At 37.2% G+C, this 119,725-nt stretch overlaps 12 protein-coding genes and 1 pseudogene across 17 annotated transcripts; 4 read left to right on the forward strand and 9 right to left on the reverse strand.

The window, feature by feature from the left end:
* Window positions 1-19,680: 19,680 nt before the first annotated feature.
* LOC130722467 (uncharacterized) lies at window positions 19,681-28,632 on the reverse strand. The gene is made up of 13 exons (XM_057573196.1): window positions 28,333-28,632; window positions 28,091-28,240; window positions 27,759-27,929; window positions 26,946-27,089; window positions 26,469-26,574; window positions 26,201-26,349; window positions 25,917-26,042; window positions 24,715-24,858; window positions 23,542-23,629; window positions 21,934-22,307; window positions 20,994-21,317; window positions 20,356-20,586; window positions 19,681-20,224 (listed from the first exon to the last, which is right to left on the reverse strand). The coding sequence occupies exons 1-13, from the start codon at window positions 28,528-28,530 to the stop codon at window positions 20,090-20,092; spliced, it is 2,340 nt and encodes a 779-aa protein (XP_057429179.1). The 5' UTR covers window positions 28,531-28,632; the 3' UTR covers window positions 19,681-20,089.
* Window positions 28,633-34,560: 5,928 nt separating this feature from the next.
* On the reverse strand, window positions 34,561-37,184 carry LOC130723550 (putative vesicle-associated membrane protein 726). Its single transcript, XM_057574652.1, has 5 exons — window positions 36,894-37,184; window positions 35,643-35,784; window positions 35,134-35,254; window positions 34,964-35,026; window positions 34,561-34,860 (listed from the first exon to the last, which is right to left on the reverse strand). Exons 1-5 carry the CDS (start codon window positions 37,081-37,083, stop codon window positions 34,711-34,713), a joined length of 666 nt encoding a protein of 221 aa, XP_057430635.1. The 5' UTR covers window positions 37,084-37,184; the 3' UTR covers window positions 34,561-34,710.
* Window positions 37,185-42,211: 5,027 nt separating this feature from the next.
* On the forward strand, window positions 42,212-44,563 carry LOC130726722 (uncharacterized). Its single transcript, XM_057578019.1, has one exon. It carries the CDS (start codon window positions 42,212-42,214, stop codon window positions 44,561-44,563), a length of 2,352 nt encoding a protein of 783 aa, XP_057434002.1.
* A 5,942-nt stretch (window positions 44,564-50,505) lies between these two features.
* LOC130726869 (retrovirus-related Pol polyprotein from transposon TNT 1-94) lies at window positions 50,506-71,082 on the forward strand. 3 transcript variants are annotated; one of them, XM_057578190.1, is made up of 23 exons: window positions 50,506-51,113; window positions 51,334-51,395; window positions 51,558-51,695; window positions 51,840-52,112; window positions 53,756-53,842; window positions 60,057-60,158; window positions 60,248-60,313; window positions 60,678-60,785; window positions 60,869-60,930; window positions 61,705-61,749; window positions 62,186-62,259; window positions 63,418-63,485; window positions 64,526-64,594; window positions 64,687-64,781; window positions 64,865-64,946; window positions 65,043-65,121; window positions 65,209-65,296; window positions 65,394-65,547; window positions 66,512-66,700; window positions 66,796-66,855; window positions 67,922-68,226; window positions 69,432-69,534; window positions 70,501-71,082. In XM_057578190.1, the coding sequence occupies exons 1-23, from the start codon at window positions 50,621-50,623 to the stop codon at window positions 70,552-70,554; spliced, it is 2,856 nt and encodes a 951-aa protein (XP_057434173.1). In that variant the 5' UTR covers window positions 50,506-50,620; the 3' UTR covers window positions 70,555-71,082. The 3 variants fall into 3 exon arrangements, with proteins under 3 accessions (XP_057434173.1, XP_057434171.1, XP_057434172.1); XM_057578188.1 differs by lacking the exons at window positions 50,506-51,113; window positions 51,334-51,395; window positions 51,558-51,695; window positions 51,840-52,112; window positions 53,756-53,842 and adding exons at window positions 53,906-55,995; window positions 56,325-57,534; window positions 57,653-59,109; XM_057578189.1 differs by lacking the exons at window positions 50,506-51,113; window positions 51,334-51,395; window positions 51,558-51,695; window positions 51,840-52,112; window positions 53,756-53,842 and adding exons at window positions 57,419-57,534; window positions 57,682-59,109.
* Window positions 71,083-74,256: 3,174 nt separating this feature from the next.
* On the reverse strand, window positions 74,257-76,258 carry LOC130722927 (uncharacterized; annotated as a pseudogene).
* A 944-nt stretch (window positions 76,259-77,202) lies between these two features.
* LOC130722566 (pentatricopeptide repeat-containing protein At5g04810, chloroplastic) lies at window positions 77,203-87,072 on the reverse strand. The gene is made up of 10 exons (XM_057573326.1): window positions 86,075-87,072; window positions 85,273-85,400; window positions 83,980-84,120; window positions 82,961-83,047; window positions 82,474-82,627; window positions 80,750-80,809; window positions 80,011-80,439; window positions 78,987-79,282; window positions 78,431-78,560; window positions 77,203-78,113 (listed from the first exon to the last, which is right to left on the reverse strand). Exons 1-10 carry the CDS (start codon window positions 86,909-86,911, stop codon window positions 77,583-77,585), a joined length of 2,793 nt encoding a protein of 930 aa, XP_057429309.1. The 5' UTR covers window positions 86,912-87,072; the 3' UTR covers window positions 77,203-77,582.
* A 1,582-nt stretch (window positions 87,073-88,654) lies between these two features.
* LOC130723567 (uricase-2 isozyme 1) lies at window positions 88,655-93,229 on the reverse strand. Its single transcript, XM_057574671.1, has 8 exons — window positions 92,984-93,229; window positions 92,236-92,328; window positions 91,970-92,045; window positions 91,437-91,546; window positions 90,704-90,795; window positions 89,995-90,168; window positions 89,749-89,839; window positions 88,655-89,056 (listed from the first exon to the last, which is right to left on the reverse strand). Exons 1-8 carry the CDS (start codon window positions 93,185-93,187, stop codon window positions 88,973-88,975), a joined length of 924 nt encoding a protein of 307 aa, XP_057430654.1. The 5' UTR covers window positions 93,188-93,229; the 3' UTR covers window positions 88,655-88,972.
* Window positions 93,230-96,679: 3,450 nt separating this feature from the next.
* LOC130722929 (uncharacterized) lies at window positions 96,680-97,690 on the forward strand. The gene has a single exon (XM_057573816.1). The coding sequence runs from the start codon at window positions 96,680-96,682 to the stop codon at window positions 97,688-97,690; it is 1,011 nt and encodes a 336-aa protein (XP_057429799.1).
* A 71-nt stretch (window positions 97,691-97,761) lies between these two features.
* On the forward strand, window positions 97,762-98,965 carry LOC130726939 (protein MAIN-LIKE 1-like). The gene is made up of 2 exons (XM_057578256.1): window positions 97,762-98,527; window positions 98,609-98,965. Exons 1-2 carry the CDS (start codon window positions 97,793-97,795, stop codon window positions 98,867-98,869), a joined length of 996 nt encoding a protein of 331 aa, XP_057434239.1. The 5' UTR covers window positions 97,762-97,792; the 3' UTR covers window positions 98,870-98,965.
* A 54-nt stretch (window positions 98,966-99,019) lies between these two features.
* LOC130726940 (uncharacterized) lies at window positions 99,020-104,289 on the reverse strand. Of its 2 annotated transcripts, XM_057578257.1 has the most exons (4): window positions 99,661-100,020; window positions 99,475-99,576; window positions 99,327-99,392; window positions 99,020-99,234 (listed from the first exon to the last, which is right to left on the reverse strand). In XM_057578257.1, exons 1-4 carry the CDS (start codon window positions 100,018-100,020, stop codon window positions 99,175-99,177), a joined length of 588 nt encoding a protein of 195 aa, XP_057434240.1. In that variant the 3' UTR covers window positions 99,020-99,174. The 2 variants fall into 2 exon arrangements, 1 of the variants encoding a protein (XP_057434240.1); XR_009015060.1 differs by lacking the exons at window positions 99,327-99,392; window positions 99,475-99,576; window positions 99,661-100,020 and adding exons at window positions 103,560-103,720; window positions 103,978-104,289 and having other exon boundaries at window positions 99,106-99,234.
* On the reverse strand, window positions 99,175-100,020 carry LOC130722930 (uncharacterized). The gene is made up of 3 exons (XM_057573817.1): window positions 99,475-100,020; window positions 99,327-99,392; window positions 99,175-99,234 (listed from the first exon to the last, which is right to left on the reverse strand). The coding sequence occupies exons 1-3, from the start codon at window positions 100,018-100,020 to the stop codon at window positions 99,175-99,177; spliced, it is 672 nt and encodes a 223-aa protein (XP_057429800.1).
* Window positions 100,521-103,715, reverse strand: LOC130722931 (protein FAR1-RELATED SEQUENCE 5-like). Its single transcript, XM_057573818.1, has 4 exons — window positions 103,560-103,715; window positions 102,254-103,431; window positions 101,011-102,163; window positions 100,521-100,901 (listed from the first exon to the last, which is right to left on the reverse strand). Exons 1-4 carry the CDS (start codon window positions 103,713-103,715, stop codon window positions 100,710-100,712), a joined length of 2,679 nt encoding a protein of 892 aa, XP_057429801.1. The 3' UTR covers window positions 100,521-100,709.
* Window positions 104,290-106,480: 2,191 nt separating the features above from the next.
* LOC130722850 (glycosyltransferase BC10-like) lies at window positions 106,481-113,985 on the reverse strand. Of its 3 annotated transcripts, none has more exons than XR_009014107.1 (3): window positions 112,700-113,985; window positions 108,641-109,195; window positions 106,481-106,891 (listed from the first exon to the last, which is right to left on the reverse strand). XR_009014107.1 is itself a non-coding variant. In XM_057573704.1 (2 exons), the coding sequence occupies exon 1, from the start codon at window positions 113,752-113,754 to the stop codon at window positions 112,711-112,713; it is 1,044 nt and encodes a 347-aa protein (XP_057429687.1). In that variant the 5' UTR covers window positions 113,755-113,983; the 3' UTR covers window positions 106,481-106,891; window positions 112,700-112,710. The 3 variants fall into 3 exon arrangements, 1 of the variants encoding a protein (XP_057429687.1); XR_009014108.1 differs by lacking the exon at window positions 108,641-109,195 and adding an exon at window positions 110,658-110,858; XM_057573704.1 differs by lacking the exon at window positions 108,641-109,195 and having other exon boundaries at window positions 112,700-113,983.
* Window positions 113,986-119,725: the final 5,740 nt, after the last annotated feature.

A 119,725-nucleotide genomic window follows, 5' to 3' on the forward strand; every position in this document is an offset into this window, starting at 1 on the left:
CATCACGCGAGTTGATAAAAGTTACAAAAGGCACATCCCACAAAGTGAAAGTACAATGTTGTCATAAATATACATCAAATAGTTGTCACTAACTCTAAAATTTCACTCAAAGAGAAAAGATCCATTGCACAAATCTTCTACCAATTTTTTGGATCACCATTCAGGAAATATCTCTGACCAAAGTACATCAAACATGCCAGAGCATTAAATGCAAAGGAGATAGTTGTTTCGTCCTTGGATGGTCAGCTAACGAAAAGGTATATACATTACAACATTTGTTAACCTAGAAGAAGGACTATAAACGGAAGAATTGAAGATCTGAAGAGCAGAACTACCGAATTCAAATTTGAAAAGATTTGAAAAAGAGAGAAATTTTCTTCAAGTAAAAAACATTCTCATTTTCATCTTCAAATATTTTACACGTTAAATAATTTTTCTCTGAAACACTCTTAGCATTCTTTTAGTGTCACTTGTTGTATCTCAATACTAAAGAATTGCTAGATCTTAATCTTTCGACATCACTCTTTCTGAAGAGAAACTAAATAGAAGAAAAATCCTTATTTGGATTTAGGAGAAGTCCTGTAGAATACTTGTTGAGGAGAAGTCATGTATGATACTCGATGAGGAGAAGTCCTTGATACTTAGCTGAAGTAGTGAAAAATATTGGTGGATACCAAGGCTTCAACGTAGCTCGTTGATTTAGTGTGAACCAAGATAAATCTATTGTATGATTTATTTGCTTTAGTTTTCTTACACTATATCTTATCCGCTGCACAAACATTCTTTCAAAAAAGTTTTCAGAGAACTAATATTTGTTTTAAAAATGTTATTTTAAAAGACACAATTCAACCTCTTTTCTTTTTGTCCCTGCATTATTTCTCACTTGGTTATATCATGCATAATTCACTAGGCTATATGTTGCATAGTATTAGACCAATTTCCCCTGGCATAACTAAATGGAATTGCATTGATTTGTTGTATAAATTATATTTTTCAGTGATGAACCTCTTCCACAAACTCTTCTTTTCTACACGAAATCTGAATGCCCATTTTAGCATTAAGGCTTTATTTTTCAAGCAAATAAAATCAATACATATGCCCCTGATTCTTTTGATTGACAGATCAATGAATCCATGCTTCCTTTAAACTCATTCCCTCTTTGCCCCATAGGAAGACTCTTTTTTTATTTCCCCAATGACCCTCATATGAGCTTTGTAGATAACCATCATATAAAGAGGAATCGAGCCTAATGCAGCCTTCATTAATACTATTATCTCACTCAAGGATATACAATTTGGAATTCCATAACTTGACGCTTATAGGCCCATTTTCGCTTATATTTTTTATCTTATGTAGTATTGTGATGAGCCTATGTTGGTTTTGGCTTGTTAGACCCCTTTCAATCTTGTTATTTTTCCAATTACTTGCCTTAATTCCACATTTTCGTGCCCTTTGATACTTTATTATTATTGTAAACGTTTGTATTCCCTTGAGGCTTCGTAAACAACTTTCCATCTTCCTTCAAATTGTTCCCATGAGTGGCATTATTCTCTATAAATGCACCCTTGAAATCCGTAAATTCCTTTACTACGTCGCATCATCGCTCATGTTCATGGAATGAATTAATGACCTTGGAGAATAGGGTGACCCTTCTGCTTTCGCTGCCACCAGGAGTGGTTTCGGAAACACTTGGTTATCACCCCCCCTTCTATCGATTCGTTCAGTGACCAACCAGAGGACCTATCCTCTTCGCCAATCATCAATTTCGAGCAGCAACAGTTGGCTGGTCTCGCCCCCTGTTTCTTCGAATATTTTTACACCGTATACAACTCCCTTCAAGCTGAACCACCTATGGTGGGAAATGAGCTCTGATTGGGTAGAGTAGATTTGCAGTCTAATGCAATCAGTTTGGAAAAGGATTGAGTTACTTATGCAATGGAATTCAATTCTCCCACTAGTTGAGCTAGCTCCTCAAAACACTCCTTAGTCCACATATGTAGGGGAAATCCTAAACACTTTACCCATGTAACTCTAGATTTTGGAGCAATTGTAGGTGTCTAGGAGTACACTTCGTTTAGGTTCAGGTCTTCAGGCCTCTTGGAGCGATGAAATCAATTCCATGTTCTTGATGATCCCTACCATACTTATGTGAAGCCAGTTCTCCTTTTCATTGTATGTGTGTCCTTTCCACTCCTCCGCCATGTTATCTTGTCGTTCCTTTTTTACTCCTTGTTTCTTTGATCCCCATCTTGGGTTACTCCTAGCTTCACTTTTTGGTCCATAAGTAGTAGCCTGAGCATATGTCATTTTCATGTGTCCATCGTTCTCCTCATTGGGTTTTCGCTTGCATAGGTCCCAATGTCATCCTGCTTCTTTCTCACTACTAAAACGACGCCCTCCCTTCATTTTGCTTCTAAACCTACCCTTCTCTATCGGTATGTAAGATAAGTATGTTGGTTGAGAAGATGATGACAATAAACCAAATATAAACTTCAAAACATTTACTAACTATATTTAATCTTGACCTTGAAGGTGATAATTTAGTTTTTTATTGGGGTTTAAACAACTTCCAAACTCATTCATCTTTAAATCGATCATCTTTTTTTGTTTGTTTCCTTTGAGGCTGACTTAATAATTGAATATACAACAACATAAAATCAAAAGTTAAAGTAAAACTAGCCATAATAGCATGAAAGTGACACATTATGAAAAAATTTAAACTTATCAAGAATCATTTGATAATCTATGATACATTGATGGAAATAACTCAAACAAAGATACAAAAATTACATAATTCAATTTCTATATATGGAATAAATTAAAACATTAAGTAGCATATAATAATGGAATAAAATAAGAAAATAAATTTACCTCTAAATTATCTTTATGTCTGGCATAAAAATTATTCTTCTATTTATATTTTTTAGTTGCTCTTAATTTGGGGATTTAAAGAATTTAGAGCTCTCAAACAAAGACAAAGGAGTGGCTTACTCTTTCCCCCACTCATGTCCTCATTCCCTTTCTCTCAAAGTCTTATCTTCCATCCGTTAATTAAACACACACAAATACACTATAAGAATGATTAAAACCTGCAAAATTGATAACATTCATATGGAAAAATAAAACACAAGCTAGCTACATCATAGTTTTCCAGAGAATTATGCTAACATAGTTTGTAATATACTAACTGAGTTGGAACATGTAGAAATCAAGGTGATTAATTCAATTCTAATTAAAGTCTAATCAATCATCACCTAATTCTTTAATCTGATTCTGATTACAAACTCTTGGACTCTGCCAATGATAACATCCTAGCTTCTTCGAAAAGCATGGATTCCTCTTTGTCAGTATCAACATCAGAGCCCCACAAGAGTCTGGTCATGGGGCCAATAACTTCACCCTTTTCCTGCATCTTCCAAGGCTCTGCAACATTGCATTTGGACTCTGCCAATGATAACATCCTAGCTTCTTTGAAAAGCATGGATTCCTCTTCATCAGTATCAACATCAAAGCCCCACAAGAGTCTGGTCATGGGGCCAATAACTTCACCTTTTTCCAGCATCTTCCAAGGCTCTGCAACATTGCATTTGGACTCTGCCAATGATAACATCCTAGCTTCTTCGAAAAGCATGGATTCCTCTTTGTCAATATCAACATCAGAGCCCCACAAGAGTCTGGTCATGGGGCCAATAACTTCACCCTTTTCATGCATCTTCCAAGGCTCTGCAACATTGCATGCCTTTTGTCTTGCATCAATGGGTGTTTCATTTCCATGTTTCCTCTCCTTGGAACCAGAAACATAAGCATTATATTCTATCATAGTTTTAGCGGTACAATCACATAAACCCAGGGTACAAATATTGGTGATAGTACAAGAGCACTCCCCCAATGAAATATGGGTACAAACATTCTTAACATTGTTGGTTGCGGTGGTAGGAGCATACAAACTCAATGACAACTTTGTACCAATGTTGTCACTGTTGTTGGAAGCCATAATAGAGGCTATCTTGCTCTGGTTAATTTAATTGCCTAAACCCTTTGCTTCTGATGTTCAAGAAAATGTACCTTTGGGTGATTGATATATAAATGAATGAATCAATATATATAAAAGATATTTGAACTTTTCCATTTAATATATTAAGCAATACAAAAATTCCTTGGTATTAAATACATTAATAATACATTTCTAAATTTAAAAAGCTACACCTACTTTAGTATTCATTATATTAACTACTAATTATTAACTTTTCCATTTATCATATTTTAAATTAAATATTAATATTATTTTAAATTTATTTATCAATCTCAAATTAAAATTAATTATCAATCCCAACTTGAGGAGAATTGTTAAATAATAATAATAATAATAATAATAATAATAATAATAATAATAATAATAATTGAAATTGACTACCTTTACATTAATAAAAATATTAGATAGAGTTAATAATAATTTTCTATACTTATAAGTAACGGTAAAACTTTTCAATATCTTATATATTAAAATAAAAAATATTATTATTCTAATTTTAATTGCTAATCATAAGTTGAGGAATGGTTGAAAAATAACAAATAAAACTTATTACTATTTTTATGTATAACAAATCTATCAAGTATTAAATTAAAATATCATGTTAATATATTGATCATTTAATTTGTAAAATTGACTTGTGTTTTACATTATTGATAAGATTAATTAGTTATTAATTTTCATTTTCATTATAATTTATATATAATTTTAAAAAAATTCTTATGCATATAATTAAAAGTTTTTTTCGAAATTATAGTTAAAAGTTTAAATATGCAGCATGTTGAGTCTTATTCTGTGGGAACAGCAGGTGGATTGATGTGTTTATGGAGGGAGAGCTCTTTGCAGGTCCTGACAGCGGCTGTAGAAACCTGGTTTATTCTTCTGACTGTGAAACTTCCTAATCTGAATCATCCAGTTCTAGTAGGCAATGTATATGGTCCTCATTCGGAGGCTGATCACAGACTATGATTTGAAGCTTTGAAGAATCGTGTTATGCGCCATGGTGGCTTGGTGTGTCTTGGGGGTGATTTTAACGCAGTCCTGCTTGGTTCAGAACGATCCTCAGGAGGAGTCTTACATGTGGGTGATTTATCGTTTCAGCAGTTTGTGCAGGACAACAATTTAGTGGATCTGCCTTTGAACAACGGTGATTTTACTTGGTTTTCAAGCCGTAATGAGGGTCTGTGGAGTCGTCTGGATCGCTGGTTGGTGGCTGATGAGAAGTTTGGGCCATGAAAGTGCTTGGAATTTTGTTCTGCTCATTTAAATATTCAGAATCGTAATTAATGTGGGGCATGATTGCTTGTTTTGTTGCAGAATAGCTTTCCCATGTTGGTGGTACTCTTTTTCCTTGCTAGGTTTTTATCCCATTGGGCTTTTCCTAGCAAGGTTTTAATGAGGCTCCTTCATGGGATTCGTTTAGCGGGCATTCTGTGGGTTGGTGGTGGGTTTAGTGCACTTCTCAGCTTTGCACTTTGTTCTCATTTTTATTTCTTGGTCAGTTTGTACTATACTGAAGTATTTTGGCTCAGACTTCCATATTAATAATATTCATTTCGTGTTAAAAAAAAAAGTTAAAATATACGAAGTAGTTAAAATATTAATTATCGATCTTGAGAACAAAATATTAAAATTTCTACAATAGTTTGAAGTTCCAATTTATCCCTTCTCCTTTTAAAAAAAAATTATCCCTTCTCACATCTTGACATCTATGCTCTATTTTTAAATTTAGAGAAAAATTAAAATTAGGTAAAACTAAAAATAAAAGCCACGTGTCATATTTAAAATGGAGGAGTATGTACTAATATAGTACTGAAATTTTTATTACTTTTCCAATTTGTTTATAAAGATTCTCATTCCCTCTCTCGTTACTTTCTTTCTCTCTGTCCTCTCCCTGTTTTGTTGTCTAAACCACGTTAATTAGTATTACAAAAATATCGTTTTTTTTTAAACAAACAATATTGTTTATCCCTTGCAAGGATTTTTCTTTGGTACGAACCCTATGAGAAATATAGAATTGGATTAAATAATCAATAAAAGTGTTTCGTTAAGGGTTGGAGTACCCCTTGTACTCCCTTTTAATGCATTGCTATGGCTTATAAAAAAAAGTGTTTCGCGCGGCTCAAAGACCAAAAGACCCAATATAGTCTAGTCAGCCTAATGGTCTTGCAATTAAGCGAGCACCGCAAATGCGGATAAGATGACTTAGCAAATGAACATCTCATCCGAGCATGGCCGAGCACGAGACTCTGACCTATTAAGCGAGGCTTCCAAAGATGCAACAAATATCTCGAAAGACCTCTTCAAAGACTTTCTAAAGACTTCGAGAGATCGTTGTGATGTACACCGACACCTTATGTATGGATTACTCATTATGCAAAACTTAGAACTCAAATAAGACTCTAAGATCCTCTTGTCGCTCTCTTACTTACTTGAGCATTAGAGTATCTTCTATAAATACACCTCTTATTGTGTCGACACAACTTCATTGTTCCAGGGAATCCAATATTCCAGGCCTTGCACCACCACCGGAGGCGAAGAGATTCAAGTTATATCTGATCATTTTTGAAAGAACATTTGGCACCCACGGTGGAAAATTGGAAAAATAATCCAACAAACTCAAAATCCAAGCGGAGAATACAAGTTACAACTGAGGAATTGAGAAATGATGAGTTCAATTTCCTTTGTACACAATGCAACCAAGTTGAACTAAGGAACTTTAGGACGAGAGTTCGCTCTCCACGTCCGATAGGTTTTGAAGGGGAAATTTTCGTGCTCTTTGACAAGATTCGAGCTTTGAACCCACCATTAGGTTGGCTTGATTAAGTTAACATCATAACATGTACTCATTCTTCCTCTTACTCTAAAAGTTCTGCTAAGTTAGACACTAGGTGTAGCTTTTCATATACTATCTCTCTTTGTGTATATTAGTCTATTTTCACTTCTAGAATACCACCAACAGAACGCGCGCAATACATTTATCTCAATGAAAAGACGTATATGCGGCCAGACCAAGGAATGCAGTCTTTTCATTCAGCAAGGCTAAAATGTAAATGGAGCTAGACAAAGCATTAAAGGTGTGAGTTGTATTCTTAGTTATAGCAAATATATCATTCAACCTATTTCAGGGACTAAACTAATGGTTAAGCATTCAAATGCCTTTAGTTCAAGAAGTGTGCACGGGATAAAGCAATTAAGAAAAAAACCCTGTTCAAGAAGTGTTCACTAAGAAAAAAAGTGAAAAGCAACGAATCCATTGAGACGGCAAAGAGCAAAAACCCTGTTCGTCATTGGAAAATCATCTTACCCTCCACAGTACAATTTTGTCACAAGAAACCCCTTCTATTTTTATGGTTAGGGTTCAAGACGCCATGTTGCTCAGCAACATTTTTGAAGATCACCTCAAAACCCTCAGATACAATGGTGTCAAGAGTAATGATCCTTTAATTCACGTTGTTAAATGATTTTTGGAGAGCAGCTAAAAGAATTCTAAGATACTTAAAAGGAACAAAAGAGTTTGACATATGGTCACGGTCAGCCCAACACTAAATGAGGTCTAAAGCCAACTTTAAAGTGATGTCTTTTTTTTTTGTCTTTTTGACTTAGTATTAATGCTTAGTTTTTTAGAGTATTTTTTGACTTAGTAAAAAAATATTTTTTGAAGCATTTTTTCCTTAGTAAATTTTTTTTTAAGGAGGTCTAAGTGCTTGAGTGGGTATACCCTTGGGCCTGCCTGCATATGGTACAGACCATGTCCTACTCAAGGTTGCTTGACTAGCTACTACATATACTTTCAGGGGTTGCGGTTATGTCCTTTAGAACATTAAAACGGAGCACCAATACAAAAGGGGCTCTTTAGGTCCACAAACTGTTTGGTTTGGGTGGCAGCGGATGTAAATACGTACTGCTATAAAATTCCAGCGAATTTAACTTCAAGCAATAGTTAATTTTCAGGCACTTATTTTGGATCTTATTTTTGAAAGTTATAATACACCTTATTTTACATGGTTGCAATGTTTATAAGTTACAACTCGTGCTGAAACACCAGCAGGTGGTGGACGCTTGAGAAAGCCAAACAAAAGCTCATTAATTATAAAATGAAACAGATACAATGATTTTTTTTTTGAAAGCAGAATATATATATATATATATATATAATATAAAGTTGATAGTACAGATAACACACAACGTGTGAATAGTCCACAATGCAACAACGAAAGTCCTAAGACTTCAACCGGTGAATAAACACCAAAAACCTATGAGAAGAGCATCTATCCGGGACCTAGGTGTGGCAAATGTCACACAACCCAACAAAAATAGGGCTCAACTCGACATTGGGACTCAATTAAATACAGTACATCAAACAAATAGAAAACAGCAAAGAAATCACTGCCAACTATACCCAAGAGACTCGGTTACAGCATCAGTAGCCCAAGAACACCAACGACGACGCCCAAAGTGACATCATCGACCATGAACCCTCCACACGCAAGAAGACAGGGAAGGCACTGAAAAGGTAAGAATCCACCAACGCTGTCAGGGAGCCCGAATCCAAGAATCCGAGCTGATCTTGCCTCAACAGGCACGCACAGATCTAGGCAGGCAAAGAACAAGACTCTCCAGGCAGATCTGGCCTCAACAGGCACGCACAGATCACAACCAGCCCCTAACCTGTACACCCCAACGCAATCCCAACCTCCTCACCAACAGCGGAGGCAACCGCAAACACAGATTTAAACACAAATCTGGCCAAAGAGGAAAAAGCAGGGAAGAAGATGGGGAGCACAGATTAGCGAACAAGGATGACTAGCCACACAGGGTTAGGGTTGCCAATGGAGAGCCTGATTCAAGAAGATGATGGCTCCGCCGCTAGGAAGAAGATGAAAAGCAAGGAGGCCCCGGCGACGGCGAAGGCGTCACTGAACCCCGCCGGACTTCGCACCACAGCAAGACAATTCGGCCGCCCTCGCCGACAAAACTCGCACACCCGCAACGGCCAAAACCCACCACCAACGACGGCGGGCGCCGCACCCTAACAACGGTGGAACGCAAGCAAGGATCCGCAAAGCAGATCCAGAAGAGTTTCAGCACAGATCCACCAGAGACGTGTATGACATCTCCTCCGAATCTCGAACCTAAGAAACGGCTCCAAGCGGAGGACGAAACACCGGAAGCGGCGAGGAGGGCAAGGGGGACGTAGCCGTCGGGTAAGGGAGAGGGGAAGAAACCCAAGGAAAGGGCACTGGTGCAGCAACCCCAGAAGCAGATCTGGTTTATTAGCAAAGGAAGAAAGATTAAAGGACAAAAAACAGAGGGAGAAGGAGGGGGTTGCCGCCGCGCCAGGAGGAGGCGGCGCGGCGGCCACCCAAAAACGAAGCGGGTCGAAGAGAGAGTTTTAGAGAGAGGGAGACTTTAGAGAGAGACTAGGTTTCTTCATACAACATTATACAAAAAAACAGATACAATGATTAAACCCATGAAACACTGATAAGTCATGATATCAGTTATGCAAAAATAAAACACTAGCTAGCTACTATACATATACTTTCCTAGATAATTTTGCTAGCATTGTCTGTAATACACTATATATATAATTGACCAGAATAACACAAAGATATATATCAAATTGGTTATAGTAGTGATGGATGCATTCCAAGTTCAATTCCAACAAATTATGGCCAATCTCATCACCTTTCTCTAATCTAATTTTTATTTCAAAATCCATCTCTTGGAATTAGTCTCCATAACCTGAATTCCTGTGTCTTGATATTTGAAGGGCCTTCATTCAGCATCAACGCGGTTGTGTTTCTCTCTCCAACACTCCATGCCGCATCAGGTTTAGAGGCATATATGGTCTTTGTGAAAGTAGGACAAGCACATACACCCAGTGCTAAATGGGTGCAAACACCATTGGTGATGGTGTTACAAGAACACTCGCCCAATGATAAGTGGGTACAAACATTCTTAAGGTTGTTGATTGTGTTGGCTGAAGCAGACAAACTCAACGACAACTGTGTACAAACGTTGCCACTGTTGCTGTAAGCCATAGTAGAAGTGGAATAGCCTAAACCCTTTTCTTTCTGAAATTCAAGAAATGAGGCATTATCCATGAGGTAGCACGTAGCTGTGACTCACTCAACTGATTTTATACAGAAAATTTGGATAACTATTGTAGATTTTCTATGATTCTATCTAATATAATTTCAAGTCCAGATTTTAATAGCTATTCTCAACTTTAGGGTTTTTTTGTTTGACAGAAACTTTAGGGTTTATATGTTAATGAATCTCAACTCTTGATTTTATGACCTGTTTTTATTGATTTATATTGGCTGGTTGTTTTTTAAATAAGCTCATCTTTTGAATTTATTTCCGAGTTAAGATTTTTTTTTATATGCTCAAAAACAAAAGTAGTTAACATATTAATTGTATTTAGACAATAATCCCTTTATATAATTTTTTTTGCGCGTATCTCTTTTTATAGATAATTTCAAAAAAAAATAATCTCTTTTTATAGATAATAACAAGAGATACGTCCTTTCAAAAAAATAAAACAAGAGATACGTATCTGGCCTTTTGTAGAAAGTCATAAATATAAAATGTTAAGATTTGTAAGGTTTATTTTCTTTACAAAAAATTTGCAAATAAGATAGAAATTAAGGATTTGGGATGAAATTCAAAAGAAATTATATATGCTGACTTTATGACTTTTCAAGATAAAAATAACAATTCTAAAAAAAGATTGTTGCTTTACCACTTGTAAGGAAAAATAATAGAAGAATTATTTTGAAAATCTAATCAACCATAAAAGAACTCGAGAATAAAAGACCCAACTAATGAAAATAAAATTACAAAAATTAAATAAATTGAAATATTTCTTTCGGCTATAAACCAAATTAAATAAGTTATTGATCATATTAATTCATAAAAATCATAAATAATAATTAAATGTTTATCGTTTGTAATACGTGTGTTGTATGGGCTCTCTTAAAATACAAATAAAATTCAAAATGTGTTAGAGAGAGAAGGGGGGAGAGAGAGAGTGGCGCCAGAACGACGGACGAAAAGGCGTGACCTCATGTTTCTTCACTCACTTCCCTGACTCGGTAGGTGAAAATGACATTTGGAAAGAATTTCAGAGGTGGGGGAGGGTATAGGAGGTATTCAATATTCCTCGGAAATAATTAAAAGGGACAAGGCTGGAAGAAGATTTGGTTTTGTGCGGGTCATGGGTGTAACTGACACTGGTAGGCTTGAGAAAGAGCTAGATCAATTTTTTCTTGGTGATCTGGAAGTACATGTGAATCGACTTAGGTTCGCAAAGGTTTCCAAGGCATTGGTACTAACAAGTAGCGTTCTGTCAAGGGAGCAGTAAGGACCTTCGGGCTCCCAATCTGCCCTTCCGGAGAAAGGATTACTTTGAGTGTGCCTTGGTTTCTGTTGGGGGACTCGTTCATGTTGATGATGCGAAGGAGTCCTTCTCTAGAATTGAGTATGCAAGATTACAAATCAGTACAACGTTGAGAGAGTTAGTGTCACGATCGGTATCAATCAGATTCAATCGGACGGACTATGAGATTAGCTTACTTGAGGAGATGTTGAACCAGATCATGGGGGGTGTTGTTGTCATTCACTGCACTGCAGGTCGGGAAAGAAGAAGAGGACTCGTCGGTTTGGTCAGCGGTGGGTTTAGCAAACGAGTCGGATGATGGAGGTGGGCAACAACAGATGAGAGGGGAGGTGATCTTGGTATGGCGGTGGGTAGCGGCGCACGCTATGTGGAAAGCTTGCATGAGAACCCTAGGGAGGGTGCAAACCTCGCTCGTGCCACACATGCAGGGAGCAAGCTAGAAGTCAGCAAATTTCCTAGGATAGGATTGACATGTGGCAAGGGAAAGCTATTAATTAATGATGAGTCATGCGATGTGGTGAGCAGTTGTGCTAGAGCACGTGACTTGCATGCGCCCTCACTTTAGTGGAGACGGATTGGACCCGTTGAACAAGGATAACCAAATTGGACCTCACATTGATGGGCATGTAGGTAATCTGGAATTTAAAGATGTGGGGCACTAGTCTACAGTAGGTGAATCTCTTGTTTTCCCAGTTAGAAACGTGACTACCAACAACGTTATGCTTGCAGATAAGATTCAAACTTGTGAGGGGGCAAGGACTGGTGACACAAACGATGAAGATTCAATCGAACAACTGGTGCACAATGTTGAAAGTGCTATGGCGATGGAGGTGGGACGTCGCCAACCGCAAGCTGGTACTGACATTCATGATAGGCCACACAGTTGTGGGTCCTCTAGTGGAACGTCGACGGGTGCTTCTCGGCGTAAGGTAAGACAATTTTGGCTCTCTTTATGCGATTCGATTTCTCATAGGAGGTGTTGGATTCAGAATTTAGAGGTGGAGGCTAAGAAATTGTGGGGTTTGGGGAAGGATTTGGGTGTTCTGTTCTATTCTAGTTTGTTGAAACGAGAAAAACAGTAGTGTTTCCACTTGTTAACAGATTGATATGTCTTGTTTTAATACTTCTTGTTTCAACGACATCTACATAACAAACTTTTTCTGCAATGAAAGTTGTTAATGTTAAGTTCAAACGCATCATAACGTTTTTTAAATCTTATTTTGATCATAACAATTTTATATAAGAAGTTTCACTGGAAATTAAACTATTGATAACGTTTCTGATTTCAGGAGAAACTCAAAAGGATACTACACGCTTCAACGTTCTATCACTCCTCTAAAGGAAAAATATCTCAGAAAGAAGAAGAGTCCTGTTGCTACTGAACAGTTTTGTAAAGTAGAATTAATCGCTCTTCAGCCTCGTCTCTGACCGTTCAATGCCACGTCATCAGTCAGATCTAACAAAGACAAATTTTGAGCGCCAAAGTCTTAGTTTGATTATAACCAGTTGTCCCACATTCAAATCAAATGACAACTATTTGTTTTGCATTCAAACTAGATCACATGAAGATAAGTTTGCTTCAGCAAAAGGCGCGCTGACCAACAAGGAAAAGTACAAGCTGTCAACATCAAATTGCCAAATTGTCTCATGTCTGAAAAGTAGCCCAAAGTCTATCACCACCTACTAGCTGACAAATATTATCTTTTTAGCTAAAGGATAGACTTGCTTCTGAAGCAACATTTAATGAAGCTACCAACCAAGCCTTTTGAATCAACGGCTCGATCTCATTTTACAACGGCTATCTCAACGGTTGGATATTGTCTCACAACGGCTACAACACTAGCAAACAAGTATTTAAGCCACTCTTGAAGATCTGAAGAAAAGAAGAATTAACTCCGAGAATACAAGCATTCAAGCATTCATTTCAAACTTCTCAACAGCATTCAAAGCTCAAGCAGAAATTCCTAAGTGTCAAACACAAGCCATTAAATTCTGCAAGTGAAAGAGAAAACCTCGTACCTTAAAAGAGTCATATCTCTTTATTCTCTTTACACTTTTGTTTGAACTCTTAAGTGATCCAAAGTCAGATCTAAAACCAAACACTTAGAGTTCCAGTGCCATAAATTATCTACCCCTACTCTTGAAAGAAGAGAATACCTGTAGAGTGATTTAAATCTTTGTAAGATTTTGGAGAAGTCCTGAACAATACTTGTAGGAGGAGTCATGTAGAATACTTGGAGAAGTCCGTGATAATACTTGGAGATGTCATGTCGAAATACTTGTATTGGAGAAGTCCTTGATACTTGCTAGTGAAAATCTTGGTGGTGGCCAAGTACTGGACGTAGCCCAATCGCTTAGGGTGAACCAGTATAAATCTCTGTGTGCTGATCGTTCTGTCATATTTACTGTTTTACTTCCGCTGCACTAAACAGTTTGTGAAAAGTCATACTTAAACATTTTTACAAAAGAACTTATATCTTCTTCTTAAAACAAAGTTTAAAAAGTAAATTTCAAGTACACAATTCAAACCCCCCCCCCCCTTTCTTGTGATACTTATTTGCATCTCAGTTAAGACTTGAATTACAAAAAAATCGAAGATGACCTTCTCATAAATTTATTAATTGTATATATTGAGAACTAAATTGTTTAAAGAATAAATTTATTAGTTGTACATATTGAGAGCTAAATTGCTTAAAAAATCGTTGTTGATACATTAGATAAATTTAGTACAGTAAAAGAACAAAGAGTTATATTTGAATAATTTTTTTATTATATCAAATATATATAATATTCACTAACAATTTATTATTATTATTTCATTTCCTAAAAAAATTCTATCTATATATATGTGTGTGTGTGTGAAAACTCTTTCAATTTGTGATCCTAGTTTGTTTTGTTCGAAATTTATGATCAATTGTGTTCTTTCCACCCCAGTATGAATCTCTCTTAATATATCCATCATGCAGGTGCAGAAAAGGAAAATAATTCATTCACATCCCAAATTCACTTTCAACTTGAGAGAGATAGAAATAGAAGAGAGAAGCGAGAGAGATATTGTAAGATTGGATACTCTCACCACCAATTGTGTGAGGTAGACAATGTTATTTATAATAAAGAAATTACATAATATTCTAAGGAATATTATGAGACATATTACAAAATATATAAATAATAGTAAAAGGAATATCCCGTAGGATATTACGCATATTTATCTCTAACACCCCCCGTCAAGCTTAGCGTTGGATTAAGACCAACGCGAAGCTTGGATCTAAAAAGTTCAAACAACGGACGAGGTAACGCCTTAGTGAAAATATCAGCAAGCTGGAGAGAAGTGGGCACATGGCGAACAGCTAATCGGCCAGAGGAAACCAGCTCACGGACGAAGTGACAATCCAAGTCAATGTGTTTGGCATGTTTATGAGCAACAGGATTCTGAGCCATAAACAAAGCACTCTGGTTGTCACTAAGAAGAAGGGGAGTCGCTGATAACCGAACACGAAGCTCATGAAGAAGATTAAGCAACCAAACGAGCTCAGAAGCAGTATTAGCCATGGCTCGGTACTCAGATTCACAACTAGAGCGAGCAACAGTAGGTTGTTTCTTGGCACTCCAAGACAAGAGATTATCACCAAGAAAGATGGCGTAGCCATAAGTAGAGCGACGAGTGTCAGTGCAGCGAGCCCAATCAGCATCACTATAACCAAGAACAGCGGGGGAAGAGGTACGACGAAACGTAAGACCATAGTGCTGCGTGCCACAGACATAACGAAGAATGCGTTTGACAGCCTGAAAGTGTTCTACAGTCGGAGCCTGAAGAAACTGACTAACCGTGTTAACAGCATATGACAAGTCAGGACGAGTAATAGTCAAGTACTGCAAGGCCCCAACCAAAGAGCGATAATGCGTAGGATCTGAGTAAGCCTCACCAGAACTAACAAGATGAGAACCGGCAGCCAGGGGCGTCGAAACATGACTGGCCTCAAGCATCAGAGCACGAGAAAGCAAATCATGAGCATATTTGGCTTGGCCCAAGAACAAGCCATCAGCAGTATAAGTGATCTCAAGACCAAGGAAGTAGCCAAGCTTACCCAGATATTTAATTGCGAACTCAGCATTAAGGCGAGCAATAAACTCAGTCAGAAGAGAAGGGTCACTTCCAGTAAGAATTGTGTCATCTACATACACAAGAAGATACAGGGTAATGCGTCCTTTGTAGAAGAAGAACAAGGAAGGATCAGCCCGACTACACGAAAAACCGTAGCGCATAAGAAAGGAGCTTAAGCGCTGAAACCAAGCACGAGGGGCCTGTTTGAGGCCGTAGAGGGCCTTGTTCAACCGACACACATGAGTCGGGAAGCGAGGATCAACAAACCCAGGAGGTTGCTCCATATAAACAGTTTCAGTGAGATGACCATGAAGGAAAGCATTTTTGACATCCAACTGATGAAGCTGCCAATCATTGAGCACAGCAAGAGATAAAATGAGGCGTACAGTAGTAGCTTTGACAACAGGACTGAAAGTAAGGGAGTAATCAAACCCTGGAATCTGCGTGAAACCCTGAGCTACCAAACGCGCTTTTAAGCGCTCAACAGTGCCGTCACTATGGAATTTAGTGCGAAAGACCCATTTACTACCAACAACATTGGTAGTGGAAGGACGAGGAACCAAAGTCCAAGTACAATTCTTATGAAGAGCAGAAAGTTCATCCTCCATGGCGGCCAACCATTGAGGATTCTTCATAGCAGATTTAAAACCCTTAGGCTCAGTAACAGTATGCAAAGCAGTAAGAAGGCCAGTAGGCTGAGCATGAACCAAAGCATAACGCGGATTAGGCTTAAAAATACCATTCTGAGATCTAGTCCGAGGGCGAGCAGCATCAGGAGCAAGAGGAACCTGAGCTACAACCGGAGAAGGAGCCGGTGGGGAAGCAGGGGGACCTGGAGCCACAATAGTAGGGGCGGCTAGCGGTGCTGGGGAAGCAGGAGCCGGCGAAGGTGGGGCAGCATTATGAGGAACCGGCGAGGGTGGTGCATCATCATGAGGAACCTGCAGAACATCGGAGTCATCACAAGAAGGACAAAGCAAAAGACCAGTATGTGGGGAACTCTCCCGAATGACGGGGACATCAGGCTGTGCAGATGGAGGTGGTCCTACAGACGGTTCATAAAATGTAGAGACCACCAAGTCATTAGCAGAAGAGGGAGAACCTGCAAAAGGGAAGCAAAATTCATCAAACTGAGCATGACGGGACACATAAGTCCGAGAGATAGCCGGATCAAAGCATTTGAATCCCTTGTGTTGACCGTTGTATCCCAAAAATATGCAAGGAGAACTCCTGGGGCTAAACTTATGTTTCATGTATGGACGCAAGCACGGAAACACCCGACAGCCGAAGGGATGGAAATTAGTATATGTAGGCGCAACATGAAACAGAAGCTGAAATGGAATCTGATTAGAGAGCACCTTAGAAGGAACACGATTAATAATATATACCGCAGTACTGAAAGCATCAACCCAATGGCTAGTAGGGACATGTGAGTGATACAACATAGCAAGACCAAGCTCAAGAACATGTCTATGTTTCCGTTCAACTCGCCCATTCTGTGCTTGAGTATGAGGGCAGGAAAACCGATGAAGCACACCCGAAGAAGCAAATAAAGTGTGTACTTTATGATTAGTGAACTCAGTGCCATTGTCACTTTGAAAAACTTTGATCGACCGGGAGAATTGGTTTTCCACAAACGCTTTGAATCGAACAAGAACATCATAAACATCAGACTTGCGCTTTAATGGATAAAACCAAGTAAACCGGGAAAAATCATCCACAAAAATAACAAAGTAAGAAAAACCATCAACGGAAGCAACAGGAGATGGTCCCCACAAATCACAATGGATAAGGTCCAAAACTGCAGAAGCTCGTTTATTATTATCATAAAAGGCTAAACGTTTACTCTTAGCCATCTGACAAGAAGTACAACAGATAGGCTTAGGCAAAATAGATGAAACATTAAAACAGCCAAGTTTATGCAATTGTTGAATTATTTCAAAATTGACATGTCCTAATCGTGAGTGCCACAATTCAAAGGAGGCACGAGGTAATGGAGAACTGGTAGTAAGTAGCGCATGCGATCCTTGGTCAAGCACATAAAGTCCTTTATCACATTGGCCCCTTCCCAGAACGGCGCCTGTCTGTCGGTTCTGAATAACAAAAGAATCATCCAGAAAAATAGCTTTAGCATTATGTTCACGAGTCAATTTGCTAACAGAGACAAGATTTTTAGTTAACCGAGGCACAACCAAAACATTAGATAAAGGAACAGAATGTGAAACAGAACGAGAACCAATATGAGAAATATGTAAACCAGCCCCATTACCAACAAGAACACGACCATTACCGGAGTAATCTTGAGAGTCCGTCAGCTGAGATAGAGAAGGAGTCATATAAGAGGTGGCACCTGTATCCATATACCAGTCGGAACGGTTGGAGTTATCCAATGAACAACCCGCATCAAAAGATTGAGCTAAATTGGCAGACTCAGAAGAACGATCCCAGCGAACCGAACGATCCCAGCGAACCGGACACTTATCAGCATAGTGACCCTGCTCACGACAAATTTGACAGCGAGGAATGTAAGAGCCACGACGACCAGAGCCACCATTAGTGCGACGCGGACGAGATCCACCATTAGAGTTGCCACGATGACCACCACGAGAACCACCACCATAATTACCACGGTTGCCACTAGTGGAAGACTGATTGCCAGAAGAGCGAGTCTGATTGCTCGCATGGAAAGCAGCAGGTGGAGGAGTCACTGATTCCTCAAGAGAAGCCTGAAAAATAGCATGGCTCTCGACCTTACAAAGAATATCAGTAAAGAAAGGTAAGGGTACCTGATCAAGCTGTCCTGTGGAGAAATTTGCGTACGAGGGGCCAAGACCACGAAGAAACCAGTGAACTTTGTCATCATTAGCGACAGGGGCACCAATAGCAGCCAATTGATCACAAATAGTGCGGAATTTCCGGCCATATTCAGAAACGGAGAGGGAACCACGACGCATGAGTTGGAGCTCATCACGAAGACGCAGTTCACGGGCCTTGCTGCGTGAAGCATAAGCAGAATGAAGAGCAGTCCAAACATCCCGGGCAGTGGTAGCACTGAGGGTCTCATATAAAGCTTCCTCAGTCAGTGAGGAAAGAAGGAGACTGTTGACGTTGCGATCGCGAGTCTGCCACTGAGCAAAGGAAGGATTTGGACCTGGAACAGCACGCAAACCAGGAGAAACATGCTGTGGCACAAACTCCGGTGGTGGATCAACGGTAGGATCAACAATGTCATAAAGATTTTGATTCTGAAGAAGAGTCGTGACCTGTTTACGCCAGAGAAGAAAATTATCTGATTTTAGTTTCACTGTAATCATATGCACCAAAGTGTTGAAGGAAAATGTCGGAGGTGTAGCGTCCGAAGCCATGGTAAAGAGAACACAACTGTCCCAAAAATAAATAAATAAATAAACTGCCAACAAGAAAGACAAATTAGCTGACGCAGGAACAAGGTGTGGGGGACAGCACGGTCAACAAGGCTTGGTGTGCCGGCACGGAAATCGATGATGCACGGAATCTAGGCACAAGTGGCTGGCGGCTGTCTGGGAAACATACGGCAGCACGCGGAAAGCAAGGTGTCTGGCGGCGCAACAAACGCTAGCTAGCACCAACGGGCAGGAGAGACAGAAAAGTTGTCTGGCGGCGCGGAAAAAAGGACTGACGGCGTGCTGGCGCGTGTCCCGCGTGGCTGGCAGCAAGGAGACAAAAGTTGTCGGCGGCAGAGACAAGAACGTGGGCGCAGAGCAGGAAGCACGTGCAGATGATGTCGGCTGCACAAGGGACAAGGGATGACGTCAGTGGCTGCTGCACGGAGAGTAGCTGCTGGCAAGAAAAAGTGAAGCACTTGCACATAAAGCAAGGCGACGGCAGCAGCTTAAAAAAGAGAGAAAGTGACGGCAGGGTTTGGAGGCTAGGGTTAGAACCTTAAACCTGATACCATGTAAGATTGGATACTCTCACCACCAATTGTGTGAGGTAGACAATGTTATTTATAATAAAGAAATTACAGAATATTCTAAGGAATATTATGAGACATATTACAAAATATATAAATAATAGTAAAAGGAATATCCCGTAGGATATTACGCATATTTATCTCTAACAGATATAATGAGTGATGTGATAGAAAAGAAAAGAAAGTTGGTGCAAAAACTGGTATCAAGAGATATATACGTCAATATAATGTTCATATTCAGAAAATAGTGCAGCCGTGTAGGCATTCTTAGATACAATGAATACAGGCAGCTCTTCACACTACATCAACCCATGATAAAACCATGTGGGATACTATAGTCCTCCTATATGTATACACTTGAAGTCTTGAACATTAAAACTCTTTTTGGGATAACAGAAGGAAATAATAGCTTATACAATCGACTTCGTATACACTAGGAGGTAAAGTGAGTATCTTATACACAGCGTGGTTAAGAAATTTTCAGAAATCTGAACGTAGGTAATTGGTTTATATATACTGGTCATTGTGATTTTGTCCATTCTGTCAAATATGCACAATTATGGGACCTTAAGCAGTAAGGTAGACATTAATCTCTCACAAAAATGAATCACGTATTAATCGTGCTAATACCCGAGAAGATAATCTGCTGACAATCTCTGGAAGCACTTTAACAGTGATGCCCGGCAACACTGGGAGAAGTTCTTGGATAATCTGAGGAACATTCAGTGCCTATAGCCACCCACAAAAAAATAGATAGATATATATAAATGTGTTGAACCTATTTCAGAAGAAAAGAGTAAACAAGCGCGTATTTGTGCAAAAATAAAGATCATGATTTTCAGCAATTAATTCTTCATTACCTGACTAGATGTCCTTGATAGAGAACTTCCTGCAGTCAAGAACTCCACCACTTTCTGGACATTGTTCAGTATAACTTCATCCTCTTCAGTTATGGTCGGTATAAGAGCTGCAGGCTTAAAGGGTCCCATAGTAGATACCATACTGAAAACAGGGGTTGCATTCTGAACTCCTAGTATGGACATCATTCTTACCAGTTGTTCCCTTGTTATTGCATCAATGCCCTTAACAATCTGCTTTCCACCAGCAATAATGAGTCAAATATCTAAAAATCCATGCACTCAACAAATGCACAATATTCATTTAAACTCCAGTACTTCAACACAGGGCACTAGTTCATAAAGATGTGAACATTGTAGCACTCCATGAATCACCTCAAAATATATAAGAATCAACTTATCCATTTCTTTCATTCATGTAGTTAGTAGATAAAATGTTCAAACGCAAAAAGAGAAGAAAAAAACAAAGGTTCCCACTTTTATATCAAGGAGGGGGAAATCACTAGTTTCATCTGACAGAGTAGAATAATAACTAATTCCATTGTATTTAGAGAGACATTTGAAGAAAATAAGCTAGAAAGTTATATTTAACAATCTTGAAAATTAACATAATATAAAAGCTTCTTCAATGCTGAAAATACCTCATCCAAAAGAAATTCTCGGAAAAAATTGCCCCTATCAGATAGCAAAAACGCTAAAGCTGCCCTTGTTTGTACTGGCTGTTGTTGTTGAGGGATAACAGACTGAAGTCCCTGCAAGAGATATTCTGACTGACCAGTAATAGCCCCAAGACCAGCCATGTTCCCTTTCAGATCCTCTCCACCACCACTTTTGGCGGCAGTAATAAAATTCTCGAAGGCTTGCATGACATCAATAAATCTTTCTGCATCAAAAACTCCAGATTTTCCATATATAGTGTAACGCAGAGCACTCCTTAGCCGAGGCGATTCATCAGTGAGGAGCCTCTATCATTGAAATGGATGAACATCAACTTATATTACTCAAGAGAATCTAGATAGAGTACTAGCACAGGCCAGTTATACATAGTGATGGTTGTAAAAATATTAAATGTAGCTAGGAATGTTCCACAAAAAGTGAAAGTTCAGTAATAATATAAACACAGCTTCCTTTCAATTCTCTCTACTTCTAACCAAAATTCAAAAAATGTAATTTCTCCCACGCTTTCTGTCTATAATATACATTTTCCACACAGTGGGCCTCTTTGGGCTTGGGTCATGCAATGACGCTCATCAAATTCTGCAGGTCTATCAGGAACACTTCCAATTTAATAAATGTTCAACCTTTTCGAGAGACTAGACAGAGATTTTTCTGCCCAATCCTAGTGCCACTTGGCTTCATATTTTTCTGTACTGCATGATACAGTCTAACTATGATAGCCCAACCAAATCTTGCTGATTATACCTTTTGTAAGATTCTACATAATGTTACCAAATCAAAACCAATGGCTAATCTTATCTGGTTCAAGCAAAACTAAATTTCCAAGCAGATATGCAGTTATGAATTACACAGAGAAATCAACACAATGGAACAGGCAAAAGCAAACTCCTGACTGTTTAATACCTGTGCAATATATGGATAAGCCTCATCAACAATGGCAAAATCAGGATTTCCAACTAATGCTATCCCTTCCAAAACCCCAATAGCCCTAATTATAAGGGCAAAGTATGGGGGTATCCTAAAAGGATAATCGAAGGTAATTTGAGCCAAATCTGATGCTAGCTCCTGAAAATTGATGTTTTTTGCCCCTCCACCTTCTAAAGCCTGATCAAAGACCTTGGCCAGAACTGGCAAGATAGGCTCCAAATTGACGCCATCTGGAATAAAACCAAGTTTAACAAAGTCTTTCACTATGGCTGTATAGTCCCTGTGGATGAGATGAGAAATTGCTTCAATCATCCCATACTTTTGATCATCAGTCAATTTTGTAACAAGCCCTGAGTGCAACAAAATAACTCCATCATTGATCAAACGATTAGGTATAAAAGTAATTAAACAAGGGTGGCACCAAGGAAAAAGCAACATAGTTGACCAAGACAACAGGACAATTTAGAAGAACAATATGTAACTTTAATTGGGAATAACAAAGCACACTTGTCTAATTGTTTATAGATGCCCCGCCCCGCACAAGACACAAAATTTTGACATGATTCGAATTAAAACATAGCTACTCTAGTCCTAACTCTACTCAAAAGCTCGCATATGAGATGATAATTGTCCAAGTTTATATAAGCTCTACTTTTCCCATATCTCTAGTCAATGGGATCTCAACAATATAAGGAACTAAAATACGGTTAAAAGGACAACTGCAAAGTCAATTGCCCATAAAATAAATTGTTTTGGGTGAACCATAACAGGAGTTAAATTTCATTAACTAATGAAAGAAAATTTGTTTTATATTTGGGGTTACGCTGATAAAAGAATAATTATAACTCTCACTGTTACCATCTTCAAATAATATTGTAAATAATTTGTAAAATGCCCAAAAATATTTGGATATTTGATTCTTTCAGAATTTATTTACTTTTTTTGGTGAAAAGCTTCTAGCTTTAAATATACATCTTAATTAAAATTAGTTTATCATGTAACATTTACTTTATCAGTAAATAAGATGTTATACTTCAGCTCAAATGAAGAATCTAGAAAGATCTCATCTCATGTAAATATCATTTGAGATTTCATTCTAAATTATAACTGATCACTACTTTAACCAGTTCAAGCAGTCCAACAATGACCAAGCACATACATTTTGCATGAAGATAAATGGTTTTATGAAAGAAAAAATTAAGAAACTACTGGATAATTTCAATTCAGCTTTAAAATAGAAAATTATTAAAATCATGAAGATCAATGGTGCTATAAAAGAAATGAGTAATTTATATTGATATTGAGTAAATAATCATATTTCCTAAAATACTTCATTTGCCAACAAATATTATCAGATTCAGCCATTCAGGACAGTATACGACCAAACAACAACTGTAGCCATTTCCTACTAAGTGGAGTTGACAGCAAGGTATAAAGCATGTCATAATGTCCTATTTAGGACAGTATATCCATCATAAAAAATAAAAAACCATAATGCACATTATGTCTCTCCTGATCATGAACAAAAATTTATCTACAAAGATACAATATTTCACTACCTACTATAATCAAACCGGTTTTTACCAAAGTCAAGTATGGCAAGTTTTCCATCAGGAGTGCGGATCAAGTTCCCTGGATGTGGATCAGCATGAAAAACTCCAGTATCAAGCAGCTGAAATAAAATGAAAATAAATCAATACCAAAACTGTTTGGTCATAATTTACTTCTTATATATATCAACATTTTCTTGAATGACAATACTGTCCGGCAAACTTGCAAGGACCATAAGCAATAGCATAAACAGTTGGACAAAATTTTGGGTATACCATCTCATGTTTCATTAAACTATACAATAGTCAATTAAATAAGTAATAAATTTTGTAAAAAATCTATTGTCCCCATGGAAGTTATAATTTGGCTTCCCCATTGAAAAGATTTTGTAAACAATCTACTTATATTTTTAACTAATGTTTTTTATTTTATAATAGCAGTTATATTTGGTTTTCTATTGAAAAATGCAAATAAAGAAAGTTATAATTTGGTTAACAAACTGCGGGTAATGAGTAAGGGTACAGGTACAGGTACAGGAATATAGATACGCAGAGGATAACACTCATGTGGATACGGCTACCGGTACATTTTGCAGACGCGGGTATGGGGATGGGTACTATAGTACCCTACCCGGACCCTACCGATTTCCATCCCTATTGGTGTGGCATCTATCGAGGAGAAGATGACAAAAATTGGTTAAGGTCAGACATGCGCAAAGAAGACCTTTGGAGTCATAAGTGAGAAGTGTTGACAACATGGTTCTTAGTCCTTTGAAGATGGATAGAGGGAGGCCAGAAAGGACGTTGGGAGATCTTAATAAAAGAGACCTCATAGTCAATAATGTCCCATAAAATTTGTTTTTTAATCGAGCGCGATGGTATTGTGTGATCCATATAGCTGACCTCACTGGGATTTAGCCAACCTCAGCAGGATAAGGCCTTTGTTATTGTTGAAGATAATATCCCCGTGATATTTATAAAAGAAAAAGGAAAAGAGTGACATAATCTATCCTAAAATAGTGCCATGTATTAACAACAAAGTTAAAATGGTGTGGCAATTTTGCAATTACAATTTACAAGTGAAAGCAAGAAATAAAATAGAATATGTTTTTGTCAAAAAGTTGTAAGATGGACGATACCAATGACTTGATTAAAAAAATGCTCACAGATTCTAATGGCGTAAGACAGCTGCAAGCAATAAAACTACCTGTTTTAGATAGCAGATGACTCCAACATTAACCAGTTCTCCAACATCACTTTCTGTGCTCTGTGACAGTTTCTCTCCATCAATCCATTCTGTTGTAAGAACCCTCCTTGATGTATATTTCTGGTAAGTTCTTGGTATGACAACCTGAAAATAAAACTGTCAGAAGATGCAAGAAAATTCTCCTCATGACCATTCTTATTAGAGTAACACGTGGGTGACTCAAAGAAGTCCCACACTGTATAAATAAACAAAGTGTACAATAGTACATAAGTTAAAGGACACACACACCCATCGCCTTAAGTGCCTTAAGGTTTAGTGGTGACGTGAGTATTGAAAATGTTTAACTGAATTTCATTGATTGTAAAACTGAAGAGTACAATTGATGATCTCTCTATTTATAGAGAGTTACAAGCTTGCATAAGAAGCTAACTAATTCTGTTATGCCAGCTCAGCTTTGACAGCTAAGCTTAACAGCTAAGATAACTAACTTGACAGCTAAGCTAATTACTAGAGTAACTAACTCCATAACAGTAACTAACAGTTACTTAACAGAAACTATATCTGACTATATATTATACTCTAATAGTGAGTGTAGCTTAAATTCTAACATGGTACCAGAGCTGCATATACCTAACATCTCACCTTAAGTGAGTTGAACTGTGAGGACTGGGGAGGACGCGTAGAAGCACCAGTTAGAAGGGTAGATTAGATAGAAAATAGTTATAAAACTAATGGTAAAGGAAGACCAAGGAAGGTAAGCCAAACTATTAAGATGGATTTGGATTGAAATGGTCTACCATAAAACATGATTCATTGTTAGACCGGGTCATTAAGTCGTTGTTTCATCCATGTAGCCAAACTCACTTAGTGGGAAAGGCTTTGGTTGTTATTGTTATTTAAGTAACCTCAACCTGGCAACAGGTTATCCACATAAATGAAATATCTTTAATCTCCATTGTCTAAGCTACAGTCAGAGTTGCTAGGGGATGTCAAAAACATGTAAATTTCCTTTATGCTGCAACAGGTATAACAAGTAAGTTGAGGTTGAACATTAAATCACAAGCCTAGAAAAGAGAATGGTTATATCTCCTACCTCCATCTGATTTACCATATGTTCAAGTCGAATTAAGCCGTATTGTGGAAGAAGCAAATACGCTTTATATGTGTGATAAAAAGGTCGTAAAAAATATGATAAGGCTCACCTGTGGTAGGTCTTTCCTCATCATTTCAACAAAACAGTTTCCATTTTCACCTTCATTCACATAGTCTAACTCCTCAAAAAATCGAGCAGCCCACTCATCAACCAACCCAACCACGTCTATGGAGACCTAATAAATATTACGTAAAAACAAACTGGGTTGTTCAGATAACATTTATAATGAAGAATTAATTAAGTGACACTAATGTTACCCACTACATCTGTCACATTAATTAATTAACTAAACATATATGAGTTTAAGTCCAAGCTCACAAGAATTTAACTTGCCTGGGGAAACTTTTTGAGAGCCAAACCCAGGTTCCTAATAATGAATAGATCAACAGTAACTGTCTCAAGAACAAAAGGTCTTTGCACTTTAACAGCCACCCGATCCCCATTTTCCTTTAGGCGGCCCTTATATACCTGTCCAAGAGATGCTGCATAGGTTTCACAGAAAAACAATACTTGTTGATTAACTAACTTAAAATCCAGCAATGAGAGACTGTACTTTCCTACAAAGAAAGTGAAATATCTAATAGGTTGTTGGGAGAGATACCAGCAGCAATGGGAGAAGATGATAATTCTGAATAAAGATTTTGCCATGGCTGACCAAGCTCCTCCTCAATTAGAGCCATAGCCATATCATCTGGAAATGAAGGAACCTTCACATTTTATGGAACCCCCCACCCCCAAAAAGAACAGAGGAACCTCAGCAAGAGATTTAACTTCATATATCAGAAATCAAAATGTAATTTTGTGACTGCTAATAATTTTCATTTTTCAATATTTAGAATTCATCAAACTATAATTAAGATGAAAAAATATTTTGCTCTTATGCTGCTTGAATTTAGTAAAGAAATTAATCACACTTGTCCAACAAATCGTGTTGTTAACTTTATTTTCTCTGGCTCACTATCTCCCTATGTCAGGCTATGTTTGACAAATTGACAATTTAGATTCATTTAAAAATGAAATTCTGGGATACATGGAAGAGAGCATATGCTAGAAAAGGGAGAAGGAGCAACAAGCTTACTTTATCACAAAGCTTCTGCAGCTCTGTCATTGCTGCAGGTGACAGTATATCAGGTCGAATGCTCAACGCTTGCCCAAGTTTTATGTACGCTGGACCCAAAGATGTCACAATTTCCCGCAATTCAATGGCCCTAGCAACTTCATTCTGGTTATGGAAAGAGCAGAAAAGAATAACCACAAGGTAGTCTTAAAATTTGCATTTTGAACAACAACTACAAAATGTAATTACATAATACAATCTCAAGCTGTAAGCTCTTCCATATAGAACTAGAACTAGAACATATACCATTATGAAACTTCAGTTTAAAGCCCTATATTTTTGTACATATACAACTAAAAACCTACAATATTACTTATGTCAATTAATCATAATACTTTTAGTCACCAAAAAAATATATAAAGTCACCAAAAAAATCATAATATTTTAACATGATATATTTTATATGAAATATCTTGAGATTTTCTCATAACAAAACTACACTTCCTGCCCAAAAAAATGACAGAGGAAAAACTAACTCTGCTTGTCTCGATTTAGGGTCCGTTGTTTTTCTAAAACAGAAGTGCATTGTTCATTGAAAATAATAATAATTAGGTAAGTCATTTAAGAAAACAGAACCTATATCATAATCATAAACAAAATCATTTTTTTAAGCTTAAACACACAAGCCTGATACCAGAAATTGTCCAAAACAGGCGAATCAAAAACAAGAAACCGAAAGCAGGAAAAACAATTACAACAACAACAACAACGAAACATCTCAAGAATGAAGAGACGGTGCTAAGTTTCTCTGAACATTGAAGATACGGTGCTTACCTCCTTAACCTTCTTGTTAATCACATCCCAGGCAAGACGCGAAAGAAAACCACCAGCAACCGACATTAACTGCACAATACGTGTTGCAACTGCACGTGGACGTTTTCCCCAATATGCAGAAATGGTGGAAGGTTCATACACCAAAGGCAAAAACTCACTACTCTCATCTACCTACACAAAGTACCAAACTCCATTACAATCCTAATCAATTTATATTTTCTTATGGAAAATTAACAATCACACTGATTAATATTCAATGCTAATGAATATTCTTCCTGCATCAAATACAAGCTACACAAAATATATATCTGAGTGAAGTTTCAACTCAGCACCTCAACGAGACGAAGCTGAACATCATCTTCAGCAAAGAGAGAATCCTTCAGATTCTGCCCCCGAAGACCTCTCATGAGCGAGGCTAACTGCTCGTCCTCTTCCATCTGCGCCCTCACTCGCTTAATCTCCTTCGAAACATCTCCAATTCTCTGAAGAAAATTTACAGTATACAAGAATCGATTGAGCTCAACAAGAACTGTGAATCAGGTAAAATCAGGAGGAGGAGGAGGAGAAGAGTTACCGTGGGGACGGGTCTGTTCGGCGGAGACTTCGAGGATGAACCGTTGACGGTTGTAACCGGAGCGGGTTTTGGTTCAGTGGCGACGGCGAAAATGCGATTAGAGCGACGGCGGAGGGGGAGGAGGCTGTGGCGGTGGGAATGAGAGGAGCGACGGAAGGGGTCGATTTTGCAGTAGACGAGCTGCGATGCGGCGTCCATGGCGGAGGAAGGGTCGACGGTGGTGGTTGGTTGTGGTGTGAAGTGTGACAGTTTGCTTTGCCACCACCAGTGCTTCTTCCAGCTGCAAGTGAGGACAGCTTATTTTCCAAATTTAAATTTAAATTTTATATATAAATAGCCTTCCCATGGTAAAAATATTTCAATTATTTTTCATTTTAAAATTTATTAAGCTGTTTTTATCATTTTTTAAGAAAAGATTATTCAAAAAAATATTCATACATCACATAGATATGAAGACCTCGTTTGGATACAGAGTCATTGTAGCTTATTAAAAGTTTATCTACGTAAGTTTTAATAAGTGTTCTTTAAGATTGAATTGAAATCTTTTGGAAACTTCAATTAGTGTTCCACATTTGGAGTTGTCTTTAACTTCAGCATAGTTGACCAATAAAATCATTTATCAAAATAAAGAAAAAAGTTATGATATTTTTGAACTATTTATCTTAAATTTTACTGTCCTACCTAAGTTGAGGTTAAGTTAATAATCTTTTATATACTAATAACTAATATTTTAAATTGACAATATATTGTAATTTAATTCAACCGCCTTTGAAAAAAAAAATTCAACCGGAAAGGCTTTTTTATGAAGGGCATTTAGGCTTGATACTTGTTAGCCTTGAAGCCTCACATTGACTGTGATTGCCAATCCATAGATTTATTTTTCAGAGTATTTTATTTCATTCATTAAAATGTAGAATAAAAAAGAAAGAGAAAATGAACACTCTATTTGTTTTGTGCCGTCCATTTGCTACTCCTTACTTAAAGATCAAATTGTATTATACCATATCAAAAAATAAAACAAATTGTATTATACCAAGATTTATGGAATCCAAACACTTTGCCTTTTTGTAGAAAACGTTATGGGTTGGTTACTTGTGTGTTGTCTCAGTTCCACGCGTATGCCAATTTATGGCCACGCATTTCCAGGGTAAAAGGATAAATTTTAATGAAGCAGTTTGTCTTTGTAACTGGCATATCTAGGTAGGGGTTGGTAGGGGTCATCGCCTCCCAAGAATTTTGAAATATTCACCGACTATAGATTTTTTTATATAAAAGATGTTAAAACATTTTGTGATGATCATTAAGTTGAAGTTCTTGACATTAAAGTCCCTTATTTTATGGGTAATGGTCGTCATAAGAAACAAGATGGAGATATGGAACATCATTGTAGGATATATGTATTTTATTCTGCAATTGATTTGGAACTATCTGAATTAAATAGAAGACTTAATGTAGAGGCAGTAGAACTTCTCATACTTAGTTCAGCTTTATATTCTAAGGAAAATTTTAAATCATTTGGTAATAAGAAAATCTGTAAGCTTGTTGAAAAATTTCATGCAGATGATTTTTCCGAGCTAGAAAAGAGAAATTTGTCGTTCCAACTAAGGAATTATCATTCAGATATTTTCCGAGATCCTAATTTAGGAAAAATTTACAGTTTATTCGAGTTTTACCAGAAGTTAGTTGAAACTGGAAAAACAACAATATTCTCACTTGTTGATAGATTGATACGTCTTGCTTTGACATTCTCTGTTTTAACAGCATCTATAGAAACGATCTTTTTATACAATGAAAGTTGTTAAGACTTCGGCTTTGCAACAAAATTGAAGATGATTTTCTCAGAAATTTATTAGTTGTATATATCGAGAGAGAAATTGCTGAAAAAATCTATGTTGATACAATAATAGATAAATTTAGTACTATGAAAGAACGAAGAGTTGTATTTAAATAATCTTTTATAATTTATATAATATTCAATGAAGATTTTTTTAGTCTGATATTTCGCCCCCCAATAAGAAAATCCTGGATACGCCCCTGTCTTTGTATAATCAATTACTTACTCACTTAGTTGAAGATGCATGTCGAGATGGTGGCGGTGTAGATTGGCGGTGGTAGTGGAGGTGGCGGCGATGGCGAAGATGGTGGGGCGGTGGTGATGATGGTTGTGGTGGTGGTCGCGGTGGTGACACGTGTGGATGATGCATGTGGTGGCGGAGATGGTGGTGGCAGCGGTGGTGATGACGACGGCGGTTGCGAAGGTTGTGGCGGCGGTTGTGGCGACGATGGTGGTGGCAGTAGTTGTGGTTATGTTGGTGGTGGTGATGGTGATGAAGTTACATGTTATTGAAACTAAAAACCATAATCACAAAACCATATTTTGTGGTTTTAAAAAACAGGTTAAACGGTTTTAAAAATCAATAAAAATACACTTCAGCTCCATTTTTTCCGAACACGTTTTGTTTTCAAAATTGCATTTCAAAACCAAAAACTGAAAACTGACAACCACCCCGAACGGGCCTTTAACCAATTGTCCGGTTTATAGAGGGGAAAAATTGTTCTTATAAGCCTACTTATAATATCAAAAGATGATTAATTGATTTTTTTTAAGTATTATTCTCTTGTGATAACAATAAATGTAGAGAGTTAAAAATACATTTTTAAATGTAAAATGAAAAAACAAATAATATATTTTATGAACGCTTTAAGATTAGTATGGTCAAATTACTTTTTTTACAGGAAAATGTTAGTTGTTATTAATGTTAGTAAATTAGTCCTACTCTTCGTTTGAACCTTGGACCCTTCACCCCACCCAACCCTTATGTCCCTAGCTCTTACCACTTGAGCTGTCATTCGGGGACGTATGGTCAAATTACTTAGAGTGTTGATTGATGAAAAAACGACTGAACATCAGTGATGGGGTAGAGGATGAGAGTCAGGGGCGTATCTAGGATTTTCTTGTTAGGGGGCCGAGGTATATGACTAAAAAAATCTCTATTGAATATTATATAATCAATCATTAATTACTTCAGATTTTGAATTGATTTTTTTTTAATAATGAAGTTTTGTGATAACAAAGGAACTCGAATAAAATTCTACAACAACAACAATATTTTTTTGGGGGGGCGAGACTATGCTTACAAAAAAAATATAAAAATACCTATAGTTGGTGAAAATTTCAAAATTCTTTGGGGGTGATGGCCCCTGCCAACCCTTTAAAGGAGCTCATGTCCGAGCCAAAGGGAGGTTGCACGGGTGTCGACCACCATTGACAAACTTGTGGGGAGGGAAGGCACTTGTGCTTTCTCAAGGACTTGAGATAAGAAGTGCGTACTTATTTTAACTCTTAGTTGTTATTTTTATACTTACCAGCAGGTCGTAGAAGGTGTTGTGAATGCCTATTTCTCGAGTGGATGTTGGATAGAGTATTCCCCGGAACAGTAATCACATAGCTCTGATCTACAAAGATCGTGGGGCAAATGGTAAAAGTGAGGTTGATACGGTCGGAGTCTGATCATAAACTCCTTCCGCAACAATAGGTATCTTTACTTAATTAGGTCTATAGAAATTGTGGGACGAGAGATAAAAGACTTTTTTACAAGGTTAGTGTAGTTTTAAATTTTTTTTACCAAACTAGTGCAACTTTTCATTTAATTACCAACATAGTGTAAATCGCCACTTGAAGTTGCATATCTCTTTTTTTTTAATTTTTTTATTGAAATAATCACTCACAGTGGCGACATCCTGTTTATATTTTTTTTTCCTTTCTTTGTTTGTGACGGAATCGTATCCGTCACAAAATCCTAATATTTAATATAAAAGGTATTAGTGACGGAATGTGAAGAAAGATAGCATCCGTCACAACATTTCTAGCGACGGAATTCTTTTTGCGACGAAATATATTTCGTCTCAAAATCTTAGTGAATAATGAAAAAGAATTTAGCGACGGAAGTTGAAGTGTACATACATCCGTCACAAAATTTTTAGCGACGGAGTTTGTGACGGACAATTTTCCGTCACTAATAAACAGTCAAAAAAAAAATATTTTGGTGTCACCACTGCTAGTGACGATTTCATAAAAAAAAAATTTAAAAAAAGATATCGCCACTTCAAGTGGCGATTTACACTATTCTTGTAATTAAATCAAAAGTTGCACTAGTTTGGTAAATTTATTTGAAACTTGCACTAGTAATGTAAAAAAGTCGAGATAAAAGCGAAAGGTTGTTACAAACGAAGACCGGTCATGAATCTCCTCTCAAAACACTATCTTTTTATTTTCATCTATTAATACTTATTGAAAACTTTTAAAACTTGTAATACAGTTTCAATACATACATGTTACAGCTTTGAAGGTTTACTAGCCGTTAAATTGTTTCCAATGTATCAGCCGCTGTTTTTTGCTTAATTATATATATGGCGATGCTACTTGATTGAAGAAGTAGGAAAAGAAAATGTGAGAGAGCATTCAGAATTTTAAGTGGATTGTCTATTTATATAGAAAATTTGAGAAAGATATTTGTTAGTTTTGTATATGTATTTTGTATTCTGCTAAGTAATTCAAGAGAGTTGTTCTTGTAGCCTGGTTATGTGCGGAGTTAGCCGGAAGCGACTTTTGTTTCCCGGAAAGTATTAACCTTGAAACTATCTTTACCAAGTAATTTACTTGTGGTATTGAAATATTCTTAAGCTCAATGCTCTACACGCTCAGGCAAACTGATAAACTTGTTTAATTTACCTATTTCACTGTATATTTTGTTACTATGTTAATTCAAATTTGTCAAATTGAGAAGTGTGTTTTACAGATTTTACAGTTTTTGTAGCAGGTTGATTGGGCACTAAGATGGTTGGTGATGTTTGATTTATTCAATTTTTCCGTACCCCAAGTCTATAACGTATTCTCTTCCCCTACCCTAAACTTTAGAACATCTCCAAAGGAGTTCTTATTTTGGGATCTTAAAATAAGATATGGATCTTATTAGATCTCACCATTGGAGCTATCATATATGACATGAGATCTTAGCTTTTGCTAAGATCCGTGTCTTAGCTCAGGTACTCCCAAATCTGGGATCTTAAATAAAATAATATTTTTTTTCTCTCTTTCAATACCAAAACCAAAGTGAAAAATAGATAGAGAAATAAATAATATAAATATATTGGATATCGTGAGTCTAGTCAAAAGTAAAATAAGATCTCAACTACTAGAGTGAAATGTGCATGGGGACCTTTTGAGTGTCTTAAATCCTATGTGGCAGTCTGGGCCCACAAAAAATGAGTTAAATCTCAAAATAAGATCTCACCATTGGAGATGCTCTTAGAACATCTTTATCGCCCTCATTCACTTCATAGTTTTGGGTTTGGGGTAGGGGAATAGTCAATAAGTCAATAAATTTAACATCGTCATCTATCTCAGTGTTCAACTCACTTGCCAACGCATTAAAATTTTGACACAAGCAAAAATGTTAGTTTTTGACAGAATATAGACAAAGGGCCTAAACTACAAATAACTAGAAATGTTATGAACTCTGATCACTCGTTTTGAACATTGAAGCCTTGTTTGCATATTCGAGAAAATAGCAGGACGAAAAGCTCAATTAAGCCAAAACAAGTAATAATTTTGTTGATCAATAGCATTTTATTTAATTTTAAGTCACTATGCCTCGCAATGCCCTCCCAATAAGTTTGGACAAGCGTTTGTGTTCTGATTTGCCCAAAGCCTAATATCCTTCGAGGAGGCTTAAAAGACCCACAATTAAGTGAACTCCATGATGGTCCTTCGAGACGACAATAATTTTGTCGCGTCCAACTCATAGTCAAGCGGACTCAAGCCCACACGTTTATGACACCACTACAAGGTTGCTCATAGGCAACCATTATCATGAAAGGCTTATAAAGACTTTTTAAGGAGTTCAAAAAAAAAGACTTCTTTAAGGCACAACGCCTTGGGTATGACCCCTACCACGCCTATAAATACAAGTTTGATTGCATATTTACATTAGCATTACTCGTTTATTACATTGTTCTTGTGTGACTTTGATCTTTTCTCACATTTTTCTCTCATTGAATTGAGTATCAGAGAATATTTCATATACCTCCTTGACATATCAACACCACAACACAGTGTTGGAAGATTATCTCTGGACCGCGCACCACTGTGGAGAATGTAAGAGCATCACCAAGCTCATATTTTGGAAGAAGAACTTGATATATCATAAATAGCCACAAACTCTATAATTAAGATAATATTTCTGTACATGTAATTTTTGGCAACCATCAGTCAAAAAATGTTGTACAGATCCAGCTCCTAATTCGAATCATGTAAACTAAAGAGTTGTTAATGAAATTAGAACTGGGCACAAATGTAATAGATTAAATCTTGCTAAACTAATGTAAGCAACTGAAGCCACGACATATTGACATGAACACTATCAAAACTAATGCTAAGGCGATGCCAAAAACAATCAACTTGATCTTCATATTGTGAACCCACATCTTCCTTTTCATCTTTGTGCCCTGTGTTCTAAAATCTTGTGCCTGCAACAAGTGACACAAAAATGTCAATTCGTTTATTAACATAGTTGGATTATGCCTTATGATTAAATAAAACAAATGAAAATGAAACATTTCATGCACTAACCTGTGATCGAAGGTTGTCAGTCTTGTCCACTAACATCTCAATCTTTTCTCCACGGTCAAGAACCTACAAAGAAAATGAAATATTTGAATCCAAATAATATAAGCATGATGAATTATGACTCAATAATTTTACTCGAAAAATCCAAGGTATGTTATGTGTAAATGTCTTGCCTTCTCAATGTTTTCCATCATAACTCCTTTGACTTCAGAAACTTGAGCCTTCACTTTGGCAAGCTTGCTGATCTCTTCAGGATGATCAACACAATATTGCATTTGTTGCTTCAATTTAGGCCTGTAGATTTTCATGTAAATTTAGCACAGTTTTTAGTGGGTTTAAGTGCTTGTGGAAACATACATCTCATCTCAACACATCATTCGAAAAGTATAATTTTGTTACGTAAACGTGAATCAGTCTTAAATTCAAAATAATTCTAAATATAAACTAGTAAATTGTTATCAATTTGCAATATTGTTGTGGAATTCAGATTCTTTCTAATCTATGTTGCCTTTGCAATGTGGTAAATTGTCATAAACTATTTAATTTAACAAGTTATTTTTTATTTAAAATTAATCATAGCCATTGATTGAAAAACCAAGCTCCTCTACAGAGGATCAAATTTGAAACTTTGGCGATGATACAACATAATCATCAAATAATTTTGGCTTTAAAAATTAGGTACCCAAATTCTTTGTTTAGGCTGTGAGTTGAAGCAGTTGCAGCTTTGCCTCCACCATACTTTTTGCTGAATTCTTCCTTGACACGCTCTAGAAAGGCAATAGGGATCTGTCTACCAGCAGATTCAACTGCGACCACACAGTAAGCTGCAAAATCCAAAACAATAAAAATATTATAATAAAATCCATACAAAGTAATGAAATTGATTTATGAAGAACTTGATTAACTTTTATTCTCTGTATTACTTCTATATAGGTATAATCTCATTCATACTTGCCCCTAAATTGTTACATTGCAAGTCATGAACAATCCTTAAATTTTAATAGAAAGCAAATGGGGAAAGAACACAAAATGGAATACATAAAATACATGTGATAAATAGAGGGGAACTTTGCTTTTGATATTTATAATACTCTTATGATAAGAAAAAAACAGAGTTAATGTTTTATTATAAATAAAAGTAAAACAAAAGCATATTGAAGCAAGTTTTGACAGAATCATACATTCATATTTATTTGTGTAAAGAGAAAAGGTTTGAAATATTATAAAACAGTTTGTGTGGCTTTTACCCAATAGCTTAAGCTTTTGGGATAATTTGTTGTTTGATGTATTAGAACTTCTAGGATCAAGCGGTCTAGAGTTTGATCATTGTCGTCCCTAATTTTTTCAATAAATTTCTTGAATTAAAGCACAAGGTAGGAGGGTCGGTGCTTCAAGTCCAAATAAGCTCTTAAGTGTGGGGACATGTTAGAATTAATAATATAAAAATCATTTATATGGCTTTTTTTCAATAGGAATAATTGGTTGTTTGAGAATAAGAATACCACCATGTTTGATGTTTAGGTGTGATATGTATATATGCATGAAAAAACTCCTCTAAATGTTTCTAAATGTTTCTAGGAGTATTGAATTGCCAGGTTTCCGTATACATCCATCTATTATTTAATTTTCTGTAAAAACAAAAGAAAATGTAAACAAAAAGAAACAAGAAAATTGACCACCTATAACATAGACAACTAAATTATTGATATAAAATAGTAAGCTAAATCAAAGAGGTTCAGGGAAGGATAATCATTTTCTTGCTATTACTTTGTCTCCTTATAACTCACATTGTAGCATTATTTTTTTCAAAATTACACAAATTGATGAGAAAAGAAGGGTAAATAACAAATAGAAATAACAAGATCTGCATGAAAAGAAAAGTCCATATAATCCATCAAACATGATATATGCAAATTCAAAATATATAACTTACTGAAGCCATTTTCAACAAGGTAATTGAACGTGTGGCCATCACAATTGTAAGTGAATCTGTTATTGGAAGAAGGAAGTTTCTGAAGGCATTGACAGGCAATGGATGTGAAGTTTCCTGAGAATTCTGTGAACTCTGCAAGAACCATTGTCCCACGAGCCACAAAACTATAGATCAAAGTTTGTTGCCCCATCTCTAGAAACCATAAACGAATCTCAAAACTTGAAGAGAGTTATGAAGAGAGGGGGCTAGAGAGAACAAGAGATAAAATTGAGAGTAACAGATGTGAGAATAATATTGATTTGTGTTTTGAAGGAGTTTTTGTCTCGAGGAACATGCGGAAATACAATCAAAGGAGGCTTTGTCTTAATATAGTATATTTTGAATAAATAGGAAATTATGGTTGATATCTAAACGTTATTAGTGTTTCATATTGCAATCAATTTTTGTAACATCTCCTATATTTTTTGAAGCCAGAATAATATTTTTTTTAGCATTTCATAGAAAAAAATATTACTCCTACATATTACCATATTATGTAGAAGATTTGCAACACGCACCTACTTAATGAGCTACCTTATAAAAGTCGATAAGTGTGCAAAATTTCATTAAATTTCTTGGGAGACTATTATAAGTGCTCCCAATCTCAAGGGCACTGCTTTCGCGTCCTAACCTTAGCTTATTCATTGATTTTATGTTGGTCTACTTACAATTTAGTCACCGGAAGAAACCACCACTAGCCGCCACAGACATCGCCGATCGCGGTTGTCATAATTTTTCGTTGCCACTGCCGTGTTCGCATCTCCAATGTTTTTCCAACGCCACAACAAACTACCACAATGCAAAATTTAGTGATTCTTCTCTTCCTTGTCGGATCTAGGACACTATGGTGAGAGTGATTTCTCACCACCAACACCATTGTACTCGTCTCTTTCAGGCGACCAAAAGCCACCAGTCAGCTACCACTGCCGCCTTCGGCCACCATTAGTCGCCGCTGCCGCTAGTGATGACTTATCTATTTTTCTTTTTTTCAGCCAGGATTTCATTTTGTGGTACGTTTCAGTATTTAAGGTCTCCTCATTCTGTTTTACTCCATTTTGGTTAGCGAGTCTTAGGCTATTCAGTTTACGGTTCTTTGGTTTTGACATTTTTTTGATGTCTTCCTTTGACGTATCTCGTCATTGTGTACTATGAGCACTGGTACATTTTTGTTTTGGCGCTCAATGTTCAAACTAACACAATTAACCGATATGTTTATTGTGGCTTGAGTTCTCAGTGCGCATCTCATGGTTCGAGATACTCATATTACAGATCTTGGCCAACTTTTAGGACTTGGATTTTGAAGATGACACCCTTGTCAAACCTTGGTATGTCGTCTCTGTAAGTTTCAGTCTCGATTTTTCTTAGCTACTGTTAGCGTTGGTCACTTTCTAGTTTTCAAGAGTTATGAGGTCAAAGTTGACACCATTGTTTATCTCAGAAGTCACCAATCAATCTAGCTCAAGTGTTTTTTTCTGTGGGGTTGTTGATTCATCCTTGTTTTGTTTTTGGGTGTATTTTTGCGGTTTTATTTGCCCTAATTCTTTGACTCATCTTACCTACGGCATTCCAAAAGAATTAATTTTTTGACTTGCATCAATCTCAGCTAGATCATGTATGAGAAGTTGTCTTTTTTCTGCCCCTGAATTTAGCAGAAGTTTGAAAGGTTGACATATTCAATTCAGTTATTAGCCTAAACCCTCATTATTAAGAGATATTTATATATTGTTGAGATAGATTTGCTACAAACTTAAAGTTATGTAAGTTTTTCTCGATGAGGAGTGTCGAAATGTCTATGAATAAATGTATGTTAGAATATATTTTATTGAGATAGATTTGTTAGGATATGATTTGTTAGCATTTACTTTTACAATTTATAAAGAGAGAAATTAGAAGTATTCTAATACAATTGTTGATACATCATTAGTAGTGATTGATTGAGAAGTACAACATTTATAGACTAGGAGATTCCTATATGGTTTCCTAGTACTGAAATAATGAAATCTAAACAATAAAATCTTATGATTTAGAATAATATTAGCAAGAGAGGTCCACTATCTGAGCTTCACTTCTACCTTACGACATGAATTTCAACTAATTAAACTAAGTAATGAGACTATTAAGTCTCCTAAACAAATTAATAACATGAAAAATAATTTTATATACTTGACATTAGCTTCAATTTACCTTACGAACTTCTATTCCATTGTGAACAGTCAAACTTGGAGACCTGGGTGGAATCGAACCACCATCCTCTCAGAGATTGAAATTGAAACAATTCAAAAAAAATGCTCTGAGCGCTCAGCCGTTTTGAGCTTACAGATCTATTATGTTAAAGATATATTCTGAAGGAATCGATATTTTCCCTCAAACCCACATATCACACATAAAAAATGATGGGAATGTCAACCGCTAAACATATACATATCAGAAGAATGCTAGCAACATTTTTTTGATAAGCAGAATGCTAGCAACGTTCTTTTTAAGACTCTCTTTCCTACACTCTTATTAATTCTCTTTCCTACACTCTTATTAATTAATTGAAACTAAAAATATATGTCTTGCATTCAATATAATGGGACTCACATGAATTTATACTAATGAATGAGATTGCTTTAAAAAAAATATCACCTTCATGGGAAAATACATTAAATGTTCGTAATTCCATAAAGTACACATGCATTGTGTACATGACTTCAAGCAAAAGCTAATCAACATATAAATACCAATTAGGTTTTCAAGTAGAACAATATTTCATAAATCCACCTACACTAGGTGAGATAAGAAAGAAATGCGAGAAAAATGATAAATGCGATAGATAATGTAATAATAGGAATAGAAAAAAGAAATAAATGAGTGAATAAAACAATACTCACTCTTATTTTTACTCATTTCTACTCTTCTTATCTCTTACTTCTATTCATATCACACCATCTATAATATCTCATTTCCCTCTCATTTCTTTCTTATCTCACAATGTGGAGGTAGATTTAGTGTGGGAATGAAACATTATTCATACTCTTTGAAGTAAATAGCAAAATGAGAACTTACTTACAAATTAATTAGTATTTGTTCCTAAGAACATAGATAAGGTTTTTCTATTCTTAAATTTTAAAACACAAATAATTAATACTAACCTACATTCCCAATCTCTTCAAAAAAAGAAACCAAATAATCAAAATTCTCAAATTTCATCACCAAGCCTTCATAGGTTAATAACAATTTTCAACAATGTTCGAAATAAAAATTTCAAAAGCCCAATCATCTTATGCAGTGATTTCAGCATCCACTAATTCTTGCCTTTGAAAAGAATAATGGAGATACTTCAATACCTTTTTTGGGATGAAAAATTGTGGAAACACATCCATATTATGAATAAAAAAAGCCTAATCTTTAGATAGGAACCAAGACTAAAATTAGATAACCAGAAATATAACCCACTGCAACCTTATAATGTAAAAACCCTCATGAGTAAAGTTTTAGCCAGCAATGCACACGATCAACTGTTGTATTCCATTGCTAAACATGTAATGAAGAAATCTTAACAAATAAAAGCTACAAATTATTGAATTACTGAAAAAACCAATAAATATTCCCAAAAGGAATTTTTCTTCACATAAGTGAATTGAGATGAATAATAATAATCTTGCTAAAGACATGAAATCTTCTCACAAGCTTATCCTTTCCAACAATATTCTCTAGCGAAGTCCACCCACGTTGTGTACAATGAATAAATTTGCCGCAAGAACCAAGCATTACTAAAACTATAAACTTCGCAATACATGCTTACAAAAGGACCTAGATAAACAAGATAGCCGATGATGCAGGAACAAAGAAGAGCAAGGGATTTTAGGCGGATCCATTTCATATCCTCCACAAATATTTTACCATAAGCAAGAGCAAATAAATATCATTCCAATTAAACAACCATACCAACAATTTGATTTAATTTGTACTTCAGTACAATATCATGATTGAAATCACCTACATGCAATTGCTCATAAATGAGTCAAAAACAGAAAAGAAAATTAGACTCTCTAGTATGCATTTTATTGGCAACAAGAAGATTCGGCCAACAACTTGAATGAATTAACATCAAGTTAAATAACAGCTCATTCAATCATTTCAAATAACAATGTCTAAGAGGTTCAGGATTTTAACTAATAAGGCATACCAGCCCTGTAACACACTAATTTCAGATTCATTTGGCATTGAAACTCATTAAAAAAACATTATAGAGAAAGAGAACAAGGGTCCTATGCAGAACAAGATGCCCGAGTCCATGAGCTCACGTAAATGAGATAACCAAACCCAGGGGCGGACCCACGTTGAACTGAGGGGGTTCAACTGAACCCCCTGAAGAAAAAAAAATCCTACTTACCCCCCTAGAGTGATTTTTTTTGAACCCCCTGAAATTTGAAAATTGCACCCAGGTCCCAGGCCCCACTCCCCAGTCAACACTCGGTCACTCATTCCTCACAATCTCACTCCTCTCTCTCTCTCTCTTCCTCACGCACTCACTCTCTCACGGTCTCAACTCTCACCTCATTCACTCACGAATCACGATCCAGACCACCACCGGCCACCAGCCCACCACCACGGTACCACCACTACACCAGGCCCCAGCCACCACCACGGCACCACTCATTCACATTCTCTGTTCGACTGTTCAGTGTTCACTCTTTTCTCTCTCTCTCAACGCTGCAACCCACTAGGCGGCAGCCACCAACGCCACCAGTCCACCACCACCGCCCACCGGCGGCCACCCAACGCACCACCACTCTCTCTCTCTCTGCTGCTGTTGAAGACTTGAAGCTTGAAGGTTAGTTAGAAATTTAAAACCCCAAATTGAAAAACCCCAAATTGAAAAACTAAACCCCCAAATTGAAATGTGAAGTGAAGGGAAATTGAAACCCCAACTCTCTCTCTCTGCTGCTGTTGAAGCTTGAAAGTTAGGAATTGAGTTTGAGTTTAGTTAGTTAGGAATTGTGTATATCATATATGAAGGGAATTGAGTTTAGTTTATTTAGCATAAGCTTGTTGTCCTGATGTAGGAATTGAGTTATAAGCTTGTTGTCTTGCTTTTCCTTTTGCTGAATTTAGTTTGTGTATATGAAATTGAAGTGAAATTAGACTGAGAAATAAGCTTGTTGTCTTGGTTTGAGATTGGAAATTTGGAATGTGAAGGGAAATGATTTCAGATTGCTCAAGTCTGTCATGAATGATTTGTATATAACTTCATGTATTAATCTAATTTAAGTCTACTCTATCTTGTGAAGGTCATGGATAATTTTTTTGTAAAGAGAGCAAGGTCATCAAGTGAGCAATGTGGATCAAGTTCATCACAACAACAACCACCATATGTTGAAGTTAATCTAAATGAGTTGCCATCGGATCCTGGATTGCGACCAAGAATTACAACATATCATCCTAATGATCAAGATAAGATACGGAGAGCATATTTGCAAAAAGGATCATGTCAACCTAAGAATCACGACTTTCCACAAAAGAAGATCAGAACCTTGAAAAGAAGATTTTCCACAGCATGGTTCACTGAATTTGGAAGTTGGTTAGAGTACAACATTGAAAAAGATGCTGCATATTGTTTGTGTTGTTATCTCTTTAGGCCCGATCAAGGAAAGCAAGGTGGTGGTGAGACATTTGTCACCAAGGGATTCAGCAATTGGAACAAGAAAGATAAGTTCACACTTCATGTTGGAAGTCCTAATAGTGCTCATAACATTGCTTTGAAGAAATGTCATGACTTAATGAAACAAGATCAGCATATTGATACTGTGATGTCTAGGCATTCTGACACACAACGCAACATCTACAGAACACGCCTAAAGGCAACAATTGATTGTGTTTGTTGGCTATTAAAGCAAGGCTTGGCTTTTCGTGGTCATGATGAGTTAAAGGATTCTACTAGTCAAGGTAACTTCCTTGAGCTACTTAAATTTCTTGCCATGCACAATGATTTGATAAAAAGTGTTGTTTTGGATAATGCTCCTGAAAACCATCAATTAATTGCTCCAACAATCCAAAAAGATATTGCTCATGCTGCTGCACTAGAAACCACTAATGCTATTATTGCTGATATTGGAAATGAATTCTTTGCTATTCTTGTTGATGAAGCTCGTGACATGTCAACTAAAGAACAAATGGCAATTGCTCTGCGTTATGTTAATAAAACTGGAAGTATTGTTGAGCGTTTTCTAGGCATTGTTCATGTTAAGGATACCACTGCTTCATCATTGAAAGCAGCAGTTGATGAACTACTTTGTAAACATGGGCTTAGTATATCAAGTATCCGTGGACAAGGTTATGATGGTGCTAGCAACATGAGTGGAGAATTTAATGGTCTGAAAAGTTTAATTTTAAGGGAGAATCCATGTGCATATTATGTCCATTGCTTTGCTCATCAATTACAACTTACTTTAGTTGCTATTGCTCAAGAACATGGTGAAGTTTCCTTATTTTTTAACTTAGTCTCCAAGTTAATGAATGTTGTTGGTGGATCTTGCAAGCGAGTTGACATGCTTCATGAAAAACAATTGAAACATATTAGAGAGGAATTAAGCCATGGAGAAATTTCTAGTGGACAAGGTCTTAATCAAGAAACTAATCTGGCATGCCCTGCTGATACTCGTTGCAGTTCTCATTTTGTCACTTTGGCCAGGATAATATTGATGTATTCTGCTATTATTGATGTTCTTGACATTATGAAAGAAGATGGATACCCCCGACAGGTAAAAGGTGAAGCATCTGGTCTTCTAAATATGATGCAAGGTTTTGATTTTGTATTCCTCTTGCATTTGATGAGATGTGTATTGGGTATTTCACATGCATTGTCACAATCATTGCAAAGGAAAGATCAAGACATTATGAATGCTATGAACTTGGTTAACATCACAAAGAGTAGGTTTGCAACACTTAGGAATGATGGATGGGAGCCTTTATTGAAGGAAGTCATTTTATTTTGCAATAAGCAATCTATTAGTGTTCCTCCTATGGAAAGTGTGTTTGTTAGTGAGCAGTCACGACGTCAAACTCGTAGCATTACAACAGAGCATCATTATCGTGTTGAGTTATTTTATACTGTGATAGACATGCAGCTTCAAGAACTCAATGACCGTTTTAGTGAGATTAATACTCAATTGCTCCTTTGTTTGGCTTCTTTGGATCCATCTAATTTGTTCTCTGCTTTTGATAAGGCAAAGGTGTTGGAATTTGCAAGTTTTTATCCAAATGATTTCACTCCACTTAATTTAGTGATGCTTGATAATGCACTAGATTGTTACATCATGGATATGCGTACAAGTGATGATTTTGCCTATTTGCAAGGACTCCAACAACTTTCGCATAAGTTGGTTGAAAAAGGAAGACATGTTGTGTATCCAGAAGTTTATCTTCTTTTGAAATTGACACTGATTTTGCCTGTGGCAACGACAACAGTAGAAAGAGTTTTCTCTGCTATGAATATTGTGAAGAATAGGTTGCGTAACCGAATTGGTGATACATGGATGAATGATTGTTTAGTTACTTACATTGAGAGTGATGTATTCAATAACATTGATTCTGAGCTTATTGTTCAACGATTTCAGAATATGAAATCGCGTAGCGGACAACTATGATTTGTATAATTTATGTTGTATAAACATATTACAGTTGTTTTTAATTATATTTTTTATCGATGTGCTCATTTGAAAATTTTGAACCCCTGACCCCGGGGTCCTGGATCCGCCACTGACCAAACCACAAGGTGACACAAATTAAACAATAGACATAACATAAGTAAACTACACATTCTGGATAATCCTCCGTTGAACAAGCCACAATTAGTTCTCTATTTGTGTACTCAGTTATCTCTTTAGCTCACAACAACTTAGCTTTTATGTGTACATATGTTGCTTAAATTCCGAGCCATATGTGACAACTTGACTAAATAAATTTATCAACCAAACATATGAAGAAAGGTGGGGGAATTGATCTTATTGGTTTTGCATTACGTTGCCTACCGATTTTAACTGATGTAATAATGAAAAACCGTAACTCTTTCGCATGAAAATTCAAGTAAATACCTCGTTGTTGAGTCATCGAAGCGAATCTGAGGATGATGATTTGTGCGCGAATTTGATGTTGTGTGCTTCCAGTGATTAGACGTAATTCAGAGAGACGAGTGAGCGAGACGGAGAAACAGTAAAAGCGTAAAGGAACAGAGCACACACCACATAAGGGAGAGATCCCGAGCAAACCCGTGCGATCTCCCCCAAAACCAATAAAACTTGTTTTTCATTAAGATTCTGTGACCTGCCATGCAAGCACACCTGACATGGCAAAGGTCAGATGATAAAATCACTCAGGAAACAGTCTCTCACAATATTGAGGCATTTCATCCTGAAATCTTCTAGATCCACGTACTCCCCCCTTTCTTCTATGATTTACAATTACAATATCCATGATTTGCGATATATGCAGTCACTAGAAGTCTGGAACACAGCCATGCATGGATCGATCAAGGCAGAAATACGACCTGCTCATCGCTCCTCCGCCATAAAGAAGATCAAACTATTCTCTAGGAATCAGATTCCAACAGCAACATGAAATTGAAGCGCACATCTCTGGGACGTGGATCAAAGGCGCCAAGTTTCGTATCTATGAGCGAACTGTGGAATAAGATAATTAAATCAAAACAGTTAGCACAATGAATCGAACCAGTGCGAAGAAAGACTCAAATCAGAAGTTTGGCCATACCTGATCGAAACCATCATCTGCGTGTAGATCATCATCGTGATCTGATCCATATCGATCTGATCACGAGAAGCTGGACACAGGAGCATGTTCCGGAGGAGATCGGAGTGAAGAACGAAGAAACGGTAAAATGCGATGAGAAATGAACACTAGCCTTCATTTTATAATGGATTATTGTGAAATGAACGACTGAAATTACTTATCTTTTACGGTGGAGATTCGTTGTTAAGTGCGGCACGTTTGTAAAAAACAGCTCTATGATGGCAGCGATGCACTGTAAAACAGTTCACCATGTGGGGGGCGGAAGCACAGGGGTGACTTCCCCCTGCTTAGTCACCCCTGGCTTCTTAACATTTCCAAAGAGAATTTTTTTGAGTCATAGGTAGCGTTTGATGTACACGTTTGAACGGAACGGAACGGGACATATGAGTTATGTTCTACGTTTGTTGTGTTTTTTAGATGGAACAGAACAGAACATAATGCTCCTTGAACAGAATATTTTGGTTCCGTGAAAAAGGGTGGAACGGAAGGGAACGGAACGGAACACTTATTAAAATATTTTACAAAGACAAAATTACCCTTAATCTATTATCATATTTCCTTAACTCTACCCTTCCCTCTTCTCAGAGAATTTTTTTTCCTCTCAAATCCGTCCAGCAATTCCTCTTCCATTTTTTTTCTTAATACTCAAATCTTGTGAATCTGCTCAAACATGGTTACAATCAAAGTTTATGGAACCCTCCCCACAATCACTCGACGTCGCAGAAGACAAATGAGGGATGAGAAATAAAGACGAAGAGACAAGGGAGAAGGACGTCTGGTTCACGATGTGGCTCCGTTCACAGCGATCTGAGCATCCATGGCAGCGGATCTGGACATTTAGCGTGATGGTCTCTGGTCGCGGCGTGGCGGAGATCCAGTGGCGGACCGGCTCCACACGATGGGGGCTCGACTTGATGGAGGCAAGGCTTGCCGGTGGCAGTGGCAGATCGAAGTTGCTTGGCTGTGAGAGGAAACCACCATGAAAGGGGGAGATGCCATTGAAGGCGTTGTTGCAGCGCTGTTTGGGAAAGAAATGTGTTTATCTTCTTTTTTTTTTTTTAAATAATCAAAATATCTTCTTATTTTTTAAAACTACCTTATCTTCTTTATTTTTATTTTTTTTGAAATCTGCGTTATCTTTTTTCCCTTCTCAAATTCAATCTAACTTTTAATTTTTTTTTAGAAATGGAAGATAATATAATAATTTTTTTATGCTTATTTGTATATAACAATATATAACATATATCAAACAATAATAAAAAAGAAAAGGCTTAATTGCACATTTGGTCCCCCAACTATAGCCTTCCTGCAAAAATCATCCTCAAACTTTAAAATTAGCAAAAAATGTCCCTAACGTTTACACCCGGTTGCAAAATTGGTTTTCCGTCCAATTCCATCCAAAAACTAACGGAATATTCCTCAAAAAATTAATTAAATAATTTTAGTCTCTCAAACATTCATCATCTTCATATTAAAAACCCAGAAATTCATCATCTTCATCCCATTTTTCTTTCATCTTCATATAAATGAGTAAATCAAAGCTTTCTCATCCAAAAATCACTATCATATATCAATAAAAAAATTAACTTCTGATAATTTTAATTAAGTTAATTGAATCTACAGTATTAAATTTAAATTTTCCAGCACCAACCCATAACCCACCATCACCCACCACCTCCCACTCATCTTTCACTTCAATTCATACTTATCAAAGAACAACAACAACAACAACTTTCACCTTCATGAAATTGAAATTGCCATCAGATTTATCATGAAGAATCACAGGCAGGAATCAACTCGAAGTCTCTGAACACCACCACTAAAAACTAATTACCAGTGGCAAATGAAAATCCACCCAAAAAATCACCAACAAGGCTAAAAAAATCACCCAACAATATTCATGAAATCAAGCAGAAAATACACCCTCAACCTCACACAGCTACTCAAACATCATCAGAAAAAAAAAGCAAAGAAACAGAGTTAACCCATGGAAACCCATTCAAAAAAAAAAACCAGATCCCTTCTAAATCGCCACCGCCACGCACCTCGTCAGATCTGTTGCATCGCCTCGTCCTCTCCGGCCTCAAGCTCTGTCACTGGAATCAGCCATAGTCACCACGGAACCTCTTTCTGCTCCGCCGTGTCTGATAGCGATGCAAGCACTGCCATCTCAAAACCCCCAACCATCATCATCCTCAACCCATCACCTCCTCTGCGATTTGGGCAAATGCTTCACACTTGGTCGTCGTTGTTACGTTGGGTGAAGGTTCGAGGGGGAGATTGGAGCGGCCATTGCTATATTTGCATGAACAATCAGAGATCTTCATCAGATATGGATTTTGGAGAGAAGAGGCGTGACGGCGGTGGCAGAGAGGTGCCTCTTCGCCCTTGGAAGGGAACAACGGGTTGAAACCGCAAAAATAAAACCCATAAACTAGGTATATCTCTTCGAATCCAAGAAAAGATTTAGGACCCAGATCTTTGAAATGTATTTGTCGGTCAAAATGTTTGAATTATGTATTTGGGTTTCATGTATTTTGGGTAATTGAGTTCATTGCATCAGGGTTTTGGGTTGAAGAGAGAAGAGATTTAGAACCCATATCTTTGAAGAACATGAACATTCATAAATTTCTGGGTTTTTGTTTTATTTTCTTATCTTTTATTAATTTTTATCCCATAATTCGTTAAATATTGGATGGAATTGGACGGTAGACCATTTTTGCAACCGGGTGTAAACGTTAGGGATGTATTTTGCTAATTTTAAAGTTTGGGGACGATTTTCACAGGAGGGCCAAAGTTGGGGGACCAAAAGTGCAATTAAGCCAAAAGAAAATTATGTTCAACTAAACATTAAATATGATAGGGATATATAGGTAATTAATCTTGTTGTTCTGTTCTGTTTGTAACATATTTACCAAACATAGTATACAGAACACAATTGTCCTGTTTCGTCCTGTTCCGTTCCGTTATGTTATGTTCCGTACTGTTCTGTTCGGTTTCCAAACGCTACCATAGTACTTAGTCTGTTAGTCACCCCTTGGCCTAGACACAGCACGTGAGCGGGCAGCACGACACCTCTTCTTTTTTTAATTTTTATACGTTTACAATTACAATTTACAGCACGGGGCGGCACCTCTTCTTCTTTTTTCTCTTTTAATAACACATGTGGGTCCCACTTGTACAATTTAAAAAGAACGAGGAAAACTACCATTTAAAAACAAGGAAACAAAAGCCGTGGTTAAGGAAATAGAAGCACAGAGAAAGGGAAAAGACAAGGCAAAGGCTAAAGAGTAGAAAATTCATTGTCTAATTGAATTTGTTTAATTGAAGAAACAATTCAAACAGAGCAAAGAGAAAGAACAAAGGATTTTGCTTAATTGTTTAATTGAAGAAACAATTCAAACAAAGCAAAGAGAAAGAACAAGGAATTTTGCTTAACGGGTACAACATTTAGAACCTTTTTATTTTTTCTTTTGCTATTCACTTTCTCATGTATCATTTTTTACGGATATTCAAATTTTCATGAGTTCAAAATCGAATTTATTGGTTCAACTTTTTTTTTTTTGCTTAACTGGTCTGATTATATGATATTGAATTTGTGGTGCTTGTGTTTTACTTGAAAAAAAGTGGTAAAAAGTATGCACATCAAGTGTTTGTAAAAAATCCTCTTTAAGATTTAGCCTTCAATAAAGGGTTTTTGCTTTCATTGCTTCTTTCTTGTTATGTAATTGCTTTAATTTGCTGTTTTTCGATGAAATTATTAGTGTTAATTGTTTATTTTAATGTTAAGAAAAAGATTAAATATAGGAAGAACTTCCAAGTTATAATCAAAGTCACTTATTGTGTTATTATAATCAATTTTGTTCCACTAGTATCTCTTGCACCCAAATTAATCTTATATTTCTTATACTCATATAAAATATATCTTGCACTCAAACTAATTTTTTGTTTTCACTAAAATATCTATGTTTTTTTTGGCAAATTTTTTCTTTGATAAGAATTTGAAATTTTCTTACATTATATTCTTTTAGATCCTAATCCCCCTATAATAAATTCCTGCCTCCGCCCCTATTGTGGTGGCTTTCAACTAACTAGAGTGTAAATTAGTAAAGGCATCTAACTCAACATCTAATTGCTGGCCGTAAAAAAACATCTAATTGCTTAATGGGGTAGCAATCCAAATTCATTGTTGGGTCAAGTTTATACGGTGGCCTATTTTTCTCATGATAATTTTTTCACCAAATCAAATATTCATGGGGTAGCATTTTTAAAGCAAGTCATTCTATTAAGGAAGGAGGCTCATGGCGTGTTGGGGATGAGCGTTGCATTAAGGTATGAAATGATAATTGGCTGTCGTTAGAGACTTCTCTAGTCTATCAGGAGGACATTGCTCGAGATTTATACATTGAGTGAGTTCCAGACCTTATGGTTTATGGTCAAATGACATGGAATAAGGACCTGGTGGATTTCTTTTTTTGCCTCTCACCGCCCATCGGGTCCTAGCTATCCCATTGCCTCTTCACCAACAGGAGGATGTGTTTTTATGGCAAATGGCAAATGGCTACTGCGAGCCAATATTCTACTAAATGTGAGTTTGTTTCTTTTATTGGGAGGATGTGAGTTTTTTTGACCAAAAAAAGTTTGTTTCTTCTTATGCCTATTTAGTATTTAGTCTTTATGGCCTGGGCCGCATAAGTGTGTTTCAATCGGGTCAAATATTTTTTGACAGCCCTACTAAGCAACAAGTATGCAACATCCACCACAAAGTCTAATTTCCCGCCAAAAAACAGTCCAGTTGCCAGTTGCCAGTATCTCATTTCTCCCTGTAAAACTCTCAAACCCTTCCCTCACCAAACGCACTTGAAATCTCTGCAACTCACAGTCATCAAACCTTGAAAATGGACATGGACATGGAGGACATGGACATTCCCCTCCCGGAAGAGCTCGAATTGCTCGAATCCGAATCTCATCTCTACGAACAAGACTTCTACTACCCTCCAGACTTCGATGATGCAACCGAACCCCAACCCGAACAACCGCACCCAGATCTCGCACTTCCTTCTGAACCCGAAACCAGCAACCACAAGCGTTCTCGTTCTTCTTCTCCTTCGGGTTTGGATCCTTCCGATCAAGAGAAAAGAGCCAAGGTTAGGGTTAGTTTAGAGGATTCCCACTCCGACGACGACGAGTGGCTTCGTTTCTCTCCTCGTCCCGTTCCGGCTGAACAACCGAAGTCCTGGAAGGATGGGACGCTGTCGCGGTACGCGTCGGAGATTGACGGTGAGTTTATGCCGGTCACCGCGCCCAATGGGGACAGGGTTTACGCCAAGCTGGACCGGTTCCTAGGAGATGAACGGGCTACGAAGCTGTCTTGCAGAGAAAATTCATCTGGTACCATTTCACATGACTAGCTAATTAACTGCACTAAGCCTAGGGGTTTCAATTTCTAACTTCATTTTAATTTTGGTTTTTCACATAATTTTGATAAGTTAGTTTAGGTTTATAGTACCGACATTTATAGATTGTCGAAGAAGAGAATGAGATTTTTAAGCTTTAGAACATGGTTTGTTTATCATGATGTGGATAACATGGTTTGTTTAATTGCTTGTAGATCTTTGTTTAGAACCGATTAGTAATCTGTTTCAAAAGTTGGAGCAAGAGACTTTAGATAAGGTTTGGACTCAAAACTCTGTTATGAGCTTCACATGTCTAAAACATGAATTTTCATTCATGTTTTAGTTGTTTGTTATGTGGAAAATGTGTGAAGTTTGATATCAAACATGACTTGTGCGATGTTTCTTAATGCTCGTTCCTCCTGCCCTTGTGATGCTGAAGACGTTGCAAGCTAGCTTGGAAAGCCAAAGTGTTGAAGATGTTACAGAAACACAAACGGTCCATGAGAAACTTTGGGTGGACAAATATGCTCCCAAATCGTTTACTGAACTTCTTAGTGATGAACAGACAAATCGTGAGGTACACATTCAGTGTAACGATTTTAGCCATGGAACCAATCAAACCATTGATTAAAACTGCTACAGCTGGAAGACATTATTCTTTGCCTTTCATGGATGGCTTGGTTTTTATGCCATTAATCGGTTTGATTGCTGTCTAGTGCAGGTACTCCTGTGGTTGAAGCTCTGGGACTCTACTGTGTATGGATCTGAAATTCGAAATACGTCAGATGAAGTTTTGTCGGCTTTGAAGCAACATTCTTCTGTCACCCAAAATCATAAACCTTTAGATTCAAAGTTTCCGAGGAAAAACAGGGAATCCAAATGGAGTAGTAGAAGTTATGCAAATTCTACAAGTACGGATGAATGTGATAATTCAAAGACTATTCAGGATGCATGGAATTCAAAGTCAAGGACTATTGGTCCACCAGAACAGAAGGTCTTTATAAGAATTCCCTGATTACATTTTCCTCTTGATAATTGTTTGGTTATTGAGCTTTGTATTCAAATGGTTGTTCTTATATGGCTATTTATGTATTTGTTAATTTTGGAAAGCAAATATAGAATAGTGACCAATTGGTAGAACTATGCGCTATTATTTGTGTCAGTAGTTTTGTTGAATTTGTAATATGTAGGGCAGAATTAACAATAACATTATGCTTCAGCAGGGGCCAGGGGTGGTGTTGTAATATGCATTAGTATTTGGGATTATCTATGTGGGTGATGATTTAGATCTAAACTACTTTTGTGTGCAGCACTTTCACTATAGTTGTACATAGCCAACTAGAGGACATAAGGGTTGGGTGGGATGAAGGGTCCAGGGTTCGAACCCTGAGGAGGACTAATTTACTAACATTACTAACAACTAACATTTGCCTATCAAAATGAAAAAACATATCCAGCTTTACACACACAATGGTTGGGTGTGTAACTGAAGATATAAGTTCATGTTTGATGGATTATTTGGAAAGTAGGAAGCTTTTTCTCTGAATGCAAACACATTTTAGTTGAAACATAAAATCTGGTCATGATTTGAAATTGATTAGAAACAGAACTTTTGACTTAAGTTTTCTAATTGTTTTATTGTTCATGGAGAAAAATACTTAGCTGTTGAGTAACAGCAAAACATTGGGGGTGAGTGTGGGGCTTTGCAATGTGAGGCTGAATATCATAGCCTAGTTACAGATGTTAGGTGGCTTCAGCCTTTACTAATTAAACTCAAGGTTGTTACTGTTGTTCTATCACTTTTCCGTTACAACCTTAGTGCAGTTTCTCTAGCTCATAACCGAGCCCAAACATTGTCAGAGAAAAACACATGGACTTAGACCTCTACTTGGGAAAAGGTCGTTGACAAGCAGCTCACTTCCAGCATATCCTTGCAAAATTCCAACTTTCAGATGCTCTTTCCAAGCCCCTGTCTTCCTCTTGATTTCTGGATCGTTGTAGCAAGCTCAATGTGGGTGACCTCCCATAATTATTGGAGTATATGGGTACAATGTACTTGGTTTATCATATCATAGCCACAACAATTGGTTAGATAGAGTTAGTTTCAGACTATTAGAGAGTTAGTCGTGCAGTTAGCTGGCAATTAACAAAGCCGCTGCATGACTACGCACTCACAGAATATATGTACTGTAGTACAAGCCTAAATTTATATAATCAAAAGCGTTCAGTTTCAGATCCATTTTCTCTCTCCTTTCTCTCTCTTCTTATACTACGTATACCATTTTTAATATTAGAGTACAAGTGTATGAGAGACGAGTACCATGTATTCATATGTATGTGATCCTTCCCTCAGAGGCAGTTAGTTTCTGTTAAGAGGTTGTTAGCTGTTAAGTAACAGAATACCGAACCTAGTAATTAGGGAGTTACAGTAGTTATACTTATATCTATAAATACAGATTATGCCATATCACAATTAATCAATCAATAAAATTCATTCAGACTCTGTCTTTGTCTGCCTCTCTTTTTCTTTATTCAGTTTCTCTAACATGTAATAACACAAGCAAATGTATTCTTAATATCTTATCCTTCTGATCATTTTGCATTTGATTCATACTAATGTTTTTATAATGCTTACAGATCCTTTTGCTCTGTGGACCACCGGGTCTTGGAAAAACAACACTAGCACATGTAGCTGCTAGGCACTGTGGATATGATGTGTTGGAGGTACTTTTTATGATGTTTCACATGTAAAATTGTGGGTCTTCAAGCTATAGCCTATAGCATCGTTCTATTTTTGTTTATCAAGATGATGAGAATTATACTGTTACTTGTTTTGTATGCATTTAGAATCATCTGATTACCCGGATTTGTTGGTGATTCTAAATTATGTAAAAATTAATTTCACTTGCTGTGAACTTGATAGAAACCTTGAGAGAACCATGCCACAAAAGGTATAGTTGGGACTCATACTTGTAGTTGGAGAGTCCAAAACCTTATAAACCCCACACTCGAATCCTATACTTCCAATTTGGGACTCAACTCCATACATTGCAATTGAGCCCTAACATCCCACATGCTCCGCAACCCTGGGCCCCACGCAACTAGTTGTGCACTAGCCCCTTTGACTAGTCCGAGGTGAATACCGCAATGCTAGCGTCACCACCTGCGCTGCTCGTTTGCAGTTGAGACATGTTAGCATTAAGGATTATGTTAAGAGTTAGGGTTAGATGTAGAGTCTATGGGCCAAGCCCATATGTTTTTTGTACTACATGTTGTACTACTCTTAACCTAGTATTATATATATGAGGGAGGCTGCACCCTGCAGTGTATCCCATTACAATATCTCTTTCTCTCTCTCTTAGTCTTTTCTCTTAACATGGTATCAAGAGCCTAGGTTCTCAACCTGCCTAGGTCAGCCGTCATAGCTGTCAACCGGTGTAAAAAAAAAAAAAAAATCCGAAAAAAAAAAAAAAATTTTTTTTCCCCCTCCCAGCCACTTCAGAAAGGGCCGACCAAGGTTGCTGGGGGTAGGAAATTTTTTTGGCGGCCGGATCTTAAAGAAATCGGCAGAATGCCGAAATCGCGGTTTATGTGAGTAATCGCGAAGGTGCTGTTTCGGAGCCAGATAGCGTACGTTTCAGGTACAGAGCAGGGCGTCTTTGTTGTCTGAGGAACGCCCAGTGATTTTCACAGCCGTCGGTGGTGATTTGGTGACGTTTCGACGTTCGACGGTGTGTTTCGGTGTGCTCTACAGGTGGAAACGTGCGTTTTCTGTTAGTAACCAGCGTTCATATTGTTCGCTGAGTATTGAGTTTCTTTTATTTCTTTAGTGATTCCTTTCTGAGATATGGCTGAAGACAACTCTAAGACAAATGGTGAAGGGAAGACCCCAGTCACTGAGTTCATGACTACTTCGTCCAAACTCACCGACATCAAGCTTGATGGGGATGGTGAGAACTATGTGGAGTGGAAGTATTTGGTGGAGGTCAGCCTTGGAGGAATGGGAAAGGATGAGCATTTGACGGGGTCTTGTCCTACAAACGCAACGGCAGCGGCGAAATGGAAGATGGATGATAAACGCATTCTGGCGTTATTGGTGAATTCTGTTGATAAGCGGACACAATCTGTGATTACTCATTGTCAAACAGTGAAGGAGTTATGGGAGTTTCTCCAGTTTATTTTTGGGAAAGCTGATAATTTGAATCGCATCTATGCTCTGTTGCAGCAGATATTTCGTCCGAAACAGGATAAGCGTAAGTTGATGGATTATTTTCTGGAATTCAAGAAATATGCTGAGGAACTGACTTCTCTCCTATCATGCAAGACAAAAGAGGATATGCTAGCCCAACAGAAGAAATTGATAGCATTGAGTTGGTTATCCGGCCTTGATCAGGAGTTTGAGGTGGTCCGGTCTCATATTTTGTCGAGCAAGCAAGTGGATACTCTCACTGATGTCTTCTCTCGAGTCATGCAGTCCTCTTTTGAGAAGCCCAAACCTGCTCCAGATGTTGATACTTCTGATCGCTCTGCTTTAGCGGCCCATTCAGGCTTTCGTGGCGGACGTGGTGGAGGCCGAGGAGGTCGTGGTGGTGCTAGAGGTCGTGGTGGACGTTCCGGACAGATCCAATGTTATAGTTGTGGAGAATTGGGTCATTACAAGAATCAATGTCCCAATTCTCAACAGCACCAACAACATTTTCAACAGTCAGCTCCTAATCGCTTTGCCCACAACGTTTCCCAGTCAGATGTTGTCCAAACACAACCAGAAAAGCGTACAGTGGTTATGAGTGATGATGAGTTTGCCAGATATACACAGTTTCAAATCTCACAGCAGTCAGTCTCACCTTCCTCCTCCACAGCTACCTTTGTCCAAACAGGTAATCCTACTGTGTGTCTATCCTCTACCTCACGGCGTTGGATCATTGATTCCGGCGCTACTGATCATATGACAGGGGATTCAGGTATTTTTTCGTCATTTAGTTCCTCTAGTATTCATTCGTCTGTAACCCTTCATTCGTCTGTAACCCTTGCTGATGGGTCCATTGTTCGTGTTAAGGGGAGTGGGTGTACCACCCCAGTTTCTACCTTACCTATGTCCTCTGTGCTATATTTACCTCAGTTTCCTTGTAATCTTCTCTCAATTAGCAAAATAACCCGTTCATTAAAGTGTTCAGTAACCTTCTTTCCGGATTCTTGTGTGTTTCAGGATCTGTCGACACAGAGGATTATTGGTAGAGGAAGAGAATCTGATGGACTGTATCTACTAGACGAAGGAGTCTCGAAGGCATCCACAGCTTATCGTACCAGTAGCGTGTCTCCTTTCCAGCTTCATTGTCGTCTCGGTCATCCATCTCTAGGAGTTCTTAGGAAGTTGTGTCCTCAATTGGAGTCCTTATCAAGTTTTTCTTGTGAGTCTTGTCAGTTTGCTAAACACCATCGTCGTGTTTATTTACCTCGTTTGAATAAAAGAGCTGTGTCTTTATTTCATATTGTCCACTCTGATGTATGGGGTCCATGCCCTGTAACTTCTAAATTAGGTTACAAGTATTTTGTCACATTTGTGGATGATTATTCTCGTGCAACATGGTTATATTTAATGAAATCCAGATCTGAGTTATTCACTATATTTTGTAACTTTTGTGCTGAAATTCGTACTCAATTTAACTGTCCAATACGTATTCTTCGTAGTGATAATGCCAAAGAGTACTTCTCTGCACCATTCTGTACTTTTATGGCTAAACATGGCATGATTCATCAGTCTTCTTGCATTGTTACACCACAGCAAAATGGGGTGGCCGAGCGTAAAAACCGGCATCTTATGGAAGTTGCTCGGGCTTTGATGTTTCAGATGAAAGTTCCGAAATGTTTTTGGGCTGATGCAGCTCTTACTGCTGCATATTTAATTAATCGCATGCCATCCACTGTGCTAAATGGTGTTATTCCTTATTCTGTCTTGTTTCCGTCATGTTCTTTGTTTCCTTTGCCTCCAAAAGTATTTGGTTGCACCTGTTTTGTTCTTGATGTCAGGCCTCAAGTGACTAAGTTGGATCCAAAGTCATTGAAGTGTGTGTTCCTGGGTTACTCTCGTACCCAGAAAGGGTACCGTTGTTTCTCTCCAGATCTTGGTCGCTACCTTGTCTCTGCTGATGTTACATTCTTTGAGGACTGCTCCTTCTCGGGGTGGTCGCCCTCCTCTTTCCCGGTATGTGAGTCCGAAGACACCTTCTTAACTTATATCACTACTTCCCTTGCTCCACAGACTACTACTGGTACAGGTTTCCAATTTTATGAGAAGACATATAGTCGCAGGCCGAAGAGTAGTGCTCCTCCATCGGATACTCAATCTCTACCTTCACTTCCTCTGGTGTCTTCAGACCCTCATGATAATTTGGACCTCCCTATAGCTTTACGTAAAGGTAAACGCACTTGCTCTTACCCCATCTCTTCTTATGTCACTTCCAATAAATTGTCACCTGCCTCTTAAGTCTTTTGTTGCTGCCTTAGATTCTGTGTCTGTGCCTAAGTCTCTTTCAGATGCCTTATCACATGTTGGTTGGAGGCAGGCTATGGAGGAGGAAATGCTGGCCCTTGAGCATAATGCGACTTGGGATTTGGTCCCTTTACCTGCAGGGAAACAGGCTGTTGGGTGTAAGTGGGTTTACACTACTAAAGTAAACCCTGATGGTTCTCTGGCTCGCTTGAAAGCTCGGTTGGTTGCCAAGGGATATGCTCAAACATATGGGGTCGACTACACTGATACTTTTTCCCCTGTTGCTAAATTGTCCTCTGTTCGCATTCTTATCTCTCTTGCTGCTACTAATCATTGGCCTTTGTTCCAGCTAGATGTGAAGAATTCATTTTTACATGGTGATTTACAGGATGAGGTATACATGGAGCAACCACCCGGGTTTGTTGCTCAGGGGGAGTGTGGAAAAGTGTGTCGACTCAAGAAATCATTGTATGGCCTAAAACAATCACCTAGGTCCTGGTTTGGACGATTCAGTGATGTTGTTATGGAGTTTGGCTTACGAAGAAGCGAGAGTGACCACACTGTGTTTTTCAAGCAAACTAATAAAGGCTGCATTTTATTGGTTGTTTATGTTGATGATATTGTGATTACAGGTAGTGATAGTGAAGGAATTGGCAACTTGAAGACTTTCCTTCAAACGAAGTTTCAGACCAAAGATCTTGGAATTCTGAAATACTTTTTGGGCATTGAAGTTATGTACTCGAAGAATGGGATTATGATATCTCAGAGGAAGTATGTTTTAGATTTGCTAGCTGAGACTGGTCTTATGGGATCTAAACCATGTGAGACCCCTATGGAACCAGGAATGAAACTTACAGCAGAAGGAGTTCCTTTCTCTGACCCCCAACGATATAGAAGATTGGTGGGTAAGTTGAATTACTTGACAGTTACCAGACCAGATATTGCCTTCCCAGTGAGCGTTGTAAGTCAGTTTATGTCCTCCCCGACAGACGCACATTGGGAAGCATTAATTCGCATTGTCAAGTATCTGAAGAAAGCTCCAGGAAGAGGTATCGTGTACAGGGATCATGGACATATGCGAGTGGAGGCATTTTCAGATGCTGATTGGGCAGGATCTCCTATGGATAGAAAATCCACCACTGGCTATTGTGTATTTTTGGGAGGTAATTTAATTTCTTGGAAAAGCAAGAAGCAAAATGTGGTGGCACGATCTAGTGCAGAAGCTGAATATTGTGCTATGGCTCAAACTACTTGTGAACTTATGTGGGTCGGACAAATCTTGAGTGAGATGGGAATTGAGAGGATATCTCCAATGAAACTATGGTGTGATAATCAGGCTGCCCTACATATCTCATCAAATCCAGTTTTTCATGAAAGAACTAAACATATTGAGGTGGATTGCCATTTTATCCGTGAGAAGCTTCAACAGAACCTTATATCAACTTCTTATGTTAGAACAGGCGATCAACTTGCAGATGTGTTTACAAAGGCTTTAAATGGGGTGCGTAATGATTTTATTTGTAACAAGCTGGGCATGATTAATATCTATGCTCCAGCTTGAGGGGGAGTGTTAGCATTAAGGATTATGTTAAGAGTTAGGGTTAGATGTAGAGTCTATGGGCCAAGCCCATATGTACTTTGTACTACATGTTGTACTACTCTTAACCTAGTATTATATATATGAGGGAGGCTGCACCCTGCAGTGTATCCCATTACAATATCTCTTTCTCTCTCTCTTAGTCTTTTCTCTTAACAAGACACATGGTGGAAGGCTCTGATACCAATTGATAAGAACCATACCACAAGAGCGAGCTGGTGTAGTTGGAGAGCCCAAGGCCTTATAAAGCCTGCACTAGAATCTCATACTTCCAATGTGGGACTCAGGTCCCATACCTTGCGATTGGGTCCTGACCGAACTATGTATTCATTTTATTGTACGGATTCTTATGTCCTTGTTAATGCACATTGCCAAGGGGAACTACTTCATGGTGTTGAACTATATTTGTCATCTAAAATTAATGCACATGGTCTGAACTCTGAACGGACGGTGGACTGGACGGAGTTCTAGGTATGCCATGAGCTTCAGAAAACTAAGCTCTGATACCATGTAGAAGTTTGAGAGAGAGCAAGAGAGAGAGAGAAACTATCTCGGATTGTATTAAATAAAATGAAAACTAGTCTAGATACATACATATCTAAGATCCTAATTAGTAAATCTCAACAAACTAACTAATTGATTACAGCTGTAATTTAACTAACAACATCCTTAGGGTGTAATCAGCTGCACCTGAGTGTACACTAGTTCTATACTCTATTAATTCCAATTGGAAGATATATTCACCATAGGATTTTCCTAAAAGCTTTTGTTTGTCAGCATATTCTCTCCTTTTCTCCTTTACTGTTTAATTCCCTATAATTTCATATACCGAAGAGTTTTAAGTTTTGTAGGTTAATGCTAGTGATGATCGTTCTACATCAGCAATTGAAGCAAAAATCCGTGATGTGGTTGAGATGAACTCTGTCTTGTCTCATTCAAGGCCGAAGTGTCTGGTATTCTTTCTTTTGTCTTTTTCTTTCAGTATTTTCACTTGTATCTTACTATCATTATAGGGGTGAAATGTCTGTCTTTTTCTTTTCAGGTGGTGGATGAAATTGATGGAGCCCTTGGTGATGGTAGGGGTGCTGTAGAAGTTCTTTTAAAACTGGTTAGTGGTAGATGTCACCATTGGTCTCTATTGTATAATGAATTCTCTAAGCAGACCTTCTTAACTGTAGTCGTACATTAACGGTTCTTTTCACAATTTCAGAGGGATTCATCAAAAAAGTTTGTACCTTGCTTTTTTGTTGTAGTTCCACTAATTATTAGTTAGTGACTGTTAGTTTTAGTGAGAGTTAGCTAGTTAGTAAGGTGCACTTACATGAAATATGGACTGTTGCCGGTAAATAGGAAGAGGGGTTGAGAGGGAAGGTGTCTAGTCATTTGAGAGTTTCTATCAATTTCCCATTTTTCTTCCCTTGGTTCCAAACTCATGGAAATTCATTAAGCTGAATTTAATCTGAATCATGCAGGTTTCTGCTGAAAGGAAGCAAAATGGAGGCAATAAAAGTTTGGGCGAGCGACAGCTAGATGGGAAATCATCAAAGAAGAGGCAGAAAACTGCATCACTGTCAAGACCTGTGAGTTTTGGATGTGCATATTGTCATACATTATTAACTAGACAAATCATTTGTAGTGATGATGATATTGGTTTTCAATGTAGGTGATTTGCATATGCAATGACCTATATGCACCTGCGTTAAGACCATTACGTCAGGTAGCCAAGTAAGTTTCTAATTCATATAGTTGATATATGAGATTTATGTCCGTGCCTATTATTAGGATATTCAAATATTTCATCTGAGAGTCCTTCCTGTTTGTCTTTGCTTTGAAAGAAATGGAACATTGTTTAGAAGATTGCTTCTTATGAATCCATTGTCTTTCAGATATAGTTCCCTGTACATCATGTTTTTGTTGTACTGGAACTTGCACAATCAGGGAGCTTTTATTTGAAACAGTTACAAGTTGGAGGAATTCAGAACATTTTATTCCTTTAAATTTTAACTTTATTTCTTTCTTCGATAGAATTTATGGATGTTTTCTGGTTTACTTATACTGGTTCCAACAATTAGTAGACTATATTTGTATTTTTTTTTCCAAGAGAAAGATGGGGTTACCATAATGGTGTTTTGATTGTTGATTATTGTCTTGTAATTTTTTTGGATTTTTTCTATTTTAGGTAAGTTGTGGCAATAATGGTTTTATTTTTTTTATAAATTTTTATGCTTCGTCATTATTTATTTAATTGTAATACTAATTCTTATGAACTTCTGCTATACTTTTACCTTGTACCTTTATCATTTTGTATGAGTTTTGTGCTTAAAAAAATGAATTATATGTGAATCTTGCTTTATTTAGTTATTCCATTTCTAATTCATTCCTTTCCCCTTTTCCCTCCAATTTTAGTTCCTCACATCACCTTGATGGTTTTTGATTTCTTGACAACAACTAATTTATATTTAGTTTGATTTCTTAACAACAAACTTTTATCCTTGACAGGGTCCATATATTTGTTCAACCAACAGTTAGCCGTGTGGTAAGCAGGTGATAATTAGCTTGAAATAGTTCATGCATATCTAAAATGATTTCAAGATTAGTATATTAGAGTCATCTAATATAATTGTAATTTCACATTAATCACATTATAATTAACTATGTTATCTACTTTGGGTACTTACCAATTGAATTAACTGCTTATGTTTGCAATGAACATTTGTATTAAGTGGTTAATATTTCTAAGAAGGCATAAACATGGAAAGCTTGGGATAGAGGAATGCACAAGTGCTTACATTTTGCTCTGGGTGCATGTTGGAACCCACAAATGAGAATTGAAGAAAAGAATGGATAATAGAAATAAATGAATTGATCAAGTGAATCCATTGTCGCTAGACCACACATTTGATTGCTTACTGTTTAACACCTGCTTCTTTGTTGATTGAGTTTCCTGAGCACCTTCTTAAATTTAAATGATCTTTTGTAGGCTAAAATATATATGTTACAAGGAGGGGATGAAAGCCACTGCAATTGCACTCACTGCTCTCGCTGAATATACAGGTTATTTTTCTTATCCTTTTCCTTTTAAACCTAGCAAGCTGTGCAGATAATTACTTTGTTAATATTATTGCTATGTTACCCATGCATATAAGCATGTATTTGTGTGGTTGGCTTTTAGTTGAGGGAGAAAAGTGAAATACCTTGAGTTGAGGACATGTCCGCAATATTTCCTTGTATAGAAAAATTAAATTCCATAATTAGAATAGGCTAGCTGTCCGATTTTGTATTTATTGTATTTATTCTGTCACTGTTGGGCTAGTCAGTGAGGGGGTGACGCGTGGAGGGTTCGATGATGATGAAACTGGTGGGGATGTGCCAATCTGGCCGAGGTGATTGCGATGGTCTGGTTGGAGTTGACTTCTGACGAGCGGCAGCGGTGCCGACTCAACAATGACGTTGGTGGCCAAAGATTTTGCAGGAATGAGACATGATAGTGAAGAAGGTTTTGAAACCAAATATGAGAAGCGATTTCCATTTTTTTTTGGCTCTGGTGGACAATGGGTCTCTTGAATTCTATTACTCTGTTTTCTTAAGTGTCACAACAAGTGTATTGATCTTTTATAACCTGTGCTAAGATCTTACGAGAAACTCTAGTGGATTCAACAAACTAATTGTGTTAGTTACTAAATCACAGTATAGTAGTAACTGTACAACAATAGCTACAGAAAGCTGTAAAATAGTCACTTAATATGTAACAGGTTAACCCTTAAGTACTACTAGCTTAGGGTAAGCGGGTAATGGGTGAATACTAGAAAGGAAATCAGAGATAGTTGATTAGGGGCATAGATGAAAGAATTATGTATTCTATTTGTTTGAAACTAGTAAATCTGTTAACTGTATGCTACACATTGATTTGTAGATCCAGCTAAGAAACTGAAGCTAACTGTCAGCAATTGACAGTAGCAATCTATTTACTAACAAACTCCTAAACTGACAGTCATATTGAGGATGCTTACTCAGCAAAAGTCTAGAGCGAAAAGTCTAGAGCGTTAGACCTTAGTAAACACCCTGATAGTGATATCTACCATGATAATGTTTGTTAACATCACGATTAATGTATTTGATTTTATGACATGTCATGATATGGGATATTCTCCAAATCATCCATCCTATGATTTAGTCCTTTTGTTCTCTGACTTTTTCTTCCCTTCATTACAGAATGTGATATACGCTCATGCTTGAACACTCTCCAATTTGTGTCTAAGAAAAAAGAAACCCTCAATGCAGTAAGACATCAATGTGAATCAGCAATTCAGAACTTTTTATGAGTTATTCATACAGGTTGATTGTGTTTTCGCCATTTCTTTTTTAAGTGATTGGTCAGTTCCTACTTAGAAAGTATTTGAAGAAGGTACTAAAATGCATTACTTTTAAGAAGATCAAGTGCCTGTTTGATTTTATTTCTTTTAAATTTACAGAGATTTTCCTCTTTTATTCTTTTTATTTCATGCTCGATGAGTTTTGTTTTGAGGATAAGTTTGTAAAATTTGAGGATGCCCTCACGGCGGTGGTGGTAGCGGTTTGAATCAGTAAAGAATCAATGAAAACAAGTTAAAGTAAATGAAAATAACTTCAAATGTGTTTCAATTTTCTACTCTGAAAGCAAATTATGAAGAACAACTTTTCAATACACTTATGTATAAAAAATAGACACTTAACCGAATTGTTTGCCTTTTCATTTCTAAAACAAAAGATTATGAAATAAATAGTAAATACATATTCAAACCTGCTCGAAATTATATTAAATGTCACTGTTATTCCTAATTCTGAGTTAAGATGATTACAGAATCAAAGAGGGTTGAGAAAGAATCAATACATAGAATTAAGTTTTCCAGCTGCAAGAAATTCGAGGGTCCTTGCTCTCCCTCCCGACCTCTATTCCCCAGAAAAAATCTGATTTCGATCCCTTTCCCCTGTTATTTATTGTTGAGAAGTCCCACATCGACTAGAGAATAGCCAAATAGGTGTTTCTAACTGTTGGGAGTCTGCTGACAGGTTGCTAGCCTTTTTCTATTATAAGCTCTTGAGTCCTGGCATATTTTAAGAAGGGCTTATACTATTTGAAACCTGTCTTTTTTTGGCTATCAAGAAAATATTTGAATATTTTATTTCCTTTTACAATTTGTTGTCCAGTCCATTAAGATTATTTATGCAAGACTGTTGTGTCTTTATGGCTCTTCATTTGGAGTACATTTATTTGCATGAAGCTATTTTCTTTTTTTAATTAAATGCTGGATTAATAATTATGTACTTTGCTGCCGTTCAGATTGATATTGGTTCTCAAGTAGTTGGCCAGAAGGACATGTCAAAGAATGTTTTAGACATCTGGAAACAGGTAATATGCACTAATACTCTTTTGAATATGTCTATTTCCAGGCTACTAATTGTCTAAGAGTGCTACTTTACATTGAATGTCATTCTTTGTAGTTTTTCCAAAGGAAAAGAACGAAAAAGATGGAAAGGGAATCTCGTAGAAGCAAGTCCTTTGAATTTGACTACTTGTACTCCCTTATATCAAACCGGTAGGCTATATATTATTGTTTTACTCAATTCTCTTTCTCGTGTCGATATATATCTATGGTAAAACTTGGTAATTAATGTGCAGTGGTGATAGTGACTTATTTCTGGATGGAATTCATGAGAACATTTTGCAGCTCAATTATCATGACCCAGTGATGCAGAAAACTGTAAGCATTTATTTCACACAACATACTTCCTATGATTCGTTTACTGATTCTTGAATCTTGAGTCATTGAGATATTTGTTTTAAATCTGTTATGAAGGTCAAGTGTTTCAACAGTCTTGGAGTTTATGATCTAATGCATCAATATATAATGTGCACACAACAAATGCGCATTCATGGTAGGGCGATCTTTCATATACTTTAGTAATGTTGGAAAAAAAGGAAAGTCTAATCTCACTCTTGTTTCCTTCGTTTCTATTCTTCAGTTTATTTGCCTGCTATAGCAGTTAACATACATCATATAGTAGCTCAAGTTCAGAAGCCAAATATTGAGTGGCCGAAGTCATATCAAAGGTATATCTTGTGCTAGTGGGACTTAACATAAATTGCAAAGTATATTTTTTTTAACATAACAAAAAGCCCTAATGCTGTTTGATATAAAAATCTCCAGGTGTAGAGCAATGATGATGGAAAGGATGGACATTTTAAAGACCTGGCACTACCAAATATCACCATCTATTGCAAGGAACTTATCAGCTAGTTCCTTTGTTGAAGACTTAATATCCCCATTGTTACATATCCTGTCCCCACCAACTATAAGACCGGTGATGTACTAATTCTATTTGTAGTGAAATTAGTTTTTTATCTAGGATTATTTGATGCTCAATTTGTCCTTTTTTATTGCTACATTGTTTTAAACTTCTTTAAAGATGTTCTCTTTTGGTAAATAAAGAATCTGTTCAGTTATTCTGAAGAAGGAATATTATGACTAAGAGTGCCTCATGTAGTAGTAGTATTATGTTCCTTAGTGTCTTTTTATTAAATTTAGTTTATGTGGCCCTGAACTTGTCTTATCTAAGAAAGAATGAGCCCCCATTTGTCCTCAACGTATTAAGTGTCATCAAATTAGTTCCTATATTAAATAAATATGAAAAAGTGCCCTCAATTGATTTTACCATGGCCCATTAGTCCTTAGTTGAGGGCTGATGTCATGGATAAAGACAAAGATAGAGGTCTAGTATGTGTGACTTTAGTTTGAGGGTTAAATTGCTATTATGTCAAGTCAAGGGACTAATTTGACAACATTTACATACATATATCATCACAATTTTATTCTCTGGATTCCTTTTTTCCAATTTTTATACCTTATAGGCTAAGTTTCATCACCGTTAAGCTTCAATTACCCTAAAACCTATAAGCTCCAACCCTAAGTTCATATTCCCACAACAGCTTTCTAAATCTGGTTTCTAAATTTTGTTTATGAAGATTGCACATCGCCACGGGTTCTTTCCTTGATATTTTTTAATCATGATGGAGGGGGATATGTTGACCTCTGCAGCTTAGCTCATGTATTTTATTTTACCTCGTTTTTCTTAGTAAATTTATTACTATAGTAAGACCATTTATCTTCAATTTGAGCCTTTTTTTTGAACCTGATATTATTGTCAATGACTTCAACCTGAACTTTAATAAGTTGAGCTTTCACAGTTCATATTAGCTTGGGTTGATTGGTGCTGGTTGCAGTATCAGTTATTTTCTCTTTTCTGATGTGGTTTTCTTTTTCTTCAGGTGGCCTTACAACTGCTATCAGATAAGGAGAAGAATGATCTTGCTGAATTAGTTAGCACAATGGTCTCATACGCTGTAACATACAAGACTATGAAACCGGATATACTGCTTCATACTGTGAAGTATGAAGGAGCAGATGACTTGGGTCTGTCACTTGTTCCCCCGATCAGTAACTTTATAAACTTTAAGGTTTGGGTTCGGATCTTTGTTGATGACTTCTATCATGGAATTATATGAATCTCGGCCATATTGTAATGCATATTTTATTCTTTGTATTTGTGCAGGACTATACTTCAAACCATTATGTTCTTTCTTTAGCCATGAAGAAGGTCTTGGTGCATGAAGTAAGGCTTCCTACACATCAATGTTTTTTTAGTTATATTTTTATTTTGCTTTATTAGACATTGCTATGCTAGACAACACATGGCGGGATAAGGATTGGTTGGAAATAATGGGAAAGAGTTTGGATAAGTAGGTGCTGGTATCATGAAGTGGGGCTTGAATGTAAATTGAATGGAGGGAGGTGGGGGAGTCAGACAACGACTTAGTTAGTTTTCAAGTGGCTCTGCCAGCTTCCTTTTCTGATATATTTCTTTCATTGTTTCCATATAATTTTCTCAATATTTCAATCATAAGCATAGCTCTGTTCTCTCTGAGTTCTCTATATCATTTCAATAGAATTTTCAGTTCCTATCAGATACTTGAATTTTAAACCATCTCCTTTGTTTTGGTCCCTCTTGACTTCTGATAATTTTTTTCATTTATCAAGAGGAAAAAAAAACAATTGTTTGTTGATCTTGGATTGTAGTAATCTACAACATTCTTCCTGCGGTCATCCTATAATTGGTTTATGACATAAGGTTAACAGGTAGCTTTTCCTATAGGTTCAAATCTGAAAGAATAAAAATGAATTCTTAATGTCCCATTATAAGGCTTAGGACCTATTTGGTCTTGGAAAACAATTTCTATTTTCATTTCCTTTTTTCCAGCTTCAGTTAAAAGTGTTCCCTCATTTTCACTTTATTTTTCTGTTTTTATAGTTTTGTATATAAAACAGTGAAAACAAATATAAAATTTAGAAAAACAGAAAGTGCAAATGCACTTTTATAACCAGAAAAATGGAAGTAGAGACCAAGCAGACCATTAGTTTTTCTTTTTATTTTTAAATTTATGACTGTTGTCTTATATTTTTATTTTTATAATTCAGTTCCTGAGATTTCATGTAGACCGTGGTGAAAAACCTTAGGTTTTGTTTTGTAATAGCAAGATGAATCAATATTATAAAAAAAGCCAAGCTTCTGGAATAGCTCTTTCCTACACATTGATTCATTTAAAATTTTGTCATTACGTGGCGACATCCATTCTTATTTCCTCACTCCTATTTTTGTTGCACTATTTCGAGTGTTACAGGTTGAAAAGCATAAGATTTTACATGTTAATAATGACAAAACTGTGGCTTCAGTGAATGGAGGGCATGAAATTATTGATGCTGGAACTAACAAGGTCCCATTAGCCAATACCAATCGTGCAACTGCAGTTGATTTGAAAACCAACGAAAATCAGGCTAATGTTTTTGCAAGGCAATTAAACCCAAATCCCATTACAGTTTCACAAAACTCGAATCCCAATGGAAGTGCAAATGCAACAGACAAAGCGAAACTGCTTAAGATGGGAAAATTGAAGAAACCATCCAGTAGTTCAAGTTTCTTTGACAGGTGATTCTTTCTGAAAGTGATTTGTATTTCTTATATCAAAATTATTACAACTCAGTAAAACTTTTCTGTGTCAATTATTATTACTTCCAAAAGAGAATATTACTATATGTGATTTGTTTCTGTTAAAAGTAATCCGTCTTTTGTTTCTGTTTACTCGGATGATTCTTTCTCCACCAACCTGTTTTCTTGCTAGTCCCTAGATTCTTATCACCTTTGATACTTATTTTTAATTCTTGATCACCATCAGAGGCCACTTCCTTTTCTTCCCTATGTTCACTCGAATGAGAAGGAATGGTATCGCCTCCATTATTGCACTCTGACCAGTTTTTCCACCGTTCTCCATAGCACCTGTATGCTCCACCCAAACGCATCCACCTTTTCTTGCTATCTCGGCATCTCTTCCTTGTGCTTCACCAGCTCTCTTTAACACCACTTCAGCTTTGCAATCGAGGACCCAACATGCCCAAAGCTCTGGGATCAGAGCTCTTGAACTAGTTTATAAACACTATTCATTGATAGAAACCTCTACTATACCAGGCTCTCAACCCTGGTTTCCTTTCCAATGTCAAGACACACCTCTCTCATATCCCCTTTCTATTATTTTAATCTCTCATCTCTCACTCTAACTAATTATTATACTGAGGGGGTTATTATCATCATGATTCATGAAAATGTTTCACATGCTATTATTACCTATATGTTGTGAGATTTAATATGGGAACACATTATTTTATACCCCACATGGTATAGTGTATCTCTAAGCTTCTATCACGGTAAAAATATTAAATTTATTTAGCAGCTGATTCAAATCTGACTCATCATCGAAATTGTCATGTACACTATTGATTTTTCTTTGTAGTTCTGATATTTGACTATGATATAATCTGTCAAGGTGTAAAGAAAGAGGATATGAGAGAGGTGTGTCTTGAGAAAAAGAAAGATAAAGAGATGTTTATGGCGTGACTTGTTGTATGTCCTTTGAAAACACCCAAAACCATGGTTTAGCCAAAAGCTTGTCTCTTGTAGCTTTTCCCCAAACCATGGTTTGGAGATTTGAAACGGGAATGCAAACAATCATGTGGGAACATAAGGCCTACTTGTTTTATGTGCAATAGGATTGATGAATGCCTAGTGCACTTTGGTGAATGATTATCATAGCATACTTATTGTATGCTGCTGCTGATCTATTTTTGCTTCAATCGCAGGTTTAAAAAGTTGAATGTCAAGGGTCTCCAAAATGATAGATCTCAACAGAAAGAAGCTACTTTGGAGAAACATCGATGCCCTTTACTTTTTAAATTTAATGAGGTATTTTGCTTTACATTTTTCATTATTGAATGCATGTGCAAGTTGGTTTTTGTTTTTATTGTTTGTAAATGATTTCTTGCATTTGATAGAAAATCAAGACATGACTACATTTAGAAAGTAAGGGTATATTATTGTGGACTTGATGGCACTGTTTCAAGGGCATTGCACAGATTAAGAGAAACATCTTTGCAAAGTCATGGCTGTAGTTTTGCTTCTTTTAAGCACAATGGAGAATGATTTCAAATGGTAGCAGTTGATGATTTATTGATAGCATACTTGTCCTGTCTAACTTTTATTATGATGATACAACTACATGTATGATTTTCTTGCTCTTCATCACAATCTGGAAATATTGCATGCATCCATTTGAAGAGAATCTGCTATGTGGAAATTCATATAAAATGTATTGAACCTTACCACCAATATTATTCTTCAAGCCAGCTTTTGTCTCCTCTCTTTCTGTAAGCTAAGTTTAGTCTTTGAATGCTCCATATTGGTCGGCTAATAAATATTTTTCCCTTGCTGTTCATATGATCAAATTAAGTCTGAAACTGTCTTGTAGTGGAACCAACATATTTATCTGATTCTCTGGTTTTGGGTGTTTGAACCATTTAGGGCTGTTTTAAGATTTGACCTCAAATTTTCAAAACAGACTTAATTTGGGCTGTTAGAGTTAGTTACAGGTTGTTACAATACACTGAAAACAGTGATAACAATGCTAACTGAAAGGGAAAAGTACAACACAGCCAAAACTATAATAGCAAAGCTATACATTCAGTACTCTTGATATACTGTGATACAAATTTAACTAGTGCTCCTTGATACTTCACATGTATACCCAAGGTGTAACAATTTTTTTTCTTTCGTTGTCATGCATTTTACAAAATTATGAAAATATTAATTTTGTCGTCTTCCTTTTTAATAATTGAAAAGATAATAGTCACTGAATTGTTCATTTATTTGCAGGGTTTTACTAATGCTGTCAAAAGGCCTGTTCGAATGCGTGAATTTCTTTCCTAATTATGCCTTCAACAAGTAGTGTTCATTATTCACTTATTTGCCTTGGTATTATCGATTTATCATCAAGGATTCTACTTCTTTGCCCTTGAAATATCAACTTGCATGTGTCAAAGTACTACTTTCATGATCTTTTCCTTATAGTATCTGAAAGGAAGGCTATGTAGTGGAAGATATGTTATCCGAGTGTTTATTATTATCTGCTACTCATCTAAGAACTAGGAACTAATTTGTTCATCAGCAGCAAATTTTACCTTCATTCTCTGTTAATGAAGCTGTAATATTCGTCGTGTTCATTAGATATGTAATCAACCTTCAGGTTACTTGTTAGATAGCCAAGAAATGTGAATTTGTTCACCATATAACGCATGCGTGGAAATAGTTTAATACAGACATAGTTTCCCCATGTGTATATATTTTTCAGTCATTAAACGATGTAAGAAATTTCAACTACCCATTTTCTTGAGGTTTCTGGCTTTCTGCAATGTGTAACGTATATTTTTCTATATTAAAATTGAACTCCTTATCTCCTGTAGCATTGAATTTTTTTTATTATCAAGTAGTGCCTTCAGATGTATCAGCATAAAATTAACTTCGCTGTGTATTAACATCAACCTATTTTTGTTCCTCAGTTTCACTTTTTTTTGATACATCGAAAAATACCTCAGTTTCACTTTGGATTGAAGGTAGCATATTTTAGGTTTTATAATTTATGTCCTAATTTTGTTCACCATTTATCACTTTATGACTCTTTTTGCAATGATACATTATTGAGATTATTTTAAATTTACTCTTTTAAAAAATGTTTGAATATGTCAACCTGGACACGAATTGTTATAAGTTATTTTTGTTAAAAAGGTGAACTTTTTTTTATTGAAAAAACATATATTTTCACTTTTAAAGTACCATTATATGTAAAAAAAGGGTGTAAAAATAATTTAAATTAAAATTTTCTCGATTATGCTCATGAACCAAACAAAAAAGAGGTTAATTTTCCTCCCCTCCCCTCTTAAATGATAAATATTAAAATTCCACCCTTCCCCTCTCTTCCCTAGCTTGATTCCAAACATTCTCTACCTTAGTTGGAAGCATACACGTAGCACGCGCGCGCACATATTTATGTATATAAGTGGTGTTTCAGTGTCCTACTTTTTGAGGGTCTTGTAATAACCTGACCGTTATATGTAAATATAAAAAAGTCTCATACAAGATTAGACCTCCCCTTTTATTGTGGGGTGGTCAAAAGTCAAAACTCTAAGCATATCTCTCTAGTAGACTCTTGGACCTCAAAATCCCTCGGTCCAAGAGTCCATATAAAGTCTTAGCTCGCCCTTAGACAAACGCTCCCTAAAATCTCTTAAGTGTCCAGTCTAGTCATAGGCCGGTGGCCTTCGTCCGCCCCAGCCTATGACATTGCACATTGCCTGGCCTGCTAGGTAGGTTTCTCCTCTCGGCACAGGGACAACTGACTTGATGGAGAACGTCTCACCCCACCGTTAATCTTTAAAAAGTAAGACACTGAGACACCGCTTATATACATAAATATGTGTGTGCATGCTACACGTGTGTTGCATGCGTGCGTGTGAATAGATAGATATATTCACATTCTCAAAATCAATATAAGTTAGTCAATCTAAGAAATTACTAAATATTTAAAATATTTCATAATATTTAGGAATGTGTAATAGTCATATACTAGGATTAAAAAATTGGAGACATTGTCATTATGTAATTTGTGTCCTAGTGGCTGGTGACTTTGAATATGATGAGGAGATCATAAGTTCAACCCTTGGTGACTCGTTAATTTTTATTGCTTTTGTATTGAAATTTTTTATTGGCCCTGCAAATGTTTGCTTGAACTTCAGCCACTGTTTTGAGATATATTAGCGGTGTTGTTTTTGCACAACCACTATTAATGTCAGTTCAACCGCTACCAATGCCAATTTTAATGGTTAATTTGAATTTCATGTTTTAATCCAGTAGCTTCCCTTACCACTATTCTTAGACCACTAACTGAGTAGCTTCCCTTTTTCATAACTGGTTAGATTAGTATTGTAACATTCCTAAATCTCAGGGTCACTTTATTAATCTTTTTTAAAAACGTGGATAAATTTTAACCGAGATAAAAACCTTTTTGAAACATAGCTTAATAATAAATAAGTAGTAACTTGAGAAATAGAACAAATAATTCATTTTATTAATAAAAGCTTTGAAAGTGTACCATGATTCTTTCAAATTAAAACATAATGATTAAACTAGTGTTCGGTCGCCCCTGAGCTAACACAACAAGAAAGTCTCTAGGTTAGGTTCGAACCCTATAAACAGACTCGGCTCACCCCCAAGTACAGACTCAATTATCACACTCAATACCCGACTCATAATCCACGTGCCTCCAAGGCCTCCTCCAACGCTCGCATCCTATTGTCTCGTGCCCTCTGCTCTCGCCAAACCTACAGCTGAACCATCAGTCACATGGTCGATGCCCCAAACCATGACGTTGTCCACTTCAAGCAGGTATAGAGCCACATCCCGTCTGATCACACGCATGCTTATCGTCTGGGAGTTAAGCGCCCCAAACAACAAACAAGCAAGGGTCAACTTCTAACACACACATGTCATAAGTAGGGTTTACTATCCTATCAATCACAAGTTCTTCCCTAAGCTAACATTCATAAATAAGGGAACTATATTAAGTTCTAAGTTTCACAAGTGTGAGGAACTAACTTATAGTTCTAAGTTTCACAAATATGGGGAACTAACTCATAGTTCTAAGTTACAGTTAGGAGTTATATCTACCATATCATCTTCAACTTTATACAAAGTCACTTCTATAAATTGCTTACATTGATTCTCATTGTCATCAAGAAATCAAAGAAACATGAGTGCTTATATTATCCTAACATTACAACCAAATCCCGAGTGGTTAAATGAACTAAAAACTTTACTGTTATGAGTTATATCTACCATGGGATACGGTACTATCACCATGATAGTCAATCCTCCAGGAGGAGTCTTTCAAGCCAATGAGGGTAAAGACATGACTGCAATTCTCTGAATATCACCTGTCCTGGAGAATCAGTCATGGCCTCAATGGACCCAATCAAGTATGAACGGTATCTTACAGCTAATCTGATAACACTACTAATCTTCAAAAAGTAGGACACTGAAACACCGCTTATATACATAAATGTGTGCGCGTGCTACATGCGTGCTTCCAACTGAGATAGAAAATGTTTGGAATCATGCTAGGGAAGAGAGGGGAGGGGTGGAATTTTAATACTATTGAATCAAACCAGAAGTGTCTCTATTATGCAATTTTTCTTCTATTCTCTATATTCTCTCTAAGCCCTAGAAGTGTCTCTCAAACCAGAAGTGTGTTCGGTTTCCAATTGATACATTTGGCTTTCCATGACAGTTTTTCCAACTTAGCAAAGATTTGGATTGAGAAAAAACACATTCACATTCTATATAATAGTTAAACAATCAAACAAACACACATTCTAACATTCTATGTAAAATGTATAATTAATTTCCCTAGCTTAATGGTAAGTCATCACGAAGCTTCCCTTGTTCTTAACTAGCTATACCAAAGCTTGTATCTTTTGTATCTCCAAAGAGTAAATAGTATAAAACTAAGCAAAGATTACAACATAAACAAAAATAGAATGGTAGCCTTGTTCTTAATTGGCTAGACCACAAGTATCCTTACATCAATAACCAAGTAGCTTCCTTGTATCTCCAAAGAGCAATTACAACCAAAACTAAGTACAAAGCATTAATCTCTATTAATCTCTTTATCTCTGAGTAAAACAATATTTGAAAGATTAGGATAACAAAAATAGAGTCTTAGTACAAAGACGCGTTAATGTCTATTAAAAGCCATATCATCTTCAACTTTATACAAAGTCACTTCTATAAATTGCTTATATTGATTCTCATTGTCATCAAGAAATTCAAGAAACATGAGTGCTTATATTATCCTAACATTACAACCAAACAGGACCGGTCCAACACTAGATGAGGCCTAAAGCGAATTTTATAGTGATAACTTTTAATCTAATTTTTTTAATTTAACATGTCATACTTACAAAAATATGAGGACTTTTTCTTTTAATTTGAGGCCTTATTTACAAAAATATGAGACCTTTTTTTACTTAGTAAAATTTAGTTTTTATGGGGCCTAAAGCCCTTGCTTGGGTCGCTGGGCCCTTGGGCCGGCCCTGCAACCAAATCCTGAGTGGTTAAAGGAACTAAAAACTTTACTGTTAGGAGTTATATCTACCATGTGATACGGTACTATCACCATGATAGCCAATCCTCCAGGAGGAGTCTTTCAAGTCAATGAGGGTTAAGCTCTTAGTCATTTACATGACTGCAATTCTCTGAATATCACTCATCCTGGAGAATCAGTCATGGCCTCAATGGACCCAATCAAGTATGAATGGTATCTTACAATCTAAAACATATCTAAGGGTCATTGTTACAATCTAAAACCATACCTGGAATGTCCTAGTCCAATCCAAATTGTAAAGAAACACGATGTGGCAAGTACTGTTCTACACACCCCATACCGACCAATTTACACGCCATCAAGCGACGACCAAAAGACTCCAATTCATAATCCAAATTAGGATTATCACATTCCCCGCATTTCCTTTTCATTATAAATCTTTAGAGATGGTGAATCATTGTATGGTCGCCATAAAAATCTGTTACAATATCTAGTTGAAACTAATACAGATTTCAAGTTTTTATCTTTAACCATTTTTACTCCATCCCACTTAGCCCACCTTCGCTGCACTTGTTCTTCAATTGATTGTGGATACTGCTGCAGGGCTGGAAATCTCTCCGGAGCCCATATTTTCACAACTTGAAAAGGAGCCCACATAGTGGTGATTGTACCAATGTTGTTGATGTTGCTATTCAACAAACTCAAGTCCCTATAAATGCTCGCTAAAACCGCAGGTGCAAGAGCTACTCGGGTCCCTTGAGCAAGATGAACCTCAAACGGAAAAACATTCTTCAAAATGGTGGTATCTACCTTTGGAAACACAAATCTCGATAACCAGTAAATCAAAGAAGCCTCATGTTCCACTCCGCTGCATTTGTCATGAAATGCATCACCCATGGCTTATGAGTCACTTTTTGGTTTTCGTGCTATTAAACATTCTTCTGGCCTCAATTGGTTCTGCTTCTATGTCCTTCAGCTCACTCGTCTCGATCGAGATGGCTAGAAACATGAACACCCATAACAGAATAACCCCGCAAACCTTCAAACCTTCCAACGTGATGGTTCCTTCTCCCCAAGGGAAGATAGGTATTAGTCTTGGAACACCATCACGGAGCAAGGGCAAGAATCAACTCATTGTTCCTGTTGAACTCATAAGTAAAAGCTTGGATTGCATGGTTTATGCCAGTTTTTATCCACAAATGTTCATACTTGAGTTGCATCTTTTGGACCCATGTTTTCCATTCCTCTTGTGGTTTCAGCCACCCATTGTATCTTACTTTAGTGATAGCCTTCACATGGTTGAAGGCGGAGGAATGAAGAAAATCATGTGGTGGTGACTCTTAAAATGCATCACCCATGGATTGTGAGTCACTTTTTTGTTTTCGTGCTATTAAACAGTCTTCTTGCCTCAATTAGTTATGCTTCTATCTCCTTCAGCTCACTCGTCTCGAGAGGGCTAGAAACATGAACGACCATAACATAATAACCCCAACAAACCTTCAAATCTTCCAACGTGATGGTTGCTTCTCCCCAAGGGAAGATTAATGTTTTAGTCTTGGAAGACCATCGCTGAGCAAGGGCAAGAATCAACTCATTGTTCCTGTAAAAATCTGTTGTTAAAGACAATTGGATGGAGCTTCTTTACCTCCTTTAACCGCTTAGGAGTTGGTTCTAACAATGTTAGCAATTGTTCATATCTTTGATAAATATGAGCCTCATGTTTCTTGAATTTCTTGATGACAATGAGAATGAATGTGAGCAAATTTATACAAGTTACGAAGTTTAAGATGATATGGCTTGAACACAGATCTATGAAGCACTGACATTGACACGACACTGCGACACGACACTGACACCCTAAGACATCTAATCTTCTACTTCCACAAGGATTTTGGGTCCATACCATTTTCATTGCTCACCAAGCACGAACAATTTTTTGTACCAAAGTTCTCTTGCTATTTTACTTCTTAATGCTGATTTTTAATACCTCAATCACCAATAATTTGTAGGAAAAATAATAAGCAAACGTAGATGAGCATGTGGAAATTCGACTTTAGATGAAAATAATTTTGCAAAACTGAGTTTGAAGCAAAGATTTATAGTTAAACAGAATCAGCATTGTTCTTTCATTTTAAACTTCCAGCGCAAAATCAAGTATATTTCCTTTCAAATGCTGGTTAGTGGTCAAAATTGATTCAGCAAAGTAATCAAACATTAAAATCTGTTACCGATTGAATCATTTCTCATGGAAAAACTACTCAAATTCCTCTGTATTACTTGTTATTAAGCGTACTTGTCAATTCTGCATCAATAGGATTATATAATTTTCTTCCATTTATTTATTTTGCAATGAACCCAGATCAAGTGAAACTTCTGAAATATTGATCCGTCAATGCAGACAACAAACTGAACACCATCTATACACCATACCGAAGATATTCAACTATTAAATGGCTCCTTTACTTTTTCTTGTAACATTCATTAGTACATCGAATGCTAATAATTTTTTTCAAAGATCATAAATGAAACATACATATTCAATCTACAAATCACAACTTGATTTAATGCTATACATGCAAAGACTTTACAACAGGAGATGGAATTTTAATGTCCGTTCCCAACGCAGGAACACTCCTGGATTCTTAACCTAGTGAAGGTATAAAGGAAGTCACCATTTTTGCCCATTTTCATAGAAGAAAAAGTAAATAGAGAATTTAATGGCGAGAGCCGAGAGACTTGGCAATAACATGCAACCATGGCATTCTGCCACTTCCATTAACAATAACATAATTCAAAACAATCACCTGTCTGATGGATCATCATCACAATCTTCAGCATCAGAGTCCTCATCATCATTGTCAATTTCTTTGAAATAATATACATCATCATCATCATCTATTTCAGGATCAGCAATTTCTGTTTCACAATTGACATCAAGAACATTATGTGAGGTCCAATCCGGAGGGAAGGTCTTTTGTAGGGCTTCTGTTAGTTCTCCTCCTGTCCTCTCAATCTTGCGTAAACATCTTGACCAGTGGACCACAGTTCCCATATCAACAGTCATTTCAGATTCTATCATCTCTCTACACACAGACAAGAGGCCATTATAAACGTACGATTGAGCAAAAGTGGCTCTTGATAGCAAAGATGTCAGGAGACAATGGTAAACTGCTTTGTCTGGTTTCAATCCAGCCGCTTTCATCTCTTCAAAACACCTCAAAGCCTTCTCGGGAAAAGAAGCACGAGCCCAACCATGTATTAGAGTGGTGTAGGTTTTGAGGTTTGGTTTTATACCAGCTGTTTCCATTTCTTGGATAATCTGTGTTGCATTCTAGCAGAGGGGGGAAAAAGATTAACTACTGATATAAATAAATTATAGTAATTTTCAAAATCAAGCTTTGAGGAATACACCAGCAGAAGAATGAGTAACTCAAAAGACACTTCGTGAGAGTGTGCAGAAGGAATTGACACGAGGTGCATAACGAGCCACGTTTTCCATCACAGTTCACTCTCATGGTAAATGATGATGCAGATGCATTAGAAATGACACTTACCCTCTTAGTTTTAGAGGTCATGATTTAGGGTTTAGTCACCAATAAGTAATCACAATCTTTAACAATAAATTATATTTCTCAACAAACATTATACCTGCATATCCCCAGCCTTGCAACAAGCATTTATAAAAGAAGTGTAGGTGTGGATATCAGGTTGAACTTTTTCCTTCCTCATCTGTTGCATCAGATCCGCAGCTTCCCAAACATCACCTCTCCGAGCCCAACTAAGAAATTAAATTAGGTTAGTAAAATATTAAGTCCTAGTGAAGGCTGTAAAGGGCAGAAATATTAAAATATACAAGTGTATACACATGGGAAAAAAGTAATTGAGAAAAAACACAAATTGCCCTCTTGAAATTGGAATGTGTTCTGAATAATCGATTTACATTAACACGATTCAGATGTACAATATTCAAATACTAAGCTTCCTCAAACTAAATAGGGAGACAAGCTAACAAGCTATGACAATAAGATAACCAGAAATCATAACAGAATAAAATCTAATCATGACAAACCATACCCTAGCAGAGTTATAACAACAAATTACATATAACAGATAGCTCAACATGCCCATCATTCAAGAATATATAAGATTAAATGTTAGATAAAACTGAAAACTTCCAGTACAGCCAAATGTAAATTATTCATACCCATCAATTAGTATGTTGTAAACAAAAGTGTTTCTTGGGATCTTTCTTGCACTCATTTCCTTTGTGACAGCTAGGGCACTCTGCATTCTGCCTGCCTTGCAACATGCCTTCAACAATGCCTCATAAGTATATACATCAACCTCCAGGCCCTCATTTTTCAATATCGTAAAGTACTGAAATGCCTTTTCAGTATCACCCAGTGAAGCATAACCTTGCATGAGAGTTGTATATGTATGTTCATTTGGCCCAACACCGGCCAGATTCATTTCATCCAATATTCCTACTGCCTTTTCCATCTACACAAAAAATACAAAAAGAACCATAATTTAGAGAAAGTAGTAAATAATGAGCGAGGAGAACAACAAGGAATTTTAAATTATAAAAAGACATTTTTTTTCATGATATAAACAGAGTAACAAGGGAGTATGTACTCAAACAAAGCAGTTAATTAAAGAGAAACTGTCCTCCTGGTAGAAAGACTACTCACTCTAACTTGTTTAGCATTAAGACTCGGAACTACTACTAATGCATACTGAACAAACAAGGATTGGTTATCTATATGTTCTCAGGTTCTCCAATCAATAGTTAGGTGTTTTGCTATGAAAATATCTAACCTCATAAATCACTGTTATATCGTTTAGAATTTGTCATGATTACAGGTTAGCCTTTATTTTAATGTTTCTGCAATTCTTTCCGAACACAGCAATGCTGATACCTTACAACAATAAGAAGCAATGGAAGCTATAGTGGTGCATACTATAGTTGTGCCATTTTCAACTTATAATTTCAAAATTTGCAGAAATGATTTTTAAAGGAAAAACACAAACTCAATTTATGTTTTCTTCAATAAAGCGATTGCAATATAACTATTATATGTTAATTAATTTACTTCACTTACCTCTTTAGCTATTTATTTTTCCTTTTTCAAATCCACATAAATTAACACAAAGTAGACAAGGAGAAGTAGTAAAAACCAAGTCATGTCAATCGCATATCTAAATTAATAATTTCAATCACAGGTTACCTGACGCTTCTCAACTAGGCCAAGAACAAGAGCATTATATGTGTGCACAGTAGGAATGCAGCCAGTCCTTCTCATCATATCAAAAATCTCCAAGGATCTCCTCATCTCTCCAGCTCTTGCAAAACCATGTATAATGGGTAAAAATGTGCGTGTTGTAGGTCTATGCCTCTCCTTCTGCATCTGCTTCACAATACAAATGGCACGATCCATATTACCCATCCCACAAAAAGCTTGTACCATGTTATTGTAGAGTACTACATCAGGTTTCAAACCATCTTTAGTGATGTCTTCAAAAATAGAGAATGCATTGGCCCAATCTTTCAACCTCAAGAATCCATTGATCAGCATAGAGTAGGTCTTCATGTTATGTTTAATGCCAGCCATTTTCATTATTCTGCTAATCTCCAATGCTTTAGAAATTTTTCCTAACTGAAAAGAAGATACAACAGATGAAGTTAATCAAATTATTCAAAATTCAACCTCATCAAGATGGAACATATAAATCACAAGTACCAAGGTCATATTTTCTGATGGAATGATAGGTAACAAGCTCTCTACAATTAGGTAGCAAACTAGAGGACCTCTAAGAAACATGGTGAACATATGTGCTACATTGTATATTGAGTAGATGTATGGCAATAAATCCTAAAAAGTGCTCAATCAAATAACTGCTGAAAGAGATAGATGAACTAGATAACATAAATAGGCCAATTAATGTAAAACATGAAATATGTCTCACCTTGGTGTAAAGGTTAATAAGACACCCATAGGTGACAACTGAGGGAGAGAAACCACATTCCTTCATCAGAACAAAGAGATGTTACTGTGTCATTCAATGTCAAGTCAAGCGCAATAGTGCACAATTTTTTTATATATGACGTCGAAATATATCAGGGTGACTATTCAGCAACGTATTAAATGCCAAATTAGGGGGAAAAAAGTACAAATTTCAAACATAAACAAAGACTACTGTCCTAAGAATCAAGAAGTATACAAAGATGTTATACACTTGAAGCATGTAATAATTAAATGGATATTGTTTATTATTTTCTCAAAAAAAAAATCACAAATATAACACCAAACCCTAGGGAGGCCTATTAGAATAGGGAGTAAATATGTTTGGTACATTTTATCTTTATTACTTTAATTAGAATAGGATTATTTTATCTTTTCCTATTTTAGGTGATTGCCATTTTAGGATAAATAGGGATGCATACAATTAATCAGAATATTTCATTCAAGTTGGTATCAGAGTCTATCCTAGATCCATTAAGAGGAGCCCACATGTATATGGGCTACTCGTAGATGTTCATTCCTGCATATCCCAAGCTCCAGATGTCTAGCCCTACGCATGAGGGGGTGTGTTGAGTTGTCCCACATTGACTAGAGATATGGCCCAGATAGCCCTCATATATGAGAAGGTAATCCTCAACTCCGGAGCTAGCTTTTGGGTTGAGTTAGGCCTCCCAAATTCTAATAGGAATAAAAAGTGAACGAAATGAAGTCTTAACAATTGGATTTGGATACTGCAGAGGCTGAAAGATGGAGATGATAGCTGCAGAGTGAGGGAATCATGGTGAGGATGTGAATACAACCACAAATGTTAGTTTTAAGGGTCTACAACGCCATGGGTAGGAGAAAAATATTCCAGTTACCAAAGTCAAAATACAAAGAGGGAGAGTCACAGGACAAAGATGCCATGGGAGGGGAAGGTTAGACAAAATGAGTTCTAGATATTTGGGAACTCATCAGAGGTCAAGAAATGAAGAATGGTGCCACTAGGATAACACGTTGAAGGTATAGGTAAAAGATAGAAGAGACAGAGACAAAATAGTATTCATGTGATGATACGAACTTTTAAAAAATATATCTTATATAAAACAGCAAACTAACACATCGTTTCTTACTAATATTCTAGGTTGATTACTAATGTTATATAACAGGTACATGCCTTAGCTAAACCAGAACATTCTAACAAAAGGGCAAGAACTTAGTAAAAGTAAGCTTCTGCAAAATTGGAACAGTTTCGGACTAGAGTAGGAACATGGAACAATTTGCTCAAGTTCTATTGAATTTTTTATGAGTAAAAAAATCGCTTAAAAGGGAAGAAATCTGATAACTAGAGAAGGGAATTTTTCATAAGATTGTAAATGTTTAGAAGAATTTACAGAAAGAAATATTCTATTATACGTATGACATGAAAAGTTGCAAGAAAGTTCAATGATGATACAATGATCAAAAGGAAACCTAGAGTACCAGCAAAAAGCTTTGCTCTTCCAAAGAGAATCTTACATACGAAAGGAATTTTTATTTAGAAATTATGCTAAAGTCCTCATTGTTATATGATTTTCTTATGGACTGAGACATTTTCTATTAAGATATATAATTGATGAAAGCACATAGCATATCAAAATTACAAAGCCAATCGTCGCACCCAAAAAAAGAAATATGAACAAGCCATACCTTAAGTCTTTCAAACACGATTAAGCATTTATTTTCATTGCCAATCATTGTATAACCATCCATCATGGTATGATATATGTCAATGGGAGCATCTATCCCTTGTTCTTCCATCTCCCTCACCAAGGCTTCTGCTCGCTTCATATTGCAAGTTTGACTATAAAATACATCAGGATATCAAAAACTATACATGAAAAGGGTGTGCGTGGGGGGGGGGGGGATTGAATAGAAATGATAATCATTTGACAATAAAGAAAAACTGGGATACTTTCAGAAACAGAAGCCTGAGTAACAATAACTATAAGATACATACATGAACCACACTAGCGAATAGATAACCAAATACTGATATAATTAACAACTTGAATAGTATATGTTTCTTCTTGGTAAACATTGCTATGTAGATTAGTTTATTTTAACTTCCCTGCCTATCAAAGATTTTGTATCATACGTATAAAACTGATGCCATGAAATAAGTCTGAATGCTCACCAGTGTGCATAAATTATGCTCCCATAAATGACTGCATTTAAAGATGGAAGCTTCTCTTTGGCCTCCTTAAACCAGTGATCTGCACCACTTCCAAAACAACATCAAATAAATGTTATCTCCAGGATACAAAACTGATGCTTCAATCTTCACTCGTTTATGAACAAGGCCTCAAAATTATATTCTTATATCAAACTGGACCAAATGTTTTACACCAGCACTAGAAAAAAAGACAGAATACATGAAAGTGGGGTTATTTATAAACGAAATACAAGAACAAATGAGAAAGTTCGAAGTTAATCCAATCCCTTAATAAGAGAAAGGCACCAAAACCAATCATTGCAGTACACTTCACATTTTGGGAGTTAGGACTTGGGAGTGAGAAGACCAAGTGAGATCCGTAGTGATGCAACTACATAGTTTACCATGTTCTTGTGAAAAAAGAGAATGAGACAAATGCAAATAAGGGATGTAGTTATCAATGGCAGATATACTCTCATTCTATATAGTTGGAAGGGATGTAGTTTATCTGTATCAATTGCAGTACACCACAACTTAAGTTTTTCAGATAGTAGGTTCATGACATGACATTAGTCTATCAGATAGTAAGTTTTTCAAATATAATATAAAACTATTTATGTTATTTACACCACAACTTAATTGTGATTTCAAGGTTATTTTTCTTATGTTATCTAGCTTTTCAAGGTCATTTCTGTGTTGTTTTAAACATAATTTTGTGTCTTAGATAGGATCCTACAATCTGTGTTACAATTATGCGTTGACAACCTTGGTGACATCAAACATATCATTCACATCAATATCACTATTTTTATTTTATTTTTAAGAGCATGGTTTTAACCTCCATACCTAAAACACTACGGTCTATAACTTTGAACACATAAACCGAACAGCTAATGCAATTAAAAGTGAAATCTTTGACAAACAAAAAAATAAACTAATAACCAGAACCAATGTTCTTTATAAAAGATATAGCCATGGTGGAAATTTGTCAGTTTACTTACTCAGCATTGGCCACTTTAGCAAATCCCCCGACAACAATACTGTATGTCACTATACTCATTTCAATGCCCTCTTCCTTCATCTTTTTAACACAATGTAAAGCTTCTTCCATATCTCTACCAACTGCATAAGCATGAATAAGACTGCAAACATTTAACATGTATTAATTATCAAAGTTAGTAGAAAGTATAACCATAGTGCTTTTTATAGTATTAAGAAGAAATCAATGAGTAAAAGAAAGACTGCAAATAGAAGGGGATACGCTATTTTCCTTAAATATTTACCAAATGACTTGTCCAGAAACTGTAATGGAATTTTAAGAAATCTCGTATTATGAAGGTGCATGTTTTTTTTTTTTTTTGATAGGCAATATATGAAGGTGCATGTGAGGAATTGTTGTTAGAGATCAGAGCCCAAGGTGAGCAAGAGATTTAGAATCACTGGGGACAACTAATGGCCAGTGTGGCCATAGGGTCAATTAGAGTGAAAATTTGTTTGAAGCGGTAGATAAATATAGAAAGAGAGAACAGAATAGAAATAAGGTAAGGATGAACAAACTAAGGAGTGGATAGGAGAGATTAGGGCTTCTCAAATGTGTGTTAGTGTATCTTTTTCATTTGGTTCTCGTAAATCTCTATTACATTGCTGATATCAGTAGTTAGAGTAAAATATTACATTAAATACACATTTTCTGCGCCATCTGATCCAAACATTAAAACATAACCATCACATATTACATCAACATAAGTTCAAAAGCATAGAGGAAAAAAATGAAGTGGAGCTATTTTTCAAACTCAATAGAGAACTTAATTTGAAGAGTAAAAACTTAAAAGTAACAGAAAGTCAGAAACCTAAAAAAAATTAATTGGAACCAATTGTAAAACTAACTTAATAGAGAATTCCATTAGTCAGTTGAGTCGGTTAGGGGGTTAGTTCCTTGTGGCTATATAAGTAAGAGTCAGTCCCTGTAATTGTAATGTAGAATGATATTGAAGATATTGAGTTCTCACTTCCCCTGTTTCCCTCTTCTCTCCCTGTTTCTCCTTTCTCTTTCCCTTTATGTATTTCTGGTTCTAACATAAAACAATTTGAATAACAGAAACTAAACTAAACAGTCAAATAAAAAATATACTTTCTTTCTCAATCAATAATTTGGAAAGACAAATCACTTGACTCACATGTACATCTCTGACAGGTTAACACATGCCTGTCAAAATGTGGCATCTGCTGAAAAGCAGAAGTACATATTAAAATTAAACCAAAGCTCAAAGCAGTATCTCGTTTAATGATTTTACCTACTGTACACATGTGAAGATGGCTCTATTCCTCTCGCTCGCATGCTCTCAAATGTTTGACGTGCATGATGCATGTCCCCTCGTCGTGCATAATATTTTATCATCAGCCCATATTCTTTTCTGGCAGGCTGAAAAAATTAAGGACAAAAGGTGAAACCAACTCACGAGTGCACATTAAAACTTTTCATGCAACCATCTTTATGTATGCAGAAATAACATACATACCACCATTTTCATATTACCGGATAGAATTAAACAAAACAGAGAAAGCAAACATCCAGGATAAGGATAAGAAATTCTCCTAAAAACATAATTGATGTCAATAATCATCAGCGAATGCAGAGAAAAAATCAGGCATGGGTAATATAACATAGATACTAGCCTTAACTCATAAAAAGCCCCAAAACCCATGCTAGATCAACAAACTGGCCAAAAGATGACAACAATCATCACTAAATACTGAGAAAAACTTCAAGCCAACATCATTAAACATGTTTAAAGAAGAATAAACAGCATACATTACTAATTAATGACATTTTAACCTGATGACACTGAGTACGCCACATCCACATGTTATTAAAGAACAATTTAACTTTTTATACCTTCCAATTCAAATTGAAGATGAAACCCGTCTCATCACAGGCGCAAATTTCATTGTCGAATTCTTCAATTCTCAAATAAACTTATCCATGTATTTTTCATAACCCCAACCCAATCCCTCAAAATTAAGCCATACAATTGTTAGAAACACAGCATTATAATCATATATACACACTACAAGTAAAAAGTTAAGAAGATCAACCTTCTTAACTCTCTCGAAAGCGCGAACAACGGCCTGCCAATTCTCCGGTTCAGTCTCCAGAACCTTCTGGAACTCCTTCCTGGAACCATCCCTCTCCTCATGCCACGTGGACCTGTACTCCTCCTTATCATCATTCCCCTCCAACCACCTTTCCCTCTCCCGCGACTTCTCCCTCAACCTCTTCCCATCGTCCAGCTTCACCGTCAACACTCTCCCGTGGAACTCAATGCCGTCGAACTCCACCGCCTTCATGGCCGAATTCTCCGCCGTCTCCCCGTCGTAGATGACAAACCCGAACCCCGCGCTCCTCTCCGTCTCGTGGTGACCTTTGATCAAAATCACGCTGCGTATCGGGCCAAACTGGCGAAAGAACTCGGAGACCTCGGGTTTCTTCACCCACACTGGCAAGTTCCCGACGAAGATTTTCCCCGGTTGCCGGAACCGGTTTACGTCATCAGCGCCCTTGTCTTCGGCGATTTCAGTTTCTCGTTCCGGTGGTGGTAACGGTGGTGGTGGCGGTGGTGGTGGTGGAGGAGGAGGAGGAGAGAGTTTACTAGTGAGCCAGAGCTTGTTGGTGAGGGCATGAGAGGATTTGAAGGGATTTTTGAGAGGGTTTGAAGTTGGGGCGGGTTTGGGTTTAGGTTTTGGTGTGGGTTTAGGATTGGAGGGAGGAGTGGTGGTGGTTTTGAGGGGGCGGCGGAAGGGAGCGGCGGAGTTGTTGGAGTCCGGCGGCGGTTTGAGGGAGGAGGAAACGGTGGTGGTGGTGGCGGAGGAAGAGTGGTGTTTGGGGGGAATGGATAAGTGTGAGGTGGGGAATGAGAAACAGAAAGCTTCCATTATTCACAACCTCTCCTCGCTACTCTCCACTCTCCAGTCAAGTGTAGTTTGACATAACCGAAATAACAATCCGGATATTTGTTGCAACCCAATCCTCTCCCGCCACCAGTCGGCTAGAGAACGGGTCCCTTCTTCTTCCGGGGAGGCAAAGTCGTCCCCTCTACTGATCGAACCCTCAGTTCGGGACCGCATCAAAAAAAAAATTGTTCGCCGTTTGACCTAGATTCTACGTCGGAAAAATTGTTGAAAAAACTCATTTTCTTTGTAAATCGTTTGGAGTAGATCCTTGTCGGAGCCCGGTGAGTGATGATTTGGAATGCTGATTGATTGGGGCAAATCCTTTCATTTTCTCTTCTCCATCATCTTTACTTTCCATTCATTTTCTTTCCTCTCATTTTCATTTCACATCCAAACAGAGAGTAAGTGTGTGTTTGGTTGCGGATCCAAAACGTGGATCTGAGTCCCAAAATTGGATCAAAGTCTTAAACGTGGATCTCCATGTCTCAAAACATGTTTGGGAAGGCTCAATTAGATCCACGTTTTGAGAGTAAAATCGGATCCTGGTGAATGGTGATGCTAGGAAATGTAGCTTCTTCATCAACCAAACGTGGATCCAAGAAACCAAATCGAAACAAACCCAATTTTACCCCTTTTTCCTTCTTTATTTGCATGTATATTAGAATTTTAAAATAGCACCAAATTAACGGAAGATGCCTAAGTTCAAAATTAAAACGCAAGTTCAACTAGTTTGTGCAACAATGACTATACACAACTTTATTATGAGAGCTGAAATGGATATTGATTTCAATCGGTGTGAAGATGAGTACATAACTGTTGACACAAATGATTATGGTGACACAAATTGAAACGGAAGATGCCTAAGTTCAAAATTAAAACGTAAGTTCAATTAGTTTGTGCAACAATGACTATACACAACTTTATTATGAGAGCTGAAATGGATATTGTTTTCAATCGGTATGAATATGAGAACATAATTGTTGACACAAATGATTATGGTGTCACAATTGTAAATAAATTTATATGAATATAAAGTTTTAAAAATGATGCAATATATAATGAATAAATAGTCATATACCCATTTTGGTCATTACATAATCAAAATCAAATCTAATCAAAGTTGTCCAAACGAAATTCTGATACAAAAATCAATTCTGGGTATGTGTATCCAAACATAAATCACGTCACTTGAACTCACGTTTTCAGATCCAATTTTGACCAGATCCAATTCTGATCAGATCCAATTCTGCTAACGCTAATCCAAACACACACTAAGGCTTTGCTCAAAAGCTAGTGTAAAGACTAGAGTGTTATTTTGAATTTCATTTTAAAGAAACCATTTCAAGGAGTTAGAGTTCATGAAGTCCACACCCGTCAAATGGATTTCTCGAGTTTTGGTCTTTTAGTCAAATTTTACCATCAAAATTAAAGGTTGATTGAAGATTGAGATTAGATGATAGTCAAACAATGAAATTATGAAGAGGCACTTGTTGAAAAGTTTCAAGTAGATATTTGAATAATTTGTATTAAGTAGAAGTCATTGTTTGTAACTTGTAATTTTCAGCTCATATATGTACATGTACATGTTATAGTTTGAGTCGTAGTTGTTAGTCTTCCTATCGAACTAGCTAAAAGCACAAGTGTTAAGTGAAACTAACAGCTAATGGCATGTTAAGTTTATAGAGTTTAACCATTGGAGATGTAAATTTATAAAACACTAGTTGATTCAACGAATGAAAAGTTCGATTATAAATGCTGAAACTAGTCGTCTTGCCAAACTTCTCAGTGAATAAACAGTTCTGATATACATTGGTGCAAATTGCAGAAAATCCACCATGCTGATTATTTATGCACATAAGCTCTCCATGAACAAAATATAATGAAAACAAACCAGAATTAACATTATTGAGTTCTTTATTTGAAAGGAGTATCGCTCTGGCAAGATTCCATTTGTGTATGATCTTAAATCAGGATAAGCACCATAGTGTAAGCAGCATCTCCATTTGACCAGAAGGGATGGGCTGAGATGTTTAAGTAGTGTTTCTACATCTTTGACAAAATGCGGCTCAAGCTAGCTTCAATTGACCCATGTGGCTCGTCCGTTGGCAAATACACATCGTCATCAAACTGCTCAAGCATTAGTATCATTTACCAGCTTTAAGATATTTAGAATAATCTAATTATTTATAACAAATATAGGTGACTCAGTGATTGGTGTAATGAACAAAGAACCTATATTTTCTTAGTAAGGAGAGTCAAATGGTGACTCGGGTGAAGACAAGTCAAAACTAATATATTTGGGCAGGAAAGGAAAGTAAGTAGGAAATGGGTTCAATCAGATTTATCATTAGACATTTTGAGGGATCATAATTGACATTTATTCATATCTATACAACTTTGCCCATAAGCAGCACAACTTAAGACAACACTTTCATTCTCCAAACCAAACCCATTTCAAGTGAGGGAATTGAAGTCTTTAAAATAATAGAAAGTTAGTATAAGACATGTGGGTGTATATCTTTTCCACATTCACACAAGTCATGGTCAAAAGGTGAGATGAAACTCTGTTGCAAAATATCTGAGATGGAAGTATTCTACAGCTGCAAATAAAGCCATGACTGAAATGCAAACCCAAATTTTTATGCTAATATCATTCAAGACCAAACTATAATGTCAGTTTTGATCCTCAACGATGGTTTCTCAATATTTTCTCCTTATAGGACGGTGTCAATAGCAATATAATCAGTTAAGAATTCTTAATGGGCGCTAAGTTTAAATCTAACAACCTCCGCAAGCATCTCAGGGAAAAGAATCAATACCTTTACAATTGGACCGTCCTTGTTTGAGAGATTGACTGGTATGAAATGAATATTTGGCATCTTTAGTTGTATAGAAGCTACGTCAGGAAATCTGAAGCATAAAAGTTACTTATCACTTGCTAGATAATTTTAATGAATGCATTAAATTGGTCACATTTAGGAAACAACCAAATGTAGCAGTGGATGCAGAAAAGATAGAGAGGCAGATAGATTTACATACACAAAGAGGGAGGGACAGAGAGAAACCTGTTTAGTGTGGCCTTCGCCATCTGGTAGAGAGTGCTTTGAACAGATGGACTATACACTCCCTCCTTTGGATGTCCAAAGAAAGTGTCAACTATAACTTTTTTAACATCGAGGTACTTCTCAGTAAAATAAAGCGGCTTCTGCGGGATGCTATATAGTGATTCATATGAATACCTACAGCCATATTAAATTTAGAAGTGTCACTTTGGTAGGTACCAGCAGTGAGTGAGAATAAAACTGATTATTATTCACCAATAGCAATGAACTACAATAACTGGTTGTTCGAGAGAACCAGCAATACCCTCCTATTCCCCTCTCCCTTTTATTTATTGCCACTGCAACTAATCCCCTATTAACTAACTAACTTTCTAACTGTCACTCTATCAGACTTTCCATTTTCCAGGTTAAAGAGAACAACCATGCAATGATTAGTGGAAAAACTTCTTAAGCTTCAAGTCTTTTCCCAGATGATGATGTATGACATGAATTCTTTCATCTTCTTGTTAATGAATGACAAAAAAATTTTCTAGACGTTATAATGAAGTTTCTTATAATTCACCCTACAGCACCAGTTTCTGTATGAGTGAAGGGTTTGTTTTAAACAATATGCCTCTTGGATGTGGGTTACAGTAAGCCAACATAGTTCTCACTTTTAGATTACTAAAACTTGCAATGCAAGACAAAAAAAAGTATGGAAAATGGAAATTACCTCCATAGTGCAGTTACTTCTGTCGCCAGCATCCTTTCACGTGTTTCAGGAAGTACTGTGTACTTGTCTCTTATAAAACCCTCAAAACCAGACTGCTCATCAGTCACATAAAATAAAAAAAAATAAAAAATCAGCTTGCGCTTTCTTGGCATGAAGCAAACTCTATAGAACTGTAATAGTCTTGAAATATGAGAAATAATATTGAGATTAATATCAATTAGTAACTTGTATTTCTTCATGGGGAGAGGATGAAGCGCAGAATAAGACTCAAGTGAGTACTCCTATCTTATAGTCGATAAAAAACTAAGTCATTTAGAAGAGCATGGAAGCATATTCCACTCCAGAAACCAGATCTTTAATAAATGTATGTTATGAATCTATGCGCTCATGAACATGACGTAATGCTTAAAAAGCTATACTGTCAACCATCTTAAAAAATTTCATATCAAGAGGTTTGGCACAGGAGGAGGAAGCCAAATAAACATTTTTTAATGCATTTCTTTTCAGATTAAAATATATCACGTCACTTCTTAACCGTTTTCTGTGTTTATAATGACGATATATTGTTAGTTACAATATCAAATACTGTACCCACATAGTTAAGACACTCAGCATTATATCATTTGAAAGCACTTGCAATAGCAACTGCATCTTGTGATGAGAAATTCTGTATAACAGAAACTAGAAACACTGCATGAAAATCAAAACACAAGTTTCTATATAGCAAGCTTACCTTGGTTGTCTTCAGTAATGACAATCCTTCAATACCAGAAGTCAACTGTAGTGCACCAGACTTTTGCACTATAGCCTCTGCTGTATGCTTCTCGGATCCGAGCTTGAACCCTTACACAAAAAAAACCAACGCTGGATTCAGTATTAGTGTAGAAAAAGAGCATGAAAGTGGGGAAAATGGCATCAACAATGAGGTCAGATCACCACACTAACTCCCAATCAAACAAATATGGGTTTTTTCAAACAGAGATGCTTAACTGAAGAAAAAATTATAGAACAATTAACTCGAATCAATGCAAAACATATAAAAAATACCTTAATTCAAGATGTGAAACGCATTTGAATTTGGACAGAACAATAGTAACTAAAACTTTCCCCAAAATATTTCAAATTTTATAACTAAAATTGAATAAAGATACTTCAGCTGGAACAAAAAATCAAATAAGAAAGCTAACAAAGAACCTCGAGAGTGCAATATATACGAACACCATATGAAGCAAGACATATTGCAGTGTATATAATAGTTTGACTAACCATGTTCATGAGGTTGACCATCCACATTAACACGCTCCCATGGTTTCTCCACAATTTTAACAATAGCAGTAGTAACCTACAAAATATGACAGTAAAAGAAAATATGAGAAGGATATCAATAATTTGAGATACAAGATAGGTCAAAGCAGAATACTTATCAGAAAAAATACAAAGAAAAAGTACAGTGCAACATAGAGGAACAAAAACAAAATGAGCAGAAAAGAACATATAATTTCAAAATTGATATTAAATTTTCGGTCACCAACCTGCTTGTAAAATGATGTGAAGTGTTTAGCAAGTAGAATAGCAAAGTCCTCCACAGAAAGTATTTCCGAACATTCCTTTGCTTTTGCATATACCTGAAATGAAAATTCAAAACTGAAGTGAACAGATAATTGATAAATAAAAACAGATGAAATTGATGTGGCAGTAAATGAAATATTTGCACAAACACACAGCATTTCCTCTTCTGTATAAATTCATTTTCACATAAACATCCCAGAACAAGAAAATAGAATTTAAACTTGAGTGCATGATTAAACCTTAAATTCCTCTAAAGAGCTAAAGTGAGGAGCAAACACTTAAAATCCTAGATCAAATAAAAGATTCAGACCAGAAAACTACAAAACCAGAAGAAATCAAATCACTGTCCATCATGTTATTCAGTCCTGTTAAAGATCCCAGAGAATCAAAATGGCAAAACTTCACAAACCCAAATACCAAAATTTAATTTTTCACATCAAGAATCAGCCAGATTCAAATTCTCTGAATAAAATCAGAAAAAATTCCAAGTTGTAATCAAGCTGAAGTTGCATATAGTAGCCTCTCTTAGTCTCTTTTTTAAATTCCTCAGTAAACAAACAGGAAAAATATTTTAAAAAAAAATCAAAATCAGATTGATCTAGCAAAATTCAGAAAAAACAAACATGAATCAAATAAACACCAATTACAACATTCACAGCTTCACACACAAATTGAAAACATAGGCACAAGTTGAAAGAAGGTGGTGGTTACAGTGTTTTTCATGGTGTCAGTGGCAACGATGTCAGAGTTATCATCACGGAGATAGGAGTTGAGGCAATCGGAGAGGAGGGAGATGCTGACGCGCCACTCCACAACGAAGTGGTGACCTTGATTGTTCTTCCAAACGCGAGCAACTCTCACTCTCTCTTTCCCGTGTCTCTGCTCGAACTTGAACCCTTCTACTTCCTTCGCCATCGATGCTTATGCTGATGCTTTCTTCTTCTTCCTTCTTTCTCTCTCTTTCTTCTGTTGTATTTATAGGTACGAGAAAACAGTCTCTATCTAACACAATTTTTTATCTCGACATTCACTTTTTTATCCGTTATAATTTGACATTTATCAATAATATATGGGTTAAATAAGGTTTTCATCAATAATTTGAAAATGGTCTCTTTGAAGTAAATTTTGAATTCGGTTTCTACTGTTTGAGAAACTATCTGATTTTGGTCTCTATCAGAGGTGGTGGTCTGATAACACTTATCCAATAACATCACCGATCATATATATAATTGTCGCATGACTTCACTGATCCTCTCGAGTTATGTTAATTAGTGAGTTAGTGGCAAAGGTCATGGATAACCACCTCTAACAATGACCGTATCAAGTAATTTCTCAAATATTAAGAACTGAGTTTAAACTTTGCTTCAAAAATACACTATTTTTAAATTTAACGTATAAGGACCAAAACTTTATTTAAACCTATATTTTATCTAAAAAATTTGTATAACTTACTAGTACTACAGAATTATGTGGTCCAATTTCATTTCATATGGTACTCCCAATTGAACAAAATTCACGTAAATGTTATAAAATATGTAGACGTCTTTGGGTTTGTTCCGGCTATAGGACTTTGCTGGTTTCTGTTTACAATTCTGTGTGCGCCCTGCATCTTTCCTAGCTGTACTTTTCTAATTCTGATTCATCTCTATCATATTTAAAATTTAGAAATTTACCAGTTCTTCCTAGAAAAGATTCGACAATGACGTATTACTTTATTTAGTGGGAATGGGATCTAATAGAGAGTCTCTTGTATCTGTTTTTTTCCCCAACATTTAGAAAATTCTCTTAATAGTGGTGCGTTGGGTTTTTTTATAGGCAAATAGTGTGGTGCGTTGGTAACGAGCCCTGGATTTGGCACCCCAGGGCTTAGAAATGCCACCCCACTTAAAAGTGGGGAAATACTATTATGCCCCTCCGTGTTTTAGTTCGGATTAACCATTTCCGATGTACTTCGGATTGCTCAATTCCGATATGCTCCGGATAATAAAGTTCCGAAGGATGTTATTATTAAATCAAAACACGGGCTCATTTCCCATTTCATTCCGAAACCATTCTTGAACTTTCATTTCCGAAGCCCTCTATCAGAGCTCTGCCTTCATCATCTTCTTCGTCAACTGGAATTGCTCCTGGAACTGGGATTCCGCAATAGAGGTAATCTTCGTTCATCTTCATCATCATCAGAGCTCTCCCTTCATTCATCATCATCTTGTTTTTAGGGTTACGGATTCGATTCGTTGGGTGCGGTTTGGTATTAGGGTATTAGGGTTTATTGTGGAGAATCCTATACTAATTCATGTTTGATATGAAAAACGATTGAAATTCATGTACGGGCACCATGTTTTCACACCCCAGAACGAATTGAAATTCACATCCCTTTCACTGTTTGTTATCTACCCTGAGTTTTGGAGTTTTGAGTTCTGGAAGCTGCATTTTCTCACCTGTTATCTACCATGTTTGCATTTATTTTTCTTAACATTGATCCATTAGTTTTTTTTGATAGGCAACTGTGAAATTCCCCTCTGAACTTAAGAACTTGAGCAAAAAGATTTGATTGAGCACAAAGGGAGAACTTGTTTCAGGTACACTTACTCTCAATCTCATGAATAATTGAGACAGAACCATTACTCTTTTCTAGCATAACTTTTGATTTGCATGAAATGGTAGCTGTGGAACAATAAATATAGGAAGTTGTTGCTATAGGTTGCTGCTATATAGGTTGCTGCTATATAAATAACCATTACTAGGTTGTTGCTAACTTTTGCTGCTATATAGGTTGCTGCTATATAGGTTGCTGCTATATAAATAACCATTACTCTTTTCAGGTTACATAGGTTGCTGCTATATTGATGATTGTTGCTATATTGCTGGATTTTTTTGTAACTTGTTGCTATAAATTCCCCTCTGCTATATCTTTGTTGAGATATTTTAGAAAGAAAGTTTGTTGAAAGCCTAATTACAGGGCTGAAACTCCAGTTTTTCATTCCAGTTTTTACCTTTGTTTGAAATTGTCTCTGTAAAATTTAATACAAAAGAATGAGATCATGAAACTTAGATATTTCAAATGATAATGGAGTGGCATACTGTTGGGATATGCAAGGAGTGAAGTCTGAGTGAAAAATAGAGAGGGTGTTCAAAAGATATTTAATCAAGAAATTGATAGCCAATAGACTAAGAAACCAGTAAGAAATATTGTGGGAGGATGTCTGTTGGTATAGGTAGATATTTAGGTCTCAACACGCGTTCCAGGTCCAGTATATTACTGTATTATACACTAATTGTTCAAAATATTTTCCCCCTCCTTTCTATAGTGTTAAAACAAAGGATAATGTCCGATTCTATACTTGTTTTCCTTGTTTGGGGTTAAGGAACTTAAAACTTTCATTTTAATGAATTTTTCACCCTATTTAATTTGGGATTTAAATAAAAGGTAGAGCAGTGTAATGAAGCTCTAGCAGTTTAGTGACAATGTTGTAATGTCACAATGTACCAAGTTACATTGAAATGAAATTGGGCTCTAAGGGTATTGTTTAAAAATTAAAACAAATGAAAGAAGTTAGATTCTAAGATAGATATGCCATGCTATTGATAACAATGGAAACCCACAAGTTATCTAGTTAAGCTCCAATAAGTCCATTCTCCCATAGCTGTACAAATAAGCTACTTCTTTTCCCTTATTGTTATATAAATTGGCATTCTCACAAATTGATTATATTTCCTTCTGTGTGTCCACTAATTACATTAGTTTCTTAAGCAGCCTAGTGTCCCCTGCTGTGTTGTAAAAGTTAGTGAAGCTGTGTAAATTATGCATCCTTTGTTTGTGGTACAATGTACTTCACATACAGTTTTCATAGAAAGCAAGTTGAGGAAAAAATAGTTGTGTTTGGCTTGCTCTGGGCTAATTGCTGATTTCGGTGAAGCATAAAGCTAGATGCTAATAAATTTATGAAGATATCTTTGCATTGTGAGGGGGCTAATAGTTATGCTGTTTGCCTGAATTTATCTTATTTAGTGTAGTGAAGGAATATACAGATAAGATGTGAAAAATATCCATGAGAAATTAGCTGAATAAGAAGGCAAAGGTTCTCTCACAAATCATGAGGATGTCTATCCTACCATACACTGTATGAAGAAGTTAACCATTGGAAATGATTCACCCCACTATCTGATTTCATTATGCTCCCTAAAAGCCTTTTCTCCAACCAGATTTATATAGTATGCTTGCATTGTCCCACTTCTGATTGTTTCTTTTACTATTGATCATGTTTAAAGAAAAGTTGATCTAAACATCCTCAACATACTTGATAATCTGTCTTGGTACATATCTCTTGCTGATTGCATGAATATTCAGTTATAAAGCTCATCAATTGGTACTTTTACAATTATCTGATGAGTATTATTTTTTCATAGATGGCTAAGAGGAAGAGCCAAGAGCGCAGGAAATCACATGTTGCTGGGAGCTCCCATGATGCCACGGAGGATGTTGAGGATCGCTACACAGCCCCTGATGATATTGAGGATCGCCACAGACGGCTGCATGCTTCTTTTCGTAGAGTCAGAGGCAGATTTGGTGAGGACCAGGATGTTGGTGGGACATCAAATGAGGAGCGTCGAGACCCTTGTGAGATGATTCATGAGCCTTCTCGTCAGACGACTCCCGAGCCTTCTCCGCCTTCTCGTCAGACGACTCCCGAGCCTTCTCCGCCTTCTCGTCAGATGACTCCTCAGAGTTCGGCAGAGAGTGAGCATGAGGTTGATGTGGAGCATGAGGTTGATGTGGAGCTTCAGGTTGATGTGGAGCCTGAGGTTGGTGTGGAGCTTGAGGGTGATGCTGGAGCACGACGGGATGAGGTGCCAGTCCAGACAGAGGCACCGTTTCCAGGGGGGCCTGATGATCTGTCACTGTTGGTCCGTTACCCACATCACGTTGCGCCGTGTCTGTGGCATCATATTATAGGCACCGACCCGCGTTACCCCGATAGAGGTGTGTTGAAGTTTGCCAGTGCTGGGATGAAGCTGGCAAAGCTGACATGTGAGGGCGAGGGAGACGATATGAGCGCTGTTCGTCAGCGTGTGGAGGGGACCGGACTCTATCCGCTCTTCAGTTGCACCTATCTGGAGATAGACACACCCCTTCTATCTGCCCTCGTCGAGAGATGGCATGAGGATACCAGCAGCTTCCACATGCCATTCGGGGAGATGACCATCACCCTGGATGACGTGTCATCTATACTTCATTTGCCGATGGGTGATAGGTTTTATACTCCCGGACAGGCCAGCAGAGAACAGGCAGCGGAGACCTGTGTTCTGCTCTTAGGAGGGGTAGCCACGGACTACATCATGGAGTTTAAGGCGGTGAAGATCATTGGCTTGCGATTCGGGTTCTTCCAGACTCTTTACACTAGGGTTCTTGCTGGTTAGTTGTACTGTATACTTAATTTATTTGCAACTATTATATGTGAATTAAATGATTAATGGTTTCTTTGTTGTACTTTAGAGCATCGGCATGACCATGCAGCACGGATGTGGCTACTTCACCTCCTCGGCTCGACCTTGTTTGCGAACAAGAGTGGAGGACACTACACATCTGTCCATTGGATCGGCATGCTGCAGCACCTTGATCGGGTGTCAGAGTATGCGTGGGGCGCCATTGCACTAGCTACACTGTATGATGCACTTGGTCATGCCTCACGGAGGAAGACCAAGCAGATGAGCGGTTGTTCTTCCCTCCTGGTAGCTTGGGTGTTTGAGCACTTCCCACCCACCATTATTCAGCGGATTGAGGTCCCCGAGTACACGGAGGACCAGCCCAGAGCGTGCAGGTGGATGGAGTCCCGGGCTGGGCATGCTGGACTGATGGAGAGGCGAGTTCTCTTCGATGAGATGACGGCAGAGGACGTCATATGGACACCGTATGAGGAGCACAGGAGTCACAGAGAGCTGGACGTCCGAGCTTTATACTCAGGCTACATCCGGACTCCCATCCGGACGGCCGTGCGACCTCATCTTCCTGAGCGTGTGATGCGGCAGTTTGGGTACGTGCAGCCTATCCCGCGACACCCATCTGTTGTGATGGGCATGAGTTCTGCTGCGGAGGTCGTTGATGCAGCATACCAGGATTATGAGCCACACTTGATTCCAGGGGGGGTCCCTTGTATAGTGGATGGAGCGGCAGTAGATGATTACCTGGACTGGTACACCGGTGTATCTCACCGGTTCATCATCCCGGATGAGAGTAGGGCCGATCTCAGTGCTGTGGTAAGTGTGAACTTAATTTTCTTTATGCATTTGTGGTTTTGTGTATGCGGTTTACTAACATGTATATTGATTTATTTTCAGGCTTCTTTGCGTCGGGCCGTTGATTTGCTAGAGCAGGGACTTGAGGTCGACGACGGTCCCCCTAGAGATACACGCTCCCGCACTTTATTAGAGAAGTGCCTCACTGTCATCAGAGACTTGAGCAGGACCCAGGGCGTCATTTTCGTTGGTGTACGAGGAGGCAGAGGTCGAGGCAGAGGAGGAGGCGGAGATAGAGGAGGTGGCAGAGGCGGAGGCAGAGGTCGTAGGGGTAGGGTGGGTCGTAGGGGCAGGGGGCAGTGACATTATTATTATGTGTACTTTTATCGCACTATTAGTTTATACACGCTTTATTATCGGTCTGTACTTTTATCGCATTATTAGTTTGGATTTCACATTATCACGCTTTACTTGATTTGATTACATTTTTATCTCTTTTTAAATCAGGTAAAATAACAAACAAAATCCAATGGGAAGTGAAATAACGCACATAATCCAATTGAAGCAAAATAACGTACATAATTCAAGGGACGCAACATAGCCTACATAATCCAGGTCAAGGATTTTTTAAAGTTGCAAATAATTCAAAATTAGCCAAATAACATTAATCAATCTTCTGTAATGTCGGTGAATGTTTCAGATGGAGGTCCACAGTCACTGGAGAATACCTGTGAAAATTCACATAAACGAAAATTGAGATGTGTAAAAATCCACAGTCACTTTTATTTTAATTATATATGTGTAAAAAAGATTTCCATACCTTAACTATGTTGGGCAATGTTATGTTCAGGTAACAATTAGATTTTCTAGGAGAAAACACAGCTACCTAAAAGCAAAAAAGGAAGAAATAATGTTCAACTTGTCTAAAGAAGTAGAAACAATAGTCAAGTCGGTTAGAAATAATAAACCTTCTGGATAAGCATAACAGATCCAACATTTATGTCCTTCGCGAATTCGCTTTCAGTGAAAACCTTGTGATGGACACTAGCACCGACAGTGCCCGTAGGATCCTGAAACTCAAACCCATATGGCATTGACAGAGGACATTTAAATACCATGACATTGATGAAATCGAACGCGGAAGATGGAAATACCTTCAGGGTAACTGACACATCGCCGAATCCGTTTGGCGTGCATGATTTGATAACTGCGACGATGAGATCGACCCTTTCTAGATGGTGAGTGATTGAACCCAGAGGAGTTGCAGATCCGCCTAATTGCAGGGCTGAAAGCCAAGCATTGGAGTGAAAATCGGGATCAGTGTCGTGACCGTCTTCGACGACGCGCCTAACAAATTGTTGGGTTGGAATGAGGTGTCCGTCGGTGGTGGAGCTGCGTTGAATCATGGCGGCCTGGACAACACCAGCAGGGCCGGGAATGAGAGGACGAGAACTTGCAGAAGAGTTGCCTCGGAGTTTGCAAGGGCGGATGAAGGTGGGAAAATCTTGTTCCATTTTGATTTTGAAGGTTTCGTTGAAAGAATGAAAGGAGAGGATGAATACAAGAAAGCTTAAATCAAGCAATTTTATAGATGAAGGAGTAATGGGGTTGGTTGTTGTTGGTGGTTGATAGTAATTAGGTTGGCTGTGGTTGGATGAGAGTAATGAGGTTGGTTGTGGTTGGTTGTGGATAGTGATGGAGAGACTTAAAATTAAAATGAGAAAAAAAATTAACGTTCGGATCCCCAGATTCCGAAGTTGTTCGGATCCTATAAATCCGAACTGTCTCGGAAACCTAAATGTCGAAGATTGTTTAAACTTGGGGGTGCCAAATTTAAGTATATGACACGGAAATGGAAAGGAGTCGTCCGAAAGATTTCGGACTCCGTAGTTCCGAACTATTGTTTTCGGACTAGAGCCTTCCGAATGGTGAAAACAAATGGGGTGGCATTTTACCTGACTCTAATAATACGGACATTAGCCTTCCGAAGTACTTCGGAAGCCAAAGTTCCGAAATTTGCTTAACCAGTTAAAATGACAGTACCAGAAACAATGCAGGCAGAATCACAAGTTCTCATAACCAGCTACATTGCAGGGCAGAAACAGATAAAATGCACATGAGAAATAGTTTAATACTACATCATAATACTTTGAACTTCTAATTAGTTGTACATATGTCATTGCTACAAACATCAATCCTAGTCTCAATCTTCTCCAAGGTCTATAAAGACATTCTCTTGAGGACCACCCGTAGGATCAATCCAAGCATTCAATTCTGCCGTAAATGTAGCCAAACGCGCCGCATACGGGAAGATCCATTGGTCGGTGGGTTCTTTGGCCAAAAACGGCCATTGGGGAGCTATTGTTGGCATAGGATGTCCCGGCTTAAGCTTGAGCTACATTTGAGAGTATAGCAATAAAGTTAGATAAGAACAAAGTGGCTGAGTACAAAGTATACTAATTTAACGTGACAAGCGAGTGTAAGGTACTTCATAAAAGTTATACCTGAACAAAGTGGTTGGTGACGTGACCAACTGCTATAACGGGATGTACTTCCGGTGGGGCGCCTCCTCTCAATGGCAGATAAGTGTAACAACCTTTTAGTGAAATGGAGATGAAGACAACTTGCAACCTCGTAGCAATGAGGTACCCCATCTCCGGTAGAGACATCCACTTGTCTTCCGTTGCAATTGTACCAATCGGAAGGATGAGACGATTTTGTAGAGACTGAACCCTCTCATAACCAAATATGTTGCTATAGTAAGCGGTATTCTCTGAGAGTTCTACAAGCAACTCTTCCCTCATCAAAGGCCAACCGTCTTGACCTATGTCGGGTTTGAACAATGCAGCAACTGATCTATAACCACAATTACCATCTGCAATAACATCTATGACTTTTTCTATATATTGATGGAAGAAAGATGGCAAATCATCCAAGTATATGCTGGTGGAGGACTGCTTGCTCTTCTTAGACTTCTTGCTTCGAGGACAAGAGACTTTGTTAGGTGTTAGCTTGAGGCTATTGTTAACATGTTCCCAATAACAAGGATCACGTTGTAAGGATGGTTTTTGTTGACTAGGTGGTTTACTCTCCATAGCCTTGGACGAGCGCTTGGGCTTTATCTTCACTTGAGGAGGACACAGTGAACTACTAGAAGGACAATAGAGCTCTTTTACCTTCCTCCTTAGCATACTTTGGCCCGCAACATCCAAAGTGTTGAAATAAGCGGTCAAGCCATCAATCTCTGACTTGAGGTCTCCTTGGTTTGAGGCTTGACTCCCAATGGGTACATGGTCCCAACCAAGTATCTTCCAGAAAGTATGGATTGCCTCATACGGAATTCTATCATAACTATGAAGTGCACACGCACAAGGAAGCCCATGGGTAACTTGGAATGCGCATCCACAACCATCACGCATCACTCTGTTCTGTTCATCTTCCATGAGTTGCATGGCCTTTCTGGACACAAATCCCCTGATATTTGTATACATGGGCGACTTGAAACGATGTTCTACAAGGTTGATACTGCGCTCAAATGATGCCTTGATTTCATTGTGTCGTACAGTGGTCAACCTATCCACTGCATCCCACGAGGCGCACAAGTCACCTCTGCCGTCTTTCAGCATCCTCTTCAAGGTTGAGTGTGCACTTTCAGCCCTGCATACAAAAGATCATACTCTATCAATTTCTGGTAATAAAGCAAGACTATGAAATGAAAGATCACAACCAATAAAGTGTGCATTGTACCTGTTACTCGTTGTAGTTCCAAAATGCAACACAGAATTGGTCCACGCACTCACAAATTTCTCCTTGTGCTTTAACCATGTAGTAGAAATGTAGGATATGAAATCTGGGAAGTCCTTACACATGACACACATTTCCTTCCATTCCTCATCAAATTGTTCCACTGTTTCAGCATAAATCAGGCATTTCCAGTTCTCCATCACTGAAAGGGAAAAATCATCCGTGCCAATCAACACTTTGCACTTTGCCTCCACATTCTTGTTTATGTGGAACCGGCATAATAAATTGGTACAATTGGGAAGACATTGCTTAACAGCACTCAGTAAAGCCAAATCTCTGTCAGTCACAATCACTTGAGGTAATCTGGCATCATCGGCAATAAGAGACTTCATGCACTCCAAGGCCCAAACATAGTCAATTGTGTGCTCCCTAACTATGTAGCAAAATGCTATGGAGAAAGTCAACCCCGTAGAAGTGAGACCAACCATTTCAAGCAAGGGGATCTGATATCTGTTTGTCTTGTACGTGCAATCCATGATGACCACATGAGAGAATGTGTTGAAGAGTCTGACCGCATCAGGATGAGCCCAAAAGAGATCCCTAATCTCACTTGAATCAGCTTGTTGCCTTTCAAAGTGAACATACTTGGCTTCTACCAACTTCTTCATCAAATGTTGCATTTCTGTCAATGGTCCCCTCTCCTCTTTTTTAAACCTTTTGTTGCAACTGTAAACTTGAGTGATTGTAGTCAAGTTACTTGGATTGTTTTCCTTCAATGCCGCTAGTATTTGTCTCGGTGGAGTCCAAGTACTAGTCATGGTGCCCACAAGCCCCTTCTCTTCCTCTGTTAGTCGACCAACGTAGGGGTGGCCAACTAGTGATTTAGCTGGTTCATGGTTGTGTTTACCGTCCATCACTTTCAGCCACCACATTCTATCACCCTTCGTAGGTCGTCCTTTGAGATTAAACTTACAATCAGTCTTTTGTGATGCGGTCTTTTTGTACTTGAATGTATTCGGGTCCTTGTATGGCCTGTAAATACCATGCTTCGCACACTTAATAGTAACAAATACCTTTCCTCCACTTATAGCATAGTCAGACCTTGCAATCACCAGCACATAACCATTCGCCTTTCCAACATTCTTAGCCCATTGTTCAAGCTCATCACGAGTATCAAATATCTGTTCAATGATAACATATTGCTTTAGAAATAAAACATCCTACCAACCATCACTAATTATTCAATGATCATCACATCATTTTCCAAATACATAGTAGTATGTTCCAACAAAAATTATTCAATGAATACCTGGTCAGTTGTAAATAAATGTGTGGCGTCCACGCTTATACGAGGGGGCACCCACGGAATGATATTGCTAGGAGGCTCAACATTCCCAGAACCGCATGCGGCATCGCATGCGGCATCAACCAGTAAATCTTCTTCATATAGGTACGGTTCAGTCATTCAGCCTGCATGTAACAAACTGCAACTGGTTAACTACTTCGGACATTGGGATTCCGAACTCGTTCCGATACAGACAATCCGAACTCGTTCGGATACAGACAATCCGAACTCGTTCGGATACAGACAATCCGTATCAAGCTCGACAGCATCAGAATACAAGCAAACAATGGTGGTGCAAAACGAACTTCCAACAAACAACAATGAAATGTAACTACAATGATAAGTAAAGCAGGATATGAAGGGGGAGAGAAATGAAACTTACCAGAAGGAACTTGGTAGCAAGGTGGAACTTGGAAGGAGATGGTGGTTGAGGGTGGAGCAAGTGGAACTTGGAAGGAGATGGTGGTGAGGGGGAGGAAAACAAACGTGGAGGAAGAAGAGGAAGAGTGGTGGTGGTGGAGTTTTTTGAATCTGATTGTAATGGGGGGGTGGTGATGGGGTTGGTGGTGGATGAGTAATGGTGATGGAGTTGGTGGTGGAGGAGTAATGGTGCTCAAAAGGTGGCAGTGTGCGACAGGTTTTCGGATTCAACGAATCCGAAGTACTTCGGATTGTACGTTTCCGAATTATGTCTGTCATTTAAGTGTCAGATTCAACAAGGTATTATTCGAAACTTTGAATTCCGAAGTGTTACGGATACCCGGTGTCCGAAAGGGTAGTTCTGGCATTTTTTAAAAAATCTGGGGTGCCATTTCTAAGCCCTGGGGTGCCAAATCCAGAGCTCGTTGGTAACCAAACTTGTTACTATTCTAGAAATGAGATTATCTGATCTCCTTTCCAAAAAAAAAAATTCAGATTATCTAAATCTCTTTAATTTCTCTCCGGTTGTGTGCAGCCATAAATAGCTCTATTGGCTCGGTTGAGCTGCATTGACATGGTGGGATTGTCCTTTTACTCTAACGTTAAAGTTTGTAAGAGAGTAAAAATAATAATTTTAGAGTATAAGAAGAATTGTAAGTTTTCCATAATGAGTAAGAGTAATGAACAACTATACATATATTTATAGGTTCGGTATCTTTAGTAATTGTCATTGTAGGTCGTTAGGGAGCCTTATAATGACTTCTGACATCGTGGTTGCCTTTGGACAGTCTTGCTTGATTATTAGTACGTAGGTTATCGTGCAACCGATAGGTCTTAGCTAGAATGAGACATTTCTTAACTAAGTCACATTGCTCGCCTATATAATACTCACTTAATTGTGAGACATTTGAGCCGACAAAGATGTTATTGGGCCATTTAGCCTGTTGGGTCGGCCTGAACATAGCCACGGTTGGCATGTAGAGTGTAGACTATGATATGTCAAGTTTCACTAATGTTGTTGAGCAATATCTACTTGGAACCTTCATTTGCTGAGATAGGTTCTTGTTGTTTTTACTTGATTGCCTAAGGACCAAGCACTACAAGAAAATATGTAATTACTCATAGCTTTTTACCAACGACTTGAAAACCTCACAAAATCATGATGTTACCGACGGCATGGTCGTCTGTAATTAGGCGGGAAATGGTTTTTTTGGTTGTATTAGTTTCCACCAATTTACTAATGGCCAAAGGCGTTCGTAATTTCAAAAAAATTAGATTAGATTGTCATCGACCAATAACTTTGTGGACCAACTAATGCTTGAGCTTGAGATTGCCCTCACATTTTGAAACTTTTGTTCTCGGACATCTCCAAATATCTCATTCCCAACTTCATCCAGACCCTTGGGCTCTTGTGAGAACTTGCGAAAGGATAATTGTTTGTCCACACCTTATCTTTGAGGTGAAAAGAGATGAAGTGGGAGGGAGATAGGAAGAAAAGAAAAAGTAAGAGAGAAAAAGTACAAAATATGATAAATGATAAAAGGAGAGAGATAGAAATAAAAATATGTGAAAATGAAGTGTATAACATATAAGGTGTGTATATATCATTGTTGATGCTTACGAAATCATGTTCGACTATTTTTCTATATTGGTGCCTTCATCATTATTCTTCTTTAAGACTTTAACCCCCTCTCACCAACCAGCATGTAAAAGTTTACCTATTTACAATGTAGTTATCGGCGAGGTATTGTTACTCTTTGTAGCCATGCTGGGAGGAAGATCATAGAGGGCTACCCTCAATTTTGTAAAGATTGGCTTAAGGGGGACTTCATTTTTGCCTCGGCCTCTTCCAACCAAACTCCTTTTTGGATAAAGGACGACGACACTCAGAGGAGTCCACCCCTTGCTGGAATAAGAGTAACTTCTCGAAAAAGGTGAAAGAATACTTCATTCCTTGAGCTTCTTTGATATCGAATGAACACAAAATTATCAATATCCTATTCCCCCTTGTCTTTAAGAAACATAAAACCATTACCTCCTCGAGAGTAAATCAAATGTATGTACCCGCTCTTAAAGAACATTTAGGTAAATTATAACTTTGTACTTGTTTTCTCTTTCATATTGGTCCATTTTCAGAAAACACTGACATGTCTTCATCCGACTTCATGGCCGAACTACTTGATATTGACTCCAAGCAAAACCCCTTGAAGATTTCCCAAGCCAGTAGCGCCAATGTCTCACCACAACTTACATTTTCCATTTATATTCTTGACTATTATTCTTCCTTCTCATTTTCACTCCCAACAAAACATTAGTCTTTCTTAGAACCTATTTGGTTTATCATTTGCAAACTCAAACTTCCGCTTCCAGACTTATTCAGGCTTGAGCTCTTGTTTAGATACTTCACCTATTAAATTAAAAGCAAGTTTCCAGGACTGAAACTTAAGTTTAACTTAAGGAAATAATTAACAAGATATAAACTCAACTACTATATAAAGTAGCATCTTAAAATCACTACAAGGGTACAATCTAATGAGAAAAAGAAAAAAACTCAATTACCAAACACCTCTAGTTAAATACATTTTAAGTTAGTTCAAACGTTTTACCAAACACACTCAAGTTAATTCAAATGATAATTTATAAACCCAATTTTTGCATGAGATTTTCAATGTACAATTCTTAGGAATCAACAGTTGAAGCCTCCTTCGGGGACCAGCCTTGACTTTTTCCATATTAAGCCACTCGATTCACATAAGAGAAATCACAACTAAACTCTACAATTGAAAGAGATCACATTTTCTGTACACATGAACACGACTTTGGCATTGTACATTGACAAGAGTTTTTCTCTTCCCAAAATCAACATAGATAGATACCTGAAAAAAGGAAAAAAGAAAACAGAATCACGTGAGAGAAATAGTTAATTGACCTTAGATCATTTGAAGAAGGTACATGAACCCATAAGTACATATCAATTATCAAAGCACTAGAATAACTTTTAAGGTTGGATCTAGTGAAGATTCCATTTCAACCCACTTAGCCGATCATTAGATTTGACACCCCAATCATTAGAAATGTCACCCCACTTACGGAAACTCAGTTTCCGAAATATTTCGGAAATAAGGTTTCCGAAGCACTTTTTTACTCAAAAGTGTGGTTTTTTACTCAAAAGTGTGGTGCTAGATGTATTTTGAACTAAAAATCACGAATTAATTTCGGAATCTAAGATTCCGAAATAATTCGGAACTTAAAAATCCGAAAATTAGGGGTGTGAAATCTAATGGTTGGGGTGGCAAATCCAGCTCTCATCGCTCCACTTAGCCCGGTACACAGTTTATAAAATTGAAAACTACCGGTCAAATAAAATATCACAAGTTGCAAGTTGGTGATCAGTATCCAAGGGTTTGTCTTTATCCTGTACCTATAGGACCCTTCAAGATATATACACACATCTCCACTTCTTTTCCACCTCCACTCTATTTATTTCTTTCTTTTTTATCAATCAAATCACATATCACATCTTTACTTTCTCTTTCATTTCTTCATATCTCTCTCTTCTTCCACCTCTCAACACCTCAAAAGTGAGGTGTGAAGATATAATTATCCTTCAAATAGCACGGCTTCAAGGGAACCAAATCAAGTTTACCATTGGATAAACCACTGACAATTTTGTTAGATGACCATATGAGCTATGAAGAGGTTGTCTTTGGTCAGAACTCAGAAGTCAGATTGCAAAATAAAGATCTAAGGGTCCCTATCAGGGAAAATTGATGTACATTATTTCTTAATGCACCTAGAGTATACATGCACATATTGTTGAGAGGTCTAACTGACGTACATTGATTAGAAATAAATCTAAATGAGCAATTCTCACGCCTAAGCCGGCTTTTAAGGTAGAGTTAATCGAAATTCTAATATGGTATTAAAGTCTATCATATATCTTCTAATTGGGCCGCTCATATGCCATAAATGGATCAGCCGCATATGTCCAACTATGCAATTGTTCAGTCCTGGGCGTGAGTGAGAGTGTTGAGAGGTCTCACATTATATGACTAATTAAGTTAATATATAGGGTACTCACTCCTAAGCTAGCTGAGATAGAGTTAGGACTAACCAAAATTCTATTACATATTATTCCACATCAACATATAATATTGTATTTAGTGCTTAATTTTTTTATGAAAAATAGAATTAATATTTCTTATGTAAATAAAAATAAGAGGTTATGATCAATTCAATGAATCACAATTAAAGTTTTAATCTACTAATCAGAAGATTTGTGAAAGTACCATAACTTATAATCTTTCCTTTTCTTCTTTATAATATGAGAAAATGAATGACATCATTGTCTGTTTATGTAGGATTATCTTATTATTATGTCAAGATATAAGAGACAAACAGACAACTTATCCAATGTTCCTGCGATTTGAGAGAAACCTTACATAAGGAAAAGAACGACAAGGTCACACAACATGTGATGGGTAACAAGCAAAAGGTTACCCTAGGTAACAAATAAGAGGTGAAAACCTGAGAGAAATTCGGCTACATTTTATATGACATTTCCCTAATCAGATATTTGCTCATGTTAAAGTGCCTTATTATTTTAAGGTTATCAAAGCATGTACCCGTTAGATCACTTTATGTACCCTTGAAAATTAAATGAAGGTTGCTTTGATCCATTACTGGTTCCCACTAGGGTGGGTAACTTTGTTTTTTGGTCCACCGGTGGACCAAAGGGCAAATTTGGTTTTTCTCTTTCTTTTTATTTTACTTTTCCCCCAAATCATTTTCTCCCTCCTACCCTCTCACTCATTCCTACAACCATCTTCTACATTCTTCCCAAACCCAGAAAAAGACAACCCCCAGTCCCCCACCACCGAGCAACTACAACCCACATCCACAACAACCCCCACCACCCCAACAATTCAACAAATCTAATACATAACCCCAGCAAAATCATGTAAATAACCCACATCCAGCAAGAACTCCTTCTCTCTCGACCCACATCATCACTTCATTTGTCGGAGGTGGTGGTGGCGAGGTCACAATGGCGGCGCGAACGACGGCAGTGGTCTCTTATCCTCAACCCGCACCCTTGCACCCTCCGACGACCTCTTCCCTTTACTTTACCTTCTTCCCTTTACTTTTTCCCTTTCCTCTTCCTCCCAACCATCCACCAACTGCAATTGAACCATTTAGAATCAAAATCATTGCACAAAACCCATTAACATAGCAAAACTGATAAAAATCACAACGTTAATTTCCCACAACAGAAACTTCAAGAACTGAAGCAAGAAAAGTGACCCAAGAGAAAAAAAAAATCAAAAAGAAAGAAAAGGGGGTTAGGAAAATAGTTTCCTGAACCGCGATTTCCCTGCGTTCCGACTTGGAGCAGGTACTGGCGCACGTTAGCGACGGTGGCCACCGCGGTGATGCGGCGGAGGTCGCGATCTGCTCTTCCTCTTGTCCAACTAGTCTACCTTAGTCACGGATCTTGCTGCCATCGTTTCATCATCACAGGGCCGATCTAGTTCACCTTCTTCTTGCGAGAGTGCGGCAGTCGAAGGAGGAAAAGGCATCGGTGATGTGGGGGATTGAAGGAGGTCTGGTTATGGAGGTTGGTGGGTTGAATGGGTTTGCTGGGGCCTGGGAAGGGAGAGGGAGTGAGAGAAGGGTTTGATATTTTACATTTTTACCCTTTTAGTTTTCAATAAATCCTAACCGTTGATCTAAAGAATATTCTAAGATTCCTTAATCCAATGGTGTTTAAGGGGTGGTCCACCGGTGGACCAAAAACAAAATTGCCCACCCTAGTGGGAACCCCATTACTTGCAAGTTGCAACAAACACAAGAAGCAAAAATAGAGAATGAGAAATTGGTCACATCACAGCAACCAACTTGTCACATATAATTGGTGGGTGGATCAGTCTCATAGATGTTGCACAGGTGTCTACCAATACTAAAAGCTTGCCTTGAAAACTAATTCAGGAATATTATTCACAAAAGAAAAACAGCTTGCAATTTTTCACATGCTCCTTCAGTTCAAGAATGGGTAACACCCTAAAACACTCCAAAATACTCAGCCTAAAGCTAAAATGGTTTCAACTCTAACATAGTAAAGTGCAACCAAACAAATCATGATCAGGTAGAGTAGGTTACACTACACATTGAGAATGAAATAACAAGAGGGAATATCTGACAGCCTGTATTTGTAATATCTACCACACAAAGTGTATAAATTATAAGAGAAAAACCATACCCTTTTTTGTCATTATGTAAGGAACGGGATTGAATGAGAATTTTTCATACTGCTCTCCCACTCACTTTACACTTTCTTTAATCACTTTCATTCTTTCCATCAAATATCCGATCATGTATCTCTCTCCCTATCTCATTGTACTCACATTCACAATTTCATGCATGTTTGGATACTATGTGTAACACTACAGTCAGCTAGCTAAAATAATGGTGGACAGAAGTAATTTTCCTTAGCATTTACAGATGTGAATTGTGAATAATACCGTGATTTTGGCTTTATTATGATTTTTAACCATCTATCCAAACATGCACTTCTTCTAGGTTAGAGAATTGATTATGAGGTTGAGAAGCTGATATTATTAGTAAAAAATCAGAATAACTAACCCTTAAACTATCAAGCCTTTTTTTCTCTTGTGACAAATGGATTCTGCGGTTTCTACTTTCAATCGAGTAAACAGCCATTCTGGTCCTTGAATGTGTTCACTTATGACGGAGTGGTCCTCAGACTTTGGAAATGAGCTTTTTTCATCCCTGAATGTGTTGCCGTCGGTCAAGTTAGTCCTTGGTTCAGTTTTCCGTTAGTCCCTGAGACGGAAAATGTCAAATGTCACCATTTTTGCCACATGGCTTGACACGTCATCAATTACACACATCTTATTATTATTTCAATTTAGTCCCCTCAAAAAATTAAAAAAAAAAACTCTGAATTTATTAATTCAAATTTTCACTTAAAAAAATTCATCTTGACACTAGTTTGTTCTTTGTTTCATTCCAGTAACCAATGAATGAATCCAAGATCAACCAATTTAAGCTGATTTGTAATTTTTTTCCCCTTATTCTGTTACATTTCAATATCACATCTAATTTCTAATTATTTTTAATCCTTAATTTCTGAACTGAAAAACAAAAACTCTCCCTTATTCATCGCTCATCTTCGTCCCCTCTCATCCTATCAACCTCTGTCTTCCTGCATAGATGAAAGTTGCAGAATCTCACACACCAAACGCTCTCTTCTTCCAAACATCTCTCACAACTACCACAAATCTCTCCAAATCCATCCCACCGCCCTCACAACCTTCAATCTCTCAAGAGATTAATTGCATCTCCATGTCACCCAACTTAATCAAATCTCCAAATCAAATCCCCAGAGAGCCAGAACGAGATTGAGAGAGCTTGGATCGATGTAGACGAGATGAAACGAGCGAACAATTTTTTTGCTGACGAGGCCTCCGCTGCTGCTCGCCAGATCGAGGATGAGGCCTTTGCTGCCGCTGGTGGCTCCACCGCTGCTGATACCGACTGCATCGAGATCCTCTAGGTGTACTCCAAAGAGAGCAGCAAGCGGATGCTCGATCGTGTCAAGGCCAGAGCCACCACAGGTTCAAAACCCTCACTCTCTCCCTCTTCTTCTCTATCACCACTTCCCCTTTTCTTCCCTAAACAAAACCCTAATTCCTCTCCCTTTCTCTCCTCCAATGGCGAAATCCATCATCCCAAACGCGACGGTGTCCTCCGCCGCCGCCTCACCGGACATTCCCACTTTGGTCAGGACGTCGTCCTCTCATCTGATGGCCAGTTTCTGCTTCCTGGGACCGAACCGTCAAGGTTTGGAACTTGACCAATTGCAAGCTGAGAAACACCCTCGCTGGGGAAAGTAACAGATTGATTCAGAGATTGGGGAAAATTGGGGGAAATTTTGTAATGTAAATGAGAATTAGGGTATGTTGGTTACAATTTTTGGATACAATTTTTTTTGTTTTTTTTTTGTTTTTAATTTTGCTGATCTCGTTTGTAGTTTATTTCCATGGAGGATGAAGATTTGAGGATTTTGTGTTTTGTTTTTTGGAAATGATAGAAAGAAGAATGTGAGATTGATGATGAAGATGAAAATGAGGTTGAAGATGATGATTGAGTGATTTTTTGTCATTTGAATTAATAAATTCAGAGTTTTTATTTTTTAATTTTCTGAGGGACTAAATTGACATAATAAGATGTGAGTCATTGATGATGTGTCAAGCTAATGTGGCAAAAACGTGACATTTGACCTTTTCCGTCTCAAGGACTAACGGAAAACTGAACCAAGGACTAACTTGACCGACGGCAACACATTCAGGGATGAAAAAAGCCCATTTCCAAAGTCTGAGGACCACTCCGTCATAAGTGAACACATTCAAGGACCAGAATGACTGTTTACTCAAATTAGGTCATAACCATTAGCCAATTGTGGAATGTTTTTTTTTCTTTATGCAAAATGTCAAAGCTAATTTATGCATATCCATAACCAAAAGCACCAAAATTAGACAGTGACACTAAAAATAAGAAAAAAAAACTTAACAATTAAAAAAATAGAGAATAAAATATATGATTTAAAAAAGATAAAGGAAAAGTTGCCACAAACTAGAGTGTGTAAATTACACTTCACTTACCTTAGCTCAACTCAGTCCCGGAAAATGACGTCATCGGCGATGTCCATCAGCGGCGTGAGACACTCCGGCGAGAATTTCCTCGCGAAGAGGTAGGAATAGCTGGAATTCGACTCCCTAAGGCGGCGAACGAGCTCCGGCGAGACCTCCGGCGGGGTATAAAGGTGCGGGTGGCCATCCCAGCAACCGGTCCAGTTCACTCTCGTGAGCGTGAACCCGGTGCAGCCGTTCGGGTCCTCCATGGAAAGCAGCGTCGGAAAATAGTGCTCTTCCGGGTAACACGGCTCCTCCGTCAGGCAAGGAAGCCGGAACTTCCTCCAGAGCCTCCGATCCCGGAGAACAACCACCGCATGCCGCCGGGTCAGAACAAAGAACTGTGACCCGACCCGGAAAGCGTCGAACGTCACCTCCGGCAGCATCACGTTCTCGCCGCGCGCTGTGTAACGGTCGTAGAGGTTCAACTCATCGGAGATAATCTCGATGTAGCTCCGGTACCGGAAACTAGAACCGGCGAGCGAGGCTAGCCGGTTCTTGAAGAGAGAGTTGTAAACGAATCGAAACGAGAAGAGCGGAATGCAGTGCTGGGAGATAAGAGCGAAGTACTCGTTAAGCGGGTCGTCGAGGACGGCGGAGGCGAGGAGGCGGCGGGTGGCGGAGATGAGTGTTGGGGAGGAGCGGTAGGTTTTTTTGGAAGTAATGAAGCGGCGGTGGAAGACGCCGCCGGGAGAGACGACGGCGGAGGAGGGGTCGGCGTGGATGTAGATGTTGTAAAGGTGGTGGTGGCCGGTGAAGAATTTCTCCCAGAGTGGGGCGAAGGTGAGGTTGGAGTTGGTGAGGAAGAGGAAGGCGATTTTGGGTTTGGGGTTGGTGGTGGTGGCGCGTGCGGCGGAGGCGCGGTGGAAGAGGTAGAGGTCGTCGGCGTCGGAGGTGAAGGGTGAGGGGAGGGTTTGTGGGGAGAGGAAGAGAAGGATAGGGAGAGAGAGGATGAGAGTGAAGGAGACAAGAATAGGTGATGACAACATTGGATTTTGATGATGTTTTTGGTTTTGAATGAGCATGCAACAGTTTATGCTAAAATTTTGATATGATTCAATGATGGAAGATTGGAATTTGGAAGGGAATGAATGAATGAAAGAGAGTGAGTGAGTGAAGATGGAAAATGTGAGGGTTTATTTTTTGGGTTTTCAGTTACTCATTTCATTTTTCTTTTAGTTTTACATGATGTTTTTTGAAAGGAGTTTTACATGATGTTGGTTCTGTTGTTAGTGGAGTTAGATAAAATGAGAGGACTGTGAAGGGGTTTTGCATGAAGGCAACTTGATGATAAAGACATTTGTATTGTATGTATGAGAAAGAGATAATGGGGATGGCATGGTTTTTGGGTATGCGTTTTGGATTTGGATAGCTAGGAAGAGGCGTTTTGGTTGAGGAAAATGGGAATGAACAGATATGACAGATATTTTTAATTTTTGATTTTGTTTCATTGTCACCTTCTTCCTAGGAATTATGTATGTTGTTAGATCTTTCAAATTCCAATTGGGTCACCAATCAAGGCTGCTTTGTCGTTTGGATTGGCAATTGATTCCAAATTAATTAATCAAATGCAGTTGCAAAGATTCAACCACAAGCTGAATTTATTAATTATCATAAATGGTGATACACATTTTTTGGGACACCAGATACACTCAGTGTATGTTGGTTGTTTTTTTTATAGGCATGTTGGTATATGAAAGAAAAGTGAGAAAAAGAAAATGAAATGAAAGGTAGAAAAAAGAAAGAAAGAGAGTAACAAATGAGATGATATTTTTTTTTTGTCCTTTGACCACATGTAAAATATCACAATGGGATTAGAGAAGAAATTAATCAATTTAAAAGAAATCATAAAATTCTAATTAAAATTTCGTTGGGCCCCTTAGGAGTAGCCCCGCAAATTGCAAATTTTTATTCATTTTACCATTTAATAACTCATAATAAAATCATATCAATAAAGAAAAATTTGCAACTTAACGAATTCAAGGAAACTTTTCAAGTAATTAAATATTATTTAATGGACGAAAATGAGAAAATTTATAAGCCCGATCTATACAATAACATCATTTTAAACCCATTCCATTTGAATTGGGATTTTATCCATCCTAATTATTGTGAAAAAAACGTTTCCAATAATTAATCCAGTCTCCATGGGGAAAGGGGGCTCACGTGACTAATCTGGCTTGAGATACAATAATGATGTTCCTGGCCACAAAGATATTATTTTTTACCTCAGAGAGGATCGAACCCGGGTCAGAAGCCTAAACGAAATCCCTTAAGGAAATGCACATTCACCACTTGTGTCACCCCTTGTGGTTAATGAGATAATATTTAGATTGTTTTGGTTGTAGATAAAGTGAAAGAAAAATAATAGAAGAGAAAAGTATATGTTTGTAGAATGATATAAATATCCTCAAGAAGAAATAAAATATAAAAACATTTTTTTTATAAAAAAAATATAATTGAAGATATCTATAGCTATCTATCTATCTATACTTCTTCTATCTATCTATCTATCTATCTATCTATCTATCTATCTATCTATATATAAAGGAAGAGTTTATGCAACCTTGGGGGCAAATCTGTCATTCAACAATGAATTCTATAAACTGTGAAAGATGAGCATGGATATTTTAGTAAAAACGCATTTTTTTTGCCTATATTGAATCTCAGCCGTTCATTCTACATAACCTTAGAAAGAACATTGATCCAACTTCAAAGTATCTAATAATGTCACAAGAACCTTTCAAATCCTGCAATCATATTCACATAAAAAAGTAATATAAAATTTAACATTTTAAATTTAAACATTAATTAATGTGTGGTTTTTAATAACATTGATTTTTCATATTCCATTAGGTTAATCAACAATTCTTTAAAAATCATGCATACTTTTTTTTATTAATTATGTGATTTTTTGAGTGATATATAAATATGTTATTTTGTTAGCACATATATGTTTAGAGCATTATTTAATGTTTGTCATATTTTTTTAATATTTTTATCAATGTTACAAAATAAAAATAAGGAAGACATTTTGGTCAAATAGCTCTCTCCCTCATGTTTTCTCATCTTAATAGCGGAGAAAAAAATGTGTTGTGGGAGAAAACTTATTAATTTGTGTTTTTTTCTCTTTTTTTTTCCTACTTATTTTCATCTCTTCCAAACAATTCCTTATAATTGTTTTTAACCTTCACAACATATCAACACGTTGTAACATAATTGTCAAATAGTTATAGTTGAACTCCTTAAGCATTTAGTTTAGTGTTCAATCCCTTGCGGTGCGTATGAAAAAATATTTGATGAAAAATGTTTACCTACTTAATGTGATCTCAGAGTCTTGAGAAATTAGTTTAATGGCCAGCGATTGTGGATGTAAGAAAATTAAGTATATTCATACTTGTTAAAATTTCAAAATTTCATCTTTATATATTTTTTGGTACATCTTTATATCTTAAATATATTATACTTTTATGCGTATTTATGAAGTTTTATTTAAAACTAATATATTTTAATTTAATGAGTAATTTATATTTCACTATCAATCGCACATCTCGTGCAACGCACGAGTAAGATAGTAGTGATATAGGAATGACACGTCTGATAATCATTTTCAATCTATAATTAAGACGTTACAAAAAAAAAATCAGTTGTATATTTTTAAAACCATTAGTTGTAGTAAATCATATAATAATTTTATTACTTATTTCATTTATTTTAGGGGAACTGTACCGAACACCCTTGAAGTTTATTATTGTTGCATTGGCATTCTTTTTATTTTTTATTACGACAATAATCACTCTTACTTTATTGAGAACATTACAATAACCTCTTCTTAGATTTATTAACATTGCATCAACCTCTCTTAAAATTTATCGTTGTAAACTCAGCACTACCCCTCTTTCTTTTCAATAATATATGAAAAATGGGAGGTCCTACATTCTATAAACTATAGGGAAAACGTGTGCAATAATGACAAATCTCAGGAGAGATAAATGCAATTACTATTTATTTTATTAATTTTAATAAAAAATTAAAAAGTAGCATATTTTATTTAACTAATAAAATAAAATAACTGTTTAGTTAAAGAAAAGTTCAGTTTATGGTATATGTACTCTTGCCACTATATTTGACCTTTGAAGGATAACTCAAATAATAAAAGCCAAAAGACATATAAGTTGAGATAAGAAAATAAAAAATTAATATTAAAATAATGTAATTTATCTTTCGGATGTAAAAAAAATATTAACTATATATCCTTGATTTTTGATATAATCTAGACTCTAGAGACTGATTTTCAAAGATAGATACGAATATACGACAGTAGTGTTATCATTATGTTTAAAAACAGGACCACAATTATTCTAGGGTAAGTACGTGAATGAATATGGTGGGACATGAATAAATCAATGATATGAAACGTGTAATTAGAATGGAATGAAATGAAGCGTGGAGAACAGAGACAGACAATAAGGTATATATTGGGGTTAGAGAGGCCAATAAAAGAGAAACTCTTTATAAAAGTGTGAGGTTCTATACTTCTCTAGCTAATAGTAGCTCACTTTAATTTTTTGCTTTTGTTTGATGAGTGCAGTGAGATGCAAGGAAATGTAAGAGTGGGGGCATGCACGACAAGAACAAGTGGTATTTTGCCATGAGTGACTGCGAAGGGAAATAGGGTGGTGGATGCTGTGGGCTGTAGATAGTGGGACTGAGAGAGAGAATGAAAGGAAAAGAAAAAAATTAAATAAAAAACCATCAGTTGTGACCTCCTTTGGTTAGTTCTACTGGGAATGAAATCTTTTATTCACATAATTTGACTTTACTTTTTTCCGAAATAATGTTTCATTCACACCTCTCTTGAAAGTGGAATGAAGAGAGAGATAAGAAGAAAATGAAAAGTAAGAGAGAGGAAGTATGTTGTTCCGGTCTAAATCTCCGGTCAGGGCTAAGCAATTAAGCAACAAAAGTAGAAAATGACAAGATAGCAAATGAGTAAAAAAGTGTTGGATCCCCCACCGCATGGGCGGTGTCCTCTTTATATATTATGAAGTTTTGACCCGTTCGGGTCATGGGTCGCCTGGACCAATAGTACAAATTCAGTAAGCCCACCTGATACAAATATTGTAAGCCCAATAACAGTACACAAGCCCACAAGACACCCAAGCTTAAAAGCCATTTTAAGGTGCAGCGTGTCTTTTAAGCAAGCCCACAGTACAATACTCAAAGCCCTTAAACGTTTAAAGTCAATAATCGCTAAACTTAAATAACTGTTATATTCAAAAGATGTCACATAATGAACAACATAAGCCTAAACATAAGCCTCGCCCCTGTAGCAAACAAAGGAAGCTTCGCCTTCTTCAATAAGCAAAAAGAAGCTTCGCCCTTGTTGATTACTAAAATTACTCCACCTGCCCTCTTTTTTAAGATTCTGACTGAAATCTCCTCCCATCACTTCACTGTCACATTCCTGTCATAATCACAAATAAGATATGCAAATATTTTGAAATTTGAAACCTCATGGTGAAACGACGCCTGACGTTTCCCAAAATTCGCCTCCACTCAGCATTTAATCTCCACTGACATAAATCTACCAACGGTACAAAAGCAATAATTACCTATCCTTAACTCTATCTACACGCAAACCCGTTCTCTTTCCAGAAACGTTTTCAAGGTAAAAATTAAAGGCCCTTAAAGAGACACGTTTCAAAGCTCATCGATTCTGCCTAAAGATGAATCGACGCGCCTGGAACCCACCAACACTATAAAACGCGACTCAAAATCTTTTTCTTACCATTCTCTACCTTCCCAACTTTTTAGTAACTTTCTCTATAATTCTAAACAATACTCACTGCCTTGCCTCGAGTACTTGAAGAATTTATGGGATTTTCACCAGAAACACTTCCCATCTCCTTCCAGATCTTATCACCTCTCTTCCTGGTAATCTCTTCTTCTCTTAAACTTTTACTCATATTTTCAACTTTTCTTTATTTTTCATATCCTACTTCCTTCAACTTCTCTTAAACCCCCTCTCTGTTAAACTCACAGCACCCAATTACTTTCTGAATATAGATAATTTCCCCCAAACTTAAACTTAAATATCCACCCCACTCCGTCACTTACTCACTAAAAATTCCTACCTGACAAACCCCATTTCCTCTTGATTTTCAGGGAACCCTGCCCCCAAAAATGGTTGCAAAAAATCTTCGTAAATCACCTAAGAAACGTAAAGAGGCTCCAGCCGCTGACTCTTTATGGATCTCTCGGGCGGTTGCTACTAGATACAGCGACTTCCGTACTGTATCCAAAGTAATGGATTTGATAACCCAATATAACTTTAGGGCTGACGGTAATGATGCCCACTTAGATATAGTTGCCTGCGCCCCCGACGAACCCTGCTGTTTCGGTGAGCCCGACCCCAACGGTAAAAACCATACTTACTTTTTTAAAACTATGTTTCAAGACCTTGACTACAAACTTCCCCTTCCAGATTTCACTTGCTCAAGCCTAACCTTGATGAATATCGCCCCTACTCAACTTTCTGCTAACGGTTGGGCGTACCTTCGAGCTTTTGAATTACTATGCACCTGCTTAGGCATAATACCCACGTGCAAAAAGTTTTTCTCTTTCTTTGAAACTACTGCCATGAAGGTAAAAGGGGAATATATTTCCTTGTCCTCTGCCAGGGGGCGTGGGGTATTCACCCTCTTTAGAAGTAACTTTAAACACTGGAAATCCTAGTTTTTCAAACTAAAAGAATCCGAACAAAGTAAAGATGTTTTTTACTTTGACGATGGGACCCCTCGATTCCCCTTCTATTGGACCGATAAGCCCCAACTTATCCACACAGTTCCCGAATCCTCTCTTACCCCTGTTGAAAAATATGAAATTGACTTCTTGTCAACGATTCACTTGAACCTTTATGACTTCTATGAAGCATTCAAGAAAAGAAACTTAGCCCAATATGTTGGTAAGAACATTCTATTTGGCCTAATTCGC

Source organism: Lotus japonicus, chromosome 6, assembly GCF_012489685.1.
Source record: "Lotus japonicus ecotype B-129 chromosome 6, LjGifu_v1.2".
Taxonomy (NCBI): Eukaryota; Viridiplantae; Streptophyta; class Magnoliopsida; order Fabales; family Fabaceae; genus Lotus; species Lotus japonicus.

Excerpts from the sequence above, each read along its gene's own strand:
- LOC130722931 (XM_057573818.1), bottom strand. The coding sequence starts at position 103,715 with ATGACTGAACCGTACCTATATGAAGAAGATTTACTGGTTGATGCCGCA. Across the intron at positions 103,432-103,559 it reads ATTTATTTACAACTGACCAG|ATATTTGATACTCGTGATGA; the intron begins GTATTCATTGAA and ends ATCATTGAACAG. Across the intron at positions 102,164-102,253 it reads GGAACTACAACGAGTAACAG|GGCTGAAAGTGCACACTCAA; the intron begins GTACAATGCACA and ends TTTTGTATGCAG.
- LOC130726940 (XM_057578257.1), bottom strand. The coding sequence starts at position 100,020 with ATGGAACAAGATTTTCCCACCTTCATCCGCCCTTGCAAACTCCGAGGC. Across the intron at positions 99,393-99,474 it reads CTGTTATGCTTATCCAGAAG|GTAGCTGTGTTTTCTCCTAG; the intron begins GTTTATTATTTC and ends TTTTGCTTTTAG. Across the intron at positions 99,235-99,326 it reads CATTGCCCAACATAGTTAAG|GTATTCTCCAGTGACTGTGG; the intron begins GTATGGAAATCT and ends GAATTTTCACAG.
- LOC130722467 (XM_057573196.1), bottom strand. The coding sequence starts at position 28,530 with ATGGACGCCGCATCGCAGCTCGTCTACTGCAAAATCGACCCCTTCCGT. Across the intron at positions 28,241-28,332 it reads CGAACAGACCCGTCCCCACG|AGAATTGGAGATGTTTCGAA; the intron begins GTAACTCTTCTC and ends AATTTTCTTCAG. Across the intron at positions 20,225-20,355 it reads TATCAAGGACATCTAGTCAG|GCACTGAATGTTCCTCAGAT; the intron begins GTAATGAAGAAT and ends GGGTGGCTATAG.
- LOC130723550 (XM_057574652.1), bottom strand. The coding sequence starts at position 37,083 with ATGGGGCAACAAACTTTGATCTATAGTTTTGTGGCTCGTGGGACAATG. Across the intron at positions 35,027-35,133 it reads TGATGGAAAACATTGAGAAG|GTTCTTGACCGTGGAGAAAA; the intron begins GCAAGACATTTA and ends TTTTCTTTGTAG. Across the intron at positions 34,861-34,963 it reads CTGACAACCTTCGATCACAG|GCACAAGATTTTAGAACACA; the intron begins GTTAGTGCATGA and ends CACTTGTTGCAG.
- LOC130722930 (XM_057573817.1), bottom strand. The coding sequence starts at position 100,020 with ATGGAACAAGATTTTCCCACCTTCATCCGCCCTTGCAAACTCCGAGGC. Across the intron at positions 99,393-99,474 it reads CTGTTATGCTTATCCAGAAG|GTAGCTGTGTTTTCTCCTAG; the intron begins GTTTATTATTTC and ends TTTTGCTTTTAG. Across the intron at positions 99,235-99,326 it reads CATTGCCCAACATAGTTAAG|GTATTCTCCAGTGACTGTGG; the intron begins GTATGGAAATCT and ends GAATTTTCACAG.
- LOC130723567 (XM_057574671.1), bottom strand. The coding sequence starts at position 93,187 with ATGGCGAAGGAAGTAGAAGGGTTCAAGTTCGAGCAGAGACACGGGAAA. Across the intron at positions 92,046-92,235 it reads TCACATCATTTTACAAGCAG|GTTACTACTGCTATTGTTAA; the intron begins GTTGGTGACCGA and ends CATATTTTGTAG. Across the intron at positions 91,547-91,969 it reads TGGTCAACCTCATGAACATG|GGTTCAAGCTCGGATCCGAG; the intron begins GTTAGTCAAACT and ends TTTTTGTGTAAG.
- LOC130722566 (XM_057573326.1), bottom strand. The coding sequence starts at position 86,911 with ATGGAAGCTTTCTGTTTCTCATTCCCCACCTCACACTTATCCATTCCC. Across the intron at positions 83,048-83,979 it reads GCTAAAGTGGCCAATGCTGA|TGGTGCAGATCACTGGTTTA; the intron begins GTAAGTAAACTG and ends TTGTTTTGGAAG. Across the intron at positions 78,561-78,986 it reads TACAACATACTAATTGATGG|TTGGGCTCGGAGAGGTGATG; the intron begins GTATGAATAATT and ends TTAATTTCTTAG.
- LOC130726869 (XM_057578188.1), top strand. The coding sequence starts at position 55,909 with ATGATGAGTTTGCCAGATATACACAGTTTCAAATCTCACAGCAGTCAG. Across the intron at positions 60,314-60,677 it reads TAGAAGTTCTTTTAAAACTG|GTTTCTGCTGAAAGGAAGCA; the intron begins GTTAGTGGTAGA and ends TGAATCATGCAG. Across the intron at positions 65,548-66,511 it reads CCCCACCAACTATAAGACCG|GTGGCCTTACAACTGCTATC; the intron begins GTGATGTACTAA and ends CTTTTTCTTCAG.
- LOC130722929 (XM_057573816.1), top strand. The coding sequence starts at position 96,680 with ATGGCTAAGAGGAAGAGCCAAGAGCGCAGGAAATCACATGTTGCTGGG.
- LOC130726722 (XM_057578019.1), top strand. The coding sequence starts at position 42,212 with ATGGATAATTTTTTTGTAAAGAGAGCAAGGTCATCAAGTGAGCAATGT.
- LOC130726939 (XM_057578256.1), top strand. The coding sequence starts at position 97,793 with ATGTGGCTACTTCACCTCCTCGGCTCGACCTTGTTTGCGAACAAGAGT. Across the intron at positions 98,528-98,608 it reads GGGCCGATCTCAGTGCTGTG|GCTTCTTTGCGTCGGGCCGT; the intron begins GTAAGTGTGAAC and ends ATTTATTTTCAG.
- LOC130722850 (XM_057573704.1), bottom strand. The coding sequence starts at position 113,754 with ATGCTCATTCAAAACCAAAAACATCATCAAAATCCAATGTTGTCATCA.